Source organism: Hylobates moloch, unplaced genomic scaffold, assembly GCF_009828535.3.
Source record: "Hylobates moloch isolate HMO894 unplaced genomic scaffold, HMol_V3 SCAFFOLD_5, whole genome shotgun sequence".
Taxonomy (NCBI): domain Eukaryota; kingdom Metazoa; phylum Chordata; class Mammalia; order Primates; family Hylobatidae; genus Hylobates; species Hylobates moloch.
The window spans coordinates 128,646,147-128,780,456 of NW_026652280.1; the positions used below are offsets into that span (position 1 = coordinate 128,646,147).

General features: G+C 35.6%; 1 protein-coding gene and 2 long non-coding RNA genes across 3 annotated transcripts in view; all 3 read left to right on the forward strand.

The window, feature by feature from the left end:
* The first annotated feature begins 56,987 nt into the window (after positions 1-56,987).
* LOC131383536 (uncharacterized) lies at positions 56,988-119,478 on the forward strand. The gene is made up of 5 exons (XR_009213677.1): positions 56,988-57,554; positions 60,296-60,404; positions 60,527-60,900; positions 112,468-112,552; positions 117,883-119,478. It is a non-coding gene; the product is annotated as an uncharacterized LOC131383536 (long non-coding RNA).
* LOC131383535 (uncharacterized) lies at positions 61,450-62,530 on the forward strand. Its single transcript, XM_058439553.1, is given in 3 exon segments — positions 61,450-61,690; positions 61,693-61,762; positions 61,764-62,530. Coding segments are annotated over 3 exon segments (510 nt in total). The 5' UTR covers positions 61,450-61,515; the 3' UTR covers positions 62,029-62,530.
* Positions 119,479-131,703: 12,225 nt separating the features above from the next.
* The window catches only part of LOC116469731 (uncharacterized), a 29,533-nt gene continuing 26,926 nt past the window's right edge, over positions 131,704-134,310 (forward strand). Inside the window, exons 1-2 of the long non-coding RNA XR_004248329.2 lie at positions 131,704-132,263; positions 132,421-132,559. This is a non-coding gene — a long non-coding RNA (uncharacterized LOC116469731). The remainder of the gene's footprint in view (positions 132,264-132,420; positions 132,560-134,310) is intronic.

Here is a 134,310-nt window from a genome sequence, read left to right on the forward strand (position 1 = left end):
TGGCAAAAGGCCCTATACCTTTAGAGTCATAATTTTTCCCAACCGGGGTCCCCTGCAGCTTCAGAACTGGCACACCAGGCAACAGCTCTGTAGCAAAAGGCTTTTTCAAACTGCATTTTTTTTCAGCAGTTAAATCTGAGCTGTAACATTTGGCAGGTTTCCTTGCTAACATTTGGCAATAATTGTTTATCAAATGCTAACAAGGAATGCTGCCAAATGTAACAGCTCCGACTAAACCATCTAAAATATAATACTGAGGCAAAAGTCTACAGACATGTGCTCAATTCTTTCCGACTAATCCTAGAAATAGGATCCTGTGCCCTTGGTCATCAGACCATGCTGCACCACAGCAGGGAGGCACAAGGGACCAGATTCTCTTTCCTCTGCACAGTGTATTATTTCCCCTGATTTCCAAGTGAGCTTCTGAGAGAAAGATGCCTCACAAACAGAGATGGAAATTTACAACAGGACATACAGTGTAACTTCATCAATTTGGATACAAATTTCTGAAATATCAGGCAGCAAAACAAAGGCAGAATTACCTTTGATGGACAAACCATGTTTCATTCATGTTAGTCCCCCGACTGTGCCTTGCTATCCACATTGAAGGCATCATTTCCGTGCCCATTCAGTCTCTTCCTTCTAGCTCTTTGGCAGTTTAGGTCTAACCTCCCCTGCCTTTGCTGATGCAAATCTTTATAGTTCTAGCTCAAATTCCACTTTCTGTAAGAAGACTTCCCTCCTCCACCTTCCCATTATTCTTGTCCTGCCTTCTTAAGTTACTTTTGTTTTAAACCTGTATTGCCTAAAGCCTTATTTGGCCCTTGATACTATTCCTTATTGCTAGCATTGTTCCCCAGGCAGTTCAGCACCATAAGTCCTTCCTTCCCCAATAAGCCTACTAACCCCTTGGGAGCAGGATCTGACTGCATAACTCACAGAATTTCTAACAAGAAACTGCATACAATACTGTACTTATGACTCTTTAGGGCACAAATTATAGATCAAATGATTTTCAAATGGTTTGTAAGTACTCATTTACATACTGATATCTGATATGCTAACTGGAAGGTATACTCAGTTATTCACCAAAATAGGTCATGTCAGATACTTTCCCAGGTAATTTTACCTTATGTTAGCTAAATTTGAGTGGGTACATATGTTTGAAAGGAATCAAACTGCTTTTCTTCAGAATTCTAATTGAAAATTTTAAACATTCAGTAATCCTTTATTGAGTCTGAACTACGTGCTACTTTGCTAGGCTCTTGGAATACAAAAATAGGAAAGACACTGCCTTATTCTTCACTGCCCTACTCCCCTCCCCTCAAAAAAACATGCTGGAAAATGTCAAAATATTATTTAAATAACCAAAAATAACCCAATGTTATTTGAGGAATAAAAATAAATAACCGACCATTTTTAAATGTTGATTGAAGAAAATTTTCTTTAAAGATATCTCCTCCAGGCTTTTGAGAATATTTCTCATTTTATATAAATACGTACTCACATCAGACATACATACAAGTCACACATAGTACTACAAGCCAAAGGATTTAAAAACTAGTTCATGGGAGTAGAACAGTTAGAAAAAGCAAAATCAAGGTTCTCATCTCTACTATAAATACATGGCAAAAGTATTTCCAAATGCAAGATTTTGGTATCACAGGAAAAGTATATAGATTCTAAGCACTCTCTGCTTTGCCATTTAACAGCCAAGAGTCATTAGATAATTTTATTAGGTTCTCAGATATTCAAATCCCTTGTATAGAAAATGAGGATAACAATGCCTTCCTTGATTTATGTCAAAGGCCTCTGCCAAATACTCTTTCAGAGTCTACATATAAAATCAATGAATCTCTCGTTTAGGAAACTTAGATAACAAGAGTTACAAAGCAGTTAAGAGTAAACTAGAACACATAGTAATAATTTTAAGCTTTTAGATTTTTTACTTAAAATGCATAGTTCCACTCCAGTCTTAAATTGTGCCCAGGAATGCAATCAGATTCCCCTTAACTACATAAAAGGAGACACAGGTAGAGTTTTCCTCATAATATTCCAAAAGATTGTTGGACATGAGTCATATGGAGTTACCAACAACAGGGATGTCTGCCCTGTGCCTTCCTCAACCGTAAGTCCCAGTGAGAAGGACCCAATATTTAAATGGTAACCAGGCAGAAGAGTGAACCTTCGCACAAAGATTTTCAGCCAATAAAGCACCAAATCTGGGCAAGTCTTCTTGGATAGGTGCCAACATAGACTAATTCATAAATTCGTCAGGGCTTGGGACTTCTCCCAGCGGTGCAAGTTAAACCTTTTTAGTGCCTCTCTATGCTATTCCTTCCTGCTGAACCTCACAACATCCAGCTGACATTCAGGCTGTGGAAAACTATATTGCCTTTCCTGATGGAGGAGAATGGAGTTTGCGCTATCCCAAGGACACTGAGGATAAGCCTTTTTGCTATAAAAAGAGGCCATGACAGCTTACACAGTGCCTCTGCTCAGAAGAACACCTCCTCATTATTTTTTCAACAGATGTCTTGGTGAAGCATATTTTACTATTTATGTTAGCCTCCTGTAAAACATCTGAGAAAATTCAGAATAACAATAAAAAATGATTGTGTTCACAAAATCAAGTAAATCCATAATATTTCTGACAGAATTGATTACAATAATGTCAAACGCCCCTCTCCACTCTCTTTGAACGTTATTTCAAACATAAAGATAATAAAGTATGTTGCCTGTCACTTGTAAATTGTATGCTCAAAGTCTAAAGAGATAATTTAAAGATTTCCAGGTAGAACAACACACTTGCTTTATTTTATTTGTCAAGGAAATGTATTAGTGGGAACTTTCTACTGTGGAAGTTGGAAACCCCACAAGAGAAGCAGACATTTAAATTACAATACGAAATTTTTTCACGGGTCACATTCCTGAACTGTAGAGGCTTCTTTACAATTGGTGGTGGTGGTGGGTAGAGAGAGAAGCAGATACTTAGTTAATATTTCCATAAAATTTAGATATAGGTTTTGTTATGGTGGTATAGCATAGTGGCTAAGTGCATGAATGTTTAGTATTAAAACACCTGGGATCAGGTTCCAACTCCATCACTCACAATCTGTGTGACCTAAGAAAATCACTTCACCTCACTGTGCTTAAATTTCCTGCTCTGTAAAAGGAGACAATACTAATTACCTCATTGGTATATAAAATGAACAATATGAGAAGTATAAATAACTTTATGGCATGAAACACATAATAATTGCTCAACAATGATAGCTATTACTGAATGCACTGATAGCTATAGTTGTTATCAGATATAGTCCTCTACGTATATTCCTTCAGCTCGATTTCTTGCTTGTCCCCATTTTTATTATTTTCATCCCATAATTACATCACACTTCTCAGAGTCTATACCCCTTCCTCATTGATTGCTCACTAAACTTTGTAATGAGGGGCTTATGATTTTATTTTTGAACTGGTTGATCTTTTTATTCTCTGCTTTCCCTACTATATGTAAACCCTGCGTGGGTATGTCTTGATCTTCACTGGCTCCTACAAATCTAGCACTTATCTGTCACGTGGCAAGTGTTCAACACACGCAGTTAAATAAATGAGTGCATCATTGTGCTTTATTTACAGATGAGGAAAGTGAGGCCCTGAATAATTCAGTAAATTGCTTAAAATCAAATCAGTTCAACTAGCAAATGGAGGAGCTAAGACGTGGAGACTGGTTTTCGCTATCGGAGCTCACGCTCATTTCCCTGCACTCGCTGCCTTGTTGAACCTAGAGCTGCATGTGGCAGAGCTCTAGAAACCTGACTCACACGTTTTCCTAACAATTTTTCAGAGCACACTTTCCCTCTACAATATTTTTAATGGAATATCAAAGGGGGCTACTTGTAAATCTCAGTTAGTGGAGTCCTTTTGAACACCAACCACTGACATTCAAGCAGTTGGGCAATTATTGCTGCTGGAAATCCAAAGTCCCAACCTGCATGCTACCAGTATTCCATCTCCAGTGAATTTACCACCAGGGACAATAAAAAAGAAAGTAGTGAAATGGTAAAGTAAGTGGCTGATGGTTAAATGTCACAATAACAGATTTCTACAGCTTAATTGTTGTTTAGGGGGTGAAAGGGAATGTTCCTTGGGAAACAGTAGGGAACAGTTGGTAGTAAAGCCAATTTATGCTCATACATTTTCCTGTCATCAACAAAAGACATCGCCTAGATCTGGCTGAGACAGTATTTTATTGCTTAGTTCTTTTAGATACATCAGATTTGATCTTCATTTTAGCACCTTTATCTCTGGATAGTAATAATAATAATACACGTTTTGTAGCATTTCAAAATTCTTCTCACTGCTGGTATACATCAATGATCTTTGATATTTACAATATCCTCAGGTTGGCCAAGGAAAGACTTATTTTCCCCATTTTCCACATGAAGTCATTGAAACAGACGAAAAGCTAAAAGACTTTGTGCCATCACACAGGCTATGACTGACTCAGGGCTAGAGCTCATCCCCTGACTCGTAGTCCAATGCTCCTTCTTTAGCGAATATACAAATATGTTTGGGAGCTCCACTGACATTTTGACTTAATTCCAAGCCATTTCAGATATGTCAAAGTCTAGTATTCATCAAAGAGCAAGGAAACCGGACACAATGCGGCTTTTGCATAGCTCTTTTTTTTTCTGCAGTAAATTTCAGTTTCTATCAGTACACAGGCCACTTAATATCCTTCCCATGTTTATTTGGGAGATTTCATTTTTCTCACTTTCAATAAAATCCCATAGAATTTTTTAAAAACTAAAACCAAAACTCAATAATGAGAATACTTAAGGACCGGTATCCAAATCTGATTAGCATCCCCAAATGGATACTTCCACTTATTTCATAGCCCAGCCTGAACTGTATTTACCTTGTTCAGAGCTAGAATGTCAACATCACTCAAGCTGCTGGTTTGTGGGGTCTGCTGTGAAATCACAGTGAACCCATAAGGGACCGATTAGCATGACCTGCTCTTTATTAGGCAATCATGGCATTTTGACCACATCATAAAAAATCCTTCCGAAGAAAACAGTTTTCTGGCCCTTTGCTACTTAAATCAGGAGAGGGCTTCTTAGACAAATGTGTACTTTGCCTAAATAGCTACAAGTCGTAGTCAGAAAGACATGATAGGCTTCTGAATTTTAAACATCAAAATGTATGGCTGTGAAATATGCAAGTAGTTCACCTTTATGACAAAGCAGGGGATTCTATTTGGACCCCTTTGTTCCTTGCAAAGTAAGACAGCACTTGTTAACAGAACTCTTCTCTTTGTTACCAATACTTTGCTAGGCACGATAGGGGGAAATAAGATTAAGGTCAAAAATCTTGACCTGAAAGAAACTGCAGTGTCACTGGGAAGAAAACATCGAAACACTAAGTGCACTCAGAAGATGTTGTTAAGTTAGTAGCCATTTGATGAACTGTCTAGAAATGTCCCACCCCTACTCCCCAGCATAGGTGCTTCCTATTTCAAGGTATATTTTGTTAATAATCCTTGCCTTTCCTGCAGCCAGGAAATTCCTTAAGGGAACCAGTATAACCCAGGGGGGAAGATCCTATGTTATAGGGTTGGACAGCTCTAGATTTGAAATCTGGTTTCCACTTTATATGCTGAGGAATCTTAAGCAATTTATTTAACCTCTCTGTGCTCAGGTACTTCATCTTCAAAGGTGTAGACAGGAGAGTGTCATGCTGGATATACACAAACCAGAGGTGCCACAGAATGTCAATCTTCCTACTCTCTTACATCATGTATTTTTGTATCCCAAGATACCTTGCACTCTGCATTTGTAATTGCTGACCTTCATGTAAAGCAAAGGAACAAGAATGCTATTAGGCAACCACAAGAGTTAAATAGCAATTTTAACCCAAGGAGGAGGCCCTAATTAGATTAATTTTTAGATATGAATGTAGGCCATTCTGTTGAGATGGTCAATTAATTCAAAAGAAGATCTTCTTTTGCAGAAAGACAGAACCCTACCAGAAAACAAATCCCCTTTCATGTTGTTCTTAGCCAAGAGCAGATGTCTGGCAATACGAAAACATAGTGGTTATTTTCACAAATGAGATCTTTCTTTCTGCAGGCAGCATTGCAAAGCTAACTCTGGCTCCTATCTGAGGCTCAAAGATTACTATCTGTGCAGTGTTTATAGCAGTATTCCTGCAGCTGCATTAAAAGGTACCATGACCTCTTTAAGTACATGAATAATCTTCTTCAATGTGAAGTTGTACAGGTTCGGAATTCATTGCTCTTAAACAACCAGCAGGTTCCCAAACTCGACTCCCTTAGGAAGTTCAATTAGCCTCAGATTATTTGCATATTGATCATTTCTTCCCCCACCTCCCTTTTATTTTTAACCCTACAGCCTTATTCTACTAGTGGGAAACATATATTGAGTTTGTCAAAATATTTTTCCTCCTGATGCTTTATACCAGTACTTATTTGGAAAATGCCCCAGTTTACCTGTGCCCACTTGCTCCTTATGGTAGTAAAGGGTAGTTTCATCTAGCATTAATTATATGGTAATTTCAGGAACTTTATGAGCATGCATAATTCAATATTGCCTTTCTCATTGTTTTGCAGACCAAATTACCCATTGCCTAGGCTGGAGAAATCAGTTCAAGAGCACCAGCCCTGACTCTCAATTTAGGATGTAGCTCAAGCGAGTTCATCAGCCTCCTCTTTAGATATTGATCGTCACTGCTGGTAGACACAATGCAGTTTTCTTTTTTTTTTTTTTCTTTCCCTATTGGGCCCAGCCTTTGGCAGTTTGTTTAGAGAAGCAAAATAATTGTGGAAGAAATCAGGGAGCACATGTTATATGGACTTCATAGAAGGATCCAGATAAATTAGACCAAAAAGCTAAGTCAACCTGAGGCAAAACCCAGTTTTTATACTCTATCCATAGTGTATTTCAGTTCAGATCACCTCAATTTACAAACTTGACTTTTGCCATCATAGTCCCTATCCTAATGCCCAAACTTCCCAATCTTCCACTGCCTATCTTTTCTACTTCTAGGTATAGAGCTGTGAAAATTTAAAAATTTGTAAATACTCTATGGGTTTCATCTTTACAACTTTGAAGTTAAAATAGTCTAAGGAGCTAACTCTAAAGCTAAAGCTATCTACCTCAGGAAGTGCCACCTCTATTTAAAAATATCTTCTCTAAATCACAAAAAAAGTTTACTTCATTCTTCATACTGCCTGAAAGCCCAACATTCATTCATTCATTCATTCAACAAATAATATTGAAAGCTTCACATATGCCAAGCCCTATGTGAGGTGCTCTTGTACCTTTACGCGTGAAATTAATTTGAAATAATAAACCTTCTTTTTAAGGATGAAAATATTGGATCCCTGGCCGGGATGAACTATTTTCCAGCCATTTAAACACCGGTGTGAATTAATTCAATCAGAACACTTTCTACTATCAGCAGCTTAGATCCGTGGTATTGATGTGAACTGCGGTTATGAAAAGGGAAGGTGAATTAGGAATGTAGGAAACTCAGAACAGAAAGCTTGGCTTTGGACAGAGAGAAATATTAGAACACAGGGTCAACAAATGTCTGCTGTAAAGTAAAAATAGTAAAAAGGTTACTATATGAAGCAAATATATCCATCATCTCATATAGCTATATATTTTTTTAATTTTTGTTGCAAGAATGGCTAAAATCTAATCTACTCATTTAGCACAAATCCCAAATATAATACAATTGTATTACCCTCTAGTCCTCATGTTCATCATTAGATCTCTAGACTGGTTCAGCCCACGTCTGCTACTTTGTATCCTCTAACCTATAATAGCTATTTAAACATTTTATCCAATTCGGTATAAGATAGAGATTTTAAAATCCCTCACTTCTGCCAGGATCACAGCTGTAATTTCAGCACTTTAGGAAGTGGAGGCTGGCAGACCACTTGAGGCCAAGAGTTCAAGACCAGCCTGGCCAACATGGTGAAATCCCGTTTTTACTAAGAATACAAAAATTAGCCGGGCGTGGTGGCATACCCTGTAATCTCAACTACTAGGGAAGATGAGGCACAAGGATCACTTGAACCCCAGAGGCAGAGGCTGCAGTGAGCTGAGATTGCCCCACTGCACTCCAGTCAGGGCAGCAGAGTGAGACTCTGTCTCATTAAAAAAACAAAGCCAGGCATGGTGGCTCATGCTTGTAATTCCAGCACTTTGGGAGGCAGAGATGGGTGGATCAACTAAGGTCAGGAGTTCGAGGGCAGCCTGGCCAATATGATGAAACCCTGTTTCTACTAAAAATACAAAAAATTAGCCGAGCATAGTGGTGGGTGCCTGTAATCCCAGCTACTCCGGAGGCTGAGGCAGGAGGATCACTTGAACCCGGGAGGCAGAGGTTGCAGTGAGCTGAGATTGTGCCACTTCACTCCAGCCTGGGAAACAAGAGTGAAACTTCATCTCAAAGAAAACAAAAAAACATGGACTATAAATCATGCTGCTGCTATAAAGACACATGCACACGTATGTTTATTGTGGCACTATTCACAATAGCAAAGACTTGGAACCAACCCAAATGTCCAATAACGACAGACTGGATTAAGAAAATGTGGCACATATACACCATGGAATACTATGCAGCCATAAAAAATGATGAGTTCATGTCCTTTGTAGGGACATGGATGAAACTGGAAATCATCATTCTCAGTAAACTATCGCAAGGACAAAAAACCAAACACTGCATGTTCTCACTCATAGGTGGGAATTGAACAATGAGAACACATGGACACAGGAAGGGGAACATCACACTCCAGGGACTGTTGTGGGGTGGGGGGAGGGGGGAGGGATAGCATTAGGAGATACACCTAATGCTAAATGACGAGTTAATGGGTGCAGCACACCAACATGGCACATGTATACATATGTAACATACCTGCACATTGCGCACATGTACCCTAAAACTTAAAGTACAATAATAAAAAAAAAAGAAAAAAAGGAAAACAAAAAAACAAAAACAAACCCTCACTTTTCCCACCAAGGCTATATGTCCCCTTTGTGCTCTTAGGATTCAGATCATAGGCTAATGCTTTGAGGGACATTATTGAGTTCCTCTAGAGCTAACCTAGATATCTGATCGTGGTTTAATTCAACTATAAATCTATTGTGAACTACTGCTATGGTTTGACTGTATCTGCCAATAAAACCTGATTCCCAATACAACAGTGCCGGAAAGTGGGGTCTAATAAGAGGTGATTAGCTGATGAGGGCTCTCCCCTCATAAATAGATTAATACAGGAGTGGATTAGTTATCGCAAGAGGGAACTTGTTATAAAAGCTAGTTTGCCCCCCTCTTGCTCTCACCCTATTTCTTGCCTTTCTGCCTTCCACCACATGATGATGCATTATGAAAGCCCTCACTAGATGCAAGTCCGTCAAACTTGGACTTCCCAGACTCCAGAACAATAAGAAATAAATCTCTGTTCTTTGTAAGTTGCCCAGTCTCATTTATTCTGTTATTGCAGCACAATACAGACAAAGCAACTATTTATAGCACTCTATAAGTAAATGCCTTCCTGGTTCCACACAAACACGTACATGTATATGCTAGAATCCAATCCGCTTACTATCTAGAGGATTTTTGAAGAATAATTAAAATTCACACGTTCACTTCTTCACTCACTAGGCCTGTGAGTGGTTCAAGATAAGATCTATATTATAAGCATAAAGAACAATTAATTTATTTGTTACTTAGGGGCCTCTACACAGATCATTAATGCTAAATTCATATGTAAAAGTCAATAATGTCTATCAGTGAAAGATAACACATTCAAGTCTCTTAATATAACCATTTTGTAAATATTTACTTTGGTAACAGGAATTTAAAGCGGAAGTTTCACCAAGTCAGATACTAACATACCATAAAGGGTGAATTCCATGCCCAGAATTTAAAACTGAATGGGTGAAAAGTGGTTATTGGACTCCTGAAAACCCTCACCCCCACCAAGGATATAAAATGGCCAAGAGTTTGAAAACTAAGAGGATTTGTAAGGAAAGCCATTCTCTAGAGACAGCCTTCAGTGTGCTGTGAGAAGACAGGGGAGGAGATATCTTCCTCTCAGCTCAAGCTTAGACAATAGGGCCAAATGTATGCCCTGATATGTGCTACCTGGATTTCGGGGGGGCACAGTGGACTGGTGTCTGGCATACGCCTGAGAAATCTAAAGGAAAAATGCTCTGCTATCAATCTGAGGTAGCAGGCAGTGAAACAGATTGACATGGGCTACACCAGTGTGGCTACCGGGATTCAAAAGTGTGGCCCAGGGAAGCAAGGGCCAGCCTGGAGTCTGTGGAAAAACTGGATAAAGAGGACAATCTGGTGGGCAAGGTAAGCCCAACGAGGTAGGTCCATGGGGGGCTGATAAGGAAACAGCCAGGCAGAGGAAAATGTGCCATATGAGTTCCAAATTACCCACCTCTAGAGAAGTGGGGTCAGAGAGGCTCCTAGTGAGGGTCTCTGAAGAAATAGCAAAAAGCTCATGAGGGAAAGAACAGATTTAAACCTCCAATGCCACTGCACATCAGTGTCAGCCAAGTAAAACCTCGTCCTCTTCGCCACCCTCCCTTCTGGAATTTCAACCCTGGCAGTATCAAATAGAGCAACTTGCCAGAGAGAAGGAAGGAAGAAAGACAACAGAAAGTGCTGCTGTGCATCCAGCGCTCTGTGAGGACAAAGAATTCCTCCAACTGCGAATGAAATTACAAGTTTTGGTTATTACATAGGACCCTACGCATTTCTAATTATTCAGTGAAGACTACGTTTGTGACTTAAAATGGCTGTAGGGCTTTTTATTACCCAAGAATAAACAAAATTTTAGCCTGTGCAAGTTTTTACCCAGGGTCAGAGGAGGAACTTCTCCCCACTGAATAAATTTCATTAGAATATGGGAGAAAAAATAAAGTTGCCTTTGATTACATCCCATGAGTCTTGCTCATTGAGCATATCAGTTAAACTTCTTAAGATAGAGGGAATTGCTTAAGGGAATACACGATGATTCTTCTCAGCAACTTATAAACAGACTCTAATTCATAAATTTGCTAACGGCTCTTTCCTGCTAGACATTAACAGAGAAAAAAATATCTCTGTTTGGTCATTAGCTTTAATTTAGATATAGCCTTAGAGTTACAAGGAACATCTTGAGGACAAGCAAATGGCTCTAGACTTTATTAAAACCACACTCCAATGAAACACTCTTGAAGCAGTGCCCTTTAGAAATGATTGCTTGAAATAGATGAAATGCAATTCTTCGAAAATTTATCCAACTCTGGTTGCCCTTTGTTTTTCCAGTGCGTGTGCATGATCTGCCTCTTTCCCCCTCACCAGTAGCAAGAAGTCTTCATGCTCAAATGTAGGGCCACTAAGCATTCTCTGATGTTCATCTCCACCATTCTTTCCCCAAAATGACTTATTAAGCACATTTTTTTTTTTTTTTAGATAGGGTCTCACTGTTTTGGCCCAGGCTAGACTCAAACTCCCAGGCTATAAGGATCCTCCACCTCTGCCTCCTGAGTACCTGGGACTACAGGCATGAGCCACCACACCCAGCTTATATTTCTTTTCTTTTCTTTCTTTCTTTCTTTTTTTTGAGAAGGAGTCTCACTGTGTCACCCAGACTGGAGTGCGGTGGTGTGGTCTCGGCTTACTGCAGCCTCCACCTCCTAGGTTCAAGTGATTCTCATGCCTCAGCGTCCCAGGTAGCTGGGATTGCAGGTGTGCACCAACACACCTGGCTAATTTTTTTTTGTATTTTTAGTAGAGATAGGGTTTCGCCATGTTCGCCAGGCTGCTCTTGAACTCCTGACCTCAAATGGTCCACCCGCCTCTACCTCCCAAAGTTCTGGGATTACAGGAATGAGTCACTGCACCCAGACTTATACTTCTGAAACATCAAGTATAGACCAGGCTCCAGGTAGTGATACTAAGATGACTAGAATCTGCCATCCCAGGACTACCAATGTAGAAACGGAGCTAGACAGTTAAATAAGAAAATTACTAATAGAGAACAAAAAAATACACTGTGGGAGCAGAGAAGCAGAGATGATTAACTCCACTTAGAGAGGTTGAGGAAGCCCTCCCAGAAGAGGGACAATTTTATCTGAGTCTTGACAAGTGAGTAAGGGCTCATCAGGCAAAGAGCAGGCCGAACAGTGTTTTAGGCATTACATGAATGAGGGACAGTGAGAAGGAGCATGGATATTCTGGGAATTGGATAGAATTTAGAAAGTGATGAGGGCAGGAAATGACTCTTGGCGATGGCAGGGATCAGAAGAGATTACCTGTGTAGTTTGTCTTGTTGGGTGACCTGTAAATGAAAGGGAACCAATGAAGAATAGTCAAGCTACTAGATCCCTGACTGGAAGAAGACAGAAACTGAATGAAGGAAGTTATGATGACTTTCCATACATACACACAAGAACCATATCTTTCTCTTGTTCTTCCTGAGCTAACAGATTGTGCACATGATATCAAACTGTCTGGGTATTTTAGTGAAACTGCACAGTGGCATCCACCTCAAATTTAACTCAGAGAAAATTCTTCCAGTTTCTGAATTAAATGCAAAAGAAGACGGATGCATCATACCGCTAAAAGAATAAAGTCTTTTAAAAAGGTAACCCTGTGTTACTCCTTAGCGTTCTCATGACACTGAGACAAAGTATTGAATCAGATATATAAAATTGTTGACAACTTTTTGTATGTGATAATAATCTGTTCAAAAATTTAAGTGAGTTATGACATGTGCTTTTCTTTTTTATTGTGTTTCCTTCAGTTTGTGTCTCTCCCCACACCTCTTGCATTTTGGTACTATGAGTTGTACTTTGCTGTTTTTAATGTCAATTATTGTGAATGAAGTCAAGATTATATGCTACTCTGGGTTTACAAATTTATTATTTATTCCAACACTGTTTCCTCCAGAGAATCAAAGAACATGGTTTCAAAAATTAAAGATAAGGCCAAACACAGTGGCTCATGCCTGTAATCTCAGAATTTTGGGAGGCGGAGGTGGGTGGATCACTTGAGGCCAGGAGTTCAAGACCAGCCTGGCCAACATGGCAAAACCTCGTCTCTACTACAAAAAACAAAAATTAGCCAGGTGCAGTGGCAAGTGCCTGTAGTCCCAGCTATTTGGGAGGCTGAGACTGGAGAATCACCTTAACCCGGGTGGTAGAGGTTGCGGTGAGCCAAGATCACGCCACTGCACTCTAGCATGGGGCAAAAGAACAAGACCTTGTCTCAAAATAAAATAAAATAAAGAAAATATTTATCATTTCTTCATGAAACTCTTGAGAGGTGAGCATCAAAAAAGCAACAAAAAAACTTAGATGTTTGAGTTTTATTTTCAAGTTTTCTAAAACTATGATTGAGTTTAAGAATGTTAAGATTTAAATGAAGAATAAGGTAAACTTTTATTACATAACTAGTATCACAAAATATTGTGGGATTTTTAGTCCTATTATATATTTAAAAGATATTTTATTCTGTAATCCTTGACAGATTATATAATTATAAATATTATTAATGTTATAAATATTATTTATAATTATTTTAACTGATTAATTTATGTGAATCAAAAGTAAATACTTTATTCTATTCTACTTATAGCCTTTCATAGTCCCAATTTTTGTCACTATACATGAGATTGAGTAATTAATAAAGAATAAAAATTTATTTCTTATAGTTCTGTAAGCTGGAAAATCAAAGAGCATGGCGCCGCATCTGGTGAGGATCTTCATGCTGCATAATTCCATGGTGGAAGGAGGAAGTCCAAGACAGGCCACAAGAGCAAGAGAGCAAGAGGGGGGTGACCTCATATTTAAAACAAGCTCATGCTCATGATAACGAACCCACTCCCTAGTTAATGACATTAATCCACTGATGAGGGCAGAAACCTCATGACCTAATGTCCTTTTATTAAGTCCCACCTCCCAACACTGTGGGATTGTAGATTAAGTTTCCAATATATGAACTTTGAATGACACATTCAAACCATAGGATGGCCCATAGCACATTTGATTATAGCTTATTTTCTCAGTATAGAATTTTGTTTCTACTTGTACATAGCATTTACCTGTTGTAACATCTCTTGTAATCATAATGATTTACTGAATCTCTTTCCCTCAAAAGACTACAGCCATTATGAGGCCAGAGGTCATATCAATCTTATTCATCCTTTTGTTTCCATACCTAGATAAACGCCTAATGCAAGATAGGTGCTCAATAAATATCTGGTGAATGACATTTGAATTTGGAATGTGCCATTAGCCATTTTTAAAGCATGGACAAGATAACCTGAAGACCTGTTTCCTTATCTGTAAAGTGGAAATCATAACATAAAGTTCACAGGATGGTTTTAATATTAAATTAGATAGCTACATATGCGGTCTTATTTAGAACTCTAAGAATTCTGATCTAGTCTATCTGTTCTAATCTATCAGTACCTCCACACAGTAGAGAAATAGTTTAAAAGGGAAGATATGTAAGGGAATGAAGAAGGTGGTTAAATATTTCTGTTGAGTGTAGCTTGACATTACTCTGAAGTATGAAAATGGGAATCCAAAAGGAATTGAGGACCAGATGCATCATCGTTAGGTTTTTTACCCACATGAGAAATTCTCTCCCTGTCTTTGCATCATCAATATTCCCCTCTATAATCTGTGAGTGAATTATTAACATCAGTGTGTGGTGAATTATTCACCTCACTATACACCCTAACAATATTTTTTCCATTGGCCTCACATCATCTTCTAGCTACCATTCATTCCGTACATCTCCTGCCCTTTCAACACAACTTCTAGAAGATGTTGTATTTTTAAAAATATCTCCTTTGCCAAACCTAATGAGCAATTTCAGAGCTCATCTTAGTAACCTATTAGCAGCATCTGAAAGAGTTGATCTTTTTCTCCTTCTTGCACCCTTTATCAAAAAAAAAGTTACCCAAATATCAAAATATATATTTTTTTTTTTTAGAGGGAGTTTCACTCTGTCACCCAGGCTGGAGTGCAGTGGTGCGATCTCAGCTCACTGCAACCTCTGCCTCCCGGGTTCAAGCAGTTCTCTGCTTCAGCCTCCCAAGTAGCTGGGATTACAGGCGCCCACCAACACACCTGGCTATTTTTTTTTTTTTTTTTGTATTTTTAGTAGAGACGGGGATTTCACTATCTTGGCAAGGCTGATCTTGAACTCCTGACCTTGTGATCCACCCGCTTCGGCTTCCCAAAGTGCTGGGATTACAGGCGTGAGCCACCGCGCCTGGCCTCAAAATGATTTTTAAAGTATACATACACAAACACACACACACAACTATGGATATGTATCATTAGCCCCTCCCTTTATTACAGATAAGCTATAGATAAGTATTTTTTACTTAATAATACAACATGGAGATTTTTCATATTAGTTCTGTAAAGAGATTCCTTATCCTTTTCTAAAACTGCATAATATTCCATCATGTGGATGCACTTTACTTTGAATAATCAGCTTCCTATAGATGAACATCAGGTTATATCCAATTTTTTGCTGCTATATAAAGTGTTTCAATGAATAGTGATATTCAGTCACAACTTCATATTAGTGCATTTTATATGCATTATGTATATAGTAGAAGTTCCTGGAAGTGGGATTACTGAATTATAAGGTAAATTCACTTACAATTTTTTATAGATATTATCAAGTTGCTCTCCAGTATAATACATGAAAGACAGTAGTTTTATTTTGCATTGCTCTTATTCTAAATCACTCCATGCTTGTCAAATATACTGTTTTCACTAGGCTTCCAGAGACAATTTCTCTCTTGATTCTCTCCTTAGGCTAATGATTCTCTCTTTTTCTGACTTCTTTCTATGACCCAACCTCTAAATGTGGCATGCCCTCACAGCTCAGCCTTTGTTTTCTCCAATGGAATATCCCTAGACTCCAGAATAGCACCTGTCACAGGATATGTGTTCAATAAATATGCATGAAATGAATGTAATATTTGCAGAATTTAACTTCCACAAAACCTTGCAAAGTAATAAACAGTAATCACATTTTATAGTTGAGGGCACTAAAATTTAGTAGTTACATAATTTTCCAAAATCACTGCTAGTAAGTGGTAGAGGCTAAGATTAAACCTAGGTCTGGTGAATCCAAAGCTAGGAGAAAGAAAAAATGACAGTTGCAAAGAAGTGTAGTTCAATATTATCTACATTTGGAAAACTGTAAACAACGTAATTGTCCTACAGTAAGGAGTGTTTAAATAAATAAATATTAACATTATTATGAGTCCATTAAAATGAACATTATAGAGACTATGTGGTTACATGGGAAATTCTTCTGATATTAAAATGTACATCTCGATTATGATTACAAATTATTAATAAGCTAAAAGATTTACATTTTTTGTCTAGAGGACTATGAATTTCTTTTTATCTGGTTTCTGTGATTATAATGTTTATTTAACTTCTAAACACATATTAAGACAATAGAAAAATCTTTATTTTAAATCTTGTATAAATATACTTATATTAGGATAACATGTTCTGCTGACTAGCAGACTCTATGATATCCTGTAATTTTTGAAGAAAAGAATAAATGTTGAAATCATAATGTAAACATAACACACAATTTCATTGCATATATTGTTACAGAAAATATGCAGTAGATATTGGCTTGGGATACCTGACAATTAGCAACCTTAAAAAAAAGCAGGTCATGTACTATATAAATACTATATGTAATAACTTCCTTTCATATCAAAACAGTTTTTTATCACTTATATTATCATTTAAACTATCTTTAATTTGGCATGGTTTTCTTCTTCCCTTAATAGAATCCTCTATAAAGTGTAATATTTCCAAGAACACAAAATAGAACTGCAGTTGCTATTTAACTTAATACTCTAAAGTTTTTAAACTAACAAAATAACGTGTAGTTATTTGAAAATTAATGATGATATCTCATGTAAATCCACAATTTTATATGTATACTGTTCATATTGTTGTTAAAATATAGCAGAATGCAGATGGTGATAACAAAACTGATATTATCTGACATAAATATAAATTTGTCAGACAAATGTGCTATCTCGCTCTGTACTCTATGAAATATAGGGATAAACTACAGGCACTTTTAATCCAACCAGTAAATTTTTTTAGAGCTATTAATCTCTGGTAGCGAATCAAATAATTCAAATATTTAAACAAGTTAGAAATCAGTATGCTTACATGATCCAAAAGTAATCCAACGGAATTGAGTATAATGCTATCTTCCCAGACCTTAGTTTTTAAACACGTATACACATGCAACAAACATAAAGACTCCAGATAAAAATTGATTTTGATTATGGTCAAATACTGACAAATAGGTTTATCTTCCTTATTCTGCATCTCAAACCATAGTGGAAAAGAATATTAATGATGAAATGTATAAAGGGCTTATGTAGTAACTATAGCAAAGATTGATTGAGCACCATTGCTCCGCGAATCATCCAAAATAAATGGGGTCTTGAGAAAGAGATATTTTTCTGCATCTCAAAGCCATCCCCTCTACTTGGGCTCACAATACTCTCCTCACCTGTCGAGGGATCTGGAGAGTACATTCATAGCCTCTTTCTTTTACAGCTTCATCGCTCCTTCTCCATGGGCTTCTTCCCTTGTGTCTCCAAATATGCATGATTCTCCATTTAAAAAGCAAAAATTATTTCTTTTCATTTTTCCAGTTCTTCTAACCTATTAATATATTCCTTTCCACAAATTTTCATAGGAATCATTTGCATTTTATTCTGGATGATAAAGGCTAGTAAGATTGAGCAGCATGACATGAATTCATTAACATATTTAACACTAGGCAAGGGTCGTATGAGATTCACTGAATGAGTTTAGTAGCCCACAAATCCTCTTCTTCACTTGCTTAAGAACTCAACCATTCTCACTTCTCATTACTGAGCTTCCATTCAAACTAAATATCCTTTGTTCATTCTTCAACTCTTCAACAGAGCACATTTCACTCTTTTTTCATAACAATGACGCTCTGGCTGCTTTCCGGCCTTTCCATACTCTCATTTGAGGTTACTTGCATTGTCCCTCTCTATAGCTTCATCTGTCTGCAAATGCCTCCTACAAGACACTCTTTTCTCCTTAGCATTTACTCTTCTGGAGAATTCATCCAGTCTCATATCTAATCACTGACTCATTCTGCAAACATTCAGAGGGTGTTTATTCTATGCATGCCAGTGTCCTGAGCACTGAGTTCACAAGTATGAGTAAGGCAACATACTTGTCTTTAGAGAGCTTAGAATTGAGTTGAGGAAAAGACAAAAAAAGAAAAGAAAAGAAAGCAGTTATTGAGGTGTAGCTAGGACAATGGGCCCTGCAGAGGAGAGGAAGCCTCCTAGATAAGGGAACATTTGAATCATAACTTAGTATAAGATGGTCAGATGTTTAAACATATATATACATATATACCTATATACATATTTAATATGTGATATATGTTTATATAATATTATATATACACATGTGTCCCACATGCCTAAAACTTACTCCTCCTCTTTTTTTTTTTTTTTTTTTTTGAGATAGTGAGATGGGGTTTCCCTCTGTCACCCAGTCTGGAGTGCTGTGGCATGATCCTGGCTCACTGCAACCTCCACCTCCTGGGCTCAAGAGATTCTCACGCCTCAAACTCCTGAGTAGCTGGGACCACAGATGCATGCCACCATGCCTGGCTAATTTTTTGAATTTTTGGTAGAGACAGGGTTTTGCCATGTTGCCCAGGCTGGTCTCAAACTCCTGGGCTCAGGTGATCTGTCCCCTTGGCCTCCCAAAGTTCTGAGCCACTTTTGGCCTGGTCACTCTCTCTTTCTTTAAAACAACTCCCCTCTTCTACTTCACCATTTCTTTAACACTGCAATGGGGCTCTCTGGTCCACTAGACTTGAAAAGCCCATATTCACAGTCTATCATTCTTAGGAAAAATATATTTTGCCCATACCAATTATACTTTTACCATTTTAACTTCAGAAAATCCTGGGTGGGTGTGAGAGTTTGATTTTAAAAAGTACAAATCCTAGGTTTTCTTGCAATCAGTGAATTTAATCAGTCTGGGGCAGCTTGGGAAACAGGTATTTTTTTTTAATATCACCAGGTGACTCTAATGTGAAGCCACTTGTCTATGTTCTCATCACTACAAACCCCCATCTAATCTGTCCCTAATCTGTTTCAACAGAAAAATGTCAAATTAATCTTTCAAAAACACTGCTTTAATCACATTTCTCAGATCTAATATAACTGGAACTTTCTCACTTGATATCTGCAATTTAAAATTCTAAAAAAATTCTGTCTTCTAACAAATATTCTTTATTCATTCATGTAATCAGCTGTTATTCAATATCTAAATGTTAGGTTCAGGGAACTGATAGTCCTCAACTCCTCACAGTCTTCATTCCAGCAAAAAAGACAGACACTATATAACCACAATTAAATGTGATCAGTCTTAAGATAAGGAAATACTAGACTCTAAAGAAACCCATAATAGGAGAAGTTAGCTTAGTTGTCAAAGATGATCTGCTACACTTTAAATTGAAACATCATCAAAAATTTCTCAGGTAAAATGGAGAGGGAAAGGGAAGATTTCCAAAAGGTAGGCCAGCAGAAGCAGCATATGGTGGTTAAGTAAGAGAGATACCTCATCACTTTTGAAATGTGGAAATAGTTTCATTTCTAAGGAGGGTAATTCGTAAGGAGAACTGTTAGATATGAGTGAGGCCAGACCACACAGGGCCTTATAATGCAAGCTAAGGAGTCCGGACTTCATCCCGAAGGAAATGGAAAATCATTGAGGACTTTTATGCAGGGAGTCATTTGCAGGTTTGTGTTTTTGAAAGATCACTACAGCAGCAATGTAAGGAACAGATGAAGGGGAAGCAAAATTAGAGTTGGAGAGGACATGTGAGAGACTTGCAGTAATAATGAAAGAGATACGGAATGGATGGTTTGGATTAAAGAAAATTAGATGGATTGGGAAGGAGTTCAGATTTAGAGTCAACAGTACTTGGTGACAGTGAATATAAGGAACAGAGTGATACTAGGGATGACTCCCATATTGCTGGTTTGGAAAAGTTGGTGAATGGAAGCATGATTTACTAAAGCAGAGAATATTGCAAGCAAAACAGTATTTTCTGTGTTGTTGGGTGGAGAAATGTAATTAACTTACTTTCAGATATTTTAAGTTTGAAGTTCCTTAAAAACAAGTTGGCTCTGAGTGAATGGATATCAGAGTGGTGGGACAACAATCAGGAGTGGCCACAGATGCCAAAGGAAAGGAAGAAAGGTAGTGAATGTTGCAGGAAGGGGCTTATTAGATTCGCAGACCCACCAGTTATTGGTAACCTAAGGGGGAAGGCAGATAAGAGTGTGCTAAAGAGTGATAATGAAGGGAGAAAATGGACAGTCAGTGTTGAAAACTCTCCCAAAAATCTGATCAGGGAAGAAAAGAAAGATATTGAAATAATTAGAGGAAGTGCTGCGCTTTACGATGGTTTGTTTTCCTTGCGTTAATGAGTTTGGTAGGAGTTTTGTTTAGTTTTAAATTTGATAAGTAGGCATATGTTTACATTCTGAAGGAAAGGGCCAGCATAAAGAGAAACACTGAAAATCATGAGGAGACAGTATGTATAACCATGGCCCAAAGCCTATGAGACATTAAGAGAGGGTGAGATCCAGAACAGAATTGGAGCCTTTAAAAACCTTTAAGTATGGGAAGTTCCTTCTCAATCTTAGTAGGATGGAAACGATTGTCAAATAATAGCCTATTCCAATGCAATTTTAACTGTTCCAGAAAACAGTAAGGACAATAATTTTTTTAAAAAAATTAAAAAGCAATAAAAGCATTCATACTAAAACATGAAAAAAATTCAAAAGCATCTACAGAAAAATCTCACTTGTGAATATCAGTGCAAATATCCTAAGTGAGATGTTAAAAAGCAAAATCAAGAAATGGTTTAACATAACAAGAAGAAAAGAGGTGTAGTAGCTGAATATCTTCAGGACTGCCAAGATGGGAGTTGAATGCCAGTCACTGTTGGCATTTAATAGGAAGAAGGGGGAAGAGAGAAGAGGAAGGAAATCTATGGCAGGTATTCCTCTTCTTATTAGGAAAGCAAATATTCTTCTAAGTTTCCCTGGAAGTCTGCTGTTTGCCATATGGGCCATAATTGAGTCACTTGGCCTCTCATAACTCAAAATGAGGGTGTATGGTGAGCAGCTACCTCCAAACTCAGTGTAGAAGCAGCAAGGGAGCTTGGGATTGAGAATGGCTTGTGACTACTCATCAGTAATCTATGCACAGCATGCATCCATTTCTTTGCATTTGACTCTTTACTGTATCTTAATTTACATTTGCAAATCAAAGTATAAATTGATGCTGCTGTAAAAAATTTAAAACTAAAAAAAGAAGTATTTTAAAATTATAGTACATCACAAGTAAAACAATCAAATCTATTAATCTAATTCACCTAATTGACAGAAGAAAATTATATAGTCATTCCTTGGATCAGAAAAGACATATGACAACATTCAACATCCATTCTAGATTTTTTTAAACATTCATCAAAATGAGTATATATGAATACTTTCTTAACAGTGCATATGTGTATGTGTGTGTGTGTGCACGCACGTGTGTGTGTTGTGTGTATGTGTCAGAGAGACAAGAGAGAAATATCAGCCCACAAACTGGCATTCAACCTAATGGAGACATTTCTGCTGAAGTTTAAACAAGAAAAGGATAGTCACACTCACCACTGCTATTTAATTTTGTACTGACAAGAGAAAATAATTAGAGATATAACACTTAAAAGAGGGTGGTAAAACTTTTCCTATTTGTAGACAATTTTGTTATTGAAAAACACAAAAGAATAAAATGGAGAAAAACACTACAAAGGCAAGATATTTGAGAATGAATTAAGATAGCAAGGAAAATAATTAATTCATAAAAATTAGTATCAATCATAGGTAGACACAGCAAGTGAGAAGATACATGGGAAAGAATATACATTTACAACAGCCACAGAAAGATAAAATATTATGAAATAAACTTTGCAAAAATGTGCCAAACCTATATAAGCAAAACCTAAAAATACTCCTAAAATACACCTAAGCATGACTGAAGAAATAGAAAGACATATCATGTTGTTGGATAGGAAGGCTCAACATAATGAAAATATAAACTGTAAGTTAATTTACAAATTATACACAATTCCAATAAAAATATCAATAGATTTGTTGTAGAAATATGCAAGCTAATTCTAAATTTATAGGGAAAAAATAAACGAGTAAATTACCAGGAAAACTTTTTTTAAAAAGAGAACACTGAAGTAGGAATAATTCTACTAGGTATTAAACATACTCAAAAGCAGTGCTATCTAATAAAAATATAATGAAAGCCACCTATATAATTTTAAAACGTTTAGTAGCTACAATATAAAAATTGTTTTAAAAGGTAGAATTTAAAAATATTATTTTATTTAAGCCAATATATCAAAACATTATTTCAACATGTAATCAATATAAAAGTTATTATTAATATATTTAAAATTCTTTATTTAAACTACATCTTTAAAATCCAGTGTGTAGTTTTCAATTACAGCACATCTCATCTCATACCAGCACATTTCAAGTGCTCAATAACCTATGTATTAGACAGCCTAGCTCTAACAACTAAAACAGTAAATTATTGGCACAGGAATAAGCAGACAGGTGAATGAAATCAAATAAACAATAGATCCAAGTAGAAATGTCAATTTATTATATTGATAAGGTAGTATCTCAAATCAGTGAGTCAAGGATAAAGTTTTTAGTAATGGTACTGTAACAAACGGATAAGCATCAAAAGACAAATTTTGATCCTTATCAGTAAACGCGAAGTGGACCAAAGACATAAATGTAAAAGGGAAACCATGAAAGTACTAGAAAAAAAAAATAGACACATTTCTTCATAGCCTTGGAAGAGCAGATTCTATTTGTAACTCAAAAATCCAGAAACTATGAGGGAAAAAGACTAAGAAGTTGCATTACATTTTTTAAAGAAGTCCACAAGGCAAAACACATCAAAATAAAATACACACACATAAAAAGGGCAAAGCAGAAAAAATTGTTAATTGATGTCAGAAACTTAAAACGAAACCCCTAAATAAATAACAAGCTTTAAGATATAGAGAAGAAAAAGACCACCAATACAATAAGCAATTAGAAAAGGATGTGAGTAATTGTCAGTAATAAAAATACAAGCAGTTTTTAAACATATGAATATTTCTCAGCTATCATTTCTCACCTATCATATTGACAAAAAAAGCAAAATGTGATAAATATACTCTGTTGTCAAACCTATGGGAAAATAGGCATCAAAATTATTAATTTTCTTTCTTCTTTAACCCACTTTTAGGAACTGACTTAGATATACTTTCACATGAACAAAATGACAAGTATGCCAGCAATTCATTGTGGCACTGCTCATAAAAGCAAAAAGTTGGACACAGACAAGAGGCCTACAATAGAGAACTGTTGAACATAAACTATAGTACATACATACATTAGCACGCTATGCAACTATGGTTGACCCTTGAACAATATAGGTTTTAACTGTGAAGACTTTATACACAGATTTTTTTTTTCAATAAAAGTTACCACGTGTACCTGCCTCTTCTGCTTCCCCTTCCACCTTCTCCACCTTTTCCACCACTGCCCTGTCTGAGACAATCAAGACCAACCCTTTCTCTTGTTCCTTATCCTCAGCCTACTCAACATGAAGATGATGGCATTTACGAGGATCCACTTCTACCTGATGAATAGTAATTATATCTTATCTTCCTCATGATTTCTAATTACATTTTATTTTCTCTAGCATATTTTATTGTAAGAATACAGTGTATAATAAACATAACATATAAAATACATGTTAATCAACTTATGTTATCAGTAAGGCTTTCAGTCAGTAGTGGGCTATTAGTAGTTAAGTTTTGGGGAGTCAAAAGTTATACATGGATTTTTGACTGTGCAGAAGTCAGCACCCTTAACTCCCATGTTGTTCAAGGGTCAACTGTACTAAAATAGCAAATAAACAAAAAATGATAAAAACATTTTAGTGAAAAATAAATACATGTATACATATAATGCTGTTTTTAATAAGAAAAGTAGATATATAAAATACTTGTTTTTTATTCATATATATTTGCACAAAGAAACACTGGAATGGTGTCCACCTACGGGGGTAGGAGGAAATGGGGTGGATAAGGGGGAAAGTGTTGTGATTTTGATTTCAAACCACATGAATGAATTACCAATTCACAAGAAGAGAACATAAGGTCAAATATATATGTGCTTGTGTGTATTTTTGCATGTATGTGTATGTGCGTGCACCACTTTTTGAGATAATGGGAAATGGAGATCATTATTGGTAATCAAGAGACTAGTTCTAAGTCTGGCTCTTCTAAAATTAGGCTATTACATTGCCTTTAATTTTTACTCTTGTTCCATAAAAATGAATGAATATCTTTTAGCGTGGTTATTATAATGACATTTTAACATTTTAGTTAAATTATAATTCAAGATAAAATTAGATATTTTAGAGTAGATTGGAATTGGAGAAAAAATGAGAAGGAAGACTTGACGCAGGTGGAGGATATTTGAAAGAGTCAGTGTGAACAATGTGGGAGAGAGTTAAAGGGAAAAAGAGTAGATTTTGCTAAAGTTTTGAGGGTCCAGCTGAGGGAGGTGATCAAGAATCTACCCAGTTGTATGTTTTCTCTCTGTGTTTGTTTCATCTATGTTTGAACCCATAGATGGGTTCACTCATTGTCGAGCTTCCTATTGAAAGAAACAGGAACTATCACAGGAAAAAGGAGTATAGGATTTGATTAGAGACAGGCTGAGGCTTTGGACCAGAGAATATCAGCTTAATGACGGGGAGTGGAGAGTGAAGATCAGCAGAAGGAGTATCAGAGAAGGAGAAAGCAATGGACCAATGACGTCACTGAATGAATGAGCCGCAAAGATAAAGATTAGGATAAAGATTAGGGTACAGAAATTTTTCCAATGACATGCCATTCATAGTGAGTTTTCCTTTCTCCAAATTTCTCCAGATTTTGCATTTTGTACCCCAAAGTCAGATTGCTTTTGTTATCTCAGACTTTCTTGCTACTCAGACTTCCTTGCTTCAAATCTTTGTTCTACCACTTACTACCTGTGTGGCATTGGACAAGCTACTTAAATTTATGTGCTTCAGTTACCACATCTATAAAAGAGAGAAAAGAGTGATGCTGCCTGCCTTAGCTTGTCATTTTGAGTTGAGGACACCATCAAACAATTAAAATATGACACTTTCTTATTACTGGCTGTAAGACAAAATCTGATTTCAGAGATGTTATAATGTAAAAACAAATATGCACCTTGGATTTGATTCTTATCGAATTAGTTTGCTCCTTCACCATAGAACCTAGGACTTCTAAATTAATATTTTAAAGGCCAGATTAAAGATTTAATATAACAAAGTTACAGCCCATTAATGTTCATTACCAACTCACATTTCTCCCAGTGGTTCCTCTAAAACAGTGAAATAAACCAGCCCAAATTGTAATCATCCTGAAAAGGGGGGTAAGATATTTTTTTTTTTTTTTAGGTTGTTTAAATGTTTGTTTTTTTTTTTTTATTATACTTTAGGTTTTAGGGTACATGTGCACAATGTGCAGGTTTGTTACATATGTATCCATGTGCCATGTTGATTTCCTGCACCCATTAGCTCGTCATTTAGCATTAGGTATATCTCCTAATGCTGTCCCCGCCCCCCCCACCCCCCACCCCACAACAGTACCCGGAATGTGATGTTCCCCTTCCTGTGTCCATGAGTTCTCATTGTTCAATTCCCACCTATGAGTGAGAACATGCGGTGTTTGGTTTTTTGTCCTTGCGATAGTTTACTGAGAATGATGTTTTCCAGTTTCATCCATGTCCCTACAAAGGACACGAACTCATCATTTTTTATGGCTGCATAGTATTCCATGGTGTATATGTGCCACATTTTCTTAATCCAGTCTATTGTTGTTGGACATTTGGGTTGGTTCCAAGTCTTTGCTATTGTGAATAGTGCCGCAATAAACATACGTGTGCATGTGTCTTTATAGCAGCATGATTTATACTCCTTTGGGTATATACCCAGTAATGGGATGGCTGGGTCAAATGGTATTTCTAGTTCTAGATCCCTGAGGAATCGCCACACTGACTTCCACAATGGTTGAACTAGTTTACAGTCCCACCAACAGTGTAAAAGTGTTCCTATTTCTCCACATCCTCTCCAGCACCTGTTGTTTCCTGATTTTTTAATGATGGCCATTCTAACTGGTATGAGATGGTATCTCACTGTGGTTTTGATTTGCATTTCTCTGATGGCCAGTGATGATGAGCATTTCTTCATGTGTTTTCTGGCTGCATAAATGTCTTCTTTTGAGAAGTGTCTGTTCATGTCCTTTGCCCACTTTTTGATGGGGTTGTTTGTTTTTTTCTTGTAAATTTGTTTGAGTTCATTGTAGATTCTGGATATTAGCCCTTTGTCAGATGAGTAGGTTGCAAAAATTTTCTCCCATTCTGGTTTTTTGTAGTTTTAATGTTTTAGGTTAAATTAAGTTTTAATCCATTGGATTAATTTTTGTATAAGGTGTAAGAAGGATCCATTGGCCAGTTTTCCCAGCACCATTTATTAAATAGGGAATCCTTTCCCCATTTCTTGTTTTTGTCAGGTTTGTCAAAGATCAAATAGTTGTAGATATGCGGCATCATTTCTGAGGGCTCTGTTCTGTTCCATTGATCTATATCTCTGTTGTGGTACCAGTACCATGCTGTTTTGGTTACTGTAGCCTTGTAGTATAGTTTGAAGTCAGGTAGCGTGATGCCTCCAGCTTTGTTCTTTTGGCTTAGGATTGACTTGGCAATGCGGGCTCTTTTTTGGTTCCATATGAACTTTAAAGTAGTTTTTTCCAATTCTGTGAAGAAAGTCATTGGTAGCTTGATGGGGATGGCATTGAATCTATAAATTACTTTGGGCAGTATGGCCATTTTCACGATATTGATTCTTCCAGGAGAACTACAAACCACTGCTCAATGAAATCAAAGAGGATACAAACAAATGGGGGTAAGATATTTTTATGGCTTGTTTAGGCAATGCCTATTGATAAATGTTTCTAGTAGAACAGTTATCAGATACAATGTGCCCTATATTCTTTGTGTTTATTTAATAATTGCAGGTTATTGTACCTGTTTATTTACGACCCTTTAGAAATGCAGAAAAATTAGGGATAATGATGTTAATATCCCTAAATCAAAAGACTATGTATAATAGGAGAAAGAATGTTAATTTGGATTTAAGCTCATGTGTAGCCTTCTCCCACCTCTGTTACTTTCTGTCTGTATGAATTGGATAAATTACTAACCTTCCCAAAACTGTTTTCTAATTTGAAAAATGGGTACAATCTAATAGGTAAAAATACATACCATTTCATAGAATTGTTGGGAAGTTTAAATAACATACTGTCTATAAAGTGCCTAGATACATGAGGCTTGAATGCTTGTCCCTAACCCCCTACATTGATTTCTACCCTGACATCTCTAACAGTATAAGATTAAATAACAAGGGAATGCTAAGAAAGCTGGACCTATTACAAAACAGTTCATACTTACTAAGATCACTCCCCCTCACCCAAGTCATTTAGTCACTTCCTCTTTTTTTTCAATATCCCATTAAAAACAGTCTTTTTCTCTTTAGTTTATGATTATCTGGGAAAGGGCAGTAATGCTCTTTGTGAATAATGCTACATATTGAATTGAGAACAAAATAGCTGAAAACAGTCTGAGGCAGTTCTAGTTGGCACACAAATCAATTATAGATCATCATTTAACAGAAACCAAAACACATGCACACTACAGGACTAATTTTGCCCTCAACCTCTTTCTGAGAGAATACACACACACACACACACACACACACACACACACACACACACACAGACACATATGTATATATACATATACGTATGTGTATATATACACATACGTATATGTATATATACACATATAATTGTCAGCCTTCTCCATTGACTTGTAATAAAAGAAAAAAATCTTAAAAATATCAACATTGCCATTCATTTGAATCAGAAAAGGATTGTCTCTATAGTATGTAACCGTAGGAGTGAGTTACCTGCAGTAAAACAGAACTTAGATTCTCTGCATCTTAACAAAGTATTATTTTGTGTAAACACCGATGCACAAGAATGGCAAGAACTTTTAGCATAACCACTAATACTGATTCCAAAAAAGGGGGAAGAGGCATAAATGCTCTCATGTCTGTGTGCACACTTCTTTGCAGTGTGACATTAATGTTCCTTTCATCAAGAGGTAGAGGCAATTTCTTTACTTACTTATGTTTGGGTCTGCCTTGTAACTCCCCTGATCAATGGAATGTGATGGGTGTTACGTTATCAAGTTCCAAGTCTATGCCTTAGAGGCCTTGCAGCTTCTATTGTCAACCGCTTGGAAACCAAGTAACACTTTCTAAAGGAGCATGAGCTAGCCTTCTTTACAACTGGTGAGGGGTGTGGGTTTTGCCAACAGCCAGACATGTGAGCGAGGTCATCTTAGATTATTTCATCCATTAAGCCTCCAAGTTGCTGCAGTCACGCAAGTGACCTCATGTGAGACTCGCAGAAAAAATATCCAGCTGATCCCAGCTGAAGCAGAATTAGGAGAAATTCTACTATTCAAGAGAATTCAACAGAATCAGAAGAAAATAAAATTATTATTTTATTTTAAGCCACTGAAGTATTTTTTTCTGAAAAAAAGTGGCACATTTTATTAGTGCTCAAAGAAGTTTTTCAGAAGATTAGAAGATTAATAATAACCATTTGAAATATATTATCAGAAATTGCGACTGTTGGGCCCAAAGAAAGCACAGATTAAACCAAGATGAGTTCACTTCATTTCTTCTAATTCATTCATTCTCTACACCTCCTAACTCTGCTGGAGCATGTTTCGAATTTCATATTTCAAAGCAATGATTGGACCAGAACAGCTAGTAAAGAACCTTGGCATTTCAGCTGTACAACACCATTCTCAAATCCTCTACAGGCCATTTCTCCTTTATCTTCTCCAGAGTTGGCCATATTCTAGTTTCTAACAATTTCTCATTTTTACCATAAGTTTTTTTCCAGATCCTTCGTCTCCTGAAGATGCTTCCTCAGAAAATAAGGATAAACCAGGTGCAAAGAAGTCCAAAATTGTTGCATAAATATCTGGCTTCATTAAATGTCAGTCTACATCTTCACTTTCACTTGTGAAAGCAATGAAATCTGGGCTAAAGAAGACATTTTTGACTCCTTCCATCCTAAATAACTGCTTTGCCAGAAGGGAGTAAAATGCTGCAGCTGGTGTGGGAAAATCTATGGTCCTTGTCTCTAAAATTGGTTTTCCTCTAATAAACTTCAAACTGTTGGGATTTGGGGTATGTTATGTTTCACTAAACTTATTTTATATGCAGTTACAACTAAGTGATAATTTCTGGTGAAACAGAAATTGAAACTAAATAACCATACATTTTACTACATCATTGTCCTATACATGTATCAGTTTGTGACATAGTGACCAGGCAGGCAGTTGGAAAAGTGGTCTTAATACATGTTGATAAAGAGGCTGTTTCTTAGAGATATGCAAATTTATCATAGTTAACAGAATCACTAGCAAGGCTCTATAGCAATGGCTACAGTTTCCTCCAGCCACTATCATATGAGGTGATTTGTTACCCAGCAGTAGATAACTAATACATCCACCAAAAAAGGCAGTATGTTTTGGTAAAAAGAATACTGAAAAGGCAGATGGTAATCTGGGTTCAAGTCCTAATTACACCAACAGGTTAACCATGTGAAATTGGATGAACCTCTTAACCTGTCTAGTCCACAATTTCTTCTTGTGCAAACAGAGAAAGTTTCATTGGACAATCTTTTTATTATTATTATTATTATACTTTAAGTTCTAGGGTACAATCTTTAAAGTCACCTCAGCTATAAAGTTTATGCTTCTAACTTACTATAGCTGACAGCAATTGTAGATCCAAATTAATTGAGCTTTAGTTTTAGAGTATGGGTCATAACTGTCTAGAAAGCCTGGATTCTCACCTGCTAAAAACAATGATACCTCTTAACTTTCTCAGAACAATGATTCTGGAAAACATCTAAGGGAAACTGCTAGTTTGAAAGATACTTTTCTTTTACAAGCTGAATTAATACAATATGATCAGGTGAATAGTACTGGCTTGTATGTACAAACCTAACACAAAAGATGAACTTAGAGAATTTTTAAACTTTCCCCTATTTGAGAGCATATTATTTGTAAAAATCCTTAGCCATGGCAATAAATCCAAATAAAGGAATCTGCAGAAATACAGACAGAAAGTGTTGCACCAAGTTTTCAGAATTTCCATTTCCTAATGTCTTCATATCATTTTAAGTAGCAAGAACTAAAAATGATACGTGTTGTCTAATATTCCATTCTACCATAGACATCATGGAATCTACTTATTTTGTAGCTACCCAAATGTTAACCAAGGATTTTGAATATAAACATTTCCTGAACAATCAAAATATTTGTAATTAGCCTCAGGAAATGTTTGTGGGCTCTGAGAAAGTGCCCGCTATCTGGAGTCTGATATCCAGAGCATTTGCAGTCGGCTTCCTAGCCATGCAACCCTGGGCAAACGACTAACCTCTCTGAGCTGTAGTTTCCACTCTAAAAAAAGGGATGAGGATATCTGTCCTGATTATTTCAGAATGATATTGTGAGGATCAAATTGGAGGAATCAATTGAAAGGTTTTTACAAATCCTCAACTGGTAATATCCAGAGGAAAGGAAAAGTGAGGGGCCTGGATAATTCTCAAAACAATGCAATGCCTGAAAGTTGGCTGTATGTCCATAAAGCTGTAAGGTTTGAGACAGAAATGATTAACACCAGAACTAGACTTTGTGTTTTCTTTTTAGGATCATTTACTTTTGTCAGTTGAAAACTTTTCCATTTTTTTCTTTTTTCAGCCCTTTTACTTTTTGTACCCCATGCCGTTCTCATTCATGTGTTCAGTAACTCAACTAGCAAACATTCATTGAGTTCCTAGAGAATGTGGAAGACACAGATGATCGAGACCTGCTCCCTGGCCTGAGGGGCCCAAAGTCATAAAGCAACAAGTCATTCCAAGGCAAGGAGAAACAGTAGTAATGAAATCACAGCCAAGGTGCCAAGGAAGCAGAAAGGAGGAACGACTCTCTTTTCTGAAGGGCAGAGAAAGATACACTGAGTGGCCTCTCCAAAGGAAGTGATTGGCATTTGATCAACATCTTGAAACATGAGAATTTTTCTAGGTAAACAAGGGGCATCTGAAGTAAATCATAAGATCACAGCATATGTAAAGCCCTTCAATAAATAATGATAAAAATAATATTAAGAGTTAACATCTAGCATGCATTTGCTATGTGGTAAGAAATGAGTTTAGACTATATTTTTAAAATAGAAGGAAGATATTTTTCACACTTAGAGTATTTCACATAGCAAATATTCAATTCCTGATTTTTTTTAATTTACATACTCTTTTGGTGAATTAATTTCTCTAATTGGCGCCTCAGTGACATGATGCCCTCCAATGAAAATTTACCTCAAGGCTGTGCATTTAGCAGTTTTTAAAATGCACCCTTTGGTTCAGTTTTGAAGAGAAAATAATTAATGATTAAGAAGTAGAAGTTGTAATAGCTTAACAATAATACATTCAGGACTCTAGTCTTTCTGTTTACAAGGTGTTCAATCTTTTAAAAAATTGCAACTAAAATGCTAGCTATTGGAAGCATTAACAATTTAACTTGCACTTTCTTTGACATCAGTGAAAGGGTATTATTTATCACACTAAGTATATATTATAATCTTCTGTTGATAGTAAAAGATCAAAGATTACCTTGCATCAAACAGAATTATGATGCCATAACATTTTATCTTGTTACAGCTGATATCAATCACTAGGCAACAGTGAGCTGCAGAGCAGATTTTTCAGTCAGTATCCCTGACATGCTCAAACATCTGAAATATAGCAACCAACTTCTATGTGCATTGGTTGTGAAAGTGAAAAATGTAGTATAAACAAATAAGTGGCTGATTGCTAATATCATACATGTTGCTAAATATCACTTGGCTTCTGAGTGAAACCAAGTGATAGTATTCTTACTAAGAGCCTCATTAAAAGAGAGAAAAGACAGTGCCAATAAAAGGAAAAGTGGAACATTGTTTTAAATGGATGGTGGTAACATCCTCAATCACAAGATTAGGGCAAAGCCCCCTCCTAATGTAACTCTCCAGAGAAATATATATTCCCTCTCTTTCATCAGAGAGCTATATAAGGCCCTGACTGAAGTCACAAATCTCCCAAGCAAATCGTCTTTCTCAGGAAAGGTCACAGCCTCTTTCTTGAGTCAATTTTGAGTTATATCCTAGGCTCACTCAATGGGTAATCTAGGCCAAGTTTTTCTCTTCTCCTGGTCATGTAACTGCATAGGACTTTTCCTCCCTTCTCATTATGGTGGTGGCTTCGCTTTTTGGATAAAGAGAGCAGAGTACTTGAGTTTTTGCAATGTTCAATGTGCATCCAGCTCTCTCAAATACTGAAGCTATAGAGAGGAAAACATTTTAGTTGGAAAATCATTTGTTCATCTTCATATGCAAATTTTACAGCATGCTGATTCATGTCAAAAACTCAGCACTATATTCATCCCTTTGTCGTACCTGCCTCTCTTTTGATATTTTTAAAAAGGAATTACAGATTAAAAAGAGCTTTATTATAAATCCCAAACTTTAACCTTTCCAAGGACTGAGTGAATATTAAAGTATTTAGCATTTATAAATTGTTACATTATTTATATTAACAAAAACAGTCACTCACCCTGTGAATCATAAAATCATTTGCCTGAAAATTGTATTTTCTTTTTTTTCCCGTATCGAGATGGTCATATATCATATTATCGAGAACACAGCAAAACGTTCCCAAACATGCAAAATTGTTGGATGGGGACATTCATTTTTATGCAAACTATATGCATATTCATATAAAACAGTTTGAAAAATGTATCAGATATAATTAGCATGTTTATGAATCTATTTGCTCTGCTATTAAGTAACAAATTTGTAGTAACCATGGCAACTGCAACATCACAGGCACAAGTTCTATTTTTGTAATAACATGAGTACTTTTCTTAAAGCAACATTCATGATCAAACCTCACATTTTTAAAGTATTAAAAGAAGAGTTTTTAAAATACGTCATTTCATTTTTCATTAGATAAGGGCACATTTTATATTTGAGTTTAATTTATATTAAAAGCTGTTTCTTTTTTGATGGGTGTTGTATCCGTGTCTGTATGCTTGTGTTTGCCAAAAATAATATTTAAGTGTAAAGGGGAAAAGAACCATGGAATATCAGGGGTATGTTAGTTGACACCTGTGGTTATGAGATTGTTAATTTTTTAAGATTCCATTTCACTTGAAACAGTACAAATATAGTACTTTTCCAAATTTTTATAATAAAAATGAAAGCCAAATGTGGTTTCTCATTAGGTTTTCATTTAAAATTCTTCTTTAATTGTAACCATTATGTTTTATCAAAATCTAAACAATAACATTTCTCTGCATGGTCAATTTGGGGAGGCTATGTTTTGGTTAACACTTTGTTAAAATAAAGTTTTACTTATTCATCATCTTAGCAGAACCACTTTCAGACATGTCACCTGGGCATTATCTGTAACGTTTGAAAACCTGACTTTCCTTCACTGTAAACTGGAGATTATAATAATACCATTATTAAAATATTTTGGGGAATATAAAATCAGAAAATGCCAGCTTGATAAAAACCTTCATAATCTTTAAAAATTATAATTCTACATTCAGATGCATTTTGTTAAAAATATCAAATCTAACCCTGAAATGAAAAGTTACAAATAATACAGGTCCTACAAATATCTGATTTCTGTATCTTCTCAAAAAGCTGCAGAGGTAAAACGGGTGTCTAGGAATTGGGATGATGAGCTTGGAAAAAAGGATTTTGTAAAAATGACCTTTTTCAGTTTAAAAAAAATGTCTGGCCTGGGTTTAAGTCCTTGAATCAATCTCTTACTGAGCCTCACTTTGCTCAACTACATATGGAAATAATACTACCTACTTCTTTGTATTTTTCCATGAGTAAATATAAAGTAGTCATCATATCCTATGATACAGAAGATTTGCCAATAAAAGTAGTTTACTTAATTCCCGTCCTTCATTTTAAAACTTTATTGACTTGAGAAAGTAAAGAGATGGCTAAAGAGAAAGTAAAATGTTCAGATGAATTTGGTCTTTTAGCTGTATGCCCTGAACCAAGGATAGGCTGGAAGGAAATTTCTCTGGACAGACCATAGGAGATGGTGTTTGAGCCAAGACTCAGTTGGCTTTGAGAAGAATGGCTTCAATCTGAGCTTCAAGGGCAAAGCTGTATGCCAGATGGAAAGGACACGCTCATCCTGAGACGGAGGAAGGGACTCTAATCAAACTAGATGGTAAACAGTAAAAGCAAACCCAGTGATACCAAACTTTGGAGCTGGCAAGGTAAAGGAGAACCCAAGAAAGATGGAGAGAGTCTGTGAATCTTTAACTGTCCTCCTCTACCAATAGATTTAATATTATCTTGACCATTCAATGATAAAATTTCAGCCCCATTCAAGACACATCTATTCCCCATTACTTTGCTCTGTTTTATTCATAGCACTTATTACATTGAAATTTGATATATAATTCCTCTGCCTGCTAAGATGTATACTCAAAGACTTGCATTTCTGTCTTCACTGTTTTTTCCTCAGCAACTACTTTTTATATTGAAACAATAAAGATTCTGCGTGGTGTTTGGCTTCTAGTAAGTACACAGTGAAGAATATTTGTTATTAATTTTTTTTACTTTTTTCTCAGAGAATTTAAAATTAAGGTCTTCCTGAAGCTGTTGATAATGGAAATAATGATCTGCCTTATTGTCTTTGGGAAAAAGAACCTAATTTTGCCTAGATCGATCACTAGAAAGAGATCTAAACATCTTATCTTCCAAGTGACTATAATCTGTGGCCAGTTGAATACAAATTAATCCAATAGATTATTTGGTCAACCAGTTTAGTTGCTAAATCACACAAATAATTATCAATCAAGTGATCATTTGCTAAGATGAATCTAATTTTGCCGTGGATTCCATATACACCTTTATCTCTGTAAGATCTATTCTTTATTCATAAAAATAAATAATTTGAAAAGTCTATCCCTTTGACAGTATAAATAGCCCCAAGACTAAGTTGCTTACTTTAGAGTAGGTACACATTTTAACTGATTTGTTATCATTTAAAAATTTAGGAAGAAAGTTAACGATGATGGTGTGATTAGGTCTAATTTATCTCAACCAATGCAGTAGACATAAATTCTCTCTAGTCAAAGTCAACATTTGTCATTATGTACCTTGCCTTATTTTGTGTGTGTATTTCAGAGACATAGAAATAGGAGTCATTTTCTGAGCAATAATGCAGTTAGTGATATACTAAACAGGACTTATAAGCTTTCTAATGATAAGAGATATAAACAGTAAAAACAACAGGGAAGGAGTGTTGCCTATGTCTTAGGAAGAACTGTAAAAGCAACGGGTTGGTCAGGTGTGCTACTAGCAGTTGGTGAGGCAATCTGGATCAGATTGCAAGGTAATTGAAATGAGAGGACCATAAACCAGTCAGCTGCATTTTAGGGAACTCCTTATAGGAAATTTAGAAAGAATATTTTTGCGCCAGTTCTATATATCAAACAGAACAGGGACTATCTGGATGCTGACAGAACTAGTCCTATTTCAGCTGTCTCAACAGAATTGTGCGTCTGTTGAAAAGCACATATCATGATGGCTGAAAAGGATCTTATTTAGTTAAACTGTAAGACCAATTGCTCTAATGAAAATATTTCAAATACATCATGTCCCCACTTGATGTTTATTCATTCATTCTAGAAAAAAAATGTTGTTAAAGTTAAATTTAAAAATAATAGTATACATTGTGAACAATTAGAAGGTCCAAAAATAATATTAACCAGTGAAAACACAATTGCAAAGGGCCTTAAAGACAAGAAGAAAAATTGATTTTTATTCCTTCTCATGCTGTGGTGAAGACTGTCCTATAAAATTGGTATCCCAGAAACAGAACTGTAACAAGGCCCAGCAACACTATTTTGTAGCCTCCCTTTCCTTGCCTTTCAATGTGGCTTCATGATTTTTCTCTCCAACAATAGCTTCTCTTCCAGCCAAAGCTATTGTTATGCATAAGTTCTGTTACTTCCAAGGTTGGCCCATAAAGCTCCCTAAACATTCCTTCAGGTTCTTCTCTCCTTACTATGAGTAAGAATGATGTGTTTAAGACGGTATAGTTCTTGTCAACCCAGGTCCTCAAATGATATTCATTCATTCAACAAATATATACTGAGTGCATCATACGTTGCTAGGCACTAGGTACTATATGGTTCTAATAATTTACAAAACTGGACTTATTTTATCAAAATGATTCAAATGTTATTTCAATAAATTCAATCATGCCATTCAAATATGTGATTTCATAATGTATTTAACGATATGAGAAATGAGTGTGATATTTAAACTGAAAAACGCCAGACATAACACTATCTATATAGTATAATCCTAATTTTGTTTGACGTTATAAGAGTTGCATAGGCTTTTTCACACCCCATTCCACTCCCCTGCAGCATCAGAGGCTCAGAAACTAAAAATGGCTTATTGTATATCCCCTTGTAGCTAGTGCTCCAGATGTGATTTGGATTCCCCTTGCTTTGGGTGGGAGTTATGCAGGGAAACAAGGAGAGAAGCAGGATGCAAGGCACCTATCCAGGTTGTTTGTGTGGATCAAGGCAGTAACAGTGAGGTGCTGGAGCCAGCAGTCATGAGGGGAGGCTTCTTAATTTTGCTGATTCCTGTGAGTGGCAGACACAGTAGTCCTCTGGCTTCTGCTGTGCTTTGGAGTCATTTCTGAAAGCTGAGAATAGACACTGATTTTTCAGCCTTGCAAACAATTCTGTGATCTATCCATATTCTCTAGTAAAGTATGCTGTGCTTAAACTAGCTGAAACGGTGTGTGTGTGTGTGTGTGCGCGCACATTGTTATATCTGAATTATTGGATAAAGATTTCTTAAACTAACTGAATCTAACCCATAAGTCATTGGCAATTATTGTTATTTTAATTGCATATAAAAGGCTTATTCTCCGTAAGTACTTTAACTCCAAATTGAATGTTCTAGTTGCTTCTGAAATTACTCTTTAACCGTATTCTTTTCTTATGTCTCTATTGTGATAGTATGGAATCATAGAAACTGCAACTTCTCTAAAAGTGCTGTTACATAAGGCATTTATAGTCATAGCATTAACTATACTCCAAAACCATGTGACTAAAAGCATTTACAGTCCTTAACAAAAAACAACAGTACAAATTATAAGCTCTGAAGATTGGGACTGGCATTAGCCCCAGTGGAGCCAAATCAGTTGAACATTCTAAACAATTTTGTAGACACTTTTTTAAAAACAAAATAATCCAGAAACTTTTCAAACCATATATTTAGATATTATAAGTGCATAGAGCTTTTGTAATAATATTTATTATTATTAAACAGACATTTGTTTTGCCCAGATGTATGGTGTCACTCTGAATTGAAAACGTACTGGCATTTCTAGCATAATCATATGCAGACCTCTTAATGAATATTTGCATAATTGTAATAGTATACTCCATTGGTATTATAAAACAGAAAATACATGACCACATCTTCTTGTTGGAAATTGATAGGCCCTCAATAAAGTAAAATAGTAATAATAATTGGTATCAGTGCCTTTTGGATTAACAAAACCTCTGCACTACCCCTATTTCCATACTTTCAACCACAACTTTCAAGACTAGCAAATAAAGGTTGATATCACTTGGATTATGTTGCCTTTTTCATTTGCTTTCAATGCACTTCCGTTGTGCTCTTGCCAGAGAACAATGTGATTGATTATCCAAATATTTTAAACATCATGTTGCACAAGTATTTCACAATGTATCACTATCTACCTTCAGCCCAGTTTTTATTCTCTTCCTTCCAAATTCCATGTCTTTACCTTGATCAGAACTACTTAAGAAAAGGAAAAGGTCGCAGATTACTTGGGAATGTTTTGAGTACACCCATTATTGCTGAATCGGGACCTGGTCATACCCAGACCTGGTGACCATATTCTGCCAGGGAGTGCAGTCTCACAGGCTGTTCCCAGGCCAGCCACTCCTAGCTGGGGACTCACTCTCTGTGCCTCCTACCATTGCTTTTTGTCTCCCTCCTCAAGTGTGATGTGCCTAACTTTTTACACAAATATTCCTGAATGTGTATACAAATATATATGTATGCATGAAGAGTTCACTTAATTATAATTACAATTCACTTAATTAACATATTCTAAATCCATTTAGAACATAATGCAGTATCTAGTGTGATTTCTGTTATGGTAGAAATGTAAAACCTCTTTTGAATTTCATTGAATTGTGACAACTTTTTTTTAATATTCTAAAGTAGAAATGTTTTTCTCTATTTTTTGTGATTAAGTAATCTAATGTTTGTCATACAAAAGATTAAAAAGTCATATATAATCCCCCATCCAGTTATAACTAGAGTGAATAAATTAATGTACTCAGGTTTCTTGACAATTTTTGATGCAAATATACACATTTTTAATAAAAAAGAGTGTTCTATTTATACCATTCTGTTGCTTTCTTTTACAATTTAAAAATATTGGCCAGGCGTGGTGGCTCACGCCCGTAATCCCAGCACTTTGGGAGGCAGAGGTGGGTGGATCACGAGGTCAGGAGTTCGAGACCAGGCTGGCCAAGATGGTGAAACCCTGTCTCTACTAAAAAAAATACAAAAATTAGCCAGGCGTGGTGGCAGCACCTGTTATCCCAGCTACTCAGGAGGCTGAGGCAGGAGAATCGCTTGAACCTGGGAGGTGGAGGTTGCCGTGAGTCGAGATCACACCACTGCACTCCAGCCTGGGCAACAGAGCAAGACTCTGTCTTAAAAAAAAAAAAAAATTCACATGTTCAGGTGAGACAGGTGAGTCATGAGGATCTGTGTCAAGTTTTGCTCTATGTATCCAATATTATCTCTTCATCGCCTTTTCAAGAAAATTTCCAATAACAACCACTGATAGATTCCAAAACAAACAAATAAGAATAAATGTGTCACAAGAGGCATTCTCAGTTCCTGTAGTATAATGTAGTAAGGTAAAACTTCATTTCTCCACACTATGTCGAAAGCGCCATATAGAACAACAAAGAAAGTAAGTAAAACCACTTATCCCCCAGCCTACAGAATAACAAGGATAGAGGGACCCCTACAAGTTTCCAATTCTGTGTAAATATGAAAATAAATACCCAAATCTAGCAGAGGAAACTCTTGAGTCCACATCAAGCAGAGGGTCTACACATGAATACCCAGAAGGAATATTAGCTGACCGTGGTACACAGTTAAAATGCCCAGGGACATGGATGAAACTGGAAAACCTCATTCTCAGTAAGCTATCGCAAGGACAAAAAACCAAACACCGCATATTCTCACTCATAGGTGGGAATTGAACAATGAGAACTCATGGACACAGGAAGGGGAACATCACACTCCAGGGACTGTTGTGGGGTAGGGGGATGGGGGAGGGACAGCATTAGGAGATATACCTAATGCTAAATGACGAGTTAATGGGTGCAGCAAACCAACATGGCATATGGATACATATGTAACAAACCTGCACATTGTGCACATGTACCCTAAAACCTAAAGTATAATAATAAAATAAATGCCCATACCCCCATCCCCTGGCCCAGAAAAAGAAAGTCCAACCTTGAGGTGAGAAAATACTAGAACAAGTCTGAGATCTGATAGATCAGAGCACCATCAACTGGGAAATCAACAGGAAAGGGATAAAGTGCATGAAACAAGAAGCGGGTCCCTGGGAAAGCACCACTTCTGCAAGGAAAATGCCAACTTGCAGAGGATGCTCTTGGAAGCTTGAGAGTGCAGGAAAATATGGAAGCAAGAGATGAAACTTAAGGAGCCTGCACAAACAAAAAAAGAGTCACAAAATCAAAACACGCAGCCCTCCACTATCCCCCTACCCAAGAGAAAAATAAATGCAATCAAAGAAAATCAATTTCACCATATTACAAGAAAGATTCTTGGCCTAAGAAACCTAATGAGCCATGCAAGCACGTCTCCTTTGTCTACATAAAACTTCTTTCTAGTCTAAGAAAATTAAACATGTTTAAAATTTTTTAGAAAGATAATGTCAAACAACATTCATGCAAAACTATTTTACAAGAAAAATGGAAAATGCAAATCAAAATAGTCCAGCATATATTCTCCTTAATAAAATGACAATAAAGCATAAGGAAACTGAATTAAATATCCTTAAGCAATAATTTGCAGAATTTTTTTAAGAAAAACTTAAATCATAAGTTTATAAACTTCAAAACAGAAACAGACAAAAAAGCATGAAGATATGAAATAAGAATTGACAGTCAGAAACAAAAGGCATTCTTAAAAAGACAAAAATCATCTTGGAAATAAAAACTAACTTACAAAATGCTCAAGCAAGAATTAATTCAACAACAACAAAAATAGATTATAAGAAATGCTGAAAAAAATGCAAGTATAGCATTATGCCAATGAAAACAGAAAAAAATCAGAGAAATGTAGTTGACATAGAAAGTAAATATAGAACATCTACTATAGAAGTAATATAATCCCCTGAAAAATAAAAAAAAAGAAATAGAATTAATATATAAAATTACAATCAGAGAAAAACATCCTGGAAATAGAAAAAGACATGATTCCCATATTTTAAAAGGCCCATATGTACCTGGAGAAATCACCTAGACAAACTCTAATAAAACTAACCATTAGACTGTAAAGGTGAAGAAAAGTCCTGTTGGTTTACTCAAAACACACACACACACACACACACACACACACACACACACACACCAGCTCTATCAATCTAAACAGAAAGAGAAACAGACAAGCAGATAAAGAAAATGTCTATAAAACGTAACATTGATAAATCAAGGTGAATGGTATCTGAGTGTCCATTGAATTGTTCTTTCAACTTCTTTGTAGGCTTAATTTTTAAAATAAAAGCAGAAAAATTATCACAAGCAACACATACAAAAAAGATAATGAGCAATGTTTATGTAAATTATTTCCTAATTTCCTATCATAATGTCATAATATTTTTGGCTGCATAATGTTCTTTGTAAGAATTTTATGACATTTTTTAAACCAATAAACCCTTCTTTGGCATTTAGGATTTGCTTCAATTATTAGAAATCTTCAAATTTTGAACATGGGTTAAATTTCTTTTAATGAACCAAAATGAGAACAAAAAGTAAACTGGCAACAAAATAATGAGACTGACTTTTGAAATGATTCCAGAAGACAATCTTAAAAAAAGTCTTAGCAATGTCAACATGAACAGAATAAATATAATCATTTTGAAAGGTGAAATGACATTTGCTGTGTAAATTTCATAGTTTGTTTCAAAAAAGAACCTTGAAAATAAGTAAAATTTAAAAGTAGAAGAAAAAAGAGAAAATGTATTACTTTATAGTCACACTAAAAAAAAAATTGTAGGACTATGGATATATCTCAAGCACCACTTTCCCTTGATCGATCTTTCTTTCTTTCTTTCTTTCTTTCTTTCTTTCTTTCTTTCTTTCTTTCTTTCTTCTTTCTTTCTTTCTTTCTTTCTTTCTTTCTTTCTTTCTTTCTTTCTTCTTTCTTTCTTCTTTCTTTCTTCTCTTCTCTTCTCTTTTCTTATACAAGCAGTCTAGTGTGATTAGCTGGCTGACTGATCGAACATTCATTGAAAATGTACCATGGAAAGCATAAATATATGATCCCTTTTCTCGTACCGCTCACAAGTTTTTAGGGTACAGGTGTATACCTAAGAGCTATAATATGGTAACACAAGCATGCACCTACCATATATAATGTAGGTAATACAGGCATACAAATAACGGTTATAAAATAGGTAAAGAGCAATCTGATATGTGCCATAGCAGAGGCAGAGAAAGTGCAGTGCAGCATAATAGAGAGGAGATGGTGCTTGGTTCAGATTTTTCAGAGGATGCCCAAGAACAGTAACAGAAAGTTTCACAGATGCATAGGCCATGACTCAAGTGAGAAAAGGCTTCCCCAGAGACTTATGGGAAAAGTCTTATAGTCAGAAAAAAAAACAAAAACAAGATTTAGAGATCTTTGAGAATTCTTGGATAAATGCAGGACACAATGTATGACAGCAAATATCCATGAGCTCATTCAAAAGATACTTATTGAGGCTGGGCACAGCGGCTCATGCCTGTAATCCCAGCACTTTGGGAGGCGGAGTCGGGTGGATCACCTGAGGTTAGGAATTCAAGACCAGCCTGGCCAACATGGAGAAACCCCATCTCTACTAAAAAAAAAAAAGAAAAAAAAAGAAAATTAGCTGGGCGTGGTGGTGCATGCGTGTAATCCCAGCTACTCGGGAGGCTGAGGCAGGAGAATCACTTGAACCCGGGAGGCAGAGGTTGCAGTGAGCCGAGATCGTGCCACTGCACTCCAGCCTGGGTGACAGAGCAAGACTCTGTCTCAAAAATATTAATAATAATAGTAATACTTATTGAGCACTACCATGGGAAGACTTGACTGACATGCTCAGGATTTTGAAATTGGTCCTCAGAAAATAGAGTTTTGAAGGCTTTGAAGCAGTGTGGAATGTGGTGATCATGCAAATGATTAGTGGCATATGAGGGCCTGTCTCGGTCCAACACTAGACATCATAGTCTGCCTTGACTTTGTACAACTGACATGCCCAACAAGTTTATCTATCACTCCTGTGGCAACATGGTTTCTGCCTTAAAAACACTTGATTTCCTGATCAAAATTAGCAACTTTCTATTACTCTACACAATTAACCTAATGAGCAACCCAAGGTTCTCTAGAGTAGTCATATGGCTGACACTATAACAGTAACAGAAGAATCAGCCCTAAGCTATATCACAGTATATATACACATGAATGCTGAATAAAGAAATAACTTTTCTTCTAAATAGCCAAATATGGGTATAGCATGAATTAATCATAGAGAAAGATAAATAGCCCTGTTATTCACTTTTTTCTTCTGAATGTTTGGACATAAAATCGGTTCAATCTAAAGGTTTCTACAAACTCCAGAAACATTCTCCATATGTCTGGCAGAGATACCTACTTTGTCTGATGCTTCTTTGTCCCTTCCAGTCACAAGGATGAAGATAATGTACTACATCAAGAATTATGACTTGATTGGAAGTAAGTGTGATTTTCTAGGTCTTCTGGAAAGTACTGTACATTTGTTGTTGTGTTTTTACATGATTTCAATTTGAAGCCAACCTTTGAATAAATCTCCTTTGGCTGAACTGCTGTTAGTTTCGGCCTCATTTGATTTAGGCAAAAAGAGTACAATCATGTGCCGAAAGATAGAGCCAAATTTCCTGCACAAGAAAGTAGAGATGTTGCCCCACTCCTCCTGAGGATTAAGTGACAAAATGAAACAAACACTGGATTGGGCTAGAGGACACTTGGATGCTAGGACTCAATCTGTCTCATTCATTCATTCATTCATTCATTCATTCATTCATTCATTCAGTAGTTATTGAGCTTGCCATGCACCAAGCACTGAACTAGGCATTGAAAAGAAAAAGACGGCATTGACTTGGAGAAATAATCTTATTCTGAGTTAACCTTCTCAAAAACTTTCAATATTGGGATATCTCCAACATAGTCATGAACTCCGGATGATTTTAAGAACCAAGAGGAGAATATGTGAAACAAGGATGAGAATTGGTAAGAGTGGTGAGGGATCATGCTGTACTTGGATAATCTATGCCCCAGCTAAAGGCATTCAAATTCAATTTTTTGAAATATAATATATCAGCAGGGGGGAACCACATATGTGAGCCCAGTTTGAAGGGCTTCCAATTTCCCATCCTTGAACTATGTAATTTATAGGATATTCTCTGTTCCTCACATCACTTTCATACTTTAAAATGAAGGAATGAGGCCGGGCCCAGTGGCCCACACGTGTAACCACAGCACTTTGGGAGGCTGAGGCGGGAAGATCATGAGGTCAAGAGATCGAGACCATCCTGGCCAACATGGTGAAATCCCCTCTCTACAAAAAATACAAAAATTAGCTGGGCATGGTGGTGCGCACCTGTAGTCCCAGCTACTTGGGAGGCTGAGGCAGGAGAATTGCTTCAACCCGGGAAGTGAAGATTGCAGTGAGCCAATATCACGCCACTGCACTCCAGCCTGGTGACAAAGCAAGACTCCATCTCAAAAAATAAAATAAAATAAAATAAAATAAAATAAAATAAAATAAAGGAACGAATGAATGCACAAATGAATCTTGTTCTTTAAAGCTTGACTTCTGTTTAGTTTTTCAGACATGCCTAGTCAGATACAAATTTTGCCAGGAGTCCCTTCTTCCATGAGTTGGTTCTATAGAAATGAAAAGCAAACTTGGGGAAAAGTATGGAAGTAGATAGGAGAAGGAGTTGATGACACATTGGCCCACTTTGCTGTTTCATTTTAGGTTGAACCTACCTATACACCCTTCCACTTCTACACTTAGCCTAAGCTCAGAAGTGCCTTTTAGTCAAAATCTTTGTCTTAGATCTATGATTTAGATTTGGTGCTAAACAAGATACATTTTCAACCTGCAAAGTATTAAGTATAGCATCTGACACAGGGTAAGTGTTCCGTAAATGAGAATTGTGAAAAAGCCACACTGCATTGTATATAAGAGCCTTGCCTCATAAATCAGAACTTGATTTGAAACCAGGCTCTACTTTTTACTAGACAGGAGACTTTGAACAAGGCATTTCAGTCTCCGTAGTCTTAGTTCCCTCAGAGTAATTTCATGTGGGGTTGCTGTAAGATGCAACTGGATAAGATGTGTCCCATATTCAGCACAGTGACTGGCATTTAGCAAGAACTAAAGAGGCACCGGCCATTTTGTCAGCAACGATGAAAGTTCTGCTTATTTTTAAAAAACATTCTCATTTATCTTTCTGGAAATTGATATATAAAATATCTTAGGAGCACATTATTAAATAGATCATGAAAATTACTCTAAAATAAGTCTTATATATCAATTGTAAAAATTATACACATTGGATGGTTCTACGAAGGTACCTTGTATAAGCCTAGACAAAACCAAGTGGCACAAGGATCAATATCAAACTTCAAATTTTATTTTCAAAAGAAAAATCTTACATCTAGAGTTCAGGCACATTTTACACATCAGTGAAAATTCCAATCAATATTTCTGAAACTTGTTGGCTGGCATAGATTTTCTATATAGTTGGAAAATTGTATCCAGTTAAATTGTGAAATGTTTAAACAAGGCAACAGAAGTTATGCTGGTATAAATGCAAATAATATTTTAAAATTTAGTGACTAACCAAAGTCCCTAATCTTTGGTCTTATCTAAATCTAGGGAAATTAGTTTGATGATTCTAAGTCCTATTTGTGTATTCATCATCCACATTCTGTTCATTTTTTGAAATCAAAAAGGGACATCCTTTTTTTGCATAAAAGCTTATTTTAATCAACAAACAACCATCATCCCACTGAAAATAATTAAATACCTATTTAAAACATAAAAGTCAGTATTTTCAAAAAGTGTACTTTTATCATTTACTTCTGTTTTTTAAAGCTTGGTTAGGATGAGGTGTTTTATTTTTTTGAACGAAAGCTTTTTTCAGATGACACTAAAGGGCTGCCCTCCCTCTCTTCCACCCATATCCATACCAATCATTTCTGTGCCTCAAAGCAATTTCTGACATGAGTAGCATCTCTTCAACATGCTAGCTGCCTGAACCTTGAAAGTAAACACTAACAGTGAAAATAATCCCTCAACTTTTAAAAGGAAAATCTCAGAGGTACCATAATGCTAAGGGAAAACTTCATTTCACTCTGGATTTTATTTAACTATTATTCTGAGTTGTCTCTTTTCAAAGCAGAAAACAATTCTCCTTTGGCAATGTTCTAAGCAAATGACTTTATTTCAATTATATAAACCATAAATAAACAGAAATAAAAGAGATTAATGAGCACCGGTGCAACTGAATGACAGTCGTTAACGACAATTTTGCTTTATTGAAAAACCTCTCTCTGACTTTTGTTCCATTAAGACCATATCCTAATTATCTCAGTTTCATTCTGCCATTAATAACCTTATTTTCTTAGAAATAGTACTGATAGATGGGTTTTAAACTGTACTTTTGTAAGTAAGACAGAGTACAATCAAGAAAGGGGTTCCCATGTATAGTTTGTGGGAATACGTTTGAAATGATCACACTTCCTAAATGGTCTTGCAAATCAGACTTCAGCTAAATGTAGTACTCCATTATAAGGGACAGGGGAAAAAAATTGAATGTTGGAGTTCAAATTCGTATAATAATTAGAAGGGACATTTATTTCAAAATGTGGAGGACTTGACAGTAAGAAAATGACAGAAATTCAGCTCCACTGTGAATTATAAATGTCAAATTACTGGTATGCATGTAAAAAAGTATGTAGCTATTAGAAACCATACTCTGCATTCCCGTGCAGTGCTTCTGCCTTTATCAGCTTCTTATATTCCTCTAAGGTGTTCTGTCATTCACTGTCAAATTTTCAGTGTAAGATTATAAGACATATGTCAGATCAGTGTCCAAAGCTTTCCAGGTTCTGGACACACCAATGCAGTCCCATATTTTACACAATATTAAGTATATTAAATGGGAAAAGCTGCTCAGTTATTAGAAGTCAGTTACAGAGGGTACTCTAGCATGTGATATCATCTACTCTGAGGAATGCAAAGTGCAGGGAAGGGGGGAGCAGCATGACTCTATATTGTGTGTGGACTCACGATGCTGTCAGAGTGTCAGCAGGATGAACAATGAAAAGGATGTTAACTAAATTTTGATGTGCAAGAACATGTGTTTAATTTGCAAGATGCTTTGTTTAATTAAAAGGTAAATACCATTTACAATTCCTCTTGCAGACAAATTTAGAGCAGCAACAACACCTACAGAGTGTTCAAATTGCCAGCAGAATTTCTTGGATGCATTTGATCAATTAAAAGGGTACACATTTGGGGAAAAATAATTATTTTTTCCATTTGTTTTCAAATAGAAATGGTTTTATTTTCTATAAACAGATTATTCCTAGAATTTAATGCCTACCTAAGTATGGATTTAAAGATCCAAAAACCATATTATTATGTACCTGGTGCAGAGCAAATATATCTGAAGGCTAAAAGCTGCTCTTGTCACTCAACCTCCATCTCAAATAGGATTTGTTTTCCTCTTTCTGTCTGTCTGCTTTTCTTTTTTTAGCAGGTTAGTTCCAAAAGGAATGTGGGTCACAAAGACCCTTTCACCCCTCCAGAAAGATAACCTCATTCATATTATTTGGGAGCTTCAACAAAATTATTCCATAAACTGTCCAATCTTAAGGCAGGTCGAAAAGATCTCAGATCTCACGTTTTCCTTCATTTAAGATTTGCTACTTTTTTCAGTGACCATGGTGGGAGTGCATGCTATTACTTCTTCAGCTGGCCTCAGGGCACAAAAAGTTGAAAAAGACCCAGACTTCTTTACTTACAACTTCTAATCTCCGTAATACAGGTAGTAGAGATAACAATTCAACCACATTTCTGCAATTCAACACTTCGTGTAGTTGTAGCTTGGTTTTGGATACGCTTGGAGGCAGGAAATATACCAGTGACTCTCCAGAGAACCCAACTTAATCATTTCCCTGGTTGATACCACCACATGACATCTGACAACATGAAAGAGAAATTCTGCAAAATTTCTTCAACATTTCACATGCAGTGAATTGGACTTGGGTGGCCCCCGCTATGTAATAATCATCTAATAGTTTCTTTCAACCAGTCCTGCTTACGTGTTTTGTGTTACATGACTAACATGTAAAAGACTAAAATATGAAATAGGCAAACTATTATACTATTAACATATTATATTATAAACTATATCTGTTACATTAATATATCATCAGAACTCCGAAGAAAATAAAAATTAAACTGGCAGAAAACAGTACAAAAGAAACTTCAATGGAGTAAATGCACTTTTTCCCTTTGTAATATCAGACAAAACCCTCCTCTATCCTGTCCCAAATTAACAAAAGTTTCATTCTGTATATTTGCCGAGAGGGAGCTTCGTTTCATTGCCAAGTCAAATACAGTAAAACACCAGGGGGAAAAAAGTGCTCCTCTCAAGTGGCAAATATGGATATAAGACAATTGGCAACTGGTCCAAACCTTGACAGGCAAACATTCTTGTGAGGAAAGTGGCAGTTTTAAGGAAGTTACTACATCCTGGTCATTTGATGATTTTTCCTTTCAATGTCCAGTATATGTTCTCTTTGTAATAACCAGTTCTATTTTCTAAAAAACACCGTTTTTAATGCATCTCACAATCACAAAACCCAAGATTTTACAGAATTGAATTATTTATACCTTTCCCTCCCCTATTATTCCATTGATGAGGGAACACTACCGTATATCATATTCTAAAAGGGAAAAGTTGAGTTAATCACAAAAACCAATTATAGTAAGCCTTGAAGCTTCTGCCTTAAACTCAAGATAGTGCTCTCTTGCTCTTTGGTTCATCTGTTAGGACAGTCTAACATACATTTGAAAATGTGTCAAACATCTTGCTGAATAATTTCCTCTTTGATCTCTTTTTTATTTCTTTATCCCAGCTCCTGTACAAGTCTATGTTTTCTCAAAGGCATTTAATCCCCAATTCACAGAAAGACCCTGTGATGACTCTGGGAAACAGTCCTCCTTTGTCCATGGATGGATCATCTGAGAGGGCTCTACTTACCTGGTTAGGGTTTGCTATGACCATTTACTACTAATTTCCAGTTGGTGATTTCATTATTTGGCGATTTCATTATTTAGTGATGCATTACTTGATTTCATTATAAGTTCCTCAAATTTCTTTAACAGAAAAAGCAGAAGAATATCAGCCTATTTTTGTCTGCTTTGAATTTTATAACCTATTAGAGGGAATTTTTAAGAAAAATGTCTTTATAAAATGTCTTTATAGCCACTGTTAAGACTGCCATTTGATTCTGTCCCACTCCACCGCCAGAATATGTTTCAACAAATGAAGGCCTTTTTTCAGGATTGTTTTATTTTTCCCTCTGTTGAATTCCTAATGCCTAGAACAGTTGCCAAGTTCATGACAATAACTAGTTGTTGAATGAGTGACTGAATCTCTCAAAATGAACGAAGTAGGGACGTGATGCTGTGAGAATGCACGGGTCTCAGAGCTTGAATACAGAAAATCTGGGTTCCAGTTCCCATTCTTCCTCTTACTAGATGGGTGACCTTGAGAATTCTGTATTACCTCTCAGGACATCAATTTATTCATCAGTAAAATAAAAGGGTTAGACTAGATCATTTCGAAAAGCCTTTCTTCAGGTCTAAAAATCTGTGAACGCATTTATGGTATAAATTCACACAGACAAGCAAGCTTCATTATATAACATAATAGTTCAAAACTGATATTGATACTAAGGGTTTCAATGAGAGATGAGAAGAAAAAAAAATCCCAACTTGACAATAACAATCATATTCAACTAAATTAAACCTTTGGAAAAATCACAGATCCCCAACATGACAGGAGGCCATGTGGCCAAATAATTTGCACACAAATGACCGAGAAAGCTAAGACATGGGCTGCAGCCCAATCAGTGACTTAAGGCAGTTCGTCTGGTTTTCTCTGATACTTTGAGCCTTACTGAAAATGGAGGAACCCTAAAATCGTTTTTTGAAACATATTCTGGACCTGAGCTACCTTTAAAATAAAGGGTAAATCAATTTCCACAATTAACTTCAGTACAACATAAGTGTGTCTTAAAATGTGGATGCCAGTCAAAAATCTTTGGTCAATTAATATTGTATATATTTTTTTCTGTTAAAGTGTTCATTCCAGAGGTTTGTTTTGACATTTTTACTGTAACCATTCACAGTTGCAAAGAAGAAATATATGAATGGAGATGAAAAGCACCAAAATCTTGTTAGTGTTAAACTCCTTTGTGAACAAAAGCTAGCAGAAATAAATGTAATGTGGAATGGCTTTCCTGGAGTAGGGTAGGATGGGTCTTGGGGGGTGGAGAAGACTAAATTGGTACTGAGACGAGCCTTTCAGATATCTTTTTAACTGCTTTAACTGCTTTTCAAGCAAAGCTGATGTAGTTATTTTAGTCTTTTGCCATTTTTGTCATTTAATTCACCACTGAGAATAGCCCTATTTCCACATTTGCATCCTTTCAGTATAAAAAGGTATCCACAATTAAGGTGAAAGAAAGCTTCCTCACTGAGAAATATGGGATTTGGGCTGTTAATGATCTACTGCTTAGCATTTTCAGAAAAACCAAGGATCCTTTTGTGTTTCAGCAGTATGGTTAACTGGAATGGATATAGAACCTGGATCTGCAAGTCTGGTTTTAAGGCCTAGCTATGCACTTTGCTGTGGTAGCTAAATGGATTCATTCTCTCAGTTTTCTCATCTGTGAAATGGGGATAGGGAGTTCATAACAAACATTTTAAAAAGCAAATATCTCCCTTTGATCAAATGCTTTCATTCCAGGAAAAGAAAATATTTTCTTCTTTTCTTTATGAAAAACAAGACTGAGACCTGAAATATTAGCTTAGTTACTACCAGTCTGAATTCAATACAACAAACCTGAGTTCTCAAGATATCTCTTTTACTGCCTGCTTTCAGATCCTTGCTCTTCTGCTTACCAACTGTTATAACCTTGGTCAAGTAAATAAATCTTCCCAATCCTTACTTTCCTTCTCTGTAAAATGAGAAACTATCATAGTACCTAATCCATAGGATTGCAGTGGAAATTAAATGAGAAAATGACGGTAAAGGTTGCAACACAGCACCTGGCAACGAATAAGTACTCAACACATGTTAGTTTTTATTGTTATAATTGCGCTTTTATCCTCAGGAGGAGCTGCAACTCTTTACGACCTGTTCAGATCTCCTGGATTGATGAACACAGAGGAAAGATACCAGATCCCTCTTCATTTCATCCCCATCCCCTTACTTATTAGCAGTTCAAAGATTCTGTCATCCACCTGAAAATACCAAATAAGAAAACAGACGCCATTTTAAAAGATTGTCTCGTGGATCCTGCCTAGATGGAACAAACTAATTCCAGGGACAGTAAAAAAAAAAAAGTCCTTTGGCTTCTTTCCCTAGAAGAGTGTGTGAAGAAAGTAGAAGCAAATATTAATAGTACTGATCACTTACTAGACCTATCTATACTTATTTTTTGCCTAAGCTTTTGAATCTTTTTTAAAAAAACTATCATTCTCCAAAGACAGTAAACATCAAGAGGCAACAGACTTTACTAAAAGTCACAATAATCATAGCATACTATGCCCATCTCTAACTCAAGGCTGCCTGAATAGAAAGAAATATTGTGATTTCTAACAACCTTTTCCTGAGAACAGAGAAGCATACAGCCTATTTCACTGTACCACTCAAAGCATACAGCCTATTTCACTGTACCACTCAAAGCATATAGCCTATTTCAAGGTTAAATTAATTTCAAAACGCCATACAAAACTAAGTCATGAATTGTCTAGATAAACAAAACAATCACTTCCCCAGTTCCACAGTGAGGGGTGGGAACACAGGAAACCTCGCAGAATGGATGACTCTCTCTCTCTCCTCAGTATAAGAATGAAAACTTTTCGGCCCATGCTAGGACTTGGGACTGAAAGTAGGATTCACACTCAGATACGGGAGGAAGGGTTAAATTAAGAGGAATCTGTCTTCCTTTACCCTCCCTCTCCCCAATTCACAGAATAATTATTGGTGTCTACAACCTGAAATATTAGTAAACATTTCCTCCAATAGCTAAGGAAATGCTTCCAGAAACATGCACATCGGTAGTACTCTTCCAGACTGGCAAGTGTGAGTTTGAAGTGTGTCTGTGTGTGTGTGTGTATGTGTGTGTGAGAGAGAGAGAGAGAGAGATTTTGATGCTTGGAAAACATGTTCTAAAAAGCGGCCACAATTTCTTTTTCAGGGGGGCGGGCCCTTTTTGGCTTCTTCAGACCTCAGCCCAGAGAACCAGAGAAGGGTCAGAGACGCACGAGGGAGAGGCTGAACTCACACTTACCTTTGACCAGTAGACGACGTGAGAGTGGGGTTTGGCGCTTTGTTTGTTTTTGTTTTGTTTTCTGTTGCTTCACGCCCCCAGCGCCAGGGCGCTGGAGGGTGGAGGCGGGTCCGGGCTGGGCAGCGCCCGCGGGGCGGAGGGGACCGAGCGCGCCGCCGCGCCTGCCGCGTCCGGCCAGCAGGGGGCTCCGGCGCTCTTCTCCGGGCGTATTGGGCTCAGCCCGCGCGGCCCGGGACTCGGGCAGGGCAGGGGATCTGGAGAAGGGAGGACCACGGGAGGAAGGCGAGAGCTTGAGAGAGACAAACGGGGGTGAGCCGCACAGCGGGGTTCCCCAAGAGCCAGCGGAGCCTTCTCGGAGCTGCTTAAGACATGACAAATCCTGGAGGAGCCAGGCGTTTTCGTGAACGGGGTCTGAGCCTCCGCCTTACCAAGGCTCCCGAGTCCCGCGGGGCCGTCTTGCTCCGGCCTCCAGCACAGGGCGCCCTTGGCCCGACAGGCAGCCGTCCTCTCGAGGGCGTTAGGGAGTGAGCCGTGGTCCCTGGCCCAAACTCAGGAGGACAGCAGAGAGCTCAGCCAGGGCTACGGGGAGAGCGGTGACTCCCACGCCCCCGCGCCCGCCCCAACCGCGCCTCGCGCTTCTGGAGCCGCAAAGCGCAGGCCCACTTAGGAGAGGCAACGGTTTGTCTATGGATGTCCTGTGGAACCACACCTTTGCTTTGGCTTCCTTTCCTCGATCTGAAATCCAAGGTGGTGGTTGATTTTTTCGCTCTCCTACTCTCCCAGAGGAGGCCCCGGTCCGAGCCAGCGCTGGCGGGCTGCGGCTGCTGAAACTAGAGTTCCTGTGGCCAGAATGGTGCCCCTTGCCCGCTCCAGGGCTTCAGAGGAGAGCGAGCCCGGCCCGGGGTCAGGGTGGCCGGCCTGCCCCGCGAAGGCGCGCTGGGCCTGGAGACTTTGTGCTCTTCACTTCGCCAGGCGAGAGTTTAGCCGGGGCCCGTCCGCGAAACCTGGCCTCCGGCGGTTTTCGGGACCCTCTCTCAAAACTGCGCGAGCGCTGAGATCACTCTGGTATTAGCTCCCTTTAGATGAGGAAGGCATTGTATCTTTCTAAGGGGGTCTCTCAGACCTAAGTTATTTTGGTCTGCAGTGGTAGTAATGGCCTTGAATTTGTTTAAACTTACTGCCCACGACACCCTCTCCCCAAATCCCCCCACACCCACACAGTACGCTCCATCACGGCCACCACCACTCCCACTCCATTTGCATTTGAAAACCTCTGGAAACATAAGCGCTTTCAGGATGAACTCTCTCTCTCTCTCTCTCTCTCTGTCGCTCTCTCTCTCTCTCACACACACACACACACACACAGCCCGCCAAGTGGAAACTGAGTTGAATCATAGGATGCATATGAATAGGATTGGATGGTCCTTTGCTTCTGCGGATAAGAATGTTTAATAACCCAGGATTCCGGCAATAACAGCATTACAGGGTTTCTAGAACTCTGTTCTGATCCTTTAGAAACTATTACAACAATAGTAATGATAGTAGGAGGAGAAGTAGGACTATGTTTTTCAAGGCACTTGCAAGGAATCTGCTACATCGTTTATGGGAGAACTTAAAAATATTCCCCTTGATTAAGACTCACAGGTCAAATATCATCTCTCTTTTCTAGATGCTAATTAAAAGCAACTCTGTTCTTAGGTATTTGACAGTAATTTGAATCAAGATACTTGAAAATTTCTGACTCAATAGCAATGTGCTTCAGTACACACAATCAGGTATAATCATATATATGTGAGATATGACTTTGAAGAGGAGATGACTTTAAAAAAAAAACGCCTACTCAAAGACAATTAGAAATGGCTGCTGCAGGCAACCAGTCACTGTTCTGGCTACATATTTGTGCAATTAATAGTCTCACAGCCTAGTCCAAATCCCCTCTTTACCTGGAGCAGGAGTGTTAATGAACTGTAGATGCAAAGCTCTTAATATATAGATGTAGTGTCCTCTTGAAATTTAACAAGCTTTGAAAATGTAATAAAACAGAGATAAGTATTCATGTTATTTTTAGTTTGTGTTGGTTTGTTGTGTTTTTAATATTGTTTAAAATATGACACAGTTATCCCCAGTTCCTATCCCATATGTCCATTCTGGAGGATCCAGAAAACATATCAGTAGTTAAGGTAACAAAAAATCCTCCAAAAAAGACCCAAGTTTTGCCACTAAACTTTAAGTCTTTATTGAGCATTTCATAATAGCTTTAAAAAAACAAAGTGCAGTTCATGTTACTAGCTACTTTCATACAATGTTGAAATAATACTTCTATAATTTGACTAAGTAAGATTCTTATTGATTGCTAATTTGGTGTTAGAATTGATTATATTTCACATAATGATATCCCACTGCTCAATGAGATGAATATTTATATAATAGGGAAATAACCATTGCTGGTTTCTTTACAACTCAGTGTGAATAGCCACATGGTTGACTTCCAAAGAATAAAAGAATCTTTCCATAAACCTTCTGAAGTCGTTTCTATAAACTTGCTCCACTTTCTAATATTGTGAAAGAGTTGATGTAATTTAATTTCTATTCTGTCAATTATAAATTTATTTCATCTTGGCAAGGTGCCCTATTTGGAAAAGTTGATTGTGGGAATGGATGATAGTACAGCAGGAATATGGAAGTTGAAATAATGTTTCATTTTACAATCAAGAGAAACAGTATAATTGACCTCATCATATCAGGAGCAGGGAGAATCTGAAACGGTTTGATTTGCATGCACTTCATTGAGTCTACCAAAAGCATACTGATATCAAATTGCCCAGGGCTATATATTTATTATTGAGAATTCATAATTCCAATTCTGTTACATATTTTTTTTTAATTTTGCTGGATCTTGTGGAATAAGGATAAGGGAAGATGAAGAAAACTATACTAAATGTGTCAAAATGCTCCTTGTATCACAATAAAGTGGATGGTTTACTCAATGCAGCTAAATTCTCAGAAGAAAAACTGAAATCACGTCTTTAAAGAGCATTTTTCTTAATGTACTACCTGTCTGTAAATAAATAGTTTAAACCATAATGAAAGCAAACTTAAAAAGTTGACTCTAGTTAAATATTGGGAGAGACTGAGTAACGACTACCATCAATTTCCTGAGGACTTGGCCAAATTCTGCCTGCACTTTCAGCCTAACCTGCAGGGGGCAATAGCTTGACACGAATGACAACAAAGGCTGCTGAACTATTAGACTTGAATATCTGACTATGACCCTGGAATGTTGTGTAGGTTGGAAAGAGTGCTTAATTAATGTATATTGAAACAAAAGATCAGGTAAATTGCTTGATTTGTCTTCAAGCTATATTTTTAGACTAATTTAATTCATAACTGTTAGGTTTTTTTTTCCTTAAAGAGATTATGAAAGTTTTAGGAGACACATTCATCTTTAGAATCTTCCTGAACACTAATTGTTTACTATGGAATTTATGTAATGTATGTTACCAAAGAAAAGACAGCAGAATCAAAATGACCATAGTTTTCAGTGTTCAAATGGATGGCAAAATCAGAGGAAATATGGAATTTTTAGATATATTTAATAAAAGATTGTCACATATCTAGATAATAAACTCTGTTTCAATATTTTTTTAAGCCTGTAACTATAAATGGGTGGGGGGCAGTCATCCCATTGTTTGCAATATGTCTTCTTTCCATATATCAAACATTATTTTTTAAAACTGGTTTAAACTTAAAATCATGATCAACAATTAGTGAGTTATCTCTTTTATTGCTATATATTTTTCTATTACAAGTGGAATAGAATTTATTGGCTGTTGATAATCCACACTCTCTTTCCCTCCTTCTTGGTATTTCCACTCCCTCCCCCATCCCTATATTTCCCCATCAACTGATCTGGGAAGACTGGAAACAGACCAAAAGGGGTTTTGACTAGAGAGAGTAATTACAGAATTAGAAAGGAAAACTCTTCTCATCTCCTCACTGCAATCATATTTAATGTTCATTATGTCAATTTTAAATGATACAAAATGCCTTCCCCAAAAGGCAGCCTGGTTTTAAGAAGTCAAAAGGGTACCTGGCATTAAACAACATTGAATCAATCCTGGTGGGATTAACTGGACTGAGTTTCTGTATACTGCACATGCTATGGATCTACTTTGATCACAGTAAGGAAAAAAATGATAATAGATTTTTTTTTAAAGAATTGCTGCACAGGAGTGTTCCGTTTCTTTTATATGGCAGAGTTTGATCTTGATAAAAACCTTTTAAAACATCCTTTTCCCCCCACTATGGTAAAGAGATCATATCTGTTTTTGCTTTTCTTTAAGAAAAGAAAATGGGGATTGCTTACACGGGGAAAGAAAATTTTATTCTCCAACACCCCCTCCCATTCTACTAAACCATTTTAGTCGACATATGTTTGTTATCAGAGAGAGGTGCTGTGAACACACAGCCATTTTCTTAGCAGCTTTTTGACTGTATGTTACCATAGTCCCACAAGGCATTGGTCCTTTCCCATTGGGAAGTCATGAATAAGAGACTATGAAGCTTGCACGTCAGATCTTCCTCAATTAATCCACCATTAGCATGTTTGGGATCCACTACTGGATGGTTAACAGCAGCTTTTGTAACTGTACGCCGACCATATCCAATTATGCTCTGCTAAAAATGAACTCTTTGCAGACCAGCCCTCTCGGCTGTCAGTGTTTTCCGTTTTCCTATTTTAACGTTTGTGTATAGTGGCAGGCGACAGATGGTGTAGATCAGATCGATTTGATTGCATTAGATGATTTTTTCCCTTCCCCACTCCTTTCTGGAAGCTCGCATCAGCTGAAGGCTATCGCCTGGGACTCCTCGGAAGCATGAGCAAGCCGCCACCACGCGAAGGCACTGGGGCACAGCCAGCGCGAGGCGCCGAGGTCCCTTCCCAGGGCTTGTTAACACTGTAACCAGGCACTCGGAGAGAAGAAGCAGCTCCCACTGCCCAGAGCCTACCTCACTGCACATCAGATGACTCCCTGGCTTCTACACACAGTTGGAGTTCCGCTTGAAACCTGGATTTAGAGGGTAAGCACTTCAATCGAGATGGATTTGTGACAGTTACTTTGCCATACAGCAAGACAAATCTCAGCAAACGTAAAGGATGTAGGATGTATGGGAAAGGGAGACTATGTTTACATCGAAAAATGTGTTTCTTTTTGTCTGAGAACGAGAGTATTATTCAGTAAAGATATGTATACTCTTTTTCCGTTGATTGTAAGAGTCGACTACCACCCTCCTCCCGATTTTTTCTCTCTCCTTGGTGTTTCCCCCTTTCTACTTGAGAGGGAAGGAGAGAGGGAGAGGGAGGGAGTCAAGGGGGAAGAGAGAGAGGGAGAAGGGGGGGAGAGAGAGAGAGAGAGAGAGGCATTTCAGCTTTAGCTTAATTGGCTTATTTCCTCAAACCGATTGCTTTGTCGCGTTTCTTTATGTATTTTTGGTTGCAAATTGAGAAGCGATGAACTGGGATGGGTGTTGGAGTGTGGGGGATAGCATAGGAAAGTACTGGGAACCATCAGTCAGTCACTGTGGCCTTGAGAGATCAAAAGGTGCTGAAAGCCCCCTGCCCGCAAAACACACCTCTAGTTATTGGGGCGCGAGAGAAATGTAGATTCCAATAAACATGGCTTGCAGGAGTCGATGAACAAAGGTACTTAATGCGGACCTAAGCCTCCGCTGATATTGTTCCGCTAGCAGTATCTAAATATTCAAAAGCGAAGTGTAAGTTGATCAACAAACGCCCTGATGGTATTGGGCTTTTTCCCTTTTCTGTTTTTGTGTGGAGGGTGGAGAAGGGGGGGGGAGGGGGGGAGGGGGGGGGGAAATCCGACAGCTTAAGGAGGCTTGAATTGAATATGCACCCAGCGGCAGTGGTCTCGTAGGAAATGGTGTTCTCGTAAGTCAGGCTGCCCCGCTCAAGCACGAGAGAGCTTTGGTTAGAGCTCAGAGCGTCAGTTCTGCTGCGAGTGCTGCGGGCAGTCGGCCCGGGTTGAGCTGTCCACTCGTCCAGGTGCTGAAGCTGGTGGAACATTGGGTAGGTAGGGAAAAGGCTGGCACTGCTACTTGGGTAGAGAGAAAGCATATCAACTGCGTTGTTCTAGTTTCTTAAAGCGTGTGAGTCTGTGGGTCAGTGTGTGTATATATTTTATTTTAATTGTGAGGAAGCAAAACTGAAGGAGACTACTTGGAAAGCATTGAAAAGCTGTATGGGTATTTATGCTGTGATTCTGATGCCCTGTGTATTGGGGTGTGTGTGTGTGTGTGTGTGTGTGTGTGTGCCTCCCTTGACCATCCTTTTGAGTTTAAAACGTTCCATTTAGTAAATCCAAGCCTATCTGTATAGTGTGTTTCTTGTTTTCCTTTTAATATTAGTTGAGATTTAAATAGAAGAGTGCAGAAGCAAACGTACACTTTGCTCATAGACTATTGCATTACTTTCCCTAAGGGCTTTTGTTTCTAGGAGTTCAAGCTGAAGAGAACCTGTCAGCTTTCTGAATTTTTTTTTGTTCTAGCACCAGAGAAAAGCTCCACTTTATACCTATGTTAGGTAACAGCAGAAAATAGTGCTTATTTATTTGTTTTATTGGTATCTGTCTTTTTGTAAGTGGTGTACTTAAGAGTTATCTGAAAATAATGTAAAACAGTCTGGTAGTTGGGCTATATTGGTTTTCTTTCTAGTTATTTTAGGTTCAGACATTATATATTAAACATCTATTCATAAAACCTAGAATTCATGTTGATTTTTCCATCTGTAAGTAACATGTCAAGAAAATGATGAGTTGGTGTGCCTGGAGAAGTATTATAATTTTTTTTAAAATAAGAGCAAACACAACCTAAGCGCCTTAAATTGCAACCAGGTCAGTTAGAGATGAGTTGTGGTAGTGGGAGAGAGTCTGTTATATAATTACTCCTTGATGAAGAGCTATTTGCACTTACATAATTTGGGAAATCATAATGTCTATTGCCATGTTTCCATATTCCCCCCCATTCCCCTTACATGGATGTACTTTCATGTATTTGAGAGTAAAGGGGAAAGCAAATTGAGAACTTTCTAATGAAGCTACACCATGTCTTGGGTAGTGACGTTGCACTTGTCCATTTTATTTAGTGAACAATAAACCCCCATTATCAGAATATCCACTGCAGGATCTTAAGACAAAGCTTTTCCAGTAAGAGCCATATTGATCATCAAAGAATCACAGAGATTCTCTCTCTGAATGCCAAAATTACAGTCACTTTGCAAATGAGTTTTTATTGGCTTTTTCTTCTTAAAATAATTTTTATGAACACAGAGCTTCAAAGGTTTTTCTGTAGAGGTGTCCACAACAGCTGTACAGCAGTGCATTTATAGTATGTATTTTAAAGGTGTGCTATGAAATTAAACATTGTGGTGATATAAAATGATGCTTAAATCATAGAAAGTCTACCAGCTTGTCAACTCAGTGAGTTTTGACACTATGGAAAATGGGTTTAATTATTGTATGCCTTGAAGCTTTTTTTTCTTTAAAAATCATTATGTTGTATAGCTCTAAGGCCTTCAAAGGAAAGATGCCTATTTTTGTACATCTGTAAGTATTTGATTTCAAGTAGTAAATTGAATGAGTGTTTATTTTCCATGATCTTGGGCTTGAGAAAAATGCATTTCCAAAACACACTACTGAAAATTTCACCCATGCATGACCTATCTTTATTTAAGCCTCACTCCTTCCCAAAGCCGTCTAGTCAAATATATTTGTATTTGTATGGGTAACTATTCATGTCTCTTACAGGGTTCTCTGGCTGCCATGGCACTCAATCAAACCACCTAGAGTGGACTGGCCGAGACCAGACTGGGTACCAAGCAGAGAAGTGCAGAGGAAAGCACTGGGAGAGCACCAGGTAAACTGAAGGTTACTTGTCACTCCCACTTGTGCCCAAAGAGCCTTGCCACATCTTCCCTCCTCGCTGGAAAAACAGCACTCTTCTGTGTTAAGTATTTGGTTTTGTGATTTGTCTTTCAGAATTGGAAATAGAGCGGCCATTTGGATTTGGGCAGGAAGCAGCCGAGCACAGCTTTGGATCCTTCTTTAGGGAAATCGAGTTATGGATTTATGGTCCCGGTCAAGCTCAGCCCATCCCCAGCCAGGGGCGGGCTCAGCGAGCAGCAAGAGTTCTGGTGGCGGCGGCGGCGGCAGTAGCAGCGGCAGCGGTAGCAGCGGCAGCGGCAGCTTGGTCCTCTGACTCTCTTCGGTGACGGGTATTCTTGGGTGGATAATACGGATTACGTTGTTATTGCTTAAGAATACGCGTAGTCGAGGAGAGTACCAGCGGCAGGGGGGCAGCGGCCGCCCTCCCCAGCCCACCAGCTGGCCACTAAACGCCCGTGGTTGCCAAGGTAGCACTTTCTTGTTCTTTTCATTTCCTCGGGTGTTTTCGCACTGGTTCCATCGGAAAGGCTGTGCGCTGCGCCTCTGGTGACCAGGACTGGAAAATGGGTTCGCGCAGGGGGCGGGGGCGAGGTGAAGGTGATGGGCGGGGAGCGGAAGGGGGTCCGTTCTCCCGAGCCTGCTGGGCGGTTCGGCGTTCCCAGTCCGCTCCTCTCCTCTCCACGGTGGGGTGCGGCTCGGGGAAGAGACGCGGACGGGGCGATTTTCTAAAGTTGGGAACGACTGAAAGGCCTTGAGCAGTTTGGGAGCTTCGCGAGTGAGGCGCCGAAGCTGGGCAGAGGGTCGCCGGGGGCTGCCTCCGCAGAAGGGCGTGTCCGTGGGCGAAGGTGCCCCCGCAAGCCTGCGGAAGCGCGTGACTTCGCGAATCCCGGGCCCGGGGCGGTGCCGGAGCCCCACCCCCGACCGGCCGCGCCGCTCCGCAACCAGACTTGGCGGCCGAGCTGGGGAGGGGGCGGGGGCCCGGGGGCTGGGTCCCCGCGGAACTTCCAGATCGGAAGTGTGGCAGGTCTCTCAGGAACGCATATTTTCTTTTCGGATTCTCCGAGAAGGGGTGGAGAAACAGGATGGGAACCGGATTGGCTGCAGTGTGTCACAGACCTGGAACCTTCCTGAAAGAGGTTGGGGCAGGCAGTGACTGTTCAGACGTCCAATCTCTTTGGGACACCTCTTCAGCGCTGTCTTCCCTGCCTCTGCCTTTAGGATGAGTCTCAAACACCAACAAACTCAAGGCACGTCCCCCCCTCAGGTCAGCTGCGAAGGGATGGGAGCAAAAGAGAGCCTCTCCCTCCTTCTACTTAGAGTTTTTGTTTGTTTGTTTGTTTCAAATATTAATGGACGATAAAACAACACGGATTTGTCACCTCCTAGCGAAGAGGAAGCCACCGCCACCACCCCCCTCAAGCGTGCCCCAGCACTCCTGAGGACAATCGGACGTGGCAGGAGTTGGCATGCCCAAGATGGAGCTGGGAAGGATGACCCAGAGTGGAAGGCGTGGGCTGGGTCTCCAGGTCTCAGCCCTCACCAGCGTCGGACCACACAGCTTTGCCAGCTTTGCTCCTTGCCTTTCCTTCTTGTGAGGCATCTGGGACCGTCCTATCAAGGCGCTTCAAAGGTGGAAGGACAGAGTGCTGGGGACAAGAACGTACCAGGCGCCCAGAAGATTCCACTAGCGCGGCCAAACACTAAGACCAGGTTTCCTCCCTGCGTGGTGGTCCTTGGTTGTGCACGGGCTGCGCGAGACGACTGAATTCCTGAGAAATGGAAACTGCAGGAGAAAAATCAAATAAACTTAGAGGCCTGTGAAGCTCTCCCTCTCGTCGCTCTGGGACCGCTCTAAGCTGGGCTGCATCTCAGACACCTTCTCCCCCTGGAGGATGGGCCTTTCTCAGGCACGAAGTGCGTGTGCCCCACTGGGCTCTTGCCCGCAAGAGCAGTCTGAACCCTGGAGAGGCTGACACCGAAGGTGTCTTGAAGGAAGCAGGCACACTCTCATGCTTCCCCACCTAGGGTTTCGCCTTTCTTCTAATATTTAGGATTCCCAGTGAAGGGTACTCCACACACACCCTCTCCCTACCCCAATCCCACCCCATTGTGTCTGATCCCACAATTACTCCCAGGGTATCTATACTCACAGCTTTTGCGCTCAAAGAACATTGTTGTCTGCAGGGAACGGGTGGAGCCCTTCTCAGAAGCTCCCGGGGGCGAGTCCATTTTAAGAATGAGTTGAAGTAGGAAAGAAAACACAGATGCTGTCTTTGCATTCGACATTCTATCACCAGCAAGAGAATATGTAACTCCTGTTCTTTCCTTCGTTATTCCATGAGTTATCTTTTTTCTCTAGGGATCCACCAGTTGGTGATTTAGGGCTTTTAAATATTATGCTTGTTATGTATTTAACAAAATGCAATATGTCTACTGGTGGCATTGTTTCCTTGGGAAATTAGAAAAGTAGAAGCTACATAATCTAGTTGCTAGGTGGTCTCTGGAAAGTTGGCCTCATGCTGGTTGGCTAAATAATAAGTGTTTAGGATTTGAAAGGAAGAAAGAGAGCTGAAGGCCTGGTGACAGAGTTTGTGAGAAACAGAAGATGTAACACTCTGGCATTTGTTGAGGGGATGAGGAAGAACTTTTGAAAAATAAGCTATTCTATTCAGTTTTGTGCAAATTTATTGCAGTTGCTTCATAGAGGAAGAATAATGTTTAGAATGGAATAATTGCAAATGCTAGTTGAAATCTAAAGGAAACCTCTACTCATAGTTAACTGAAAGTATTTTTGTTGTTGTTGTTTAAATACTTATCTCATTGCTTTCTTTCCTTTGCAGAATTATTTTCCTATAATAGTTTCCATTAGGTGTCAGTCTGACTGAACTGGTTCTTATTTAAGTTAGGGGTGAAAATGTTCCATCATCAGACCTTTTAAGATAAGAAAGTGGGAAAAATTAAAACTTTATTAAGTTGAAATTACTGGAGTTAATTTTTATTGTTACAAGGCAGCTTTTTTCTTCCCAGAAAAAATAATTTCAAATTATGTTGCCACTGGTCAATGACTGCTTTTGCCCTGTCACTGTCCATAGCCATGATTAAAGAAGTACAAAATGCTTGTTTGTGCTTTTCATGCTAGATCCAAGTAGTGTTAAGTAGTCATAATTTTTGGATGGCTTTTCAATTGATGTCCTAATACGAGAAGGGTAAGCGCCTTTTCTAATATTTCTTTTGCTTTACGAAGGTGATAGAAATTTTTCCTGAAAAAAAGAACATGGATTCAGCTTAAGCTGTTCATTTGACCATACTGAGGGCACAGTAAAGGAGGAGGGAGACAAATTGTGAAAATTACTTTTGTCCACTAGCTTTACTTTAATAAATCCTGCTTAAATACTCAGAATTTATTAACACAATTTATGATGTATAGGTGGGAGATTTTAGGTCACCCATTTAAATTTATATAATGTCTATAAATGGTCAATTTTATACTATAATATTCATTAATAAGTATAAGAAACATCATCTTGATTGGTAGTTTGCTACTGAGTCCCAAGTAAGTAGCTTGATAGAAACTGCATTTTTCAGAAAATTTGCTTATTTTATTCTTTGTATTTGTGAATTCTGTTCTGATGTTGTTGCTTGAATAGAATTGTGGGGAGTGGTGATGGTATTCGTGATTAAAGATCCATAGAGCATCATGACAACCCCATGAACTTTCCCTGAGGCCATTGTGAGCCCTAGAATGATGTGGCTCTTGGTGTCAGAGCAATGCCAATCTAGAACCAGAATGGAGGTCCCAGTGAAAGTCCAAGCAAAGGCAAGCAACGATGAAGTAGCATTTTGATGGAAGGAATATTCCAAAAACCCTATTATCAATTTTTGTCTTATTGTATTCCACATTAGTCATGAGAAATTTTCAAATATAAAAATAGACAACAAAAGTAGAGATGATGGGTATGTTGGGAAACATTTTTGTGTTTTATGTAGGACAGAGGAGAAGTACTAAGGACATAGAAGGAAAGACAGCATAAGGCCATCACAGTTGTTCACCATCTTGTCAATATGTACAGGTGCAGCTACCATTGTATCACGGAAATGACAGAATGATGTTCTTACTGTGTTGGAAAGTAGTGTATTCTGCATAGGAAACTTACTGTTTAAAAGTAAATTTCTTTTGGATATATTTTCAGTAAGAAGAAAAAATATAATAGTGACATCAGAATATTTAAAGACTTTTAAATCATTTAGCTATCGAATTTATTTATTGATAGCTGTACAACTATAAACACAAATGCTAAGTAGATTTTAAGCAGATAGTTTTGTAGTACAATTTGTTTTTTAAATGTTTCCAGATTTTTATCTTAGTGCTTATACTTTAAATCATAACTTACAAGTCTTGCATTTAAGTCTAGAAAACATTTTGCATGATTGTATAAAATAAACATTTTAGTTGAGTAAACACTGCAGTTCATCCAAAAAACATAAGCTAAAAATATATAATATTTTAAATTTCTTGAAATGTGTTTATTACCCAGTAATTAGTTGAGTTTGTTGAGTGCCGCCTAACAATAAAATTAGTGTATCTGTATGTTTGTATTGTTGACCAGCTTAAAAACTTATTACCAACTATATCTTGTGAGTTTTGGGTTCTGTTACATCCTGGCTAATAATAATGTGAGCTAAGCAAGGCAGTCTGATCTTCAACACAATTAAAATATTATAATACATATGCAAGGGTAAAGACAACACTACATTTGCTTTATTTGTGGAAAAGCCCTTTGAGACTCATAGTATTTGAAAATAAAATATATACATATATAGTAGATCAAGCTAGAACCAAATGTTAAAAACCTATGAGTTCTAAAATATTCAGTTCAAAGATTTTAAATAAGGGTTATTGCCTTTATTAATTTAAAATCCATACTGAATCTCATTCAGTTAAATTACAAACTAAAAAAGACATATTGCTGGAATCTGTTAATACTATGTTTTCAGTTCAAATGCAATTTGTATCATAATATGCTTTTTAAAAAGTTGACAAATTATATTACAATAGTGACATAATTGCATAATTTGAAAGTAGTGTCTATTTGTAAATTTGAATGAATTATGTGCTTTTTGGAAACACTTTTTCTGAAAAGATTTTTATAAAAATGATACATTTTAACTGGAAAGTTGATATTTCTTGCAATTTTGTTTTTAAAATTTGTATTCAATACATGAGTAAGTATTAATTGTTTGAAGCCTATTTTTGTCTCTCTAAGCTAGTGTAGTCAATTTCAATAACTGGCTCAAAGAAGTCTCAAGATAAACTAAAAATTACTCATTTAAAGTAGCTTTTTATATATCTGCCAAATAGTCCATTCGCTTTTGGATTCCAAGAAGAATGAATGAATGAATGAATGAATGTCATGCCTACTATTCTGTCAGAAGCAGATATAAGAAAAAGACCTTTTCCTTTGTGATAGAAATATATCATGATAAGACTTCCAAATACCCTGGATTGTTTTACAGATGACTACACAGGAATTAAAGTTATAGAATGATTACTTTATGGATCCAGTTTCATGTAGTTTGTTTTCATAACTGTTATTTATATAGGCTTTGGTGTTTATTGAGACAAAGCAAATTAGAGAATTGAGGCCATTACAGGGAGAAATCTCAAATTTCATTTTGTCCCTCAATTACATGATACTTAAGGAGAGAGATATATCCTGTGGTAGAAAGAACTTTGGAATAAGACTAGAAAATCTGATTTTGAGTACAGATTCTGTTGTGAACTATGACAATGGACCTGTCACACAGCTTGCCTGGTCTTCAGTTGTCTCATCCATAAGAAGGGCTAGATTTAGATTTCGCTTAAGGCCATTTTACCTCTTTAGGATTCCATTTCAAATAAAGCCTCTTTTTTTTTTTTTGTATGAATTCTACTCTTCATTTCATGTAAAGATGGTGGACCAACTGATATCACAATTAAGACAGAAGCTTTTAAAAAATATTCACCAACATTTTGTCTTGGTATTAAATAATAAAATGGTCTTTAAGGTTTTTACTTAAATTCTTAAAGCATGAAACACACGGAAATATTTGTTGCTTTTTCATACTTCGTTTTTTATTTGAAGTTTTAGTAGGGGAAAAAAGCCCCAAAAGAATGTTTTACAGATTCATTCTAATGTGTTAGCATGGGAGTACATGTATGTGTACATCTGTGTAATAAATTTGAAGCTACTAAAACCGTAGATCTATCTTCATAAGCATTTTAGCCTAATGAGGCCAAATCACAAAAAACTCCATTCAAAGTTAATGTATATGGTTGTAGTGGATAAAGAATGAACATGAACACTTGGCCTCTAAAAATGTTTACTCCTTGTGTAAATGTTTATGCTATTAAATTCAATTACAATATTTGGAAGAGCATGAAAATTACTGTTTTTTTCCATTCTGTTAAAAGAACCAATAATTGTCTAGGATATTTAATTCTTCTAAAATGGTTAATCTTTTAAAATACCTAGTCCAGTGTTTGGCACATAGTAGGTGCCCAAAATATTTATTAATTTTGTGAAAGCAATGATATCCTTTTGGGGCATACTTGAATATAAATTTTACATTTTTTCATAATTATTTAAAGTCACTATTATATAAAATGATTGTTGTACAGCATATATTTAAGTTTAATTTAATGTTAACATAAAATGTAACTCTTTAATTGTTTACTAATAGTGCAGTTATTCTTTGCCAAGAAGGAAAATACATTCTCTCTGATTATTTGATATAACTTTTAAATAATGGAAAAATCCATGGGAACATTGCTTTCAAGCTGATATTCTTTTTGAAACTCCAAGTAGCTGTTTAATCTACTATTGAAATAGAAAATTTTAGTCCATGTGAATGTTACCTAATATATTTATTTAATATTAAATGTATAAATATTTGTAAGAATTTATAAAGTTTTAAGACGTAATCAATAGAAATGCACTTTATGCAATATAGTAATTACTATGATAGCTAAAGATCTGTGTAAGTTTTTTTAGTTTTAAAAAATTATTTACTAGGAAAGCAGACTAAGGTACAATTTTATTTGAAAGGTGTGACTCTCTGGGAGGTTCAATGTATAGTAAATATAAATTGACTTTTAATCACAAAATAATACACCCATTCCCTAAAAATTAAAATAATATGGTTTATCAGCTATTGCTTTATTCAGATAGTTTACATACTTTCCATTCTCAGTTTAATTATGGGTATAAAACATTATGTCCATTGAAAACTTTGATTTGTGTGCTAAATGGAAGCAAGCATAAAAAGAATAGAGATTTAAGGAGAAAAAATTAATTAAAAAATAAAAACTTTGAGAATAAGTTCAATAAAAATTCTACAAATCTTTCAAAAGTAATTGCCTTCAAATATATATCTGGGGGTAGGAATGTAAGGTTTGGAAGCCATTTATTCACACTTTTATTAAAATACCTCATGTTCCTTTTTGTTGTTGGATGTAGTTGTCCGTAAAACAGCTTTGAAATTGTTTTAATATTATATATTAGAACAGAGTCAAAATAAGGAGATTCTTTACCACAAACAAGCAGGTTTTTGTTAGTTGTGAATGCTATGTTTATTAAAAATAGTGAGTGACGTTAAACTTTTGAGGCAGTTTCACATTTACATTTGGTGATTTGTATAGATAACAATTGAATTTGACAAGAGAAAAGGGACAATGATAGCAAGTAACAATATTAATGATGTGGACTGGAGTGAAGAATGTGCAGATTTTGGTGATGTGTTAAAGTAACAATAATGAAATTCCTGGTGGCTGGGACCAGTACACCTTGAAAAAATATCAATCTTAGGAAACGTTAGAAGTCTTGTTCTTTGTATGGTACCCTTTACCTTGTTGTGATGGGTAGTGTTCAATATTGATTTTAGATAGTTTATCTGTGTAGAAGGATTCTTTCATAGTATGAGTGACAAGTGTATTCCAGAGTTCTTGCTTTCAAAGTCATGCTCTGATACAGAAATTTGAATCAATTAAAATAGAAATAAACTCTGAATAAAATAAGCCTAGCTTATCTGTAGAATATTGAGAAAGGCAAGAAATCTGGATGTTTCTCAAATAAAAGAAAGAACATCAGTCTGAAAAGACTGACTTCTCAAAATTGAGCCTAGGGGGATATGGCTTAAAAGAGACAGCCTTTTTAACAGTTTTTCTATTGGAAAATATATGTGTGATACTTGAATTTATGTTCTAGAAGTAAAGTAACCTAGGAGGATTTGTTAAGACAGTATTTCCTGATATAAAATACAGATACCAAGAGTTTAGTTTTTCCTATTCACTTAATTGATTTAAATTTTAGAGAGGAAATCTATTTGTTAGTTAACCATGATAAAGATAGAGAAGATTGACACGTTTGTCTTTGTCTAACTTGGCCTTTATTTCCAAATACATAACATTTCCACCTGATCATTTGTTTGCTTTTAATATGACTATTTTCCATTCCTATATCCACATGGAATACAAAATTTCAAAAGTCTTTGATAAGCTCATAGTAAACTCATATGATATTTAGTTGTCATTATAAATTTCTATCTCAGATCTAGTTCTTTAGTATGTAATACAATTCCCATGTTTCCCATATGAAGTCCTCACAACACAGAGAATCCAAATAACTTCTCCATGGACACCCAGATAATATTTGGAACCCGTTTTCTAAGTCCTTGCTGAGTGTTTTCTTTCTAATACATCACACTAAAACTTCACTAAACGTTGACGTTTTTCTCACGTTACTCTTCCTATTGTCTGAGAATAATTCTTATATTTTTCATACTATTCAGTGATATTTTACCCAAGTAATCTAAACTTTTCAAAAATTCTTATATTGTGTAAATAGATGTGAATGTATCAACAGATTCCAAGGGTCTCTAGTGTGCTTGTACTAATTATTTTTTAAATCTTGGAAAATGGTATAGGGTATCTTAATGTAGAAACAGAAAATGAATCATAATTAAAGGAATAATTTGATCTTTTACCCTAGTTGAATATATTTCAGTAAAACAAGGGAAGTGTTAATCACAATTACATCAACTCAGTTTAATAAGCTTCCAAATGCAAATGTTGACTAAAAGATTGGATACAAAAATATTTGTAATGCAGTGTATTCAATGAAAAATTTAAAGTGACACTGTTAAATAATAGTGACCCCATGATGTTCTCATACCAAATAACAGAAATAAAATCACATTTTAATATACAATTTAAAGTTATGTTTTCTTTTACTTCACTTTTTAAATGTTCAAAGCTATCTTGTTGAATAAAGAAGGACAGATCAGCTCTTGGATTAGGGCAGAATCAAAGTAAAATTCTCAATTTTGCAGTTGAACCCTGTTCACTTCTGTTGTGCTATTTATGAAAATTGCATGGTGGTCTGCCACTGCCACATCTGGGTTACTTGTAATGCTAACCATTTAGGGGTTTGAGGTGATTTTGCACTGTGGGTTCAACCAACTTATCAATCATGAAGCATGCTCCTCGTACATACGTTGCTTAACAGCAAGGATACATTCTCAGAAACACATCTTTAGGCAATTTTGTCATTGTAGGAACAACATAGAATGTACTTACAGAAACCTACATGGTATAGCCTATTATACACCTAGGCTGTATGGCAGCCTACTGCTCTTAGGCTAGAAACCTGTACAGCCACATGTTGCTATACTGAATAATGTAGCCCATTGTAACACAATGGCAAGTATTTGTGAATCTAAACACTCTAAATATAGAAAAGTAGGAATACAGTATTACAAGTTTATGGGATCACCATTGTATATCTAGCCTGTCACTGATAGATACACCATTATGTGCCATATGACTACCAAATCATTCCTCTATCATAGCAGTGAGGGTTCACTAGAAAAAGTGGTGTAACTATCTTTGTTTTAAATTCATCAAGATAGAAAGTTGATATCCTTTTGACCATTTAATCCCATTTAATAGGTTTCCTATTTTATTAATTATAAACAATAACTGTAAATAACTATGTTCATTCTTTTTCTCAAGTTTTTTTAAAGGTTGTAGATATAATTCCGAGATAGGTAGGTAGATAGACAGACAGATAGACTGGCTTTTTAAAATGTATTTTCTTGCTCAAATGAAAATAATCCAGTGGAAAAATTGGCACTGAGAAGCCACACCTAAAATAATCAATATTTTGTCCAAACAAAAATATTTTATGGATTCACATAATTTGGCCAAGAACAAAATGTTTTAAATTGTGTAAAGGATAGATTTTAATCCTCATACCAACTAATTAAGCTTCTGCTGTACAACATACAGTTTTAAGTTAACAGTAATTAATACAGCCAGCTTGGAACCTCAGGAAGCTAAAGCCAGCAAGTGCTTTTTGGTTCACTCGAGAGGATGCGGTTTGATTGCTGGCGCCAGTAAACAGGTTGGGAATTGTCAACATTGTAATTAGCAGCAAGTTTCTGGATTCTCTGCCTGCCAGACTAGTGGGCTGATGCTTGGAGCAGTTGCCCCAGTGGGGAGAGTGAAAAACAAAGGAAGGGAATTTGAGCAACCTTGGTAGGCTCTGCCAGCATATGCCACTGGACCAATGTTTTTCTTGGCAAAGTTCTATTTTAAGACATCTAGCCGTGGTTTCCACAAAATATGAAACTCACCATAGCAACCAAAATGGCAAGCGTCTCTAGGAACCTTTCCTTGATTGGGTATCAGGTCAAACTGTGTTCAGAGTGATACTGCCTTATGTGCAGTATGCTCTGTACCGTGCACAATGTGGTTATTAACAGTATGATTAAAAGGGTTAAAATCTGTTTTGGCAGCAATCCTTAAATAGTCTGCCTCTGCCAAAAAGCCTTCAAAGAATAAGGTTATGCAAACCTTATTAACCCTTCGTGTAGTACAAATGGAAGGGAAATGTCAACCTGAATACCACCGAGCATCCAATCTTCACTACTTACTTACATCATTTCAATCTAGTTTTCTTAATTCCAAACCATGTGATTGCTATGAACAAAGGTTGTCATAGATTTTAAACCCAAACCATATTTGCAGTGACTGTAATATGAGGACTACATTAGTAAAGTTTATAAGTAATTTATAACCCAACTGAACAAAAATTAGACTACCTTTTGAAACCTGCTTAATAAAAGTTCATGTTATATATGTATAGACACACACATATGTAAAATTTCACTATCTTAGAATATTTTATCTTATCTAAAATAAACAACATGCATACTCTGAGTAGTCACAGGATAAATACTAACCCACCTACCTTGTGGCAAAGGCACGATAACAAATCCTTTGGCCTTTTCTTTCTTTTTTTTTTTTTTTTAAAAAAGGCAGCTCTGTAGTAAATTAATTTTTCTTTCCAGTCAAAAAAAGGTCAAGATTGCTGAGCATTGCTAAAATACACATATTAATTTCTCCCAAATAAGTGGTTGGAGTCATATCACAGATATTCTTACTGTCACTCTCTATCTTTGCCAAAATGTGAGGAGGAGTTTCAAAAAGATAAACAGCATACAGAGAGACAAACAAAATAGCTTTCTTTACTGTTTAAAAAAAGTCCTCAAATGGATCAACGTGCTATATTAAGCAATTGCCACGTGGTGATTTCTGCAGGTGGATTATCAAAAGTGCACAAAAATGGCTGTGTAGATCTGGCACCCAGGTGTCTGGTGTAGCATTTAGCGGACTCTTTTGTGGGGAGAAGGATTACTCATTTGTTGGAGACAGTTCAGTTCTCTAATCCTCCTCCACAACAGAATCCATGTTGGAGTGAACAAGCAACACGATTCTTATCCACTCTCTCTAGACTCTGAGGAATGCTCCACAATTATTTATTATTTTCACTGGAATTAGATGCCTACAGGTGGCCCCATAATGTGCCTCCAGGCATACAACCTGCTGTAAATTTTTAAGTTACATTAACTCAGCAGTATGTTGTCTTATAACGACAGTTCATTCAGTTTATGGGGAAAGGAAAGGAAGCAGAAAGGCAGTCTTTCGTGTTAAGCATCATTACAGCTCTTTCCCCGTTCTTTCTTTGAAGTTAGTAAAGGATATTTGGCAGAAGCAACACTCCTGGTGTTTTGGTATGGGCTGTGTCTCCTGATAGATTCAGAAAGGAGGTCACAGGCTCCAGGACTCTGCATTGTATCCCAGGGACAGATTTGTTTATGGGATGTCAGTATTAAAAACAGAGGCAGAGCAGTAGGACTTTTTCTTTTTTCATTCTCTTTTTCTCTTACTATTTCCCCTTTTTTGCCTCCCTTTCTCCCTTCCTCTCTCTCTTCTTTCTTTCTTTTTCTTTCTTTGTTTCTTTTACTTCCTTTCTTTTTTCTTTCTTTCTTTCTTTTTCTTTCTTTGTTTCTTTGTTTCTTTTTCTTTCTTTCTTTTTTCTTTCTTTGTTTCTTTTTTTTTCTTTCTTTCTCTTTCTTTCTTTCTTTCCTTTTCTTTCTTTGTTTCTTTGTTTCTCTTTCTTTCTTTCTTTCTTTCTTTCTTTCTTTCTTTCTTTCTTTCTTTCTTTCGAGTCTCTAAGTGACTTCTGTTACTCAAGTGTTTTGTCATTAGTGGTCTTTCGTATTATATTAAGAACAAATTAGTTTAGTTTTATCGAGACATTTGGGCTTATGATGCTGTTGCAATTTCACCCCTGTCACATATCCTACATTCTGCAATTGTTTTTTCCTGGGTGTTTGGGTTACCAATCAGTGAGAGAAGGAGGGAACTGCTTCACAGCTTTTTGGTCATTGAGTTTTATAACTATCCTTTCTTTGTAATGTTGCAGTTGTCACAGAATGGATGCAGTTAATTCCCTCGTATATTTTGGGGTACAATTCTCAGAGCTGATAAAAAACAAATATAATATCTAAATTAATATACTTTAGGAGTAGAAATTAGTAGAAACATTTTTAGGGGCAATACACAAGTCGATTTAAGCCTCAGAAGTCCTAGTACTGGGTTATAAAGCTCCTTCTTACAGCCATAACAGAGTAAAATTTGTCTCCCACCATTCTATTCTCATTAAACCTATAGCTTATATTACAAGTAACAATGATGATGTGCATATTTTAAAATATATTTTATGTGTACAAATTCATATCTAAATTATTAAAACGTACACAATAAAACTTGTTTTAGTGTTAAAACATTTTTATTAAAATTCCTGTATCATAGACGTGGGCAAACTTAGTAGCCTAAGGCCAATTGGACACTTGCAAAGTTATCTGCCTTAATATACAAACACCTAGACTAGCCCATCTTTTATTTTATAGCAAGGGATGAACTTGCTGAGAAAAAGCAACTTGCGTATTCAAAGGAACAAGGATGTCTTTCAGAATAAATCATTAAATATCCATTATGCATGTACTATTCATGAGGTTTGTGTCCAGGTCTGTCAACATTTCTTAAATACCTACTATGCAACTGGTATTCTTCTAACTGCTGGGGCTACTGAGGAATAATTAACAGACCTTGCCCTTGAAGCATCCATGATGTACGGGACCTCTTACAATTCAGGCTGTTGGAGACTTGGTGGGGAAGTCAAAGGAATGTAAAGCAGCATCCTCCTTTCAAGGAGCAGACTAGGATGTGGTTAATATTAAATATTAAACTGTATGAAAGTGGTTGTTTCTACAAGCCCTTACTGTTGTCTCTGCACCAGAAAATACTTAACATGTCACAGATGTAGTAATAAGTTCTTTCTAGAAGTGGATTTGCCTTCTCTTTTTTCCTTTAAAATATGGAAAGTCTTTCAGAACTGAGTAGACTAAGGAAGCACCAGTTAAGAAAAGGAAAACATACACACTTTTTCACATCAAAGCACTAGTTACTGTATAACCTATTATAAGTTATGAAACACCATTTATAATGACACATAATTATATTATCCCAGGACAAATTATTCGTGTATCCATAGTTATCAGAAAATACGTTTTAGTGATTATAAAATGATAGTGCTTATATGTCATTCCCAAATTCATTAATATTTGATTCCAGAGTCAATAAATGTCTTTTGAGAATGTGATGATAGGCTTTATAAAAGAAAGTGCTGAACACACTATGCTGTACTTCAGAAAGTGGTTCTCAAAATGGGGCCTTCTTAGCAGTAGCCTGAGTGTCACCTGGGAACTTGTTAAGAATGCCTGTTCTCAGACCACATAACAGGCCCACTGAATAAAAACTCTGAACCCTAATCTGAGTTTTAACAAGCCCAATTCTGATGCCTGCTAGAATTTGAGAACCACTGCTTTCTATTGAGTTTTTTTAAATGACAATTAAAGTCAGGTTCTATGCAACACTGATCCAGTGCTGACCCGTTTTAGGCTCTCTTGTAGATTTAAAGTTACAAGTTATTATTATTAATTAAACCAGATATCTTAAATTAAAAATTATCACTTTACTTGTCTGGTAAATTCTACATTTGGGAAATATTTTAAGCCCCCATTTTGAGTTCTATTTATGTAAAACTTACATAGTACTCTTATTAGTGTTATGTAATGCTCACATTGCTATCTTTATAATTATAACATTAGATTGAATTTTTCCAGGACTTAAACCATTCTTTTATTTAATTTATTATTATTTTTGTAATTCCAGTAGCTGTCCCAATTTTTTACTCTGGTATTTAATTATGTCCCAGTTTACAATCTAGGAGAATCAGCTTAATTTTATAAAAGGCATACAATATTGAATAAGACCTTTAGATCGTGTGTGTGTGTGTGTGTGTGTGTGTGTGTGTATGTGTTATTGTCTCATGGATTATTATTAAAGTTTTCTCATTCATCTATGACACAAATAATTTTTAAATTCCCGTGGAAGGGAATTACCCTGACAAAATTGTTTGAGCACTTACAAAATGTTGTACTATTACAGTAGCATAAAATAAGTTTCCTAATATCTGTATTGGAACTGTATTTAATAAAACTTTACTTAGAACAGAGGTGATTATATAATAGTAAAAATGACTGTTACTGTTTAAGCAATTAGATTATATGGGTTCTCATTATACCAACTGGAAATTGTTTTACAAAACTATAATATGTTCTTAGTTCAAACCACAGCTTTTTATTGAAGCTTTCATAAAAACATTAGAAATTCAAAGGCTGGACTGTTTCAAATGCAGCTCTAAAACTTAGTGAATAGTTTCTTGTTTTGCGCTTTAAATTAAAATAGAAAAGAACAACTGTTGAGACCATGTAACTCTAGATTGTAAGACCTAAACTAGTCCTGTGACTTTTACATATTGGCTTTTGTGTTTAACACACACACAAAAATATCAAACCACCTTGAATGTTAACACTGAAGTAACTGGCTGACAATGTCAGTGGGCTTTTTCTCAGTCCAAAATCTTCTTTTCATTAATGAAACACTGTGTTTGCTTATGTCAATGCATGAACTTAGTCATACACATTATAGGACGCCAGGATATATAACAAAGAATTAATGATAATATTTTTTAGTAAAAGTGCATCTTTGGGGGGTTTTCTTTTTGTTCGAATCCCCCCAACCCCGTCTCTGTATGAGGGAACTGTTTTCTTATTCCTTTCTTCTTTCTTGCCTATTAAAGTTTTTGCTCCAAAAAAGAAAAAAAAAAAAGGAAAAGTGCAGCTTTTACTAATATATGAACACAAAAGGTAATGGCCTGAGCAGCAAAAAATTCACCTAAAGAAGAAGTATGTGTCACATTGATTAATAAATTCTGTGGTATTTTACTTTGTATCTCTAACACATTGATGTATTCCATAATACTCTGTTTTCTCAAACAGTTACTTGACTGTGTAACAGATCTTCCCCTCACTAAAAATACATTCTGACTATAAGCATAGAAATGTAAATCCATTTCAGAATATGATCTTATTTCCTTTTCGCGGTAGGGGTGAGTAACACTGTCCAAACTTACAAACTGAAGTTAAGAGAGAGTCACAGTGGTGGAACAATTTATGCACACCCAGTTTAGATGGAATGATTGACAGGAAATATGTAAGAAATTCAAGTTATTCTTATGGAGGGAAAAAAGGTCTATTATTTTGACAGTTAACATTTTAAGATTAAGCACTTTAGATTAACCAGAAAGGAAAATGAAATCGTTTTAGTAGGCCTATAGTCTGATGGATTTCGTTATTAAATTAAATAGACACTAATTTAAAGGTTACTACTTCAACCCTTAAACAAAGAGAGTTTTAACTGTATAAAAAGATGCAGATAAAATACCAAGTAGCTTATATTTAGGCAGCGAAGTTACTTAAAATTCAGAAATGTCAAAAAACAGCTTATTCTTCTCTTGCAATTTAATTAAATGTTTCAGTTTATTTTATCTTTAGTTTATCTTAAGTTGTATGGTGGATTAATCGTACTCAATAATTGTTTTGCTGTTAATGGTTTACATATTCTTTTTTACATTAACAAGTGTTATTTTAAACATTTTATAAAGGAAAGTTTGAAAAGAGTTGTTTAATATCACAAAACCCATTGTGATCTTTCTCAAGTGAATTTATAGATTTGTTTTCCTGGCCACATCTTTTGTCTAGTTGTGGGCCTATATCACTGATCATCTCATGATATAAGTTATTATACTAAGAGCTGGAAATCTTATCAGATGTGAGCTTATTAATTATTCACAATAAAACATTAACAGTTTAACATTTCTCTTCTGGAAAGCTCAACATGTTTTACAAAGTTGATTTATTCATATCTCTTAACCATTTTATTTGCAGAGTGCTACCTTATGCTATTTAGATTTTTTAATATGTTTATAAAAGTAGATTTATGATAGAAAAGATTTCTAAATTACTCAGTTAAAATGTATTCTTTTATACTTGTTGAACTCTAATTTTTACATAAAGTTTTGCAGTTTGTAGTATGTGAAACCTTACACTTAAAAAAGACAATATTTAGTATATTTTTAATAAATTACCATTCAAAAATGAATGATGGATTGCATTAGGTTAAAAAGTATTACCAGAATATCTATTTATAATAGAAAACTGTTGCAATTATAATTATATGCTAAATCTATATATTTATAAAATAATTATTAAGTTAAGCTTAAAATTATTTTAATTTTTAGATACTTGACATAGGAGTTCATAGTTCTCCTGAATTCTGAATTATATTTCATCTTCTAAAACTTTCAAATAAGATTTATATGATATAAATTTTCATTAAAAAAACAGAATGTTTGACCATACAGGAAAAGATAAAATTGAAGAAAGACTTACTAAGGAAATAAAAGTGAAAGTATACTTTGGTCAGGTATTAAGTCCAGGTATTAAAATTAGCATACTAAAATAGAAAATTTTATGTATAACCTGTTTATTAAATCAAAGTATTTCCAATGCCTTTCTTTTCTGTTCTTTCATTTTGATCCATATCGACTTTAATGCCACGACTGGCTCACTAGTAAGTATCAGGCAAGATCATAATTTAGCACTTACCTCCAATTACATGAAAATCGAATCCAAAAATGGCATACTGCAACCAGGTCTACTTTCATGTATCAAAATGGATTGCTGTACATTATAAATGATACTCCCTGATGTTTTTGCAATGATTCATGAAACTATGGGGCTGACATTTTAGTGCAAAGAATTCCATAAATGTTAATAAAGCAGGAAAACGAATCACAAAGCACTTCTAGATCATGATAAAGCCAGGTATTCTAATAACTTTAATCTCATTCTATTACTAATGCCATTTGTAATGCATAAAAGATATCAAAATACAATACAAAATATTTTTATAGCTAAATGAATGGAAATTAAATGTTACAAATCAAAACTGAGCTATGATAAAAGATCACCACATGATAATTAAGCGTTTGCTTTTACATCTCTCAGTATAACATAACCACTTACAAAATAGCCAATCTTTAGGATGATTTAGCATCTTAGCCTGATGTAGAAACAATTACAAAATATAAAGAATTATCATTTATATCATTTTGATGTTATGTGATACATTTCTTAAAAGAAACTTTGAATCAAGTTTTAAATTCTGTACTGATTCATCAGCTTTTACCCTAGTTGATGTGGGTTTCTTAATCTTTAAAATGGAATCCCTCATCTCTCACACAGATGCCATTTCTTTAGTTATATGTATTTAGATACATTTTAAATGTAGAGTAATGTTTTTAAAATCTTTCACTTCTTAATTATATTTAATAATTTATTTGAAAAACTAGGCCACTTATGGCAAGGATGCCACTACTTATTTTTAATCAAGAGTTAAAAATGTAGTTTGACTTAAACAATTCTAATATGATTTCCCAAAGTGATATTTGGTACATAATGATTACTGTTTTCATTTTTGTCTGTTTAACTTTATATGTTTATCAGTAGAAAGTACACTTATGGTAAAAAAAAAATTATTTTGTTTATATAATTTTTTTCTAAAAGAATTAGCTTCATTTTGATTTTTCTCCATTTTTTAATAGGAGGGACATTTATATGAATTTTTTATTTTACCTTTATTATAATATAAAATTACACTAATTTAAGGATTAAAGTTCATATTCAGAATGGGCATTTATTTTATTTTATTTTTATTTTGCTATATAAATAATAATTTGCTTTCTGTGTCCAGACCCAAATTGATATAGAAATTATTTTGAAATAAAAACATTAATTTTTAATATTTAAGTTCCTTTAGTTATATATTTTACAGAACTATTTATGTATTATTAAATGTTATACATACATACATATATTTGATTTACATTGATTTGTGATGATTATTATATTTCCAATCTGTCTTTACCATGAATATTGTTTTTTTCCCAGAGTATCTAGTTTTAAACAAAAAGTAATCTGTCAATGCGAATCTCTTGGTGTAGCATATTTGAAATTTTATCTACAAATAGATGTAGATGGAAGTGTACTTACTTAGTATTTATTATGGTCTCAATTTCTGTGAATTTCATGCTCACTTTTCCCCTTCATTTCTTTTTGCAAATGGCCACTTTGTCATATGTTTTAACTGTAGGAAGACGAAAAACTCTAAAAGTGCTCACCATCAGCATAAAGTGAGGCATTTTGAGCTCTACTGTGCAAAATGAAAGCATAATAGTCACTGCAAGGAAGACTTAAAGTTCTATTATCCTGTCATTTATACTTAGAGGCACTTCAGTTTCTGGAATAGTTTAAACAAAGGAAATTTGGAATGGATTTCTCTTTAAAATTTTGAAAAACTGGAATACTGAGGCTGAAAGACTACGGAATACCTTCGACCACCTTCCAGATAATATCTGGATGGAGGATAATATGTGATGTAATAAGCTATAAATGTCAAGATATATGAGCATTAAAAAAGGAAGCTGATTTTGTGATGCCACTTATATCACCTCCACTAAGGGAATAGGTCAGCACACTGAAACTGATTTCCCATTTCTGCAGAACAGTGCAGTTCTGCTTCAGGCTCTGAATTTGGGATTTCTTGTTGAAGTCAAAACTAGGTCTATGCTGTCCTGGGGGGTCAGAAACAAAACAGGTTGTGATTATGGAAGCAGTATCTCTGGGCTCACTGCCAAATCCTCCAATACTCCTGGGTGTTGATTTGACCTGTTATAATAGAACCTCACAGGGTGGAACATCTCCCCTCCATCTTCAGTCCTGATAGATTCTGGGTCCATATGTATGAAGGCTCTATCTTTAAACGGATATCTTTGAATCAACAATAGAATTGTTTTGAAAGTTTAGTGGTGGAAGAGCCTTAAGTGGTCATTTGGTAAAATCCAACTTATTTTAAAGATGACAAACTGAGCTTAGAGATATTACAGTTTTCTTTTTCCAGTAAAAGTCCTGCTGATAGTAGTAACTCTGAAGTCATGGATCAGTTGAATACACATGTGGTTTGACCTATCAAGCATTTGTCACTACCATCATGATTGTTACTACAAAAGTGATTATTATTATGAAAATATTTCTTCCTCACCTATAGTTTATCGCTAACTTTCCTATTATTTACTCGATCACTGGATATCTTATGGAACTTACTTAATTTATAAGGTATTTTAATGTCTTTATTTGAAGTAAATATATTGTTCAAATGTAACATGACAAACATTGAATTCTTTTTCCATTTATGAAACACAGAGGCTGGAAGGACAACTCTATGTCCAGTTATTAATGCTAGTATGTACACTAACATTAAAAATAACTGATTTTCACATTCAGTGCATCTACTTGTTGGCATTCACATGATGTCACAATCCCCTCCTTTTCTGTGTAAATCTGATTAAGGGGCTTCTCCTGCCATTATTTTGCACGCAAAACTTCGTTCCATTTTGACAACAATCCTCTTTACACAAGGACCTCAGGGTTGAACACTGAAAGTAACTAACCATTACTGTATATTGAATCATGTCTTTTCACATAAAATTGCAAATATGGTTTGAGAGCCAATTTCTAGATTACTTTGGTTGAGTAGGACTAATTACTTTTAAACTGGGTGCAGCCAGGGTCTGCCAGAACAGTGCTGAATTCTTCCAATGTTAGGCGAGCTCTATCCATCCTGAGATTGTCTCATACTGAAGTGCTGTAAGATTATTCATGCTTGTAGTAATGATTAACTGTAAAAATAATGCCAATTGCAGATGATCGTAATAACAGCAGCTATAGTTTATTGAATGCCTACCATGGGGCAGGCATGGCATATAGTATCTATTATCTCGTTTCATTTCCTCCTGAAAATAATCTTATGTGAGTTTTATTATTATTATTTTCTAAATTTTGTTTAAAAACTGAGTTTCCAGAGATGAGTCTGAGAAAAACATCAGTTTGTGAAGTAGTAGACTTGAGTTCTATTCCTGCTTTTACCACTAGCTGAAATGTGACTGTAGGTTCAACACTTAGTACCTCATTTCCCTCCTCTGCAGAATTAGGTCACAGAACTAGCTTTAACTTTCTGTGATTTTTAAAAAGCTCAAAGCAGTTTATTATTTTTTTGAGAAAGAAAATTTTTTTAAAGCATTCATAGTATCACTGAACAGTATTTTTCTGGTATTTCCCACATTCTCATCCGATTTCATGGCTTCAAGCACAGAACAAAATCCTCATTAATATAAAAGGAAGTCCATAGTCTGACCAGATCAGTGAAGCACAGAGAAAGATATGAAATTCACTTACAATGGGTCAGACTCTTACAAAGTTTGAATTTAGAAACATGAATTTATTATGCTGCATATATAAAAAATTAAATGGATGATGTGAAGCAAGGTGGGAATCTAGTACAAGCATAAAGGATATTTACAGTATGTGTGATGAAGCATAAAAATACATTTTTCTCCTTCAAAAAGCAAAATGTTGGATATATTCACATAAAACACCTTAGGCTATATCAAGAACACTATACTTAAATACTTAAGTACATTTACATACTATTTATGTAAATGTATTGACTTAATCATAGCAGCTCTAGGGATTCATGATAAGCTGTGAAAATTGTCTATAAAAGATAAATGAATGACCCTTTAAAATAGAATAAAAATTAATTATAGCACACCAGCAATTTTAAGCACATATACGTACCATTTTGAAAATCTGTGCTTTTGCAATGTTAGCAGTTCCTTATATAGTTCTCATAGTGATGCATCCACATCACATATACAGTCTCCTAAACATATTGTATTTTTCTTAGAACATCAAACACCATTATGTCCCATGTCAATTTTGTAATATTTTGAAAGAACAAAATATGGTATAGTAAGCTGACATATTTTCCCTCATTGAAATATTCTTTTGTGTGTAAACTCTTTACAGATTTTTCTCACCATTTTCTCCTTTTCTAAAGTTGACAAAAATGTAAATGATGGCAAAGTGGAAAGAATTATCACTTCTTTCCAAAGTTACTACTCTGTGCTCTCATACTGCTATTGTGTAAATATTGACTAAATTTCACAATTGTTGTATCTGAAATAATAATAAATAATTGCTCCCACTTGGAAAATAGGATTTTTTTCACACATGTACAAATATGTCACTTGCCCATTGTGAGCAAGTAAGCAATAAAAAGTATGGTTAAGTTTTATTTCACTCATTTATTTATTTAACATTTATTTATTGAGCTCTACTATTTGCTAGGCACTATGGAAGGCACTGAATGGCATTGCTAAAAAATAAAGACAAAGTTGATACCTAAATGAAGCTTACAGAATGATGACAGAGATGAAAAAACAAACCAATAAAGAGAATCAGTGATTACAAATAGTGAAAACTTTCATAGAGGAAGTTAACACCCAAGGAGATAGAGATAAATTAGGGAGGCCAATTTAGATAAGGTAGAATGAAGATCTTTCTGAGATACTAAAAGATAAAAATAAAACTAATGCATGATGAAGAGTGTTCTAAGCCATGGCAATTCCAAGTAGAGAGACATTGAAACATATCAAAATATTTTATGAATACATTCTCTGCTTTGTCCTTCAGTTTCATTAATTAGCATGATTCCCAGGAAAATTCAAACTCTTTGCGCAAAGATTTGCCAAAGAGATATCAGGCATTTTTGAAAAGCTGTAGTAATTTGGAAAAATAAAGAAATTACTCTTTAAAAATAGCTTTCAGAGGGGAAAATACTTAATACTTAAAATATTATTCTTCACTGGATATAATGTTTTTAAGAAACTTCAATCTCTTATAGCAATGATCTCTGGATTTCCTGTGTTTGTAATAGCATGTGAGAAAGATCAAGGAGTTTTTATACAATGTGAATCTTATTCTGATAATTTTTTGTCCTTAGCATAGTAACTGTTTCTTATTTATTTATTCTTATTCTCAATAAATCCATTGGATTTCCAAAATATATACTATATTTGAGGAAGTCAGAAAAAATAGAAGTTATTTGTCAAAAATACCTAAAAGTATTTTTATGTGAACTCATCATTTTAGAAAAAACAAATACATGGACCAGCTCAAAGACTGATTTAATGAAGTATCCTCTCATTGGGTTATACATAGGTGCTAGTTAGAGAGTGCATTATTTTGTCTTGAAATATTTACATTGCAAAAATAAATTAAAGAATGTTTTCTAAAGCCATTTTAGATGTTTTTATGAAAATATATTTTGATCAATTGACACAAAAATTCATGATAATGACATCATATACCTACATAACTCCATAACAAATAAAAAATAAAAGAAATTTTGCGTGATTTTATGTACATAATGTAAGGATTTGTCTTTTTTGGCCATTCTGAAATTTTATTTGATTCAAATATTCTTAATTGACTGGTACTGAGTGACAAGAATTAAATAAAAATTGAATTAGTTTAATAACTTTGCATTTCCCGATTAAATGATAATGCTACCAGATTTAAACTAAAACTGGTTTATTCTATGAATCTTTAGCTGAGTACTTGGAGGGGGTACCACTCAATCTTCAGAATGATTCTTACAGGTATAATTCTCATTTATTTATTGAGACAAGGTCTCACTCTGTCCTCCAGGCTGAAGTGCAGTGGTGTGATCATAGTTCACTGCAGCCTCCAACTCTTGAGAATAGGTAATCCTCCTGACTTGGTCTCCAACAACACTGGGATTCCAGTCATGAGGCATCATGCCTGGTCTCTAATTCTCACTTAAATAATACTCTACAGCACAAATATCAGTTAAATATCATTTTCAATCAGTTTTGAAATAAATTTAAAGCCTAACAGGAAGCCAAACCATCTCTTCTGAGATAGATGTAACACAATCCAAATCCACTTTGAAGAAGATAAATTCTAGAGCAAGGATTTTGTAAAAGTTGGAGATAAAAAGAATTTCTCAGTAAGCTGGTAAAATAAGACATGCAACAATAGTTTAACTTAAAGGCTAAAGCTTGAAAGACAAAGCTAAATTCTGGTCACATGCTAGAAGTTGTAAAATAAAGCTTTGCCCAAAGAATGAATAGACACCAGATTACAGTCATGAATGTCTCTTCCATTTTTACATAGTATTTAGAAGAAGGGAACAATTCATTCAGATACACTTTATACAGGTATTACACAAATGAACTAAGTTGAAAATTATGTTTCAGTTTCAGTTAAGGTTTACTGTTAAGGTTTTGAGCCAGCTAGAGGTATTTCTACTTACACAACAAATGATGTCATTGAATATACCTTAGTAATTCTTGTGTGAAAGATCAAATGAAGCAAATTTTTATATGCAGATAGTAATTGAGGAAAATATGAAGGTATCATTGACATGGAACCCACATGGAAGAGTAGGGGTCTTTCCATGGTTTCGTATTTCCTTATGAATACCTTATGGTACCTATGACATCAAATGTAATTATTGATTCCCAGACGTATGTCTTCTTCATGAAGAATTTCATGCATACACAATTTTGGATAACTAACACTGTAAAGGGTATCTTCTAAATCTCTGGTAGATACTCAGTAACTGTGAAATGAAAGGATAAATGCATCAATGAGAAGAGAAAATGAGGAAATGTAACCAAGATAAAATTAAAGTCAGCTACACATAAAACAGGAGCTGAGTAGAGAAGGAAAAACGATTTTCTTTCATCCTATTTACCAAAACATGGAGAAATGGAGGCTGTTAAATGATACATTAGGAAACTATAAATTTTTGGTGCTCCAAAATTCATTAAAGTTTGGCATGCTTTGGTAGGGAGGAAAAAAAAGAGGGTAATAAACCATGATTTCCTTTAAGCATGTTTTATATAGTCACATAAGGATATGCATCACCATTGTCTCACATCTATACACTCTTGCCTCAGATCACATCTATCTTGTGGTGTCATTATGATCTTATTCAATTTACACTAATTGATCCTTATAGCCATGTTGGTCTGCCTCATTTTTCTGCAGAAATTTAATCTCATATGCTTTTTAATTTCAACAGTTGTCCTTCAAGGAACAAAGATGGTCTGTATGTAAGGATGCTGTTTCCGCTAAAATGTCATCTTAGCCAATATAGAAGGGTAAAAATAGAAACAATTTTGGATAACTAACACTGTAAGAGTAGCCATCTGCTTCTTAGAAAGATATAAATGTGTTTTCTTATTTCTTTCCTCAAACTAATCCAAAAGATTTCATTCCTGAAATCTGAGATTATGTTATTTCCCCAATTGAAATTTCTGATATTTTATGACCGAATAATGAACTTGCAAATACCTTGGATGAACTTTAAATAACCCATCAAATGTTGTTGATGGATACTACATAGAATGATCCAGCAGCCATCTGGAGACCCGTTGGACGATCAAGCTACCATTTTCCAGATTGAGAAAGCAATCAAAATGAGGAAAATGGGAAGAGTACCACACCAGATGGTATTCCAGCTGAACTATACAAGTGTGGGTACACAGCAAATAGTGAATACTTTCACCACTTGTTCAAAACCATATGGACACAGATAAATGCAGATATTTGAGAGACACCTATTTCTTAAGAGAACAAAAGAGGAGATATCTTAGGGTACTAAGAGCTACTATGTTAACTGACAGGAGGTAGCTGACTTAAATTTTGTTAAGTTCTCTGTTTTCCAAAATAATTTACTTTAGAATATTATAATCACGACAATGTCCTAAAACTTCAAAAAGTATAATTCATGAAATAGTAAAATAAAAGTAATTTAGAGAATATTTGAAACATATTGAGTTAATTTCAACTGAATTTATTTTTCTTAAGTCAAAGTTAATAAAAATACAAACACTCTAAATTGTAATGTAAATCTCACAACATTAGAATACTTGAGATCATGGTTACTTTTAAATTTTTCAGTGGAATAAAGCAACCTAAAACACAAAATTTGTTGAAAAGCCTAGTATTTAGAATTATTTGGATTATAATATTATGTAACACTCACTTATTTCTATCAGTAAGAAACATTCTAATCTCATAGAAGCTATAGGCAAGATTTTGTTGTTTTGTTTTTCATGGTTTTTTTTTGCAGAATGGGGTCTCTGTAAAATATAGCAAATTATTTATTTGCTACTTATTACAAAAAGTCTTGGGCAGGCTCCAGCAAAGCAGGGGACTCTATAAAGATACATTCTTGCATGGTTTTATCCTCTCAAACATATATCAGTACCAGCTTTACTAATTGTGCACCCCATGCAAATATTAGAAAGCTAAGACAACAGACCTCTGAAGTAGATATGAAATAAATGTATGCATAAAGAGAAGACATAGGCCAGATGCAGTGGCTCAAGCCTGTAAGCCCAGCACTTTGGGAGGCCAAGGCAGGCGGATCACCTGAGGTCATGAGTTTAAGATCAGCCTGGCCAACATGGTGAAACTCCCGTCTCTACTAAAAATGCAAAAAATTAGCCACGTGTGGTGACGGGCACCTGTGGTCCCAGCTACTAGGGAGGCTGAGGCAGGAGAATTGCTTGAACCCAGGAGGTGGAGGTTGCAGTGAGCTGAGATAGTGCCACTATGCTCCAGCCTGGGTGACAGAGCAAGACTCTGTCTAAAAAAAAAAAGATATAGGAGCATTTGATTTTTCTTTATCTACTTTAGTTACTTCTTCCTACTAAGAATTTTATGATGAAGCTGCTTGGAATGCTTTCTATAAATGATACGTAGAGATAACTCCAATAATAATTGAGTCAATGAAACTTTTTAAACCCATGCTGTCTTTTGCAGAATATGTTAGCATGCAATGCTACACTTTTCTCATCTACAATGATGTAGACTACAAGCTACAGGAAACAGATAGGAAGCTTCTAGAGGTAATTTTCAGAGATAGTATCTCAGAAACATGTATAAATGATAGTTCGAATGCTATGCAAACAACTGAAATCCCACATTTAACTTTACAGGAAAGAAAGAACTCAGAAATATGCTCTCCCACACACATAGTGTCAACATTTCTTAAAGCAAACACCCCAAACCAATTGTAAGTAAAAATTTGAAACCCCAAAGTCATAAAGTCTAATTTATTTTTATGCTGAGACTACCTCGATTTTAATGGTGTTATTATTCTAATATCAAAAATGTATGGAGCATTTTCCATGTGCCAGGCACAATGCTTAGCTTAAACGGAGTGTTTAATTCTCAATCCACTCTGTGAGATTGGCATTATTATTTTTTTCCACTTGATGTATAGAAAATAGTCCCAAGAGAAAACATTAGAATTGTCAGAGCATGGCTTTGCAGAAAGCAATCTGACTGAAGAGCACTTTTTGAACTTCATCACCATGCTATACTGCTTCCTTTGGAATTATCCACCTAAAACATTCTAGTGCTAATTATTTTTCAAAATGAAGAAAGCACATTTAAAAGGAGTCATGTCTGTTTTTTGGTAACTAACATTAAGATTTAGTTACTTCTGTATGAAATTTTATACAACTGATTTCTCCTAAGAGTTTGGTAAAAAAATTAATGTGCCTAGAGTTCCTGGCATATGTAAATCATATTGTTCTTTCAAGAAAGTTAACTTTAGTCTTATTTTAACTCATACATTGATCAATAAATTCCTACGATGTTTTATTTTTTTGTTTTGTTTTGTTTTGTTTGTTTTTTGTTTGCTTTTTTTTTTTTCTTTTTGACACAGAGTCTCGCTCTGTCACCCAGGCTGGAGAGCAGTGGTGTGATCTTGGCTCACTGCAACCTCCCTTTCCTGGGTTCAAGCAATTGTCCTGCCTCAGTCTCCCAAGTAGCTGGGATCACAGGTGCCCACTACCACGCCCGGCCAATTTTTTGTATTTTTTTTTTTTTAGGAGAGACGGAGTTTCACCATGTTGGCCAGGATGGTCTCAAACTCCTGACCTCAGGTAATCCGCCTGCCTTGGCCTCCCAAAGTGCTCGGATTACAGGCATGAGCCACCATGCCCAGCCACATTCTTAAGGTATTTTAACATTCAAGTGAAGTATTTCTTCATAGGAGATATACTGATAATTTCTAGGTCTATATGCATAACTTATATTACAGATCTGGAGAACCTATTCAAGCATCAGAGTCAATAGAAGTCAAGAAAATTAATCAAAATATTGGCAACCATGAAAATGTAGAGATTAAGACAACTTCATGTTTAAATGGGTGGAATCGCTTATTCAAATATTAACTCTTTCCACCTGGAGAGCTGAATTCCAGCTATGAATGAGAAAAGCACATATGAATTGGATTGAATAAAATTAACATTTTATGATAGGGAGATATTATTACACTGATGAACTAAAAAAAATCTACTACAACCATGAAGGGATGTGCTTTTTAATTTATAAAATCTACCTTTACTAGCTGAAAAACCAAGAAAGAAACCACTTTTGTGTCATATCTAACTATTTTGCATGCAGATGCTAAAGTCTGTGGTACTCAACTTCTCGGCTTGTGACTGTGTGTGTGTGTTGACAATTGTCATCCTGAGTACAGTTGGGGCAGAGGTCTTAGATCTGATTCTTGCCTCATAAACTGACGGTCAATTTGTTTTTCGCCTGTAAAATTAGACAACGGGTGTGTTTAGGGACTTTTCTTTTTCTTTTTCTAAGCTTCTATTATTCATGGAAACAATATTTTCCAAGATCACATAGGGGAGAAAATTCTTATATGTTCTATGTTAATTGTAAGTAACAGTCACATTTCTCTAACACGAAAACCTAAAGACTGCTTCTCTGAGCAGCCTTTTCCCTCCCAGTTCTCTATTGCAAGGTTTTATAGAATTAGGCTTTTGGCGACATAAATAATATACTCTAAGTTATTCTTGACATCTATTTCCTTTAATAATAAAATAAATGACTTTATGATGCTTGACTGCTCTGTAAGTTGCTGTATAAATGCTAAGTATTTATTTGTGAAGTATATAAACAAACACACACAGCCAACATCTGCTGGTTTTATGTAGATATAGTTTGAAAAACTGTAAAATATATATTCAAATTTTGAAACATTTCCCAAATTGTTACAATTACATATTTGGTCAGAGTAATTCAAGTTCAATAACTCTTTCAGATTTCTAGTATTAAAAAAACTTTCCCCCCTTTTGCTATAGTGTTAATTTAAAATAAATGACCAATTACTTCTAATAATGAAACTTTTTTTCAAAACCAGAAGAAAATAGCTTTTGGGTATTTTAAAAAAATAATCCACACTGTATACACACATATACATCTATTATCTTTTATTTTGTTATGGTACAAACACAATGTAAGATATAACTCTTAAAAAGTTTTTCAGTGTATAATGCAGTATTGTTAGCTATAGGCACAATGTTGTGCAATAGGTCTCCAGAATGGATTCATCTTGCATAACTGAAACTTTAGCCCATTGATTAGCAACTTTATTCACTTTATATTGTTATTTACTTGATATCCTTGAAGTTCATCCATCTTGTCACATATTTCATGATTTCCTTCTTTTCTAAGGCTAATATTCCCCTTGAACATATATACCACAGATTCTCTATCCATTCATCTATTTATGGACACTTGAGTTGTTTCCATATCTTGGGTTTTTGAATAAAGCTGCAATGAACATGGAAGTGCTCATATCTCTTCAAGAACCTGACTTCAACTGTTTTTGATAAATTTCCAGAAGTGGAATTGCTGGATCATATATTAGTTCTATTTTTAATTTTTTTGAGAAACACCTTCATACTGTTTTCCATGGCAGCTGCACCATTTTGCATTCCCACCAACAGTATACAAGAGTTCCAGTTTCTCCACACTTTTGCAAATACTTGTTGTTGTTGTTGTTGTTTTGCTTGTTTGATTTTATTTTTGAGACAGGGTCTCCCTTTGTCACCCAGGCTGAAGTACAGTGGTGTGGTCACAGCTCACTGCAGCCTCAACCTCCCTGGCCCAAGCTATCCTTCCGTCTCTTCCCCCCAAGTAGTTGGAACTACAGGCATGCACCACCATTCCCAGCTAATTTTTGTATTTTTTGTAGAGACAAAGTTTCACCATGTTGCCTAGGCTGGTCTCAAACTCCTAAGCTCAAGTGATCCTCCTGCCTTGGCCTCCCGAAAGTAGTGGGATTACAGGGATGCTCCATGGGGGCCAGCCTTGTTTTTTTTTTTTTTTAAAAAATAGTCACCCTAAAAAGCGTGGGGTGAAAAGAATCTAGTCAGACAATCACATATATGATCAGATACAGAGATCTTTAAATCAAGAGGGAGCAGAGTATCTCTGGAAGGAAACTTATTCATAATAATGCTTTGTTTTAATCTCTGTAATCCCATGACATGCATAAATAAGCACTCAATGAATATTTTTTGTTTGACTAAGTGAAGATTAAATTTGCCTTTTAGCAAGCTCAATGATTTCCATTGTTGAAATATAAGAGAACAAGTATTAAAGGGTACCTCTAAAGGATAGTAGACTCCTAAAATTTTCAATTTTTGAGATTTTCAATTTCCAAGTTTACAAACATAGAAATGCTAGTGCAGCATTGGCTTGTTTGAGTTGAGAAATCCTTTCACTGAAATTTAATCGCTTTTGCCTCTCTCTTTTGAGGATATTTTCTTTCCACAAAGAAACTGAGTTTTCTTGTTTCTTTTAAACAATTCTAAGAGAAACGTTTTGTATGGGCAGAGATGGTTGGAGAACAACAAGCAGCATTGAGCATGATGCTCAGTGACTCACAATACTTACTGGCTAAGTGACTTCTTCACATTACCAGAGTTAAAAGAAAATAATTCAAATTTGGAGTTTTGAAAAAAATGACCATAGTTTTTTTTTTTTTTTGAGACAGAGTCTTGCTCTGTCGCCCAGGCTGGAGTGCAGTGGCGCAATCTCGGCTCACTGCAAGCTCCGCCTCCTGGGTTCACACCATTCTCCTGCCTCAGCCTCTCCGAGTAGCTGGGACTACAGGCGCCCGCCACCACACCCAGCTAATTTTTTTGTATTTTTAGTAGAGACGGGGTTTCACCGTGGTCTCGATCTCCTGACCTCGTGATCTGCCCGCCTCGGCCTCCCAAAGTGCTGGGATTACAAGCGTGAGCCACTGCGCCCGGCCGACCATAGTTTTAAAATATCATAAACTTTTCAGAAAGCTCGTGAATAGTCAGATTTCAAATGGTAAATCTATAAACGGCAAAGATCTAATATAAATGACAACTCTCATATTTCTGGAGTCTTCCTAGATAGTATTTCTCCTGTCACTACTTACCAGAGTTATTAAATCTCTCAGCAGTCCTGAAGTACTGCTGAACCAGAAAGAAAAGTCCTGAATCAGTCACCCTTCTATTTGAGCTACCCTTGTTCATACTTCCTTTAGGCTAAATATCCTAAAATTGACTTAATTGAAATACCTGAAGGCAACTTTCCAGTATGTGAAAGTGCTTTGGAAAAAAATGAAGTGCTCTAATATTAGCAGGGCTACTGAAAGATGAGTGACACATCAAAGAAATGTGAGCTGGTTTTTCCATAATAATTTAAGGACTCAGAGTCCTCTTAAATCAAATCAGTTCTCCAATGTATAGTCTAGTCTAAGATTCAAGAAAGCACCATGAATAGAAATTTTGTGTTATGTTGATTAGTCACTATAAACAATTAAACTGTGATATAGTTATTTTTTTCTCAAGAGAATTCCTTCAAACCCTTGTAGAATTATAAGGATTAGAATAACTGGAAATGCTATAACCACTAGACCATTTTAATGATACCATCTTCATCATCACCACATAGAAACCAGAAAACATAGAATTATAAAATCTTTTCCCATTTGCTTTGCTTGCTTATACTTTCTTATTACACAGTGACAACACAAATGAAAGAATACCAATATGAAGAGAATAGGAAGAAGTTTGAACCCCACCACAACCTCATCCTCTTTCTTATAGTGTAATACTAAAAGTTACATCTAATTGTAACTTAATTCACCAAAAGTATACTGTGCTTCTGGATTTGATTTCACACACATCATAGAGTACCTGACTTCCATGCTGTTTCACTACTACCTGCAAAACTGATTTGCCTTTGACTGATAGGCTAAAATGCAAGCCTTTTGTTTCTCCATAGTAAAACGGGTATGAATCCAAATAAATAGAGGTGAAAATTTTCTGTTTTCACATTTCTTGGGAGTCATAACAGCCTCAGTGGCTACCTAGAAGCATATGTTTCCGGCCTACACTCCAGAAGAGGTGTTTGTTTGTTTATGTTTTTTTCTTTTTCTTTTTTTTGGGGGGGGGGCATTGCAGCACATGATGCATTATTTAAAATAGCAGTTTCCTATAAACTCTTCAAATTTTTAGGCCAATCTTCTAGCGTTACAACTGCCTAACAGGGGACAAGCAGGTACAGTGTATGTGTGAAGTGGGTCTACTGGGAGTTGTGCTGTGCTAGAAAGTACATGTCTTGTGTAGAGGGAACAGCTGCTTTCAGTTCTAGCCAATTGTCACCATGTGAGAATGTGGGTCCAGTATTGTCAGAGCTTCCAAATTTTCAAGAGAAAGCTGGAAACTCAGGGATTCATGTAAAAAAAACAGATATCCTGATGTTTAAATACTAGCTTAAATTTTTAAAAAATATTATGCTGGCCAAACAACACATTTGTAGGCCAAATTGAGTCTGCTGGCAGGCAATTTGCAACCTCTGCTACCCATATATGATCACAACTTTGTTCATTTTATTTACTGATTAACTCATAATTCACATTCTTGAGCACTGACCCAAATATGTCCAGGGGTGGTCTTAATAATCTAGATCAGCATATCTTCATTCGTGTCAGCTATTTGCCAAGGGTACTCAGTTTTCATGACAAAAAGTAATTTGCCCTATCTACCTCAGTTGTGGACATATACCTTACTCCACTTTTAAATCCCAACCTCATTTAAATATTCAGATAACAGCTTGATTGTATAAATCGTCCTTTAAAAAGCAGATTATGGAATACGGTGATAAGTCAGGCACAGTTCATGATGCTGTCCAACCTGGAGAGAATTAAACATTTCTGAGGAGTTGAACATGTCACTGCCTTTAGCCCACTGGTTTTCAAGCTTTGTTCCATAGAACGTAAAATGTTAGAAGTTCCTTATGGGCCACTTTATGGGGATAACTGAAGGTTGGTATTTGAAATGTGGATTTTTTTGGTTGACATGTAATAATTGTACGTATTTATGGAATACAGAGTGATATTTTGATATACGTATGCAATGTATAATGATCAAATCAGGGTAATTAGTCCATCTATCACCTCAAACGTGTACCATTTCTTTCTGCTGTGAACATTCAGAATTCTCTCTTCTAGCTTTTTGAAAATATGCAATTAGTTATTAACCATAAATGTTATTTTCAAATAAAAAAGCTTGAGAATACTTTTTCATCAGATTACATAATCAAAAATTTTATCTGTAAAGAAGAGTGTCCTATCTTTAGATCAATGGAATTCTAAGTGTCTATAAAAGTGTTTTAGAGGATCCATGAACTACCTGATATATACTAAATTCTGTATGGATCTGAAAATTGCATTTTCTTTTACTTTTATTATATTCTCAAAGGGGTTTGTGCACAAACATAAGATATTGGAATCTATGATTATATATGTTTATTATTATATGTGATTATATGTGAACCGTGAAGTCAGATCTATGTAAGTTATTCATCCCAGACTAATTACAAACTTAAAATTTTTTGTTGATATGTAATAGATATACTTTCGTATTGATTGCAAACTTTTAAGTTTCATTTTGCTTATCTTTAAAATAAGAATAAAATAGCATCTACTTCACTGTGTTGTAGTGAAGACCCAACGAGATAAGCAAGATAAATTTATTCCTTAAGGTCATACATAGAGTAAGCACTCTATAAATGCTAATTATTACTATTGTTGTTCAGCAAACTGAAACTCATATAGGGAAAGTCACAAGAAAGTAGTATACTATTATGTTTGCAAAGAAAGTGATACAGAAACACAAGTGGAAGGATAACTATTCCTTCTTGGATGATTCAGGGAAGACTTCCAAAAGATGTGCCATTGAGCTGGTTCTTGGAGATGAGTAGGAGTTTTACCAAGAGAAGTGAGAGAAGACCTTTCCAGGAAGTGAGTAGGAACAGTATGTGTAAGGTGTAGAGGGTTCACAGGGATTAGAGAGCTCTGAGTGATGAGAAGATTGGTGCAACTGAATCAAATCGTACATGCAGTAGAGGGGTAGAAAGTGAAGTCAGAGAAGTAAATTGGTGTTAGAATATCCAGGTGAATTGTGATTTGTAGGCAATGTGAAATCATTGAAGGTTTTAAATAGAAAAATAAGTTTTTACAGGAAGATAATTGTTACGATGTTGTCCAGGATAAATTGCAGTGAAAAAGTAACAAATGTGTGTGTGTGTGTGTGTGTGTGTTTAATATGTGCCAGGAATTGTGCTAATCACTTTCTAGCTGGATACTACCTAATTTTCTCAACGAATTTGAAATGCACAGATTACTTCATTTAATAGGTGGGAAAACTGAAGCTTAGAACCATCAGCCATCCAAAATCACATGACCAAGTCATGTACATTTAATCATTTTTGAAAGATTCCGGCCGGGCGCAGTGGCTCACGCCTGTAATCCCAGCACTTTGGGAGGCCAAGGCGGGTGGATCACGAGGTCTGGATATCGAGACCACGGTGAAACCCCGTCTCTACTAAGAAAATACAAAAAATTAGCCGGGCGCGGTGGCGGGCGCCTGTAGTCCCAGCTACTCCGGAGGCAAAAAAAAAAAAAAAAGAAAGATTCCAAAGCCCCTTATACTTCCACTGCTAAATGTGGTGGGAAAATAGGATATGAAACTTTTGCCATTTATCCAGATAAGAGGTGATATAGGACCGAGGTAAAAGATGGTGATGAGGATTGATATTCAGAAACCATTTTTTGAGGAAAATCAGCAAACTGGGGTAACGAATTCAATATAAAAGAGGAAATAGAAGGCACTACTCAAGGATAAATTAGAGGGTATGAGGTTGGGGAAGTGTTAAAACATGTGGCAGTGTTGAAGACTCAGAATTTAGTAGATGAACCAGGATTTTGGGGGGTGTGAAGGAGCGCTGGTAGAGGGAAAATTTAATGTGAGTTTTAACTGCCTAGAAGACAAGCAGGCGGAGATGTCCAGTACGGAGCTGAAAGCACAGCTCTAGATAGAAGTGTTAGGGATGGTCACTATATACTGTGGTTGAAGTCTTGAGAATAGTGAGATTACCCAGGTAGAATTGAAGTACAGAGAAGACAAGCATTGATATCCAGTTGGAATGATTTACACATTAAATGTCAAAGTCCTCAGAACATTATCCTTATTGTATACAGTTTTGAATCCCTCAGAGTTTTTTGTACAACTTTCTTTCTTTTTTATTTTTATTTTTTTTTTTTTGAGACAGAGTCTCGCTCTGTCTCCCAGGCTGGAGTGCAGTGGTATAATCTTGGCTCACTGCAACTTCTGCCTCCCGGGTTCAAGCGATTCTCCTGCATCAGCCTCCTGACTAGCTGGGATTACAGGCATGCACCACCACGCCCAGCTATTTTTTCTATTTTCTGTAGAGACAAGGTTTCACCATGTTGGTCAGGCTGGTCTTGAAATACTGACCTCGTGATCCACCTGCCTTGGCCTCTAAAAGTGCTGGGATTACAGGTGTGAGCCACCACGCATGGCCAATTTTCTATATAGTAAATACTTCATAAATGTTCTATGGGTGGATAAATGAGAAGAGTACCAAAAATAGGACCTAAGAAATGGGAAATGGGAAGGGGCCCAGAAAGGAAGTTCAGAAGGATTGTTTAACAGATGGGATGAGATGAGAAGAAGAAGAATGGAAGCCAAAGGAGAAGAGTATTTCAAGATGTAGGAAATGGTCCTATAGATTGAAATGCTTCAGAGAGATAAGTTGGGACAAGATCTTAAAATCAGCCATTGGCTTTGTCAATAGGAGAGTGCTAGAAAATGTAATTCTCAACTAATCACTGGAACTAATCACTGGGATTTTGTAATACATCCTTTGATGAGCTGGGAGTCAGTCTATATAAGGCAAGTGCCCAAACCCAAAACTTAGCAACATATCTAGAAGTAAAATCTAGCATGAGAGACTAACAGGCAATTAATTGTGCTGAGTTTCATTACAGGTTTCCTAATTGAAAGTGCTTCCTGCTGATAGGGCAGGCTTAATAGATATTAAAGGGAAAAAATGAAAACAAGATATTTCCATCGCGATTCTTTACCAATTAAAAATTCCAAACACAGATGCCTTTGAGAATGCATTGATTCACTTAAAGATTAACATCTTCTCACACTGAAAATGTTAATATAAAAAAAGATAAAAATTGTTTCAGATAAAAGCATATGTCTTCGATATTTCTATTTCAATATTTTATTGCTTCAAATGCTTGTATTTTTCTATGACAAACAACCATTTAAAAACTCAGTCTAATAAAAAATCTGAGAATTGTTCTTGAAACATTAAAAACTCATAAATATACTATAACTTTCTATAAATTAAATATCCTCATTATTTTTCCTACATAGGTGGACTTTTTGGATAAAAAAATCAGATAAATTCAATTCTGTGTGATATAGTGCTGTTATAATATTTCATTGTAATGTTTTGAGAAAAAAGGCACTACAATCAAATAAATAAATGCATTTGAATAGTATAGTTTTATTTCTTAGAAAAATAATGGTAGAAAAGTGTAGTTTCTTGTCAAAAATCAGGATGGTTGTCCTCTAGATATCAGATTCTGTGTGTTAAAATTTTATTTATATATTGTCTTATAAAAATCCAGAAAGAACCAACATTTTTTTTAACCCACGAGAGAATTTGACACCTCTGAATTACTGAACAATCATTGATCAGCATCTAGCATGCACTCTTAAAGCTCATAATAGCTAACAGGAAGTACTGCTATAGGCTATAGAGTTAGGAATTTAAAAATGTCAGGCAACACTAATAATTCATGCATCCTGGGACCATAAAGCCAGGAGCATGTCAATAGTAATGGCCTGCTCTTTGGAAAACAGGTAAAATTAACATGCTAATGTTTTACCTTAAGAGAATATCATGGAACTTTGATAAAAGAAATCATTTTTCTCTGGCATAGGAGGTTCTGATTTGTGTTCTATGGGTTGCTACTACTTATTATGCCTCCTAGATATGTATCCAAATACAAGGCTACATATACTGTCAGTTGACAAAGTGCCTGACATGGCATAATAGCAAAATGTGTAGGCAATAAAAAGAAGTGCACAAAATAAATATCGATAACTGAAGAAATCAAGCATGCTAGATGATACAAGAGATTTCACATTTAGGAAACATTTAAGAAAAGAGGTGACAGACAATAAAGGATACCTTTAGGGAGCCCTCTCTTTTGTTAAATTTTGATTAGACTTTTTATTTTTATTATTGCAGGATTGCCTATTTTAGAAATAATGCTTAAAATCAAGACTTCAGTTCAAGGCTTAAAAAGCTACCGGGCTCTTCAGAAACTGTTGTTTTGTTTTGTTTTTCTCATGGTCTTCATATTTGAAAGAAGCTTTAAGAAAACAGCTACATTTGAAGAGAAACAGAATACTGGACACAGAGAAAAGGGAAATTGTGTTTTATTGAGTGATTTCTTTATTGCCACTCTGAGAACCAAAAAGCGACTATGGCTATCAAATAAGTCTACCTCAAAAAAATCTTTAGATCAATCTTTAATGAGAGAAAGAAAGAAAGAAAGATTGTTCACCCAGGTCTTGCTTTATCCACACAATTCTGTCTTTTCATAACTCATCAATATGCTTGTGGTTATTAAATTTAGTATTTGAATTAAATGCTCAAGAGCCTTGAATGACATTCACCCACCCATTAAAAGATATATAGGTCAATTATATGGCATTGATAAAATCCTTGATATGATTTGTGTCCCTTTAATGACATTTCCTCTAACGTGACAAAATCACAACAAAACATAAGAAAAGAGCACCTCATTACAAAGGAACCCACCATACATTATTTAAATCTTTCCCTCTGAGATAGCAAGAGCTAGAATGCATACTGAGTAACTGCTACTCAAAGGAAATTATTCTTTTTCGTGCAATTCAGACAAATGATTTCTGACTGGTCATTACAAGAAAAACACCATCTGCAAATAATAATTAGAATGTAATACTATTTAAGCTTTTGAAAAGAATATAAAATATGTACATAGAAGCTCTGAAGCTAATAAAAATATAATGCAGATTACTTCAAAGCATTTTGCATTTTATTACTCAACCACTAATAAAATGAAACAATGTTAAATCAATTTTCTTAAGTCCTATTTTAAAAAAAAATCTCTCAGTTGCATCAAGAATGGTTCAGCTCACTTGAAGTTACAGCCTGGTTTAGGAAAATTGCATTTTACTGCTCTTCTATTGATTTTTGGCAAATTTAAAACTGTCACTATCTGCTGATTCTGCTTATCTTTGAATTTAAAATGTCCACAGTATTTACATAGCATTGAAAAATTACTGTTTCAATGTATTGTATTTTTAATGCAGCTCTCTTTTTGTGGTTTATATAGCTAGCTTGCTACCAAGAGGACACTTTGATGTCATCCTCCTTTGTAGCATACAATGAAATCACATTTTTCTTTAATCGGCAATGGCATACTGACGAAAAGTAAAACCATTTCTCATTTCCCTCCTCTTTTTAAGAAAATTATCATTATCTCAATTGTTTTGCATTTTTAGTTTTCAATAAAGCATATATGTAGCGTTAATGGGTAGTTCATTACTTTAAAAATTATTTGCAAACAAAAACAACATAATCTTCAAATTAGCCCAAGCAGAGATATCAATTTCTAGTATCTTAGCTTACTGATGACAGTTCTACCCCAAGATAAATATATTATTCAGTTTCTGTTACCCACACAACCACATATCTAAAATGCACATAGAACTCAAATTATAAGCATTTGTTGAATTTCAGTCCCTTCAATTATGCTTTATATCTCTATGATTTAGCAAATGATTTATTCAAAAGATGGTCTTGGGGAATGTTTAAATATCTTCTTAAACAATTAATGTGCATCAATCAATATAAAAACAAGCTTTTTTCCTAGTTCCGGTTGAATATGCTTCTTTTCCTAAAATAGACATTACCAAACAAAAGCTATAGATTCGGTTGCTAAGCATCTATTAAAACTATAACAGCCACGTGTGATGTAAGTCATATTACTCTGGCAAAAATGAAATTTGCATTCTTTGTGCAAATTCATCGTGATTGCAGCTCTCAGTAGTGTAACTGTAGGGGCCTATAAGTAATTTTATTGTAATCATGAAAATATATATTATAGGGTTATTATCTAGGCACACGTAAGAATTTCCATTTCCCCTGAAACTTGAATTTAACAAACCGGCATTGTGCCTACTGACTGAATTTGTTTTACTCTGAAAGTTTTAAAATTATGTTAAACAAAATAAATATATTTTGTTTGTTTGTTTTGTATTATTTTAAACATGAAACCTTCTAGGTCACAGTGCAGATTTGAATTTTTGATTTATCTATCAATTAAGGATTCAACAGAGATGAAAAGGAAGGAAACTGGAGTTCATTAAAGGCCTTTCATTTACTCATTCCTTCCACATTCTTTTCAACTTGTTCCTATTATGTGCAGAACACTGTACCACCATGTGTCTGGTGTGTAGCAAACTTCATACATATTATGTCAATAGAATTAATTAATTAATGTTTTCCATGCCTGTATTTACTCAATTATAAAGCATTGAAATAAATATCTTAGATGTGGTGTTTACCATGAACATAATCACCCCATAGAAACCATTTACCTTCCACTAACCTTAGTTATTTGGATAAAATTGAGCAGTTAGGCCTGCTTCCAAGTTGTGCTTATCCTAAGACAATTCTTCCATTTTCAAAGTTACCAGCTTGGTGTCAATATAAAAAAACCCAAAATTTCTAGGATGAAAGCAAAGATCTTTTAACAACTCCAAGACTTTGTTTGAAAGACTCTAAGCGAAACTAATAAACTCCTGTTTAGTTTCCAAACGTTACATATTCAAGTCCTCCAAAGTCAGTATTGTTTGTAAGAAGGCATGTAAAATGTACGTTGAAAAAAAATTCACAGAAAAAATTGCTTATGCTATATTTGATGAATTATAAAGTTCTAATTCTGCATGATTTTATAATTACTTAATTATAATTTTCATACCTTCTTTGAGATTTTTTTAAACTCTCAGCTTACCCATATCATTTTACACTTGACAAAAATGAAGTATTGGAAATTTTATCATACGTTAATCTAAGTGCCTCAATTATTGATAATACTTATATGAATCAAGTTATCAAATGTATCAAAATTTGTCACCCAGGAGTAAAAGACGGAATGTTCTGGTATATGGAAGCAGTTTGATAGTGTTTTTTGGTGCATTTCAGACAGGGATACATTTCTTAATGAAGGACACTCCTTTTTCCACTACCAAGGGCTGAGTCTATTTTTTAATAATAAGATTCTTGTAATTGTAAATATAATGTAATCTAATTTTATGCAATTTTGAAAAATTTTAGAAGTGTAAAGAAATTTACAAGAACAAACTGGTCGTAGTCTCTCCTTGATAGCTGTCATGCATTTTAAATATAGTTAGATAGAAAAATAGAAATAGCTACAAATACAGATATGCACACATACAGAGATACAATTCTTCCTAAAATTATGTGATTCTTTTTTAAAGATTTTTTTCAATGGTCAGTTTTGATTGATTTAAAAGCATTTCCCATGTTATGAATAATCTTATAAATTTTAATTATTTGTACTATCTTTTCTTTGCACAGGTATACTACAATTTATTTACCCAGTTCCATTTTGTTGTATATTTAAGTTATTCCCATATTTTAATACTGCAAATGTCACTGTCATAAACACTTTTCAATACACTTTTAGTCAGTATTCTAGTTTTTTATGATATATTCCCAGAAATAAAATGTATTGTCTCAGATGATACAAACATTTTAAGCTTTTCAGTGCATCTTGCCAAGATGACTTTTAGAGAGTTTATCAATTAATTGCCACTATTCGTATTTTATAGTGTTGATTCTATTGCATTTATATCAACTGTGTGTTCCAATTTCAGTAAAATATTGCTAACTTGATAGCTGGGAAATGGCATCACGTGTTGTTTAAATGTGCAACACCCATCATCTAAGGAGGAAATCAGAGCTGCATTAAAGATAGGGACTCATAGCAGATGGTGGGGTCTTGCAGGTGACCTGGCCTGGCTATAATTTCTCACTTATAAATGTATAGCTAGACTTCCAGAGGGAGCTCAGGGCAACTCTGGGAGTTTTACAGAGGACATGCTTTGGACTTGACCTCTAAAACCCATGAACCCTCTGGGGATAGAAAAAAGAGCTTCCCACGTGCATAGACCAGGACAGAATTCCTTTCTGTCCATACCTTTAAAATATAGACATTATATTAAAATATACTCATAAATTTATAGATGAAGAAGATTCCTCAGTAGACAACTAGAGACATAAGTAATCTATTCATACTGTAGAAGTAAGTTTTAGATGTAATAGTGATAATTATCTTTGCAACATGACATTCAATCAAACTAGTAGTTTTCTGAGTAATTGCTGAATTATTTGGAAGGAATTTCAGGCAATAGTTTAAAAGAAAAGGGCTTATCTTGATGTGACTGCTTTATGTCACTTTCTGTGTAGAAACTAGTAAAAGCTTATAGCAATATTACTAACCATTAGATTGGAAAATTATTTTGACTTTTCTACTTTTTAATGAACAATAGTTTGGTTATTATTCCATATGTTGAGGTATTAGCATAAGTGAATTAAATAGATGAATGGAGCTACATTCCTGAAATTAAATTTTGTGATTTAAACTGATATCACCTTAATGAAAGATCATTTACACTAATTCCATACGATGCCAAAATAAATTAATTCAAATTGGTTATCAAGTTACAGAGAAAACCTTGGACCTACAAAGTTCATGGGAAATGTAGTGTTGTAATTAGCTGATATTTGAAATCAAGAATCTAGAAAAAATTAGCAAGGCGTAATTGAAAAAAATTTAGACTCTAATTCAGAAAATGTGTGTAATTACCACTTGGTAAGAGACTGTTGCAAAAAGAATCATAGATCACAAACAATGTAAGCAATGTAACTTATTTCAACTTGAAATTATAAAATGGCTCGGTAATAAACATCATTTGCAAATGTTATTAAAAATTTATAAATTTATTTATAGGTAAATTTTTTTGGGCGTGTGTGGCATCTGGAAATTTATTCTCTAGACAGACTTTCAGGGATCACACAAAAGCAGAAAGGCTTTTCTCCCAAATCTTCTACTGCTCAGGATTTATTTAATCATTAATTTGGACAAATCTGTGGGGCCTGGTAGCTTACACCTGTATTTCCAGCTCTCTGGGAGGCTGAGGTGGGAGCATTGCTTGAGGCTAGGAGTTCAAGGCTACAGTGAGCCATGATAGTATCTTTGTACTCCAGCCTAGGTGACAGAGCCAGACCCTGTCTCTAAAATTAAACAACAACAACAACAACAACAACTAAAACATAAAAATCTGAGAAGAATAATAATTTCCAGTTAATAAGTGACATAACACCAATGTGCCTTATTTATTTTCCCCAAAACTTGGAATAATAATAGTGTATATTTCCTATGTTTTTAATAATTTCTAGACATTTTACTATGTTTAAATCAATTCAATGTTTGCAATAAAAGCCTCATAAATAGTGAATATATTGATATATTTAAAATATTCCCTGTACAATTATTGAGAATCATTAGAAATGTCATGTGAGAGACAGTACGTACTTGGCACCAGCATTCTCTCTAAAACTTCCTAGGACTTTTAAGAGAATGATAAACTTCAAATGTACTTCAATAAGTTCCACAGAAAAGATTTAATGTTGAACAGTCTTCTCTAACTCATTTCAAGTACAAGAGCTACCATTAAGAAGTCTGGGACAAATAGTTAGAGACTGGGTATTTTTCTGTAATTGTGATCCAATTTCACATTGCTTTTAAGGTCACAAAAACTCAAAGGGTATTCCTGATACATGATCTCAATCTCCAACAGATGAGACTGGCCCTCATGAGTACATGTTGCAATGAGACTATCTTCAAAATTGAAGTGATTATTAAAGTATGAACAGGATAATGTGTCAGAAAATATACAAAGGATTATTAATAAAGCAAAATGAACATAGGAATCAATTGCTTAAGTGTCACAGGTTACTGATATCACAATGATGGCCTAAAACTTTTAGACTTCACTTTTGTTTTTAAAAGATTTTGAAAGAAATGCAATTGATCTAATCTATCATGGAGAGACAGACTCATGATCCTTTTCCTCTGGAAAACAAGGCAGGCTTTTTTTTCTTGTTTTTTTTTTTTTAATTTTCCACTATTGGACATTATTTCCAAAGTTTAAGGGCGATAGAGCAAGTGGAATAGCTTTCATTTTATAGTCGTGTCAACACTACCCAATCGTGGTTGTAGAGCTGGTTATTCTTTAACTTCTCTTACACTCTTGGGGCCCTCTGCCCTCCAAGACATAAAAAGAGAAAATGAAGTTGCATTGTAGTAGAAGAGATTAAAGCTACATATAACAATTTCTAGACAGGAAGAATTGTTAAATTTTGAACACACTAAGGGAGACTAATAAATCAATCTCTTTCTCTCCTTCCTGCCTTTCTAATTTCTTTAAAGACATTCCTTTCTAAAGTTAAATTGTTTGACAAGCTGCATTCTGTTTTAGTGATTGTCATTATTATGCCCAAGTTAGATGAGAAACATTAAACATTATATTTTAAACTCTAAAAGAAAACATGCTTAAGGCAAAATATATATATCACTTACATAAGTATACAATCTTACTCCTTTCTCTCAAACCATGACTAATTACCTTACATAGGTAAAATTGCTCAGGAATTTAATTTGCTACTTGGAACCCCAAATTTTTCATTGACAATTTCAGGTAAAAGGAAAAACCCAATTCAGTACAAACAGGTTCACATTTGCTAACTGCCTTTGCTTGAGACTTAAAGTTCAAATACTTGCCTGACATCAACATAGACATTGAAAACAATCTACTTCAATAGAAAGCTAAGATACAATACAAAATATGGAAATACTTTCTGCTAAACTTTAGGCTCAAGGAAACTTCAAAAAAAATATAGTATTGTGTGTGTGCATGTGTGTACAAATATATCACAATTTATTTGTCCATTTTCCTGTCAATGAGAATTCGAGTTGGCATTATTTTGCTATTACAAGTAGTACTGCTAAAAATATTATTGTACATATCTTCTGGTGCATGTCTTCTTATACATACACATGTATACACATACACACACATATGCACATATCTTGAGGTGGAATTTCTGGATTGTAGAATGTATGAAAATTCAGCTTTACAAGATAATATTGAATTATTTTTGAAAACGCTTGTGTCAATTTACTCTACACTAACAATGTGTAGTAGAATGATTTATCCACATTGTCTCTAACACTGCTATTGTCAGCCTTCTCTCTGGGATGGGAGGAAGGGTGTTATTCTCTCTTTATTACTAATATGCATTATTTGAAATCAAACACAGAGCTTCCTAATTGGCATGCTAATATACCCCAGTGTTTCCAAACAGGCTGCAGGTTTGCCAACAATAGTGATTCCTGCAGCCCTCAGAGCTTAGGCATGGGGCCCGGCCTTTTGCTTCCAATGTCTGCTGGGCAAACCCTTCTCTTTTACCCCAGCGTGTAGACAAATACTATTTTCAATGAGTGCCATAATATGGAAATATTTAAGAAATCCTACTGTACAATATACATGGCGGATGGTAGTGTTGATGGTAGTGTTGGGAATTATCCAAATTACAGTGATAAATACATAAATGTGGGGCTCATAAAACCCCTGGAAGCAAAAGAAATAACTTCTCTTTTTAATCTACCAGTTTAAAAAATGTGTTTGTGTTTGATAAAGTCATCTTCCAAGGATCCCAGGGAAATGTGACCAATAAAAGAAACTATAAGATGCTCTAAGTCTCTTAAATTTATAACACAGTGATTAGTGAAAATATCCCTCACTCCAATAAATAAGAGAAAAAGGATATTTACTTTGATAGCCTGGCTTTCTATTTTTAAAAGTCAATTGCACCACCCCATGGACATTCAAGCCACTGCTAATAAAGACCACTTTTCTCTGTTTTATTTTGCAACTATAGGTATGGGTGGAATTTTGGACCCAAAATTAAGATAGTTTTTCTTTTGCTTTTCTTTGGGGCTGTTGTGTATGCAAGAGTTCATGTTTCCTAATTCACATTTAGCGACCACTGTGTTTCTTGTAGTCCTTAGAAATAAGTTCACAGAAATCACCATGACATTCTTGGCTCTTGAAAATTCTTCAGTTTTCTAACGCATGCACACTTATAAAACTTTTTTACTGAAAAGAAAAAACAGAATAAAAAACGAAAAAACCTAACACATATGCTTATTATTTTGTTTTCAGTTTTTGCATGTGCAAAGTTCTATTTTTAAATGTAACTTATTTCAGTATGGTCTTGTTCTGTCCTTGGATTTAATTTAGTAGACTTTGTCTTTGAATGAATTTTCTTATGAAAATGTAGCAATTTTATTGTATGTATGTACAAAATCTGTTCTTTAAAATGGGAATAGTTTTATATAGAAATGAAATATCAAGAAATCTAATTCTTGACTATGATGAAGGATTTTTGTATAAAAAGTAGTAGTGGAAAACGTTGCCTTTCTTGGGGTCGTCATTTTCACTCACCACATTTCATAAAAATATTAGGTGTTCTGAAAAGTTGACAAAGTTTAAAAAAAATTCTCTATTACCATAAGTGCATATTTGTAAGTTATCTTAGTTACCTCAGAACTCTCTCTTAGTGTGCTGTTTGATGCAGATAAATTACACAGTAATTTTAATGTGTAAGTATTAAATACCAGGCACTGTAATATATAACACTGTCTTATATCTCATTTAATTGCACAACCTGTGAAATAGGGACTATTATCCCAATTTTACAGCTGATAAAATTGAGTCTCAGGTAGGTTAAGTAATTTATTCATGGTTCAACAGTTAGTAAGTGGAGCTAAAATTTAGTTAATCTGATTTCCAAAGCCCACAATTATCCCCACTTGACCATCTTACCTCCAGAGCTTGAAATATTTGTGGGTTTCTCAAAATGAGCACAAAAATACCCAGTTCAAAAGATAAAAATAAGAAATAACATGTCATTGTACTTAAAATGATGGGGACATTTAGGTCAGAGACTCAAGGCTAGATCTGGAATGAACCTTGGCCAATGACATATATAGATCTCACAAGGTAAGAAGTAGTGTCTGATAATCTGAACTCACCTGTTACACCCTCAGAGGACATAGGATACTTTTGGAGTTTCCAGCCAGACTGAAAATCTCAGACACTTTTTTCTTTTAATACAGGGTCTTGCTCTGTTTCCCAGGCTGAAGTGCAGTGGCACAATCATAACTCACTGTAACCTCGAACTCCTAGGCTCAAGTGATCTTCCTGCCTCAGCCCCCTGAGTAGCTGGGACTACAGGCATGTGCCAGCACGTATCCAGCTAAAATTTTTATTTTTCCTAGAGATGAGGTCTTCCTATGTTGCCCAGGCTGACACTTATTTTTTAACAAGGATAACGATGGGACTTTGAGAATGACCATTTTCAGTTAGCATAAGAATCAAGTGGCTGTGAAAATAACTCTTAACCACGGGAGAGTCCTAGAGACAAGTGTGGTGAGTCTAGACAAACCAATTGAACAGAAGCAGAGATTATGTGTGTTTTGCCATTGCTATATCCCCAACACCTAGAAGTGTACCTGACACATAGTAGGTATTCAGTAAATAGTTGTTAAAAGATTAAACTAGGGGATTAGGCAAGATTTTCATTAGAACCCTTAAAAATTGGTCATAACTCTCTAGATCTGATGACAGTTGGACTCAGTCATTTACCCCCAAATCCCTCCTATCTGCACTAGTTACATCTCAAATCACTCACCTGCTTCTACACATTTATAAACTATGACCTCCACTAGAATCATAGCACCCAAAACTTCATGGAAGGGAATTTAGGGTCACATAGTTCAGTGAGTATGAGTAGCCATCTAGCCTCCAAATATTAACTACTCTAAGAGCTCTTTCCCAAGTCTCCCTGAACGAATTATAGCAATTATTTTAGAAAATAAAGATTCTCATGTCTTCCTTTGGAAATTCTGACTCCAAAAATCTTTTATTTTATAAACACATCTCAGGTAATTTTTATGCACAGGCATCTGCAAGAAATGCTTTTCTGCAGCACCCATCTCCATTTCCAGAGAGCTCCAGTAGAAATTTCTATGAACGAATTCTCCTGCACATACTTTGGTACAAGTGGGCTACTGGAGCCACCTTCCTTCGTTCAATCAAACTGCATTTATTCAGCTTATTTAATGAACACTATCTAAGACACTTGGGGGACAGAAATGAAAAGATGGGGAGACCTGTCACACATATGGTACTATGTCCATGCAAAATAACATTGGAATGTAGATTCACAGTGGAAGGCAGGGCAGGCATGGAAGAATTCTGAGAATGAGTGTGACATAAGCAGATTTGAGTATGGAAAGATCATTTGGGAGTGATGTCAGGCATAGTGAGGTGGTGATTCTTAGGTCAAGTAGCTAGTAAGAAGGCTATTTCTGTTGTCCAACCAAGAAAGAATGAAAACATGCACCAGGACAAAGGCAAGTGAGATAGAGAGAAGAATTACTCAAGATCCTTTTCATCCAGTTTCAGCAAATGAAGATATTAAACTAAAACAATTAGATTGAAAGATATATTTACCAGAAAATAAGTAGATGTCAGCAACTATCAAACATTGGTCAGACATCCCATTCACTCCTTCAGAAATATTAATCAAGCACCTGTATTTGTCTGGTGCTGAGTTAGAGATACAAAGATGTACACAATGAATAAGACACAATTCCTGCTCTTAGGGGTCCACTTTTAGCATGAGAATTAGAATTACACAGGGACAATCATAATAATGTAGTATTTAAAAGAAAGGCTATAATATTGCTATTAAAATGCACCATCAAATTAGAGAAGGGGTGCACTTAATGTTTTAGAGAATATTTATGTGGGAACATAATGAATAAGTAATCCTTTTAGAAATAACAGTAATTTATTGAAGTCTCATGTAAATTATGGGATGTTTTCATATACTTATTTATAGTTTCTTTTTGAAAATGAGTTACAGGTGGCAGGGAGATATTTTATTGGTCACAAAAGACAGGATGAGGCATGCAACTTCAACAGTAAAATTAAAATTAAATTCATCAAAAACACAGACCTCCCAGAATATTATTTATTATTTACAAAAATCATCATGTTGTGAATCAAACTTCTATTTAAATTGCTGTCCCATATTACCCTAGTGAGGTTCCTTACTTAATGAAACATCTAGCAAGGAAGATTTGGGGAACATTTCTCCAAAATGCCAGAACTGCTTTCCACTTTGCTCAAATGTTAGCAAGAATCTTTGAAAGTAGAAACACATTTTCCAGACATCATTGTCAAATTTCCCCTAAAGGAGCAATGTGAGTAGATAGTAAGAGAACCATGAATCAGATTGTCAATGCCAGGCTTAGGCTGCTAAGTTTCCAGGAACATGGTTCTAACTTTGCAGTCACTTTTCCATTTTAGGATTGAATTCTATTTTTCAAATTAATTTTTTACAAATGTTAATCTTATGTGAGCCTTTCATTCATCAAAGTGTATCATTCATTCTACCTCTTAATTGTATGTATATGAGGAATTAAAGTACTTTAAATGTTAGCCAATTTAACACAAAAGTTAATAAAACAAAATTGCTTGGCAACAATTAGAATGCATTCCAAATCAAAACAGAAATAACATACATTGTCTGCCAGATTGTATTATCCATTAGGCTAGATGGTCTCTCAGTGATTCTACATACCTCTGTAATAGATCTGACCACACTGTGTTGTTGATATTCTTTTCCACATTTACATAGCACCTTTCTTGCTAGAATAGGTGTTTTGGGAGGGGATGTACTATGACTTATTCATCTTTGTATCTAAAGAAATTCCTGGTACAAAGTAGGCTTTCAATAATTGTATGATAGATGACTAATCGACTGCCTAACTAAATTAACAAATTATCTCTGTCTTAGTGTTTTGTGTTGGGCCTATACTCTTTTGTTTATATCAGTTATTCAATTTTTGGACTGGCATAAGGTTTGATTTGAAATTCTCTTTTGAAGTTATATATTGACTAAAAGCCATAAATATAAAATATAAAATAAATGTAAATATAAATATAAAAATAAATAGAAATAGAAATAGAAACACTGTATTAGATATTTTTCATTCTAAATGAATGAGCAAATTTATTAATAGGTGCTTAAATTAATGAGTTTGCTAATAGATAATATTTTTCTGAGCACTTGCGCATTCCCAGAATATTTTTTTAAACAGAGAAAATGACCAACTATAAGCTTGAAAACCTGTCAGGAAAAAAATAGTAACCTAGAGGAAAAATATGTGAGGGTAAAAAGAGAATAAATCAATCACTGAGGCTTCCAGAAATGATAGAATTATCCAGTAATCCTTTTCTAGTATTTATCCATTTGTTCAACAGTATTGTCTTCCAGTGTTCTCTGAAGGATAATTATGTAAATACTTAGCATTCTCAAAATAATGATAAAAAGGTATTCTGCCCCTCAGAAAAAATTAACAATTTAACAAGGGAAAGAATATTAAAGAAAAGCATAGTTGTGCCAGATCTAAGGGGAGAATGAACATAAAAGAAAGGAGTAACTTAATTAACTAAGATGTCAGAAGGTAAATCAGTGAAAAACATAATTGTACTTTAATGTATAAATAAGACAATGGCCCCAGATAATTTGTACTGTCTCCTCATGATGTCTGCTATCATTTACACTGAAAATAGTGCCATATGAAATGCTGTTATTTGTATATGAAGATGGTGCTATGACTCATCAGTAACAAATCTACAGAATTGCTTTGTTTTAGGAGTAGGAAAGGGCTGGCAATAAATTCATTCACACTCTCAGCTGGTCCTCTTGTGAGCAATGGTGTACATTGGCAAGTTGAAGTTACAGCTGCAGTCAGTCCGTGAGCCTAAAACAAAACAAAACAAAAAACCCAGTGAGTGAAAAATCAATTAGATTGTAATTGGTGAATGGGGGAGCGTGAATCTCAGACCTGATATATCAACACCAAATCTCTGACCAACTAAGCTAAGCTATCCATGTGAAATCAAACAATGAATCTATATTTAATCAATTTTTAACATCAGATGCTTTTATATTTTAATGAATTTGAGAAAATGTCCCCAATTCCTGCTTAATGTACTGACTCCAGCATGCGCATCACAAATAGAATGTGAGACATCACTCAGTACTATAACTATGAGAAAATATGTAAAAATGCGTGGTCAGTCTCAACTTTTCATGGAAAAACACAATCCAAGTAATATTTTAAGTGGTCTCTTCACATGGACCAGCCCCATGGATGGCAGGTGAGTTTGATTTCCCCACAAAATAAGTAAGTTGAATAGGAATCATTAAGCTTTTTGACTCAATGCCTCTGGTGGAATGTCGTGAAAAGATGTTTTTTTAATGTTTAATGCTTTTAAATGATGAAAGCATGATCTAGCATAGGCTTTGTAGTCAATCATGAAGAGGAACTATCACTGATGTTGAAGTTATGCTGTGTCAGGTACTATACCACTCCTCATGTTGGGCTCAGTTCTAACAGTAGAACTATGTGGTAGTATTATCTTTATTTTCTAGATAACAAATTAAATATTGGAGTAAAAATTTGTCCCGGGTCAAAGATGGCAAAGATTGAATTTGGTTACAAAGACTTACTCTTAAGTCCATGATAACAAAAATATAACCAAACAGCTTGGCTAGAATTTATGTAATTTGTATTATTTATATTAATCAATGGGTATAAATACTTGACCTAAAAACTCAAGGGGCAGAACATGGATTTTTATATGACCATGATTTTTGACCAAGAGCTTTATAAATTTAGAACATATTGTCAGAAATATTCTATTTTCTCAGTTATTTTAGCTTTATCTTAAAGACTTTACTAAACTGGCAGAATTCATGGGTAGTTACAGCTTTCCAGTCATGCTAATGTTTTAAGAGATGGTTATAACCCAGAAAGTAAACATCTGTTGGGTTAAAAATTAAAGTATTTCTTTCATTAATTTATCCAAGACTTTTTAAATGCGATTCTCAGCGTGGCTTATCGTGATCCCTATATTAAAGATAGTCCAATATCTATTAAGTTAAACTACATACTCCAAGGCCAATCAAAGCACGTCTAATGTACCATTCTTTATGGGTTTCTCTGTTTAAACAACTTGGGAACGTTATTTTAAAAAGTGTGCGGCAACCAAGAAAGTACAGCTGCATACATACATAGATACTTTCAATCACTGATATGCATACCTGTAAATGAATCACGGTGAAACAATCATTTCAAAAGATAACTGAAAGGTTGCCTTAAAGTCTCTTCTTCCACGTTGCCATGGCCTACTAAAAATTCTATCTTATTGACCATGTTGTATTGTCAATGCTTTCTTGCCCAACCAGAGTATGAGCTTTATATGGGCAGAGACTATATTTTTTTCTCAATGATATCAGTGCATAACACAGTTCTGGCACTCACTGATTACTTATTGAATAAATAATTGAGTGGTGTAAAGTAAAATATCAAATTACGTAATAGCATCATAGGTTATAATCCACGTTCGTATCCATGAGTGGATCTGATTTTTTCCTGCATACTCTTGAATGCTTGAAAAGGCATCTTTGGTTCATCCAGGCACAAATTTTATAGAAGAGAGTTCTATTTAATCATGTATAGATGAAATAGAATTATTACTCAAAAGCAACAGGAGCCACCTATAGTGCCCATGACAGAAGCTGAAAGGAGTTGACTTTCCTTGAATTCTAAGCAATTGTTGCATGCTGGTCCCCGGACAATAATATAAAGCTGGTAAAGTTTGTATTTGAGATGACCTTCAACCTCCATTTTTTGAACTTGTTTGACCTTTTGCCTCTGTTCCCAGGCATCCAAAGCCTCTGGGATGTGTTCTGACTGTAAAAACTCTGATGTTGTGAAAAAAGCTTAAGCTTCGCCTCCACTCAAACCAGGTAACTGGCTTGGATGTGAGTTAATTTCTCTACACTTAGTCCTCTCAGTGTAAGTTTAGAATAATAGTGATCTTCACCTGAAAGGAATGGTGTAGGCCTATATGAAAGGATGTAAGTGAGAATGCTTAATAAACTGTGCAACCTTAAACAGATATTTGATGTGACTCAAAAGAGCCTTAAAATGAGGGAACTTCTAAGGCCCTCTCTCCCCTGATGTATTTATGACCCAAATAACTCCATTTTCTCCCTTCTATAAATTCCCATCTCTTGTTGCAATTGTTGGGACAGAAAATAATCTGACTGTTCCCTAAATTTATTCACCTTAAGAAAAAATGCCTGACAAGGGTGGGTGCGTTGGCTCATGCCTGTAATCCCAGCAAAGGCGGGCTGATGGCCTGAGCTCAGGAGTTTGAGTTCAGCCTGGGCAATGTGGTGAAACCCTGTCTCTACAAAAAACTACAAAAATTAGCAGGGCATGGTGTTGCACGCCTGTAGTCCCAGCTACTTGGGATGCTGAGGTGGGAGGATCGCTTAAGCCTGGGAAGCAGAGGTTGCAATGAACGGAGATCACGCCACTGCTCTCTAGCCCAGGCAACAGAAAGAGATCCCATCTCAGAAAAAAAAGAAAAGAAAAAATGCTTTGTGAACATAAAACCACCTTAGTTTGTTGATATTTTTTAAGAGAGCTGTGAATCTAATTATTCTGCAGCCCGCTGGGGACAAGTCCATCTTTTGTCTAATCTGTTCATCTCTATCCTGAGAAACACAAGAGTCAGAAAGGTGGCATCCCAGAAACAAAAGCCTATTCATATCAATGTTAAGGCTTTGATACATAAAGGATGGTAATTTAATTTCCTGAAATTTGTTGGTCTGAAAGTTTAATTAAGAGAAACCAAGACACTAAAATAGTTTTGTATCAAATATGTAGAATAGTGGGACTTAACTACTAGATGACTTATGTTTCCATACTGATTGTTAAAATGATATTTATGAAAGAAACCAAGCATAACCATTTTAACAATTCTAGGCATACTCTAAGAGGTAAAATTAAAATTAGGGAAAATGAGACCATTTATAATGGGCCATTATGACTCTGAATAACGATGATTATTGGTTCTGCTTAATAAAACTGTCATCTAACAGAAAATAGATATTAAGCTAAATTACATTACATTATCATTCTATCATCCCACAGAATTAAATGCAAATCTTAAAAAATAGATCCACAAGGAAACAGAACCAATATTAACCTTTTTTACCTATTTCCAATTAGCTTTAATTAGTAAAAGAACCCATGTGAAGAAGTTAAAAAAGTATATGCTGCAAAATGCATATAATTTACTAGAGCAAATGACTAAATATTTATTACTTGTGTATTTTTAAAACAAGATAGCTTTGTTTTAGAACAGGAGGATTCCAAGGCAGCATCAGAACTTCTCAAACTTCCCTCCTATTATTTAACTTTTGCTCCTTCATTCCATAGCTTGTCCTTCCTGTCAGTCTCTTCCTGTCCTATCTGCTGACCAAGTCATGTAGAGGAATCTTTGCTTTACCTTTCTATCATTGCCATTTCTAAATCTGATTGCACTCAGACAGTATTTCTTTCAAGGTACTTCTTTGGCTCTCAGAATCAAAATTTATAGTTTACGTGACTTCACATGTTGTGAAAATACAGATATTTAGATCTCAGACCTAATTAATCAGAAACTCTATGGTGGGACCTATGGATCTACACTTTAGTGTTTTCCAGAGGTGATTTTTAATATCTCTGGTTTGAGAATTACTGTACTTGAACTACTGACAATTACTAAAGGCAACATATTAATATTAAGGTATATTGTTGTGAAGTTTAACATTTACTTGGTTTATATTTAATCCATTACTGAAAACATTTATTGAGAACATACTATTTGCCAGGCTGTTTACTGGGTAGTAGGGCTACCTAGATAATGAAACATCCTTTCTCTCGTGCATCTTACAGTCTTATCAGAGGCATTTGCTCTTTCAAATCACTTATAGCATTATCTCTTCAGAACACTATAGAATCCTGTGTTCCCTGCTCCCACTAGTGTAAGCCAAAAAGAGATTTCAGTCAAATAAAATCACAAATAATTGAAATAAAACAATAATAGAAAGTATGTAGACTAGATGTAGATGAAGAGAAAAATAAGTGAATAGGTAGATCGAAGCATATAAAAATGCAACAGAGAGAGAAAAAGAAAAGAAAAATATTAAAGGAAATTTAAAAGGCATGGAAAAAAAATATCAAGAAGCCCTGGCATATGTCTAATAAGAATTCCAGTAACAAATAATAGTATTGATAGGGAAGAGGAAATATTTGAAATGATGGCTGAAACCTTTCTTGAAAACTGAAGCAATGAGTAATTATTTTGAAAACTTAGACAAAAAAACCCCCAAATTATACCTAGTCACTTTGTAGTGAAATTGCAGAACATCAAGGACAAAGAGAGAATTTTGAAATCAAATAGAGATAAAAGGTAATTTACAAAGGAACAATCAAGTGGATGGAAGACTTCGTCAGTATTAGGAAAGACCAAAAGAGAATGAAGGCATAACTTCAATGTGCTGACAAGATAAATCTCAGTGAAAAGTTAAACATTTAAGAGAGAAGGTGGAATAAAGAAGTTTAAAGATGCACAATGACACAGAATTTCCTACTTTCACTTGAAAAAAAAATACTAAAAGACATATTTCATTAAGAAATAAATAAATCAAGAAGGAAGGAGTATGATTCAGGAAGAAACAGTGAGCAAATAAATCAGTAAAAAATATTTTTAAATCTAAGTAAGTTTTGGAAATAAATGACATTTGTACTACAAACACTATTTGTTATGCCTTAAGTAAAAACTACAATTAAGTTATAGATAACCTAAATGTTTATAAAAATAGATTGTCAACAGGCAATTTTATTTTTAACAAACTAATTTGGGGAGATATCAAGAGGCACTTGAATTAACGTTAAATATGTAATCAAAATCAGTTTATTTTCCCTTTATATTATCACTTTAATGGCAACTTAAAACTCAGCTGACATGAAAAAAGGTCTTATTTCCCCTAGAAGAGGTTTACCAATTTCCCCTAAAAGGATGTTTTCTATTATTTTAAGCAGCAATTTCGTTGTCTAGTTTTAGCTTGTCAAACTTGTCAAACATTTAATTGTTGAATGATTAGCTCTTCAAAAACAATGAAAGCCCCATCTTAAAAGCTTTTTGTTTAACAGAGGCATCCTAACCTTGTATGCCTCGTTTTTCGAGTCATAGGTATTAGCAGTATTATAATGGTATTAACAAAAAGAAGAGGCTATATGTGACAGAAAATGAGCAACCTATTTATTATGTAATTTAGGAGTTGGATTGGTGTGCTGCAGATTAATAACTTTCATTTATATTGTAGCTATACTTAAAAAACGTGATGGGGTCTTTCCATTTTTTCACTGCTTAGATTGATGGGTTTTTCCCTGAAAACAAAACAAAACAAAACAAAAACAACTTTTGAATAACATGGCATCTGGTAAAGTCAAGGAGGTAAATTTGTTTTTTTCTTCCTCTTCAAGACAGAGTTGGCATAGTTTGCAAGAATATTTTCAAGAAACAACAAGGAAACAAGTATGAACTTTCATATTTAATGAGAAATTGAAAGGTGGGTTTATAATAATCTCAGTTCAATGTTTTATCAAAAGTGTTGGCATCAGTAGGCTGGGCACGGTGGCTCACGCCTGTAATCCCAGCACTTTGGGAGGCCGAGGCAGGTGGATCACGAGGTCGGGATATCCAGACTATCCGGGCTAACACGGTGAAACCCTGTCTCTACTAAAAATACAAAAAATTAGCCCGGTGTGGTGGTGGGCACCTGTAGTCCCAGCTACTCCAGAGGTTGAGGCAGGAGAATGGCGTGAACCCGGGAGGCGGAACTTGCAGTGAGCCAAGATCACAACACTGCACTCCAGCCTGGGCAACAGAGCAAGACTCCATCTCAAAAAAATAAAAAATAAAAAAAAGTGTTGGCATTAGTAATATCAATATATTGTCAACATCTGCTAAAAGTGATCAAACACTTGGTCAGTTCATGCAATCAGGAAAAAAAAAAGTTGTTTGATTCACTTTAAAAAATCAAATCATTTAAGTGTGGATAACGCTTTTTGAATCTTTTGGGGGTGTGTGAAAATAAACTGATGGTTTAAAAAAATGTTTATGTTAATTGCTACGGAAATATAAATTTTAGTCGTTTTTTAAGAATTTTTTTTCTTACTACATTTCCATGCAATTAAGAAAATTATCATATTATTTCTTTTTTTAACTTTTAAGTTCAGGGGTATGAGTACAGGTTTGTTTTGCATAGGTAAACTTGTTACGTGAGGGCTTGTTGTACAGATTATTTCATCACCCAGGTATTAAGTCGAGTACCCATTAGTTATTTTTCCTGATCCTCTGCCTCCTCCCACCCTCCACCCTCTTAAAGGCCCCAGTGTGTGTTCCTCTCTATGTGTCCATGTGTTCTCAGCATTTAGCTCCCACTTATAAGAGAGAACATGTGGCTTTTGGTTTTCTGCTCCTGAGTTTGTTTGCTAAGGATAATGGCCTCCAGCTCCATCCATGTCCCTGCAAAGGACATGATCATGTTCTTTTCTATGCTGACCCACAATTAACCAGTGCATTCTTCCCTTGGATTCCCTAAGCTCGTGTGCCTGATGAGCTGCTCTCCAGTTATGCCACCATGATTTCCATTCCTGAGGGGAGGCTGTGACAAAGAGCCAGGAAAATAGGAGCACCCCTCCTACTCTCATAGTGCAGTGGTTGAGGATCCTTTTTTCTATACGATTTTAAAACTGGAAATACACAAAATGTGCCAACATAATTAAAGGTAAAACTACCATGAAATAGCACAAATATTCTGCACATGAAATGTTAAGAACTAAAACAAAAAAATCTGCTTTTAGTAGGACTACATAAACCTGAACAAAACCAGTCAATACAGAATTGGGCCTATGTACAATTATTCTTGAAGTAATCCAAACACATTAAGTACTCTAAGATATCTAAAATAATCTATGACAAAGGAAATAATCTGAAAGAAAGAAAGAAAAGATAATTGTGGGAAATTCTTATGTGTTATACTTTTATGTGGAGATAAGCTGAATGGAAAAAGAATTATTGTAAAATATTGAGAAAAGATTCGAAGATACGAAATAATTAAGAAAAAGAGAATAGGTAAAAGGAGCCCACGGTGATGAAAAGGCACTGCTAATTTTCTTTTTAAAAAATTTCCTCAAATTATTAAATCCAGGCATTCCCAACTTTTTTTTTTTTTAGATGGTGTTTCGCTCTTATTGCCCAGGCTGGAGTGCAATGACATGATCTTGGCTCACCACAGCCTCTGCATCCGGGATTCAAGCTATTCCCCTGCCTCGGCCTCCCAAAATGCTGGGATTACAGGCATGAGCCACCATGCCTGGCCAGCATTCACAATTTTTAAAAATGAATGATTGGCACAAATCTTAGGAAGCCATTTTCTGTAGATTTGAAAGCAACGCTATTTACATTGTTACTACTTTCTTGTTAAATCTTGCATGTCTGCAGTATGTGTTGTAATAGAAACCTAAGATTATGGTCTGCCGTATTCATATTTTAAAAAGAAAATTTCAGACTGTATAATCAACGAGTTGATGATTCATATTTGCTTGTACAAAGTTAAAAGTGTAACTTGCCAGAAAAGAAGGAAGCCTGAAAAGTATTCTAAATACATTAATAAGAAGTGTTCTACATGAATTAATTTTTGTTTTACCATCTACAGAATTCCTGCCACATTCTAGGCACTTCATATTTGCTGCAACATTTATTCTGACGTTGACAGAACAAGAGAAAACAAGTTCAATTTTAAGTACCATGGATTGAAATTATACTTAGGGAAGATATTTTATAGTATGAATTGTTAATCTGTATTTAACAAGATATTCATTTATTTTGGGTGATTTAAGGATGGTTCCTTCTGGAAACAGGATTACCAACATATGGACCTATTTAGTCAATTTCAACCTTGTGATTTTGAATCTGACAAGGTCTCAGCTGCTTTTACTAAATAATGGATTTTCTTAATAATTACTGTACTCAAACTTAGCAAAAAGCTCTCACGATTTATAGCCCAGTTTTTTAGTCACACACTATTGTGTCTTGTCAAATTGAAACCATATACTACATTCTTTACTTATTAAGATGGTCTTTCTTTGTAGTAATTTTGGAGTAAATAGTTTACTTATCTAAACCTCTGATTTCTGATTTAGTAGACTTTTGAAGCATTTATTTTCCTTACCATACATAAAAATTGTCAGTTGAGGACAAGGAAGGATTAACCTGGACTACAGTGAATAATTGTTCAGGTTGCTTACTGTGTAACTCCAGAGGAGCATTCATAGGGTAGAATATGCAGATTTAAGTATTTATTACAACCATTTTCTGGCAGATAACAGCAGAACACCCTGTTCTAATAAAATTAGTTTATTATGACAAATTGCCTACAGATGGACATAAAGTGTCTTGAGGAAGGGCACCTGCTTTGGACTGAATCCTGTCCCCCCAAAATCATATGTTGAAGCCTAATCTCTAATGTGATGGTATTTGGAGATGGGGCCTTTGGGAGATAACTAGGTTTAGATGAGGTCATCAGCGTGGGGCCTTCCTGATTAGTACCCTGAAAGGAGAAAACACCAGAGAGCTTGCCCTCTCTCTCTCTTACCCCACAGGCACACAAAGAGGTCATATGAGTACACAGTGAGATAATAACTACCTATGAGAAAAGAGAAGAGGCTTCAGAATGAAATCTACTTTGCTGGTACTGTAATCTTGGACATTATTCTCTGGAACTGTGAGATAATAAATTTATCTTATTTAAGCCACCCAGTCTATGGTATTTTGCTATGGCACCCTGAACTAAGACAAATTTTGTTACCAAGAAATGGGGGTGCTACTGTAACTAATATCTAAACATGGGGAAATTGCTTTGGAATTGGATAGTGAGTAGAGGCTCAAGAATTTTCAGGTGCGTCCTAAACATATGAACAAACAGTAAAGGTGATTCTGGTGAGGGCTCAGATGGAATTGAGGACTATGTTATTGGAAACTGGAAGAAAGGTGATCCTTGTTATAAAGTGGCAAAAAACCAAGGTGAACTGTATTCTAGTGTTTTGGGGAAAGTAGAACTTGTGAGTGATGAAATTAAATATTTGACATTTCTAAGCAATGTGACGAAGGAGCAGCTGGTTTCCTCCTGACCATTTCTGCTGAAATGAAAAAAAAAAAAAAAAAAAAGATAAGTTGAAGAAGAAATTGTTCAGCAAAAAGGAACCAGAACTTGAAGATTTGAGAAATTCTCAGCTTATCCATATTATTAAAAAATGACAAAAACTTGTTCTGAAAATAACACTAAGAGTGTGACTGGACAACCACTTGATAAGAGTTTATGAGATTATATGAGCAGAAATTCTTCCAGTTTGAACTGAAGGGGATGAAGATGGGACAAAAAGAATGAACGCTTCGAGACTTCTGGGTTAGACATGATGAGGTGATTTGCTTATTTGGCTGTGAACCTGCACTGTTTTTCAAGGAGAGGAAAAAATGGCCCCAAAGGCAATTCAGAGATAGCCAGAGTCACAGCCTCAGTTTCAACAGGCTGGACAGTCTCCACTCAGCTCTTTGGAGGCAGAACCACTCAGAGGACTCAAGTCCCTCAGAGCTAGGGGGTGGGGCTGGCAACCCCACGGGGTGGAAAGGGTGGGGCTATCCTGCAAATCCATGTGGGTGATGGCTTGGGTGGGATGCTCTGGACTGAACTGTCCTCCCATCCCCTGCTCAGATTCTGTGTTGAAGCCCTTACCCCCAGTGTTATCGTATTTGGAGATGGGGCCTTTGTGAGATAATTAGGTTTAGATGAGATCATGAGAGTGAGGCCCTCAGGATTAGCGCCCTTATAAGAAACCTCAGAAAGCTTGCGAGTTCTCTCTCTCTCTCTTTCTTTTTCTTTCTCTCTCTCTCCGTGCGTGTGTGTGTGTGTGTGTGTGTGTGTGTGTGTGTGTGTGTGTCATGTGGAAACACAGCACAAAGGCAGCCTCTGCAAGCCAGGAAGAGGGCTCACCAGAACCCAATCAAGGTGGCACCCCGATCTCAAACTTCCACCCTCCAAAACTGTGAGAAAATAAATTTCTGTTGTTTATGCTACCTAGTCGACGGTATTTTGTGCTGAGCTGACTAATACAGTTCCTTTCCAGAGTGTACAAAAATGTCACACGAATCAGAGCTCACCAGCTCTGGTAGGTATGATTGTTCGGTGTTCAGCATACAGGAAACACTGTATGTTCAATGAAGAAAATACGCATAACAAGTGATTTAACAATAATGTGATAGTTCATTGGATTACTCTAAAAAATATGAGTTTTTTTAATGGCAAACTCTCCACAACACACTTGATAATAGATTGAGAGGAAGATGGCTGTGTAAATAATTAAGCTGAAAAAATAAGTTACATTTGCTCTCACAGGTCAGTGGTCAAAGAGAGACAAAATGCTGAGGGTGGGGTAGGGTGCACAGGACATTGAGGACCAAAAGCACTTGGGATCAGCTTCAAACTGAAGGTAATAACTGGAGTCTTAAACACAGATTTTTCCAGGAAAACAAAACGAGAGAAGTCAGATCAAGCAGAGGAAGTTGTGTGAACAATCACTAAACTTTCTGACTTATTCTCCAAGTTTCTTATTCCTAAACTACAAATATCTTGATTGCATTCTGAGAACATGATGTGCCTCCCTCTATCTTAGCAGTCACTACTTCATATTAAAATATATTTTGATGCTTTCCTTTCCCATAGATTCTCCAAGTCATAAACAATACCCTCCCCGCACCTAGCACAGAGCCTGGTACCATGTTGTTTGTCAAATTAGACTGAGCTCTGCTATTGCCTTCTTCACCGGGTGGTCCATACTCTCTTCTACCTTCCTTTAATACACTGGCATATGTTTTGTAAGCCCTCGCCACATTGTATTCAATTGTTTGTTAATGTGTTTGTCTTCCTAATTAGACTGTGAAATTCTTGAAGGCAGAGATTAGGTCCTGTTCATCTTTGCATCATCAGTGTCTTGCCTAGCATGTAGTAGGGTTCCCTTAGGGCTCCTTTTTTTATGTAATGAACTAACATTCAGTATTTCAAAATTACTGGAAATTAGTGTGCTTTAGGTAACGGTGAGCGGAAGGAAGATGGATAAGATATAAGGCTGGGAAAATATGGGGAAAATCCACGTTTGAGGTTACTTGATTAAAAAGTAGGAGCCTTGAGTGACTTCTGTGCTTGGTGTGATGGTGATATTCACCAAGGTAAGTTATACTAGAATAATAAGTTAGGGAGATAACAGTGAGTTGAGACATTTATGAAATATGCAGGTGTCTAGTAGAGTTGGATAATTAGGCCTGGAGCTTGAGAAATTCAGAACAAAGATAGTGATTTGGACATCATGAGAGGCAGTATACAGTAATAATGATAATAACTAGACAGGACATGGTGGCTCAGGCCTGTAATCCCAGCACTTTGAGAGGCCGAGCCAGGTGGATTGCCTGAGCTCAGGAGTTCAAGACAAGCCAGGGCAACATCACGAAACTCCTTCTCTACAAAAAATACAAAAAATTAGCCAGGCATGGTGGCATGCGCCTGTGGTCCCAGCTACTTGGGAGGCTGAAATGGGAGAATCGCTTGAGCCTGGGAGGTTGAGGCTGCAGTGAGCTCACATCATGCCACTGCACTCCAGCCTGGGTGACAGAGGGAGATCCTATCTCAAAAAGACAAAACAAAAAAAACCAAAATAATAATAATAATAATAATAACTATTAAAGCACTTTCTAAGTGCTGGGTAATAATTGCTCAGCACATGCTAGTACCCTTAATACTCACATAAACAAACTTTTGGAGATGTGCATAATTATCCCCATTTTACAAACTAGAAACCAAGCCACAGACCTCCTAAATAGTTTATCTTAGGTCGTGCAGATCTCAAACCAAGCAGGATTCCCACCCAGACAGTGACTCTGCTTCTAAAATTCGTACTCAGTATACACCAGTATAGGGACTGGGACTGTCAGTCTTTCCTTTGCTTTGTGACTTGATTATGTTACCCACCACTTCTGTGCCTCAGTTTCCTCATTTGCAAACTGAGGGAAATAATACTATATATCTCAAAACAGCGCTTGGCATATGGTAGCACTCAATCAACCTTAAATCATTATTTCCATTAGCCTATTTATGAATGTTGAAATCACAGAGGAAAAGGAGATTGGGTGAATGCAGAGAATAAGAAAACCAGAGGGTCCTTGATCCTTTAAGCAGTGGTCGGTTAGAAAGAAATCTAGTATGGAGGCTGTGTGATCATCCCAAGGGGAAAAGTGAGGCTTCCAGACCTGGGGCCTGTGCAGAATCTGGGATGCCTGGTCCGGTGCAGAGGGCTGAGTATCAGTCATCCACAGCAAGCACTGTGGTGCTAGAATGATAAACTGAGAAGAAATATGCCAAATCAAAAGCCTAGTCAGCCATCCAAGTGTAAAGTCCATCTAAAGGGACTGAGCAAAGAAACATGAAAAAAAAAAAATCAGCTTAGACAGTATGAGACAAAGCTTGAAGTTTCTTAAGCAGGTGTTAAGGACTTCATAGGATGCCATGACATTGAGAGTTGTCCAGAAGACAGCTTTTAAAGACAGTAGTCTTGCACAAGCTGAGTTTGAAGAATAATCAAAGGGGTAGGAGGGAATAAGGATGAGGCAGGATCATAAAAACCCAGGGAGGAAAAAATGTGAAGGATGTGGGGTGATGGGAGATTTGGTAAGATTCCATTTCTTTCCCACAACTTAGTTAATCCCTACAACAATTTAATGAGGTGGGCAGTCCATTTATTCCCGTTTTTATAGTTTAGGAAAATTAGACAACAATAATAACTGGCTTTGGGTTACACAGCTGGTGAGCGTCAGAGCTGGGATTTTAACCCAGGCTGCCTGGCTCTCACGCCCATGCTTGCAACCATCTATTGCATAGTCCTTATTCTTGGCTGATTTCCTCTTTGTCGTGGCTCACTTTACTCCATCCCTTGTATGTTTCTAAAGACAGAGAACATGGCGTGAACCCGGGAGGCGAAGCTTGTAGTGAGCCGAGATCACGCGCGCCACTGCACTCCAGCCTGGGCGACCGAGCGAGACTCCGTCTCAAAAAAAAAAAAAAAAAAAAAAAAAAGAGAGAGAGAGAAAGAGAGAGAACTTGTTTATAGCATTTTCCATCTCCATCTACCTACTCTACACTCAGCAAGACTGGGCGGGGGTAGGGGAGTGGTACACGTTTAGATTTTAAGGAATTGCCCTCTCAAATATTTACGTATAGTCTGTCTTTTCCATTCCCACAAGGCTTCAGTTTTTTTGAAACAGGTTTCAGAAAAAAAGAAAAAAACTAAATACTTTCTTCTTTCACTTCAGGAACCTATGAAGGAAAAATAAATCAGTTAATATTCCAAAATGAATTAATGGATTGCTGAGTCAGCAAATTTGATATTAAAACCATTCAATTACTTTCTAAAACAAGAAGGATTAGTTAATATTGATTGGCTGTTTGGTGAGATGTAAAATGTAAAAAGTACTTTGAAATATGTGTTATATCTGTGTTTAAAGAGAGAGCGAGTCAAAATAATAAGAACATTAAAGTTAGAAATGTCTACTTCAATTGGATCCACTCCCTCAGTAAGTCAGTAAGTGCAGTGTAATGCTCTTTAAAGCATAGTTAGAGGATTAAAAATCCATAATGACCTTGAAGGTCTTACCAGGGTTCCAGATAATCAATACTGTTAATAATCACATAATGCATATTAAGGATCAATACATTCTAAAATTTAAAATAGCCTGATTTGGAATCATGTTGGTACTAATTAAAATTCCAATTTTAACCAACAAAAACATAATTGAATATAAATGTTGGCTAAATGAATAGATAACTGCATGAATAGAATAAAAAACCCAGGCATAAATTATGATGGTTTGCTTTCTGGTCCTGTAACATATTCTTTTTGAATATTCTAATCTCAGATAATTACATACAGATTTTAAAAGTCAAATTTTCTATTAAGATCAGTTCTTTCTTCTATGTACATTATCCATTAGGTATTAAATTCCATTGCATAGAGACAGTGAGAAGATTAATTTGGGTGGATTTGATTGTTGGGGTAAATATAGTATATGAAAATTAATCTTAAACTAAATTAAAAATTCAAGTTTCCCCAGCCTACACTTACTCTGTAGCTCAAAAGTTTTTAACTTTGGGTGTACTTCAAATTGTCTGGGGGAACGTTTAAAAATACCATTTAGTGAATCCCACCCAGGGCAATTAAATCAGAATCTCTGTAGGTGGAGCATTAGTTTTCTCAGAATCCTCCCAGGGATTCCAGTGTGCATCCAGGGCTGAGAACCAACATTCTAGTCTTTTTATTAGCTTTATTAGCATTGATCTTAAGATCCCCTACTCTAGGATGTCAGAATTTCAGGGATAAAGAGATGGTCGGTAAAAGCTACCTTTGTCATTTGTTCATTCACCCTGACAACATATATATTAAGATGATGGAATGAAATGTTATATGAAGATCTCAGGAACACCAACCAATAACACAAAGCCCTAGTTCTCAAGTGACTGAGAGTCTAGTATAAGGGGGAAAAGACAGGTGAAATGCTATATTAAAAGATATACAAGAAAAAAATAAGGCCAACCTGATATCCCACCATCACCTCAAAAGCAACACATCCAAAAGCTTCTCTCTTCTCTCCACACATTTTCCTAGTCCTTAGATACTAGGACCACAATCCTAGAAAACTAGGCTTGGATATTAGCCTGGCACTGACTCCTTCCCACATGTCTTGAGTTGACAAATTGTGTGGGTTTTCCCTCAACAGTATTCCTTACATCTGTATCCTCCTCTGGATTCTCACTTTGTGCCTATAGTCTTATTTAATGTTGGTCTAGAATACAAATACAGTGATATAACTTGACTCTCTATACATACTTCCTTATTGCAGAACATAACTCTGGTCATGTCTAAAAATCTCCAGTGTTTTTTTATGTATAAGAATTTTAAATTACTGATTTTTCAAATTCTAATAACCTCCACTATTTGTCCAAACCATGTAAGTATTTATTCTGGTAGTTTATATGAATACTATTAAGAAGCAATGAAAAAAAGCTAACTAAATATTTTACAGGAACAGAAAACCAAACACCGCATGTTCTCATTCATAAGTGGGAGTTGAACAAGGAGAACACATGGACACAGAGAGGGGAACATCACACACCGGGGCCTGTTGGAGGGTGGGGGGTTAGGGGAGGGATAGCATTAGGAGAAATACCAATCATAGATGAAGGGTTGATGGGTGAAGCAAACCACAATGGCAGTGTATACCTATGTAACAAACCTGCACCTTCTGCACAGATATCCCAGAACTTAAAGTATAATAAAAAATAAAAATAAATAAAGATTTCATATATGTCAAACACAAACGTTTATGAATATATTACAAGGAGGAATGCAAAAAGCAAAAATGTAAATTTACAGTACATAGTATGGGAATATTAAACATCGTTCCAATATAAATTATTCATAGATTCAATTAAAGTATTATTAAAATAGCAAACAAAATAGTAGATTAAGTGGAAAAAACAATTAAGATAATTGAAAGCAAAATAATATTCTTGGATTTTATAGATTTGTGATGTAAAGAAGCAAAGCTTCATTTGATCCATTTTGTTGTAATTTTTCTAACTGCTCCCAAAATTCTTTTAACATCTACACTACTCAGGGAAACGCTGTAGAGGACACTGTAAACTATTTCTGCATATTTTCCTTTGATTCCTTCATCTTCAGATGATCCTACTTTTTTCATAAATGCAAGATCTTTGTTACTACCTTTTTTTCTTTTCAAGAACTGGAATATTTTTAATTAAGTTAGACCTATAATTTTTATTTCTTTTTTTTTTAACATTTCGTTTGTATTTACCATCTTTTGTTTTTTGTACTTGGAGATACCTATGCAGAGTTACCGCTCTCCCTATCAACACTGTCTTAACACATGTGCCATCAGAGTAGGATTATTCCTGCAAAACAAGTTTGCAGCACCACAGTATGTTTGCTTATTATGTGTGAACCATTTGTCTGTCTTTTTTGTATAAATTGAACAATTAAACCATTGATTTTACTTGTATGATGTAATAAATGTCGGAATAATAAAACAATATTATACTAACAAAATTACCAGTACTTTGGACTTCAAATTAATATGACATTATTGAATGCTGAAATACTGAAAGCCTGTATTGAAATCCCTGGATTGCATTACTAATATCACAGTACTTCTTAAGATAATGGTATTTTTACTAGGTGGACTTTTCTAAGTGAGGCACTGTAGGTAGAGTGGTCCAAATTTACATAATCCTCTGAAATATTCTGTAATTTAATTATTGTGACTCTATTGTAAAGTAATAAAATTGCTAATATTATATAGTTTCCCATCAGAAGAAGCAATTCCTGTTATTTAGTTAGTGTTTTTGCATTAGATTGAAATGTCAGAAGGTCATTGGAAAGTTTGCTAATATTTTTTAAATTGTTTTTATTCTTTGCATTGTTTCTGAGATTAAAAAAATCATTTAACATAATGTATTGTGTTTTATTTGGAGAAAATTCTTTGCTACATTACTGTTCATTTGCAACATTTACATTTTACATATATGACAGTAAATTTTATATATATATATATGCAAAAGGAATTTTATTTCAAGGAGCCCAGTTTTAATAACTTACTATCATACTATTGGTGGCAAAAAATTTAAAAAAATAAATTTTCATTTTACAATATGATTTTTAGGATTTTAAATTTTATTTATATTTCTAATTTCATATACTTTCTGACATTTCTCTATCAGAACACACACAGACATATTCACACATATGTTTACATAGATGTTCTGACTTTTGCTTGAAAATTTTGTTCTACCCAGAATAACCCCATTCATCCTTTCCATCTTTCTAAATCTTATCCATTCTTCAAAACACTGTATAAATCCTGCCTATGCTTCTCTGGCCACGGTAGCATTAAATCTTCTCTCCTTCTTCTGGATACCTTTGGTCTTTAATATTTGTATCATTAATTTATTAAATATGTTCATTCTCTTAATAGTTCTTAGAGTTATGCTGCTTAATATCTTTTATTTAACTTTTATATGCAGTGATTTAACTGTAAACTTTTTGAGGACAGAATGCTAAGTTCATCTTCATCAATTTGCTCTCTAATTGCCTTCTGTAAAAACTAGTAAATACAAGAGAAACAAGCAATAAAATCCACACTGCCCATATCTTACATTTTATATGGGAAAGCGATAAAATTTAAAATAAATATATTTATTATGATAATGTTGAGTAGGGATGTTAATTCTCCCATGTAACATGTATATGGGTATATATGTATGCTTGTATTTATAAAGAAACTATTATAACTTAATTCTGATTAGCCTCTTACAGCTTTTCAAAATTCATTCTACTGTGTCTTCTCATGACTGATAACTTGGAAAGGTGAGTGACTGCCATTATAGCCCTTGTTTATTTAGGAGGAAACTGGTGTTCAGAGAATTATAATTTGATAATAAAGATTTGATCATTATTAATTGGCTAAGGAGGTGCCATAATTAGAGTCTAGGAGTCTTCTAATCCAGTTTCTCTCAAAATATCTGCACTGAAAGACCAGCTCCCCACCCACCCCCAATATGCTGCTAACCATTATTTTTTAGTAATATAATTGAATTACTAGAAAAATAAAAAAATAAGTTAAACAAAACACAAGTCCAAATATTTTATTACTAAATTAAACCTCATTAAATTACTTTAACAAATAGCTCTAAGAGTTCCTAAATCATTCATCTCAATGTGCTTATTGTTTTGGTTGGATAACAAATAGCACATGGAACAGCTCCAGTCTCTGGATCACACTTTGAGTATTGTTTGTGTCAATCATGACATATCCCTTCTAAAAGAATCATCCTCATCCAGAACATCTGCCATCTAAATTGCTATGTTTACTCACACAGGATCTAACCCTAACGCTAACCCAACCCAAACACTAAATTTACAGCTGAATGGAGTGGGGCCAAAAATAGATTGGCCAGCAATTTTTGAACTGTGTGGCCAGGCTGCAAAAGATGAGCTGGGTTCATCAGTATTTTTGTCTCTGGGCTTAGATATAATATGCGAAGAAAAAAATTTTCTGTGAAATTCCAAGGTTTGGGACATGGTTAAAATGTGAACGAGCAGAAACTTTGAGTAATCCGTGAAAGCTGGATGGGGCAGGGCAGAAAGAGGAATATGTGCAATGCAGCTGAGTCATATTAATAGTAGATCACTAAAGATTAAAGAACTGCTGGGCCAGTCACAGTGGCTCATGCCTGTAATCCCAGCACTTTGGGAGGCCGAGGCGGGTGGATCACGAGGTCAGGAGTTCGAGACCAGCCTGGCCAACATGGTGAAACCCCATCTCTACTAAAAATACAAAAGTTAACTGGGCGTGCAGGTGCACACCTGTAATCCCAGCTACTCGGGAGGCTGAGGCAGGAGAATCGCTTGCACCCAGGAGGTGGAGGTTACAGTGAGCCGAGATCATGCCATTGTACTCCAGCATGGGCAACAGGGCAAGACTCCATCTAAAACAACAACAACAACAACAACAACAACAACAACAAAGATTAAAGAACTGTGCTGAAGCTGAAATATATATAGCTGCTAGAATTCTAGAATTACCCCCAATACCCCTTAGCCCAAGGAATGAAACATCATTTTCTTTGAATGTCCTAAGGTACAGATCCCACACTTCTTACAGTGTACATCTATATCCTAGCTGGCACAAATGTGTCTCTGAATTATTCAAGAAGCTTAGCTTAACCAGGACATAGTCCCAGGCTTTTCTTATTATACCAAACAAGCTTATTTCAGAACCAATAGAAGCCATATTTGAAAGGCAAGTTATTGGCATCCACATCTCTGCAATGAGACTGTAAACCAAACTGTGTTGATCTGGTAGAACTATCTGTTTGCTACTAAAATCTGTCTCCTACATACCTACTTTTCTATTTCTTTGTTTTTAACTTAGTCACAAAAAAAGAATAATTACAACATTTTTCATAGTTAATTATAGTCTGATTTTGCTCAAGGAGGAAATATCTTAAAATTTATACCAAATTATCTCAATAATGGATGAGCTCCCACAATTCATCTGCCCTCTGTATGTTCTCCGATTTGCAGAGCTTTTTAGAGCCAACCCCTACTCTTTAATAGGCCAGACATGTGCTTTTAGTTGTACTAACCCAGACACATATCATATATTAATGGCTTCTGGAATCACCCCAGAAATCAAAGGTGTAGGTATGAGATTGAGTGCACAGTGATTTTCAAAACATTTTTTATTGCTTGATGCTTTTTTTTTTTAAAAAGGAAAATGTTCAGATAGATTTTAACTCCTTAGCTATATTAAAATAGCATATTTGCTTCACAGTTTAAAAGTTTGTCTTAGTACAAAAATGAAATCATAGCTTCCTTTTTTATTCTTCAGTAAATTCTAAATTTTAAATTACTGCTAAATTAAATGGTTTGTGTCAGATGTTAACAATATGCGGCTTTAGATTAAAACAAGCTCCATGTAATCTTACTGAGCCAGTAGGTCATAGAAATAAGAGAAAATGTGCTTGAATCACAGGAGAGAAGGGATGTTGGATAGATCTGTGAAATCTTTATGTTGTAGTATCAGCTGATTGATAGCAGTGATTCTCAGAAGGGTTCCAATATTATGCCTTTTAAAAGCTGGAGATTAGTGCAACCATGGTGAACACAGTGACATTCTGGCAAAGAAAAAAGGGTCAGGGCTGGCAAAATGTGGCAGGTGTCAAAATAAAAGGTTAGGCTCTATGCCTGGGGACCCATCTGTCAGATAAAAGTATGACAAGGCAATTAATGTGTTTATTTATGTTGCTTATGACAAACCATGCATTCCCTAAAAATGATCAATTTAAACATTATCAACTGTTTTCTGGAAATTAAAATTAATATAAAAATAAAATGCTTAAAATAAAAAGCATAGTGTAATATTGAAATGGGTTGTTTATATAACTAAATAAAGTTAACTTGGGGAATTATAGTAGTCTTCATTGAAGGATTAGAACTATTAAATATAACATCTTGACAATATAGAGGTTATATTAAGGATCCACAAAACTGATGTTTATGTTGCAAGATAATCTTGGTAGCACTTCTCACAAGTTCAGCATGTTTTATATTCATTGAGCTAAATTTGATAATTTCATAATAAAATGAAGCCAAGAAAATTATGAAGAAATAGAATTTAGATATCCAAGCTATGCATCTTGCATTTTCTTTAAATGTTTTGTTCACAACCTTGTCATTATTAGAGCTTTCATTTTCACTTTGTGACTAATCCTGACTTCTCTTTAATTTATTTATTATTTATTTAGCTTTCTCACTACTTCTGTTTTACCATCTGTTTAAACTAGAATATGTTTAGATTTAATATTCATCGGTGATACATTTTCCTGCAGATAAAATAAACTACTACAAGCTCCTAAAATGTCATGTGTTTTACTGGTCAATAAAATCTAACCCAGAATTTTGAGAGAAACCATTTACTACAGTCTAAAGTTTTATGCAGAAACTGATCATCCCCACTGTTTCCTTGAATAAAGAAGCTGCCAATTACCATGCATTAATAAGTGAGGCTCACACCTTATAGTAACAACAAAATTAGAAGAGAAATAATATGTATGTCTAGTGTAATGTGATATGCAGAAGAAAAATTTAAATTCTTTAATTGTAAAGGAAAAAAGCCAATATGACGATGTTATTTCCAACGTGCACTTTCTGTCTGCTGAGCGATGAAATTAACAAGTAAAGCCATTGGAATAGTCAATAAAATCATTTGGCTTTGGAAAGAACAGTGGTATTTTGTTCAATAGTTTTGTTTTCTTTAGTTTGAGGCAGCAATTATGCCATCATCATCACTTTCCATCTTTTAGAAGGATATTGGTTAAATTTTGAGTTAATGATTTTTTTCTCCCCAAGATTCCTTTCTAGCCCCTAACATTACTATAGTCTTAAACTATCTTCTGTTTGCCATACGAAATGGCTTCTCATAGGACAACACCAATGTCAGGGTAGGAGTTGAGGAAGAAAAAGTAAATAAAAATACACAAAATCCAAACTTTGTTATATGTTCCATTCAGTGGCCTTATACATGATTTACAAATTTTGTTTGCAGTTTAATTATAATTAACCACTATTTAAATCAAATTCACTCCTGGCTGTATTTCCTGATTCAGAGTTCCATATTGCTTCTATTGCTGGTTTTAATTTATTTGAACCTCAATCTTCTAAATTGTCTCTATTTCCTATCCATTTTTTTTTCATTTGCCTAGAGGTACTTGAAAATGCATTCAGAAAAAAAAAATTCTTACTCACCATTTTGTACAACTCTTCAAAACTCTAGGATATGCTACATAATCCACATAATAAAAGTAGTAATTTCAACAGAAAATCAAGATGCCACTCGATTTTGCCATGGATTTATAAAAATGACACATCAGACAACAGGTAAGTTTTTTTTTAACTTATTGACCACGGTAATAATCCATTATCAACTAGCTATTTCACAGGATATATTCTGTCTTTACATTGGAAGAAAATATACAATGAAACTCACTTTATAAAAAGAAAAACCAACTTAATTTATACCTTTATATTTTCACAGAAGCATATGAGAAAAATTTGCTGGGTATCTACTCACTTCAATTCAAACATTTGAAGAAATTATGAAAATTCCGATGAGTTTTTAAAGTCTGTGCTTGCTTTGGTGTAGTGTAGCCATGCATTGATCCATCATCACACAGGTATGCTTTCGTAAATTTACCCTCAACCAATCAGATAGAAATTCATACCAATTTGCAAAATTGTTTTTCTTATTTTTCAAAGCTTAACACATATACGGTAATTTGGGAAAAATAGATTTTCTCATTTATCATTCTTTCAATCCATGATAATGTTAAACGGTATTTTTGAGTACCTTTATTATTTAAACAAAGGATAAAAATTCTTGGTGTAAAATCTGTTAAATGAAGAAAGTACCCAAGTACAATTTTATTTATGTTGTAAAAAAAATGCTATCAGTTTGAAAAGTTTAATTGTTTCCAAATTGTTAAAATGAGTCCCTATCAATCATCAAATGATTTTTTGTATCTGCATCAAATAATTTTTGATCTCATGCATTCTCAAGGTATCATCCCTATCTCAGGGCTTCCATATGTGTTTCTTGTATAGTCTATTGTTTCGTTTTATTTTAGTTGATCAACAACTCATATAGCACAAGGTAAGTATTATGTCATCCCCATTTGCAGATGAAAAATCTCTGATACAGAGTGGATAAATAATTTTTAAAATGTAAGCCCATCTGATATTAGTAATAGGGCTTCCTATCCGTCTTCTTACTTGCTCAAACCAGAATGTTGAAGAACCAACAAGTCAAAATGTGAAACTTGTGCCATAAGGTAAGAAAAAAATAAATAAATATGTGATAAAAAAGAAAAGAAACAGCAGCAGCAGTCTAAAACAGCAAAGAAATTTGTTGGGGGCCAAACATAAGAATTTTAAGATGAAATGTGGCAATAAAATGCAAATAAGAAATAACACAAAGAAATTGTGAAAGCTTAAGGAAAAAAAGAGGATAATGGAATGAAGGAAGCATAAAACTTTTCCTTGACCTCTATCATATAACTTGTATAATTCTGAAAAACCATTTCCTGTATTAATTTCCAAAATAGTGTAAAAAGATATCTGTGTTCTGAAATTAAAAATGTTATTGACATTCATAATTTTTATGATTTGTCAGGTGAGTAGTTTATTATGTTAGGAAGGCATCACTGTATGATGATTTAGAGGATGGGCTTTGTAGACAACTGGTAGCTCAAATCCTGGCTCTCCTACTTCCTATTATATCTGTGATCTTGGCAGTCGTGTGTCAGAGCCACCTCCTACTGGTTTATGATAGCTGATTGTGTGCATCTCTTCCCAACATTGTGCTCAGTGACATAACTGGTAGTTTGAAATCAGCCAAGATGAGATTATTTACACCTCTAAAATTGGCACACTAAATCAGACAATCATGGTTTTATTCCCTATGTACCAGCTTACCAGAACACCACTGGACTTTGGGCAAGTTTCCTAACCTTTATGAACCTAAAGGGATTTTTTTTTTCATCTGAAAAGGAAAATTAAATATGACAGGTTCACATAAGATTCTGAAAACCTTTCATGGGATGGTATATTTTACATGATTCCTGGTACATAGTAAACATCAATAATGGTGGCACTGTAGTATTTTAATTCAGCCTATTGTATATAGAACATAGAACAGTCTCACATTTCTAACATCCTAGAAAGCGTTTCAAATAGTTCATCCAAATTCCAGGAGAGGAAGACTTGTAAAAATGACTTTATTGACTTTATAGATGAAACGGTTTCTCCTAAATATTATCAGATTTTTGTAAAGAAGATAAAGTTACTAATACTTGAATAGTAAATTCCTTCTGTATGATTAGTTTAGAAAAAAACTCTGTTTCCTACAGTGATATATACAAGCTTCTCT